At 44.9% G+C, this 144,179-nt stretch overlaps 3 protein-coding genes across 6 annotated transcripts; all 3 read right to left on the minus strand.

Annotated features, from left to right (window-relative positions):
* Positions 1–1,885: 1,885 nt before the first annotated feature.
* LOC125442667 (protein DGCR6-like) lies at positions 1,886–7,504 on the minus strand. Its single transcript, XM_048514238.1, has 5 exons — positions 7,153–7,504; positions 4,488–4,648; positions 3,775–3,875; positions 3,125–3,265; positions 1,886–2,338 (listed from the first exon to the last, which is right to left on the minus strand). Exons 1-5 carry the CDS (start codon positions 7,386–7,388, stop codon positions 2,255–2,257), a joined length of 723 nt encoding a protein of 240 aa, XP_048370195.1. The 5' UTR covers positions 7,389–7,504; the 3' UTR covers positions 1,886–2,254.
* A 6,665-nt stretch (positions 7,505–14,169) lies between these two features.
* On the minus strand, positions 14,170–64,626 carry SCARF2 (scavenger receptor class F member 2). Of its 4 annotated transcripts, none has more exons than XM_048514817.1 (11): positions 64,314–64,626; positions 57,776–57,834; positions 48,815–48,916; positions 47,911–48,430; positions 45,748–45,966; positions 43,746–43,874; positions 36,223–36,326; positions 35,929–36,046; positions 34,494–34,612; positions 18,739–18,891; positions 14,170–16,125 (listed from the first exon to the last, which is right to left on the minus strand). In XM_048514817.1, exons 1-11 carry the CDS (start codon positions 64,469–64,471, stop codon positions 14,939–14,941), a joined length of 2,868 nt encoding a protein of 955 aa, XP_048370774.1. In that variant the 5' UTR covers positions 64,472–64,626; the 3' UTR covers positions 14,170–14,938. The 4 variants fall into 4 exon arrangements, with proteins under 4 accessions (XP_048370774.1, XP_048370775.1, XP_048370777.1 ...); XM_048514818.1 differs by lacking the exon at positions 64,314–64,626 and adding an exon at positions 64,000–64,175; XM_048514820.1 differs by lacking the exon at positions 64,314–64,626 and adding an exon at positions 52,442–52,667.
* A 4,001-nt stretch (positions 64,627–68,627) lies between these two features.
* Positions 68,628–90,391, minus strand: PRODH (proline dehydrogenase 1). Its single transcript, XM_048515092.1, has 14 exons — positions 90,035–90,391; positions 87,817–88,025; positions 85,398–85,432; positions 82,889–83,032; positions 82,116–82,180; positions 80,418–80,534; positions 76,539–76,618; positions 75,918–75,999; positions 75,119–75,211; positions 73,757–73,903; positions 71,613–71,788; positions 71,411–71,509; positions 71,159–71,247; positions 68,628–69,429 (listed from the first exon to the last, which is right to left on the minus strand). The coding sequence occupies exons 1-14, from the start codon at positions 90,365–90,367 to the stop codon at positions 69,236–69,238; spliced, it is 1,863 nt and encodes a 620-aa protein (XP_048371049.1). The 5' UTR covers positions 90,368–90,391; the 3' UTR covers positions 68,628–69,235.
* Positions 90,392–144,179: the final 53,788 nt, after the last annotated feature.

Raw genomic sequence — 144,179 nt, forward strand, 5'->3', positions numbered from 1 at the left:
TTTGACTACTCTCACATTGATAGGGCAAATGTGTTCTAGTCCAGCCATAAAAACAGGCTTTCCAGACCTCATAAATGACTTTCCATTGGAGCAGTTGGTTACAAAGCCAACTAGAGGTGTAGCAACTCTGAACCTGGTTCTGAGTACAGCTTGAGAACCGGCGTGAGATGTAAATGTTGTCACATGACTGGGAACAGAAACCACAATGCTCTTAAAATTCCACATTCCTGAAAGAGGGAATTATGTCAAACTGGGGGGACTAGTAGAATTAAGTTAGAAGTGAGAACTGAGAGAGTCAAATCCATCCAAGATGTCTGGAAATAGTTTGAAACTACACTAATTAAGTACCAGATAGAATTCATACCTCAAACCAGGAAAGTTTCCACCAAATCTAAACAGATGCCAGTGGGTTAATAACTCAAGTTGAGGAAGTCATAAAAGGCAAAAAGGCTTCTTTTAAAAAGGGGGAGGTTTTCCATATTTAAACAAACAGAAAAAAGCACAGGTTCTGGCATAACAAATTTTAAAGTTGAGCAAAAAGAAAATTAATACTATCAATAAGCTTTTCTTCAAACATATCAGGAGCAGAAAACCAGCCTGGGAGACAGTTGGATTTTTGGATAGCAAAGCAATAACAGGATTACTTAAGGGAGACGTGGAGACAGCAGAGAAAATGGATCCTTTGCATCCGTTTTCACTCTAGAAAATGTGGCGCATGTACCCATGCCAGAGCTGCTGACTTTGGGAAGGCATGAAGAACGAGTTAAACCGAAGTGACAAAGAGATCAAGTTCTAAGACTACTGAGCAAAATGAAAACTAGTATGTCTGCAGGTGCAGATGGCTTACTACCAAAAATACTTAAAATGTAAATTTTTTCATTACTAAAAAGTATATGTTACTTGCTGCTAAAATTGGCATTCATGCTGGATGACTGGAAAATAGCAAATGTCATTCCAATGTTTAAAAAGGGGTCCATAAGGGGTCTATGGAATTACAAGACAGTTAACCTAACATCTGCACCGGGTAATTTAAAAGAAGCTGTTATTAAAGAAATAATTATTAAACATTGAGGAACAAAGTCTGCAAAGGGAAGTAATTCCTCACCAACCTCCTGGAGTTTGAGCTGGTAGGCAAGCACATAGAGAAGGGCAATCTGATATCATATACTTGGACTTCCAAATCTGATCGATATTATATACTTAGACTGAACAAGATACCTCACTAAATACTCTTGAGTAATTACGCTTAGCAGTCATAGGTTGAGAGGCAGCTTTCTCTTATGGATTAAAAATTGCTTAAATAGCAGGAAGCAGAAAATGGAGACTTTCCACAATGGAGAAAAGTGAGCAGTGGTGTCCTGGGACTGGTACTATGACTATTGATATTTAATTTGTTCATAAACTGTTTGGATTGGTGCTGATCAGCGTAGTAACCAAGTTTGAAGATGACAGCAACTTATTTACAATGCTGAAAACAATGGTGGATTGTGAAGAGCTTTTACGAGGCTCTTTCTAAATTGAGTGTGTGGCCAACCAACCGTGTGGCAAATGAGGTTTGATGTAGGTTAAGTATAAGTTCAAGCATATTGGGATTTTTTAAAATTTCCTACGAGGAAAGGTGGATGGGATTTTTCAGTCTAGAAAAAAAAAGATGGCCAGGGGAGACATGATACACACCAGGTGGAGGAAACATGTAGAGGGAGCCTTTAACTATAGACACCAGGGTCTGAATTTTGGACCGTTATCAAGCAAAGCATGTGCTATGGCACTTCTCAATGTTAGTATCAATGTTACTATCAAATGCCTCAGGCAACTATTCCAAAACATGGGCTCATTCTTCTCCACCAACCACCCTCCTCGCCCAACAGAAGAACTAACACAAATATTAAAAAGGAAAACTAACACTGTTTACTGCCTGCTTCAAATACATTTTCCAAAGTCAATCTTGAAATGTGGAAAGTAAGCAGCAGATATAAATAAAGTTTAAAAAAATAAAAGGGAATAATAAATAAATATAGACTCAACTTGGCCTTAGTGGGTGTTAGAGGACTGTGCTCTTTCAAACTGCCCCCCTTTCCCAACAGCCGCAGACGAAGGGCGACTGCTAGTCCTTGCCTCTACTTTTTCTCGGATGTCTGGCAAGGGAATAGGATGCAGCCATCTTGTAACAAAAATATCCTCCTACCAATCAAGGCACTTAAGAAGGGTCTTGACTACAAATGGATAGTGAGCAAACGTGAGTGTGGGCCCCCTCTTAAGTAAAAGGCCTTCTTGGCAGAGATTTCTTTTGCTGCAGTTTTTGAATCAATTCCAGCAGGTTCATCTGGAGAGTCAGTTCCTGTCAAGAGAAAAATAACATTTATACTTTAGAAAAACAGCATGCCCAGCCTTCCTCCCATCTGATACAGCATTTTTTTTTTGGTGGCAAAAGGGAGGGATGAATCAATCAAAGGGTGAAGTATGAGGATGAGAGACCTGTAAATAGCCACTAGCCTGGCTCCTTGAAATACATAATTACATCATAGTGAATAAAAATAATTACCCTTTCTTCTTGGTGTTTGTTCTTTCAGGGCTCATAGTATGTTCCCTATGGTGGCACACGTCTTGTTGAACTTCTTCCCTACTGAAACCCACTCAACCCTTTCCCTACTCCTCTTTCACCATCAGGACAAGATTCTTGATGCCTTTGCAAGCTGGTAGACGTGGCTTTCTTAAAAATCTTTGATGGTGGTGTGATAGAGTCTGTCTGCTGAATTTTTATGGTGGCTTTACTGTTCTCCTGATAATATTATGAATATATGACTCTTATTATTTTATTGTTGTTTGCTTTGAACAGGGTTTTTTTTAGAAAAACGACTTAATAATGGAATAAGCTGGGAATGTCTAGAACTGATGGTTGTAGCATCCACCCGCCCCAGCACAGAGAACACACTATAGAATGCTACCCGTGTCTTTGTGGCAGGAATGGGAAGAAAGTGATCAGGAAACAATGTTTGAGTAAAGCTGGTCTGTTATATCTGACATTCTCATCCAGAAACTTTCTGGAATACAGAATTATACAGTTGATTACAATTCATAATACGGTACTGAGTAGTGGAGACTCTTGACTGCTTTTGGAACAGACCTGTGTGTTTGTAGTAACGTAAAACCCAGATACACCAGCTTTCTCCAAAGTGCTCTGCTGGTCAATGACTTTCTGATCCAATTCCAGGACAATTTTCTCATCCATCCTGCGCTGCTCCTCATGAAGCCTTTGCTCCATGGCCTGAGACAAGGGGGGAAGGACAGCAGAAAACTCCAGTGAGAAATCTGACAGAACAAATAATTTAAAAAGACCATAAAGGACACCAAGTTCAACACAGAACTGCCTACCCACTTCAGAATGTTATCTGTGCCCCTTGCAGAAATGAGTGAACTGCAAAAAGACATTTACAACAAACACCCCCGACAACTTTGGCAAGGAAACAGGTCCCATGCAAATGAACAGACCCATTTGGGTCACCTACATTGGGACTTGGGAAATCACCCCTTCCCTGCCCCCAGGACCTAATTCAAACACTAATTCAATTAATGTCAATGAAATATTTGTGCAATCGAATAAACCACCAACTCTCCTCTCTAATTACAGTGCCTCTTAGAAGAACAGATGAAGGACAAAATTCAAGGATGGTGAAGAAAACAGTTCCTAGTCCTGCTGGGCCACAATTGAGGAATGAAAATGAGTTATATCATCTGTAACATTATTCAACCAACCACATCAAAGGCAGGCCTTACCTCTAGTTCCCTCTGCTGAGCAGCTTTGAGAAGAGGCATGTTGTGAGGCTTACAGCACTGCTGGTCTTCCTTGTGTTTATGAAGCATTTCCTGCTTGAGCACTGGCAGTTGACAAAGCAAAAGGACATCATTTGTTTCTGCAATGCCATTACTTTTGCTCCTGCCTGGAATGAGCCTATCATATCTCTCCTTCAAGTGAGGTTTAATGGCTGTCTACCTGCAGGAAGGAAGATGGATGTGAAGGGAGTGGCAAAACAGTGCAACAGCCCTGGCCCAACCATGGAGTCGGGTAATAATGTACTTATTTTCTTTGTATTAGTAGCTAGCAGCAGATTTGGCTTGTGCCCTGGGTTACCTGAACCCAGAGTCAAGGCTGAATGATTTAAATCAAAACAACATAATTAAAACAATAGACGCTTGCTATCTCTCTCACTTGCAACCAGGTTGTATTTGCGTGCTGGGAAGAGGCACACAGCTATTTGTCATTCACAACATATACTTAAGTTTGAAATGATGACCAAATCCCTATCTTGAACTCATTTTCTGTATTAGATTCATCATTTCACCCATTCAGGAAGAGAGTATGTATTTGTGTGATCTACAACTCTTTAACCACCTTGATTGGCAAGTACAAGAGGATGGCTGCAAGTGACCCAGTTAAGTGATCTTAGATGTGGCCTAGGGAGAAGATTCTGCCCAGCATCTCTGCTTGCCTCGATGTTCATGATGCAACTTCAGCCGCTGGTTGTAAAGGTTTTTCTCTGTCAGATGCTGGATCTCAAGCAAGCCCTGGACAATTTCGAAGACTGTCCCATCGATGAGAGCCAACGCCAGGTCACTGAGGATGGTATAGGATAATCGCTGCTGGGAAGAACTGCAGGAAAATACAAGGGAGAGTCATGGGAAGTATATTTCTTTTGCACCCCTCAGGATACACAGACAAGAGCAGGGATAGCTCAGATTAGGCTGAGATTGTCAGAACTTGAAGCTAAACAGCGTTAGCTGCAGTTAAGAACTTGGATAGGAGGCTACCAAGAAGAAGAAGAAGAGTTTGGATTTATACCCCCCTTTCTCTCCAGCAGGAGACTCAAAGGGGCTTACAATCTCCTTGCCCTTCCCCCCTCACAACAAACACCCTGTGAGGTAGGTGGGGCTGAGAGAGCTCCGAGAAGCTGTGACTAGCCCAAGGTCACCCAGCTGGCGTGTGTGGGAGTGTACAGGATAATCTGAATTACCCAGATAAGCCTCCACAATTCAGGCGGCAGAGCTGGGAATCAAACCTGGTTCCTCCAGATTAGATACATGAGCTCTTAACCTCCTACGCCACTGCTGCTCCAAGGAGGGTGAAGAGTTGATATGTGGCAGAAGGTCATGACAAAGTGCTTCCTCTCATTTCTTCCCAAGAAAACCCCACCACTTCACCACTTGTCAGTTATGACTTGATGGCACTTTATTATTATTATTGGTGGGACAAAGACTACAGGGAGGCCGTAAGAAAACTCAAAACACATTTTTTAAAAAAAATTAGGACCAAAGAAAGTTCCAAAAAAAAATAGCAACCTGTCAAATCCCTTCAAATGCCTAATCTGCTGCAATGTTCAATATCCAAAAGAAAAGGGATGGAGTAAGAAGAAAAATGTGTTGGGCGATATGTTTATTTCAGTTATTTCTATCCCACTTTGTTTTAAATTGGCCCAAGGCAATTTACAAAAACTAGAACCAATAAAACAGAAAAAAATCCACATACGGCATAAGCGACAAATATAAGCTTCCTTTAAAAACCTACCCATTATGAAATTATGGACAGTGTATGAAACATGGATGGAAGAAGCCGGATTTAACAAAGAACTATGGAATAAGAGAATAAGAAGAATGAATCTCCTGCTGCTTGCATAACATAATCAATAGAAAAGGGGGGGAGGGGGGAAAATGGAAAAATGTATAGATGAAATGAAGATATTGATTGTAACAAATGTATGAATATTCTATACAATAAAAATTATTAAAAAAATAAAAACCTACCCATTTGTGTGAAACGCTCTCTTTAAAAATACAGCATTGTGAAACTGCACCGAAGTAGATGTTCTCCTTGCATGCTTTGGAATGCTGTTCCGCAAGGAAGGAGCAATCACAAAAAATGCCTATTAAGTGGTCAGAGGTTAGTCTCACCTACAGTTAAGATTCTCCTTTGTGATTTATAGCAATAGACTTCTGAGGAAGCAACTGAGAAACAAGGAAGAACTGTGAAACTTTGTCAGGTAGTATTGCTTGGATATTTGTTGTAAGTTGAGAAAAAAACTAATTTGTAAGAAGATTTCTGTCTATTCTTGAAAGTAATGGATAAATATCTATCTGAAATAATACTGTTTGTATATTTGAAAGGTATATTGCAAGGTTAGAAAAAGATCCAATTGTATGAAGACTTAACATGTTAACTCATGAAGTTACTGATTAAGCATTTTTATTTGTGATATTTAAAAACAGTTTAGGTGTTGCTTAGTGGTATCTTGCTTATTCTTGTTATAGACTTTGGTACCTCTCCCCTCTTGTATTACTGTTAAAAAACACAGCATCATGACACTGTACCAAAGTGGATGTTCTCCTGGGCCGCTGTTCCATAAGGAAGGAGCAACTACAAAATTGTCTATTAAGTGGTCAGGGGCCAGCCTCACCTGCCCATACCAACAAGCCCTGAGAATGGCAGCCACCAATATCACACATCAACTACCCAACTGGAAGAGCCAGTCAATGGTGGAATCCAATATTCGGAGCAGTGCCACACTGGTTTCCTCTCCTTTTCTTGATGATGTGGATACCCCAGATTAGATTTCACGCACTGATGCAGGGACACTTCCAGGAGCTATGAAGCGCCTTAAAATGGAAAGACGATACTTTTAGTCCCTTCCGCACATGCAGAATAATGCACTTTCAATTCACTGTCACAACTGTTTGCAAGTGGATTCCGCTATTCCGCACAACTGCAAAGTGCACTGAAAGTGGATTGAAAGTGCATTATTCTGCAGGTGCGGAAGGGGCCAAGTTTGTCTACTTAATCGCATGAAGTGGTCCTGTTAACAAACCAGGTCTCGAGAGGCACGAAATGCTGCTAGGCCAGAGGGAGGGAGGGAGGGAGAGAAGCCACTTTCCCTTGATAATGTAACCGCATATGGCATAGCGGCATTTCTCAAAAAGCCTGTAAAACAGATTGCTGAAGCGGGAGTGAAAAACCAGGCCAAAGTTCGCGTCACGGCAACGACGTACCTGTTGTTGTTGTTATTATTATACACAGTCGGTAATTAGACATAATTATTCTGTCATTAGGCCGCCTGGCTGCCCCGCCACCCTCCCCCGGTGCCATGACGAGCGCCCTCCCCTCACCTGGGCAGGTCCTTCACGAGGGCCTGTAGGTCGGAGAGCAGCTGGTAATGGCGCGCCTGCTGCCGGGCCTGTTGGTCGCCGGCCTCCTCCCCGCCGTAGCCCGCCCTGAAGCGCTCCATGTTCCGCGCCGCCAAGGCCTGGGCCTCCGCCTCTTCCTCTCCAAGGGCGGGAACTGGGCCTGCCCCCCAGCCGCGAGGCCCGTCCCGCGAAGAGGCGTTCCCCGTGTCTCTGAGCATGTGCAGACCCCCATCCCTCTACCACAAACGAGTTATGAAAGGGGAAGCAATGACGTAGGTTGCATGGAAGAACGGTAGAAACCGTCTGTGCGGTTATTTCTCCCGTTAACCCGCAGCCTGTCTGTTAACGCCACGGCAGCACATAGCAGCTCGAAGGGGGTCCTTGCAAAGTTAAGTCCCTTTCCTGCCAGGCTGATCCAACTGTGCTTGCTTAAAACAGGTGCTTGGGACTCCGACCCTGGAAAGTGCATTCAAGGAACTCCCCGCGTTTTGTCTGGTTTGCCTGTAAAGTAATAGAGAAATAATGAAAGTCCGCATGTTCTTTCACCCTTCGCGCTAGAAGGATTTTGCCCTTGGATTGCATGATCTCCCAAGCAATTCTGGGATCCCAGGAGGGAACAGCTTCGAATTAAAGCCAGGAATTCAGTTCATTGGATTTTTACTCACAAGGAAACATCTGCAGGCCGGGCGTTTAGCTCTTAATCATTCCAGTGGGATTTATTTACCGATCAGTTGCGAGCATTCACGACCCCCCCCCCCCCGCCCAAGAATTTAAAAAATTTATCTGGTAGTTTTAGGGCCCCCAAATCCTCGGTGGTTATTGGGAATTGTAGCACAATGATAAACTTTTAAGCAGACTAATGCTGCGGAAGCCCTCAAGAAGCCTCTGTTTATAAGGAAATGATCAATAAGGAAAAATTAAATCATGTTAAGAGATAAAGATGGAGGGCAAGAGAATGCAATGGTTGATATATTTTCAGCTGGCATCTAGACTCAGAAAAGAATTAAAAACTACAGGGAGAAATATTACCTACAATGTCAGACTTTGAAAAAAAAGATTACTTCACAGAAACAACATTTGATGAGAAAAATATATAAGACCGTGCTTAAATATGAAACAGAAATGGAACAGGTAAAGTTCTACATGGTGAAATGGATGCAAACCTTCAAAGAAGAGATAACTTTTCAACAATGGGAAACATGGTCCAAAATGTTAAAAGAGAATTGGTATATAGATGTTTTATAGATGGAATGTAACTCCTGAAGTTATTAAGAGGATAAGTAAACATAGTGATGGTCTTTGTTGGAGATGTCAAGAAGAAGTTAGATCTTTCACATATGGTGACCTTGTAGAAAAATCAAGAAGTATTGGGTAGAAGTACATATAAAAATGCAAAAAAATACTTTAGAAAAGAATCCTGTGTTGAGACACTTTGTGCAGGAGAAAAAAAATAACCCCCCAAGCTCTTTGCTGTTCATTTTGTGAAGCACAACTTTAGAGCTCATTAATGCCATGGAACTTATTCTGCTACAAGTGTGCTGAGGTTCACAACATTTTAAGATACAGCAGTCTGTCATTCCCAAAATGCTTGGCCTGACTGTTAGGAACCATGTTAATTTGCATTTCTGCAGAGGCATCCATTTAAAAGGGATACCAATCCATTTGGTTATTTATTTTTTAATTCAGCATCATAAGGCAGGACGCGGATATGTTTAGAAATGTGTTTTGTGAAAATTAGCACGGAGGGAAGAAGTTTGGATGCTTTTTAGGTGGAAATGTGGGATAAAAAGAGAGACGTTCATTCCATCGCCTGATGCCTGTGCCATCAGCTGGCCTGCTCGGCTCAGGCAAGTCTCCCTGTCTTCCAGTATCTGTCTCTCCATCCCTGGAGTATGTTCAGACTGTGTCTGGAGAGAGGGAAGCATTGCTACAGGCAAACTTCATGCTGCTTATGACGTTTCCTCTAATGTTGTATTACTGTATCGTGCAGAGAGACTCTAGGTTTTTACTTAGCTTCCTTGTCTGATTCGTGGTCTTGATGGCTGGTGATGACAAGCTACTCATTTTGAGCACAGCCAGCAAAGGAAGAAGATATATTTGTGAATAAATAGATAATGCCTCCAGTACTGAATTGGAAATAGGCAGGCTAAAATGTTGCCTGTAGTGCCTCCTAAACTTTGAGGTAGCTGAGAGTATAAAATAGTTACTTATGCCTGAACCAACGAAAGGTTACCCTGTAATTTGTAAGCTTTCAAGTTACACAGAATTCCTCAAGCTGAATATTTTTAAAAGAGGGGAAAATATGTCCTTTGTAAAAGAGCATGCAGTTGTCTTTCTCTTCAGTTCATTTTGGTCTCTTCAGGAAAAAAATGGAGAAAATCCTGAAAGACTGAATAAGTTAGAACTGGCCTTGTGCAAAAGGTTGCTGGTTACAAAGAGGCCTGCCGGGAAAGAAACAAATAGGGGCTCCCCCTTTGGAAATAAAAATATTCCCAGTAGTCAAGTCAAACTCTAGTGCTATACCCTTTCCCAACAAAAGTTCTAAGTGTGGCAGAATGTTTGGCAGAAACAGCAGTAGCAAATACGGTATTCCCTTGTAAGGAGGGCTAGAGGGGGCTTTGGAGGGCTGGGAACCTATAAAGTTTGAAATGGAGGCCAGCATTGAAAGGTTGCTGGTTACAAAGAGGCCTGCCGGGAAAGAAACAAATAGGGGCTCCCCCTTTGGAAATAAAAATATTCCCAGTAGTCAAGTCAAACTCTAGTGCTATACCCTTTCCCAACAAAAGTTCTAAGTGTGGCAGAATGTTTGGCAGAAACAGCAGTAGCAAATACGGTATTCCCTTGTAAGGAGGGCTAGAGGGGGCTTTGGAGGGCTGGGAACCTATAAAGTTTGAAATGGAGGCCAGCATTGAAAAGCACCAACTGTTCCGCTCACCTTGCCATTAGGTTTCTTCAGCTGGTAGCTGCTTTGGGAAGGAGCTGTCTCTGTCAGCCCTGCATGAGTAGTACACATGCTGCTGGGGAGGCAGGCCCGGCTGGGTGGGCTGGAGCGGTGCTAGCTGCTTGGGCATAGACAGCCAGGCTGCCTTTTGGAGAGGATGGTGCCAAGCTCACCATGCCCTTTCGGGACCCGTCCAAGCCACAGTCTGTTGAGTTCTATGCAAAGATCTTGCTGGGTGCATCACCCTGGAGACTCCGGCTCAGCATCAGAGGCACACTATGAAGGAGTAGGTTGTCCTGGCTGGAGAGAAACTGGACAGCCAAGCTCCCCAACTGGTCAAAATTCTACCTGTTTTGGTAGAATTGGGGGGTGGGGGGATAGGGGATGGAAACACATTGCTATCTTGGTCTCTTTGCTTGCCTCTGAGCCTATTCAGAGTGCTGTTTCCTCACCCCCCCAAACTCTTTGTTTAGTGAGGAAAGCCTTTCACCAGACTTATGATTCCTTAGCCTTGGGAGGGCGGGTGTCAGACACCCAAATGGAGCAATGTAGAACAAAGAAGGTCCAGGAAGTGGGGGTGGATGAATTAAAAAATCTCCTACAATCTTTCTTTGGGTGAGACGGAGTATAGTAAGAACTCATTTGTTCCTAATGAATTAGATAAGTGAAAAATGGGGCAGTAAAGGCCAGCAGAAACACACAAAATGCATTAGGTAACAGAAATATTTTTAAACCATCCACATTGAAGTTGAGTAAAACACTAGAATAATAAATGTATCTCTGAACAATGGCCCTGGAGTATCAAAACAATCTGCACTACGGGGCCATGTTCTGAGAAGGGGAATTTTTTCCTACAGTCCTAGATTCAGGTTTGCAGAAGAATGCTATTTTTAAAAAAAGAGTAAGTTTTTATACCCCACTTTTCTCTACAGTAAGTTCAAAGCAGCTTACAATCACCTCCCACCCCCACCCCAAAACAACAGGTATCATGTGAGATAGGTGGGGTTGAGAGTTCTGAAACTGTGAATAGCCAAAGGTCTCCCAGAAGGCTTCATGTGGAAGAGTGGGGAATTAAACCTGGCTTGGTAGTTTGCTGCACTTAACCACTACACCACTCTGCCTCACAAAAACAGTGAGGAGACTGAAAAATGTGTAAAAGCAAAACTTGAGGGGAAATGTTTGTACAGAACAATTTCCTACTGGATTGCATCCCACGTGTTACTTTAAAACTCTTACCCTCTAAACGTCGCTACAGAGCACTGCACACCAAGACAACTAGACATAAGAACAGTTTTTCCCCGAATGCCATCACTCTGTTAAACAAATAATTCCCTCGATAACGTTAAACTATTTATTATATACTTATTATATAATTACTGCACTACTTTTTTCATCATTCCTATTACCCATCTCCTCCCACTTATGACTGTATGACTATAGCCTGTGCTGACATTTTATTTTATTTTATGATTTTACATTTTATGTTTTCATTACTACTGATTGTTTCCTGATTGCTTACTAGACCTATATGACAATCATTAAGTGCTGTACCTTATGATTAAGTGCTGTACCTTATGATTCTTGACAAATGTATTTTTCTTTTATGTACACTGAGAGCATATGCACCGGAGACAAATTCCTTGTGTGTCCAATCACACTTGGCCAATAAAGATTCTATTCTATTCTATTCTAAAAATACTTTTGAGTAAAAATGCTACAGCCATTCTCTTCCCCCTTCCCCGTTCTGATGTTAACAGTGAATACAGTTTTATAAGAGTGAAAAAGTGCAGTGGAGACAGAGGGTCTCTGTTCCTTTAAGCAGGCAGCACTCATGTGGTCACACAGTATGGCCTCATGCTACCAGTTTCCCAGTCTGCCCTGCCTTTCTGCTTACAACACTGCATATGGCTGGTACTACTTACTGTATAAGGAACCACCTGTCTCTGTGTGTGTGGGGTCAGAAGTGCTGCTGCTTGATCAGGGCCACTATCTGCTGACTGTTCAGTGGGGAGGAGGATTGTGGGGTAAGCAAAGGGGAAGGGAACCACACCGCTGCTGCTTCCTGTGCGGAATCTCTTCTGGACAAGAGAGGCCAGGCCATCAAGTTGAGGCAGATCACATGGCTCATAATGAAATCCAGATGTTACTGAAGTGATGACAGTGGGCTGTGATTTGTGCTCCCCAGTGCAGACTAAACAGGCAAAAAAAGAGGAACTTTGGACTAAGTCCTGCCACAGCCAGCTGTGCACAGACCCGAATGTAAATCAGGCAGTGGTCTATAGCCATCTACTCACTGACAGAATGTGCACATCTTTTCCGCATTTGCCTTAAAAAAAAAACCATGGTCCCAGCTGGTAGGTTGAAGGCAAGGAATAATCCAGAAGGTTGTGTTGCCTTCCCCACGGGGACTGATCTGTTATGCTTGTATATATGATTAAAAAAGAATAATTCCTTCTACATTTCATGAAAGTTTTAGTGCTGCAGTCCAAAACAGGCTGATACCCTTTGAAGGCTATCTCAGCTAACAAGGGAGGATTGCCTTCTGTGAAATCTTATATCAAAGTACCAAAAACAGCCCTTCAATAGGCAAGGTCAGGTAGCAGATGCTTGGTGCCATCGAAGAATCTGCCACAAGCCACAAGGACCTTCTTGTGGCCAAGCTCCGCTGAAATGAATGGGAGCTGCACAAAAGCAAAGTGCCCAAAGCCGGTACATGCACTTACGTGGAGCATGCACATAACAGCTCTGTGGATTGCATTCCATGTCAATGGACAGAGGTAGAATGACTCTAGGGCAGCAGCCTCTCTTCTTTCAAATTCACCTTTTCTGGAGAGCCATCATCTCAATCTATTTGTCCTGCCTCCAAAGAAAAAAATCCAGCTATAGTTTCATCATAGTTTCCAACTTATTTTCTTTTCCAAATGTCGATGGGTTAATTTTTTGATGCAGGGCAGGGGAGAAATGTGTTTCTTTAATCCTTTCCTCTCCTGCCATTTTCTAGCTGAAAAAAGCCAACCGTGAAGCTGTTTTTACCCCCACTGGGGAAAAGTTACAGATACCATTTTTTTTCTCCAGTGGGGAAAAAACCCAGCTTTGAAGTGTTCTTCCCAGCAGAAAAATGGAAGAGGAAGAAAGGTTTAAAGAGCCCTTCACCTTGTTCTACCCTTTGAAAAAGCCAGTTAATCTGCCTTTGAAAAAGACATAGTCATGGAAGAATGATTGCAGAGGAAAATATACTGTGTAGTTTTCTTTTTCTTGTTTTAGTACTGTATGTTAAATATAATTTATGTGCTTATTAAGTAAAATGGATTGAATAAATACATTACTGAAAAAAAATCTACTGTGTAGTTTGAGCCTATGTATCTGCAAGCATACCGGTTCATATTCTTCTGTCCTTTGCCTTGGGGTTTTTATCCTACCCCCCTCTCTTGCCTTCTTTCAAAAATAAGAGGAAGGAACTTTTTTTTAGCATTCTGGAAAGCAGTTGTATATATTGAAAGTACTTCATAAATAATGCAGAAAAAAGTACCGGGGTGGCATCTGGAGTCTCTGCCTAAGGCAGCAGAATGCATTGGGCCAGTCCCAATGTCTCTATAGAGATAAGTGGGTGGGTGTAAGAACTGTGAGTATTGACAAGGGCTGCTCCTTGCTAGGATGATTCTCATTTGAAAGAATCTTTGGGGAAGTTCTGAACTGAAGAGAGAAAAGCAGATGATCATCTCCTGTAACAAAGAGCAACACCTCTCTGTGGTCGATTCCCCACCCACCATTAGATGCACGCTCCTCACGGCAAATACCCCGGGGTCCTGCAGCATTCCCCACTACACCAGCAGTGACAACGCAGCGACAACGCAGTCACCCCGATTCTGCTGCTCCTCCCATCCCTCAGCACGCGTCATTTCGGATTCTGGTCGGAAGTACACCTTTTTGAAACCGCGCGCCGAACACGGAGCAGGGGTTCCCTCCACTTTCACTTTTGAAGTGGGGAAAGGGCCTTTGAGGGCCTCTGGGGTGAGAAGAATCAGCAAGGAATTAGCAGAATCACAGAGAACAGTCACTAAGAGTCAAAAATACATTTTTTAATTGAGGAAGCTTTTGACGGAGATGCTAGACTTGCGTACCAAACTGCCAAGACATGTGGCCTTCAAGGCGGCCTTGCTGTTGCTGCCAAATGGGGCATCCGTCGAAGCCAGCTCGAGGCAGCACGGCTGCACGGGAGAACGGTGCCCGAATCATCACTGGGGGAGGCTACGGGACACACATGTCCAACCAGGTCTGAACTGCCATACACGGCCAAAACCCAAGGCCCAGCGCGAGGCCTGCACACGTCGCCAGCAACGGAGGAAAGGTGACTCCCCCTCAAACCCCGTGGAGCTTTTTTCCTCAGCCTTTTGCTGTGGTAGTTCCCAGACCGGACTAGGATTAAAGAAAGCCAACTAATCCATATTGCAGATTATAACAACTCAGGCAATCTTAGGGAGAGAAGCATGTGTATGCAGTTATAATACTGTTACAAATATGACCCATCCTGCCCTGCTAAGCCCTCCCTCTTCCCTCCCCACTCCCCGCCCCACCCCAGGCGCCAGCGCTTGCCCACAAAATCCCTCCCCACACAACAAAGAGGGAATGAAACCAGAAGTGCTTTGGGCCCGCTGCTGGGGGAGAAGGCCTCCCAATGGCATTGGGTCCACATCTATCTGTAGGAGATATCCCCCTCAGGAGTGTCCTTGTCTTCCTCCAAGACAGATTCTGTCCCTGCCTCCCCATTTCCACTGAGCACTTCCTCTTCTGTGGGCTCTTTAGTAGACCACAGAAGACAGCCTCCCTTTACTGGACAGTCTGAGGTGGTGTCGTGGTTGTTTTGGCCTGGTTTGAGACAGCTTCTCTGCTCTTCTTCCTAGGTGGCTTTTTGATGGGAGTTTTCTTGACCACGGGGTCACCGGTGGGCATTGGCTCTTGGTTGCCGCTGCAGCTATGCTTCTCCACCTTTTTGGGGTCACCAGCTGGGGCCTCTGAAACGGGATTGATTAATTTCTGCAGGTTGGGCGAAGTCGGCAGCACAGGCTTGCTGGACTTCTGGCTGCTGGTGGCCACAGAGCGCTTCGCCTTTTGCGGAGGAGTGGGTTTCTCCCTCTGAGCTGGCAGGGGGCTCACCCCATTCTGCCTTGCCCCACTGTCGCCCCTGTTAAGGCTCTGAGTCTTTTCCTTTAACTGTGCAGCCAGCAGCGTTGCTGCTTCTGAAGACAAGTGGGGGTGGATGACTTCAGAGCGAGGTTTGCTGTGATTAGGGCTCTTGGGGGCATCCCCTCCTTTCCGGTCTAGGGGATGGCTCCCTATCTTTTTGATCACATTCTGAATGGCCCCGTTGATATTCTCCATTTGCTCTGCGCTAGTCTTGTGCCGCTGCTTGGATTTGGATGGCGAGTGTGAATCCCCAGAGGCAGGAATGGCTTTGCCTTCAGGGGAGCACAATTCTTTTGGATACTTTGGGGCCTTCTCTTTGCTTCTCGCGGGTGCCTTTTCATCTGGCTTGCTGTGAACCCCTGCAGATGTTTCACTGGGGCTCCGTTTCCTCTTTGCCATCCCCTGCTTCTGTTCCGAGGGATCAGGCATTCCAATGGCAGGCAAGGAGTTGGACTGGTTTGAGTTGTACTTGCTGTGGATCCAGGAGACTTTGGGCTTTGTCGAGGGGTCTGGAGGAGGAGGCTTGGCTCTCTCTGGGGACGGTGGCTTCGGACTCTTGTTTTCCATGGCGTTTTCATCTTCATCTTTGGACTGCTTGGAGAGACGGGCAATCCTGGCATAGAGAGCTCCGCTGGCTGAGCCAGAGCCACAAGACGAGCGCTCGCTGTCAGAGGATTTGAGCAAGGGCATTTCGCTGCTGTCTGCTTGGAGGGAGCTGCTTTCTTTTAAGACGGTGTACTCCCCAGCTTCCTCCTCACTGATTGTTGGCGCCATCTTCTCCACTAGGTTGCAAGGGGCTGAAACTCTGTCTTTGATGTCGCTCATGCTCTCTGGGGAAGAAAGGAAGGCAGGCTTGTTATGTGGTAAGAGCAGGATGGCATTTCAGCATCCTTAATACCATAAGCAAAGCTGAGCACTGGAGACAGACTACAAACATCTCTCTCCCCTGTCTGGAGAATGATGAGCTTTTGGGCACACCTGGCTTTAGTGACAGATGGATCAAGGGTCCCAGGCTGCATTAGAAGCCCACCAGGACCTTTGAACAGATTATGGGCTCTTGCATTCTCTTTGGTTGGATGCTATTTTGAGGGCTTAACAACCAACAGGAAACTTCTTGATATTCTTTGCATCATGAATAATGATATTTTGTCATGATAATAGCTCTTCAGAGAGTTCAAAGCACTTCACTGACATTCTGCTGTATAAAGCAATGCTGGGCAAAATGAGTCTGAGAGACACAGAAGGACCAGCCTGTTTGTTCATGGCTGATGTGAAACTTGACCTAATGATTTCTGGGTTCTTAGCTCTATTGTCTGCTACATGTAGGCTGTGATTCTGTGGAAGTGTGATTCTGTGGAAATGTAGAATGTAATACTGGGTAAACAGAAAGATAAGATTGGCTATAAAGATATGATTGACAATCTTACTTCCAGTCATTTTACCACACTGGTTCAGATACAGTGAGTCATGAATCCAATGTTGATTTTGTATATGATGCAATCCAGTGCAGCAAAGTCAGTGAATGTAGCTAAGCCTTGCAAACTGTGGTGACAAGAACTGCCCTTAAGGAAGGTGCAGAAGAGCCGTACATTCAAGAGAATTATCACTTAATGTCTTCATCACTAATTTAAGCACATGCAACTACACTTGCTCACATTCATCGCACGTTTGCTTATTTTTTATGTCATGCTCACAACAACAGTGCCAAGGCTTATTCCCTTCCTTTCTTCTGCTCCTGTTGTTGGTTCATTCATCCACTTTGAGCTATAAGGTCCTTGGGATGGGCATTTGTCTTTGTGTGTGTTTATGCTACTTGGCAAAGGGCCGTGTGCAGGGATGGCACAGAACTATCGTTAACAACAAGAAAATGAAAGCTTTCACATGGGAGGAACAATTAGTCCCAAAGCATGCAAATATTGCTTCCATGTGTGACCAGATGGCTTTTGTTTAAAAAAAACTAAGATCTCAGGGCCACACACACCAGATCCTATATGTAGTCATGAAAGACATGCACTATACAACTACATATCCCTGGTTGGCAGCTAGTCTCCCTAGATGCCAGTGAGCTAAGACTGAAAAGTTCCAGACTAACACCTAATGTCCAGGGTACCTTTGTGGCACCTTCCCAGTAGTTTTTGCTTTAGATTTGCAAGCACTTCTGAAGGTGGCCAAATTTGGTCCAAGGACCTCATGCCGCTGATCCCAACTGTATAGAATGAGAGGTGGCAAAACTGAACACCAGTTTGCATAACATTAGGTTGCTTTCCCTTTCATTTGTTTCCACTTGTACAAACAGCACACTGGAATTACAGGAGTTAACTTTCATTGGTGGGAAACTCAGTGCATTGTAATTATGGGGTGACTCCCACCCCCAACCACACTTTAGAAGTCGTGCATGTGTGGCCTTAGAATTCTTTAGTCATTACAGGGCTATTTTGTGAAGGCCTGTTATTTGCTACAGAAGGTTTGTGGTGCAGCTGGACTTGCGCCAAACATTCCTTTGCCCTATAACGATTGCCAAAATGAGAGAAGAGGAGAAGTAAGCACTTCTGAGCTCAACTGCAGGGGACAGCAATTTACCACATGGCTGCAATCAAGACTGCAAAATGGAAACTCCGACTTCCAAGACAGCAATAACCAGTGCATTTAACTGGTTCCTGACAACTCTAGCTTTGAGATTATAAAAAGGGGTGGGAGAGAGCAGGGTTCTAGCCTTCAGTGCAGCAAAGGAAATTTTTAAACAGCAGCAGCATTGTTTTTCCTAGAGGAAGAACTGGAAGGATCCCCTCTTGCCTACAAGGAGAGAAATGGCATCTCTCCAAATGATGCACAGGGAGGTTAATGTAAACATCTATTTTAAATGTAATCAATTCTACTAGACGGGTGACCAGTCAACTAAAATATTTACTTGCTCAAGAGCCCTAATGTTAAGAATGAGAGTGAAAGTCCGACTCCTACAAAATCAATTGCCAATCAAGAATTATTGCACACTTAGCTACAGGTCATTATGCAGACACATTTAAAAAACACATTAGCTTTGTATTTACCATAGAGAGGCATCCCCCTCTTGGATGCGCAGCTTAACATGATGAGGGGGTCTCTGTGTGTCAGCAAAGTTGAGACCAAAGGGGCTTAGACTCTATCATAGATGACAGGAACACAACCGTAGGAAACAAAGCAGCACTACATATTGTTGGAAGATTTGGGTTAGGAGCATGAAATGAAGCAGGAGAGCAACTCATAGAATACTGTGAAGACAATCATAGTTCCACAAGACTGAATATGGATCTTAACACCCTCACCAACACATGTCTTTCAATGTGTTGACTAATTGGATGTTACGGCGATAACAGTGTGCAGCACAGATGTGCCCTTGAGGAAAGAAAAGTCCAGATGAGAGCTCTTTTTTAGGGTCACCTAGTCTGTGGTTGCTGATCACTCACCTTCGTGTGGGACACAGTATACGGGTCCTTCATCAGTGGTGTCGAAGGAAGAGAAAGAGCCCTGAGAAGACCATGAAGGTGATGGCTGCTCCACTACCGATGGGGGTTCAATGAAGCTGCAGTTCATGGTGTTCTCCAAGTCATGATGAGCCACTGCAAAACACAAAGAGGGCTACATTTATTGTTGTGACTCCAGCTGGATCATGACTGCCATATGCAGAGTCACCATTCTCCACTTCTGTTGCCTAGTGGATTAGATGAAATGTCATGTTTCCACTGGTAGAAAGCCAGATACCTCCAGGAAGCTCACGACACAGGACAGGAAGGCATATGGCCTGCCCTTCTTGTCTGACGAAGCATCTGGTACTCAGAATTACACTGCTCCTGAACATGAAGATCCCTTTTTGTTAATTAATAGCTGTTGATCTACTAATCCCCATAAATGTGTCGAATCCTTTCTTAAAGTTCTTTTTTACCCTAGTAGCCAACACTATGTCTTGTGGCAGTGAATTGTGTAAATAAGTACTTCATTCCCCCCATTTGTTCTGACCCTACTGCTAGTCATTTTCACTGCATAACACTGAGGCCTGTTATAACAGAGGGACAATTATCTCTGTCGACTTTCTTAACACAGATTTACTTACTTATTTGTGAGACTTATTATATCCCCCCCCCCCCCGAAGGGCTCTCGGTGGTGTACAACAGATAAAATACCATTAGAACATACAATTACAATATAATAACAAAAACCATAATAACACAACGAAAACAGATAACAGGAAACCCAACAGCAGATGGCTCAAGAAGACCTCCTACTCCTCATGGGAGGGGACTGGGCACAAGAATAGTGGCAACCAGATGTAATGGTATACAGGGGATGATGGGGGGAGGGGCGGCGGCACATCAGTGACCAACCTCCCCAAAAGCCAGGTGGAACAACTTCGTTTTACAGGCCCTAAGGAACTGTCCAAGGTCCCGCAGGGCTATGATCGTCGAAGGAAGAATGTTCCACCAGGTAGGGGCCAAGGCAGTAGCCCTGGCCCAGGTGGAGGCCAATCGTATCATTGAGGGGCTGGGGACCACCAGTAAGTTTGCCTCCGCAGATCGCAGAGGCCAAGCAGGGACATAGGGGGAGAGACAGTCCCTTTAAGGTATCACAAGACACTCCTCTCTTCCCCCCACCAGCAACATACAAGCATAGCTACCCCTCTGGGATTTGGATTCTGTCAATGGTCCTCATTAAACTCAAGAAGATTCCCCCTCAGCGAACTCCAGTAGATCATTTCTTCCAACAGCAGAGGGAGCCCTGACCTAACTGGCTGTGAGATCACCTCAAAAGCTCCTGGTTTTGACTTTCTTGGCAAGAATCCAGGCAGTCTGGATGGGGAGGAGAGCCAGTGTGATTGCAAGAGCAGAAGGCAAAGTCTGAAAATGTAGATGGGGTGGGGGAGATAGGAAATGGGGCTTGGAAAAACATGGAGGCAAGATGCAGGGGCTGAGTAAAGCATGAACAGCCAGGGAACAAGGCAGGCAGGAGAGAACCAGGGACCCCGTCAGCATGTTATAGTGGATAGGCGATGGGGTCCAGGCTGGGAAGGACCGAGTTCAAATTCCTGTTCAGTCAAATTCAGCCCAGGGTTGTGGTAAGTATAAAATGGGAAAATCCCAAATAAACCCAGAGATCCTTGGAAGGAAGATAGGAGACAAATGCAAGCTTGTGTAGTTGTGTAGGTGCTTGCCAAATAATAAATATAACACTGTCATGAATTTTTTAAAAATAGCTGGTTGCTGCTCAGAGCCCTTAAAACCCACATGCCCTTTTTTCTCCCCCACTATTTTAGGAATACCTAGACTATAAACCTAGGTGCGCTATCAATTTATAATCCTTTCACCTTGTCATGGTTTTCCTCAGAGAATTATGGGAGATGTAGTTTTGGAGAGCATGCCGAGACTTATAGCTATCTCCAGCCCCTCCATTAGGGCAGAATTACACATCAGCTTGTTAATTTGAATACAGGGGTGGAAATATGGTGGGGTAGCCTTTGCAGGAAAGAATAATTAGGCATTGTGGCAGGAGACTTTATAGTCTCCAGAGACTGCCACTTCCCTGCAGATGGCTCCCTTCCCCAGCTGTTTTTTCCCGAGCCAGACAGCTTCTTCCTGAAGCCCAAATAGGGGGGTGGGGTGTTAAAAGCAGCTAACCTGATCCCAGAAGCTAAACAGGGTCAACTCTGGTTAGTGTTTGGGTGGGTGACCTCCAAGTAAGTCTGGGGTCATGAAGCAGAGGCACACCACCTCTGAACGTCTCTTGCCATAAGCCTGCTGTAACTTGATGGCACATATCGGAGAGATTCTTCAATGCAAATGCCTGCTCTCACATTAGCACTGCAAGGCAAATACAGGGTTGGAACCCCACAACTGCATCTCAATATGTGGTTCTTCTCTCAGAGGGCTCAAGTTTCCATGGGAAGAGAGAATGGATGTCTCAAGTAGTTTATAGGACAGACATCGGTAAAGTAACTTTGCAGTGTTCTCAGAGGTTAACTGCTTCATACAGGCAAACACATGAAGCTGTCTTATATTGAACCAGACTGTTGGTCTATCAAGGTCTCCCCAATCTGGCAACAGCCCTCCAGGGTCTCAGGCAGAATTCTTCCACATCACCTACTACTATATTTTTTTAATGGGAGATTGTGGGGATTGAACCTGGGACCATTCTAGATGCTCCACTACTGAGCCACAGCCCTACCCTGAGCAAACCTCTCTGAGATAACTTGGTCATCTGTCTTGTCTGGCTAGCAAGGACAGCCTTGGCATCCTTAAGAAGGAAAAATGATTGCCTGAATATAGGAGGAAGGAATAATTAGAAGTTCACACACACCAACTGAACAGCCTTCCTCACTGTTTGGCACCAGTCTAGCAACGGATGACCTTAAAGCAATTTAACTCATGATTTGGAAATGCACTGGTTACAAACTTAGGACAGAAGAATTTTGTTTTCAAAGCCCTAGCATCTCAGGTCATGCCACTGCCTATGTGAAGAGGGCCTTTCAACTTAAAAAAAAACACAGTGTAAGGACAAAATAACCTTGAAAACATGCAGAGTGCTAAAGCGTAGGCAGATACATTTTTTAAAAAAACTTGCCTCACATCTAGGCTCATCAACTTCTTGTAGAAAAATTGTCCTGTCCCTTTAACAGAGGCATAATGGGATGTTATTTACTAGGTGTTGTTATTTACCTCCATACCATGAAAACCTTTGGCTGCTCTATTTCCACACATTAAGTCTTTATGGGACAGGACATTTTTCTTCCATGCCTGCTGGCAATCCTACATCTTACACAAAGTGGGGAAATAAAGTTCAATCACCAATGAAACATTATCTTAAATGTCTGTCTTTATCTTCTCATTTTTGCAGCTGTATAGGCCAATACAATTCTGGCTATTTGGCAGTTCTGAAGAGCTGAAAAGGTTGTTTTTTCACTTTGGGAACCAAAATAAAATAAACTTAAATACCAATTTCAGCTTCCTAATTCCTATTTCCAAATGAGGCCAAACCCAACAAGCAGGACATGAGTGAAACATCTTCCCCATTGCTTATATCCAACTGCATACTCCTCTGAACATGGCAGTTCCATTTAGCTACAATGGCTAATAGCCATCGATAGAACTCTTCTCTGGGGATCTGTCTCATCCCCTTTTAAAGCTACCTTGGACCAATGACTACAACCATATCTTGTGACAGGGAGTTCTGTCAGTTAATTGTGCTGCCTGAACAAGTACTTCCTTTTCTCTGTCGGAATCTTTAGTCATTACGTCTATTGCAGGGGCCAGAGTCCTTGTATTTAAAGTGGGAAAAAAAATCTTCCATACCACTCATAATTTTACAAACTTGTCTTGTCATTGAGTCTTCCCTTTCCAGAACCCCAAATCCCAAAATACTTTAGCTCTTCTTCAGAGGGAAGGTGCTCAGGAGCAGGAGGCGTAGTGGTTAACAGCAGGTACACATGTTTGAGTCCCTGCTCTGCCACTTGAGCTGTGGAGACGTACCTGGGGAACTAGATTAGCCTGTGCACTCCAGCATACACCAGCTGGGTGATGTTGGGCAAGTCACAGCTCTTCAGAGCTCTCTCAGCCCCCGCCCCCCCCATACCTCACAGGGTGTCTGTTGGGGGGGGGGGGGAGGAAAAGGAGATTGTAAGCCCCTTTGAATCTCCTTACAGGAGAGTAAGGGGGGGTAAGTCCAAACTCCTCTCCTCCTCCTCCTCCTACTTAAAAAAGTCAAAAAAAGGCCAACAGTCCTTTTAGCTTGAAATGTGCAAGGAGGCTTCCAACATGGCTTCCCAGTCCAAAGCAAAATCTGTTATAAAGGCCAACTGTGGCTGAATCTCACAATGTAGATATTGACTGCAAATGAAACAACACTTTAGGGGCCATTTCACCAAGTGAGTGGGTATTTAAACCTCTTCTTGGTACTGTTTTACTGATCAAAACTCCATGCCTTGGCAGCTGTGTGCCCTGGTGGTGGTGCAGAAATCAATATTTTTTTTTATTATGAGGCAAACAGCAATCGGAGAAGGAGGTGTGAACTGAGAAAAAAAAGTTTAAACACCCCTTCTCCCTGCTGCTCAAAAGAAGTTAGCATTCCCTTGCCCTCTGCAATATTGGGAGATCCAATGCAGGGGATCAGACAGCTTGGCCCTTGGCTGCCACAAAATGCCTTGCAGAGGCACCTGGACTATGAGCTTTGGCAGCACAGGGCCGAGAAGACCCTGAACAGGCGGGCTTCTGTGCAGAGGGATTCCTCAGGGATCCAGTCCTTCCTGTAGCTGCTCCACACTCAGACATCTGGTTCTGGCTGATTCGCTGCCAAATAAATCAAGCCAAGCAGGCGGCTGTGAGAAAGCTGTGCCACTTCCTGTGGGCCTCTCGCTTTCCCCTCCTCGCAGGAGCACTGTGGTCCCTGTTCCACATTCTAAATGGCTGGCCTTGTGGGATCGCTCCAGCCGGACAGGCCTTGGCCCTCATGTCAGAAAAGAAGTTGAAGCCAAAAGATTGGGCAGAAATAAGAAACAGCAGTACCCATCCCCCAGTATCTTGCTCTGAAATTAGTCTGTCTTGTAAGAATAAAAGCCATTTTGGATTGCAAAAACAAGCTCTGCAGCAGATGGAGGATGATTTTCATATTCCAGTGTTTCATGGGAGGAAACAGGGATACTGGTGGGTACCCTCCCCTACAGACATTTCACACAGAGTATATTACAGAGCCCACTCTTGCTACCATGGTAGTAAAACATTACAACAAACGTCTATGTATATTAACCCAGCAGCTCTCTAACTTTTTCATGAGGGATCCACTTCTGATCTTACTATAACTGCAATTTTCAGGGCCCATCATTGCAATGACTTAATCCAGGGGTGTCCAACTCTGGCGCTTCAGATGTTCATGGACTACAATTCCCATCAGCCCCTGTAATAGTCCATGAACATCTGAAGTGCCAGAGTTGGACACTCCTGTCTTAATCTGTTGAAAGTGCTAGTGTAGAAGGCAATATACATAGGCTTTCTCCTTCATGTCCAGCATGACCCCATCATGTCTAGATGCTAGCGCTGTCATCCACCAAGTGAGGTATGGAGAACTCCTGGCATTACAACTGATTGCTAGACTGCAGAGTACCAATGAACAAGCTACCACCCCCTGACTACTTTCAATATACAAACAAGGTCAGAACCTTAGTGCAAGTGATTTAATGAAGCAAAAAAAGTGCAAATAGGTGCAATAAAGTGCAAAATGTGCAAAAAATATACACATACAAACATCATACAGCGTATAATAAAGGGAAAGCCCAATAAACAGAACCAAATAGCTCAATGTTAATGTAGAAATCCAGAGTCCACAAAGTAAAATGTGCCTTAAAGGTTCAGTTACGTGATATTTAGAGGACCCCAGTTTCCAAGCCTCACTGGGCAGACAGGCTGGTACCCTCTCTCGGGAATACAGGATTTTAAAATCCAAACTGGACTCTCCTGGTAAGTTGGCAACATATGAATCCAAATGGACTCTCCCAGTAAGTTAGCAACAGGACTGTGCTCTGCAGTAAGTTCACATTTTCCATATATCTTCCTCAATCAGAACGTACATGCCTCTGCTCGAAGGGCAAGTGGCATTCTCCCCCACCCCTAAACCCCCCTCAAAGGTGAAAAATTACCCATGTCCAATAGAAAACCAGAACAGCATGTTGTCAGGACAGTTCCAGGGCATTTTGTATGGGGACTGAGAATTGCTACATTGCAGAAAAGGGGTGGGGCTGGAACCACCATGCAATGGCAGCTGGCAAAGTTGGGAAGACAACAAAAGGGGAGAAAAATAAACATGGGTCCTGGAATGCAAATTCCTAAATGCTATTAGCATTTGCTTTAATGTATGAATGATGATATTCCAAGTGGGCAGCATCTAAATGAAAGACTCTTCATCTGAAGTTAAACGATTCAATGTTCTCTGGCAAGCTGTGTTGCCAAAAGCAGGCCTATGTATATTTTGCACTAAACAAATCCTGCACGCAGTAAAGCTGAAGTCTGAGGCCTCTATAGGGAAGAGAAGTCTTGATTTGTATTAATCATTCTGCTTCTTTACTGTTTTGTGTAACTTATTCCTCTTTTGATACACATGGGGAACATTTGGAGAAGTTTGCTGGATCAGACTAGGGGCTGAAACAGATGTGATGAACACAGTGGTGTAGTGCCAATGGGGCCAGGTGGGGCGCAACACCCTGGGCGGAGCAGCGGAGGGGGCGTGGCCGGGCCATGGCAGGGGCATGGCATTCCGAAGCGGGGCGGACGCAGACGGTACTGCAGCAGGGGCTCAGGAAGCATGCACAATTTCCCCTTGCTCCACCTCTGGATGAACATCAGGGGTTCCTAGTTGTCTGTAAAAGGCAAATGACAAATGTGTGCTCGCCCTGGTTCTAATGGCTGTTATTAGCACTAGAAGTGAAAAAAGCAGGGTTTTAGAAAGACCAACCATCTTCCTTGTAAACAATATCCTAGTGATGGCTGTGGAGAGATTTCCACTTTCCACACTAGCCAGCCAGGTGGGCTTCATGAAATTCTCAAGAAAACCAAATGTGAAGAGAGCCAAGGAATGGTCGGGAGAAAGAAGTGAAGCCCTTGTTTCGAATCGTGAAAATTTGGTTCAACTACCTAAGCCATCAGGTGGCTTCAGAGATTTCAGCAGATCATTAACCATACCCTTCCAAGAATCCATTTTTAACCATAATACTATTTTATTTTTGGAAATATGAGATTTTTCGTCCTCTTTTTTTTTTTCCTGGTGATGGAGCTTGTGTTGTGAAGTAGTTTCAGAAAAACACAAGGCCCTCATAAAGACATAATGGGCCTAAGCTATGAGCTCAGGTACACAGTACCGTTTAAGCCATAGCTATTGCTAATGACACAAAAATGAACTAATGACACAAAAATGTGTGCAGAAAGCAGGGGATATACACTGAAGCAGTAGGGGACCAGAACCAGGGGGGAAAAATGCAGAAAAGCCCAATATAGACCAATAGTTTGGCTTGGAATAATAGTTAATAGTTAATAATAGTATTCCAGTGGCTTAGAATAGTAGTTAACAGACCAATAGTTTGGCTTGGAATATGGTACCTTCATGTGTTCACACAAATGTGGAGGGAGTTGGGAAACAAGTGGATGCCTAGAATAAATTGCCAGAAGGTTACCAAAAGCAGGTGCCGGCCTTTTATAGAGATACCAGAGTTGGTGCTGTGAATGGAAAAGGGACATTGGCCCTTTCCGCACATGCAAAATAATGCACTTTCAATCCACTTCCACAATTATTTGCAAGTGGATTTTGCTATTCCGCACAGTAAAATCCAGCTGCAATGTGCATTGAAAGTGGATTGAAAGTGCATTATTCTGCATGTGTGGAAAGGGCCATTGAAACATTTGGAAACAGAATCAGATACTGTCTGCCCTTCATTTAGTAGCAGGTGTCAATGTTCACTTCCCAGACAGCTGGAGATGAAGCCAGGACCAGAAAGGGAACTTGCTCAGACAGCTCTCTTGAGTTTAGCACAAGGCAAGATGAGAATGGACCACGGCGACCAACCGAGATGAGCTTTGGGTCATTGGCAAGGAGGCTGCAGAGGTCATGCAGCTGCTCTGGCTGCAAACTGTGCCACGGTTTGCCCGCAGCTGCTATTTCGACCAGCACCTCCATCTTGGCTCTGACAGCTGGATGAGCCCTTTTTGGCTCTGCCAAAGCCAAGGGTAATACAGCTTCTGTTTGCTCCTTCCTGCCCAGAAAAAGAGCCGGCAGATATCCATCTTCTCACTTCCCCTTCTCCTCCGGGAGTAGTGGTGGTGAGCAAGATGTTACAAAAGTCAAGTCACAGAGATCCCTGCTGGATGAAAGGGAGTTTTCAATGCCGGCCCCCACCCCCTCACACACAAAATGAATGACTTCCTCAGCCGCTGTATACACAGATTTCCTTAGCAGGAAAACATAAAGGGTTCTGCCTGTCTAGGAACTTGTCCCCTTGCCCCAGAGACAGGCCAGGCCAGGCAACCAGAAGAGCTGCGAAGGCCTCTGGCAAAGGCACATCACACTCTGCTCCAGGGCCAAGTGGAAACAGGCCTGGAAAGGGAGGAAGGTGGTGGTGGGGGGGTTATTTTTAGCTTCTAGGTACTTGCATATCAGTCAGTTCTGCCTGCTGCAAGTGGGGGAAGAAAACATCTCTCAGTTGGCTCTGTTTAAATGCTAAGATTAGACTAATTCATGGGAGAAGAGTCTATAGGCAGCTGTAAGCTATATTTATATATTGTGCAAATATCCCTAACAAAATGTGCATAGGAAATTAACATTGCTAACTGATTTATATTTAGTGCCAGCAAGATGCAACAATATGCCAAGTACATACACTGCCTTGGAGACATGCCACTTCCAAGCATCTACGCACTACTAACCACCAATGCAACAAGTTTCCAGGCAAAACCCATTCTGAACAATTCCTTGAGCACCTATGGTTGCCATCCTCATCCTGAAATATTCATGCTTCCAGATGAACTCTGAGACACAAAATTAGCAAACATTTTGAAAAAACGTTAATGGTTGAAACAGTTCTACAAATTATTGCAAATTATTACACAAGGGATGCCACAATGCTACACAGCTGAGATGAAAGTACAGGAACATGTGTGTAAAATGAACCAATCGACACATACTTCATTAGCAAGTATAAATCTTTTATATATACACATGCTAAACTACTCTAACAGCTCTGCCTAACTACAGACAAAATAACAATTGGTTAAAAAATTCTTTTCCCTGCAGTCTTTATTTGCCAGCTACAACAAAATTTTATCTTTGACTAATTACCACCACCACCACCCCAAGCAGAGTTACACCTTTCTAAATCCACTGCGGTCAATGGATGTTATTGACAGGCCGCTGCTTTAAATATTTATATTGGGATACTTTTATTGAAAGAGATAAGTTTTCCTCAATTGCTTAAAAACTGTGTTTATGCATTGCTTAAAATATGTTATCTTTTTATTTGTTTGCTGCCTCAAGCAGCTATCCTAGAAAGGCTACAAGTAATCTAAATAAACTATGTTTTTCTTGCTCTGCTGTCTATTAAGGTAACACAAATAAGATACCAACTTTCTATCTTTACTCTGGTTGCTGTTGATGTTAACATTCCATCTTTCTGCTGTGAAACTTTGGATTCCCAAAAGGTCTCCCTGAATGTACTGAGCCAATTCTCTCTAGCTTCAGCAGTGGAGCTGCATCATGTGATATCCAACCATGCCCTATATCAGTGGTGGCGAACCTATGGCACGGGTGCCAGAGGTGGCACTCAGAGCCCTCTCTGTGGGCACGCGTCACAGAGTTCGTCATGTGATAATAGTGTAATTATTTCAGGGAGATTATTAGCATTAAACCTAAGACCTAGTTTTGGGGAAGCAGTGTAGGTAACCCTGTTAAGCGCTGTTAAACCCTACTGATTTTCATGGGAAGAACGAAAGCGTGATCCTTTACCTGGGAGTAAGCTCGGTTGCTGGCAGTGTGGTTTGCTTCTGAGTAAACCCTCCTAGGGTCATGATTCACCCTTTCGAAGCATTGCACAGTTGCTTCAAAGCAAAGCCACCGACAGCCACCAAGCTTACTCTTGAGTGACATGTGCCTTGGAGCCAACCATTTTTTCTATACTAAAACCTCAGTATTCAGGTTAAATTGCCATGTTGGCACTTTGTGATAAATAAGTGGGTTTTGGGTTGCAGTTTGGGCACTCGGTCTCGAAAAGGTTCGCCATCACTGCCCTATATGGAGGCAATATATCCTTGAAGACCAGATGGCTGGTACAAATTGTCAAGGGCTTCTTTGAGACATCATGTTGTCTTCTCTTGAAAAAAAAAGTATGTTGGACTAGATGGACCCAAGTCTGACACACCAAGGAGGCTCCTTTTTCCTTTGCTACCAAGCCACTGGCTGGAAATGAACCCCTTGGACTGGAACCCCATAAAGGTATGGATGTCCAAACATATTTTATAGGTGCACTTGTCCCAATTTTGGTCACCACAGTGAACAGATGGCTGCCAATAGTGCTGTCAAAGAGGCCAGGACCCACATATCAGTCATGCTGGCTGTACTGAGCATAATCCATTGCCCCCAGGATGAAAAAGATCATAGCCATCAAGAATGCAAAACCCAAAATTATTTTTTTAAGTCAAACTTTGCAAAACAAAAAATGGAGACACATGCTTTGAAATATACTCAACAAGCACACGTATCTGCATAATAGTGCTGTCCCATGCAGATTTACACTTTTCTAAGCCACCTGGCTTCTATGGGCTTAGTACAGTGAACTTGTGCTGAGCATGACCTTGCACGCCCACCGATGACAGTATTGATGGGAGAAATGCACCTCTGAGTATCACTGCAGGTCCTGTTTAGCCCCTCCCTTGGCATTCTATTAGGAGCTGCTGATTTCAGCAGCTACAAAAGCTGGAAACCTTTTTGTAAAAGTCATCATACAGAATGAATCTTCTTGCCTATCCCTGCTGCGGTCATAAATATACTGAGCAGTCTTCAACCCCTGGACTAGCTTGTTACTTCACCTACGTTTCTTAAAAATAAAGATGTGGGGAGAGGGTCTCCCAGTGTCTCCAGTCTGAATTCTCTCCCACTTTTCGCTGTAGTTGCACAAGGCCTTGAGCCCTCCGCTGGATAATAAGAAGAACATATGGCGAGGTCTGTGCGCCAAGCAAAACAAAGGAGCCCGTGACCAAAGCATTTCATTCCAATGAAATAACAGCCCCTCTGGCAGTGGAGCGAGGCTTTGCGGCGAGGCCTGCCTTGGAGTGTGTGCACACAGACATGGGAGCACACACTGGCAATGGGGTTAATTAGCTTTTTAATGTCTCAGGCTGGGGTTGCCAGTGATGTCGTGGAGTAGAGAACTCTTTGATAATTGTATGAAAGGCCTTTTGGGAAGGGAGGTGGGTAGAAGAGGGAGAGCAGCATGGAAAGCTTCCTTAGACGGTCACATCCTGAGTCCCTCTAGCCCAGAACTGTCTACTGTGCCTCCCACCCTCCATCGTCTAAGGTAGAGACCTCTTTCCCAGCCAGCCCTGCTACCTTGGAGATGCCAAGGACTAAATATGGAAACGTCGGCATGCTGAGCAGATCCTCTCTCTGCCTCCCTCTATCTAGCACATTTTGATCTTACCCTGCTTCCCAGGAACTCAGGGTGACATTGTTCTCCATTTTATCTGAACAATAACCATGTGAGTTAGGTTAGGCCAGAGGTATAGCTCCAAGGGGACCGGGGGGGGGGGGGGGGCGACGCACCGGGCGCACCCCCTGTGGGGTGTGGCGAAGCCTTTCCAGGGCCGTTCTGGGGCAGGACAGGGGCAGAGGACGCACCGGGCGCTTTCCCCTCTTGCTACGCCTCTAGGCTAGACTGAGACCGCGTGGCTTGCATCTAGATGACGATTGCCACGGCTGGCAGGATTTTTGTCCACACAGCTTGGTTTTCTTGTCTCCCTCCTCCTGCTGAAGCTTCAGGACACTTTGGAGGGGAGCCCAGTTTGGAGAAGGGCCCTCAGTAGGTTATAATGTCATGGTGCTCATCTTTTAAAGCAGCCATTTTATCAGGGGAATTGACCTCTGTAACCTGGAGCAGCTGTAATTCTGGGAGATCTCCACCCACCCTCTGGAGTCTGGCAACCCTATCCCATCATACCCTGAGAACTAAGAAAAAATTAAGCATCCAGTGAAACCATAGCTAAGACTATCTGTGCTCAATAAACCAACTACTAACCATAGTTTCAGGCCCTGGTTTGATGAGCCCTAAGTAACCACAGAGTGGCCTGCATTTAGACAGTCACAGGAAGCATAGTTTTAATTAAACGACCATTTCATGTGACATCTGAGCTGGGATAGTCAGTCATTATCAATGATTACTGATGGTGGGGGAGGATATGAAAATGTGGGTGACCCAAAAAGTGGCAGCCGCTTGCTCTAAGGATTTTTAAAATAAGATTACACAAACACACGTAGGTGAGGTTTGTTGATGCCAGGATAGTTAAACTAAGGTGACCAGATGGTCACCTTTGTAAACTGGGACGGGCGGGCGGTTGCGCATGCGTGCATGTGCACGCAGCCGCAGGAGGGCACTGCCTTCTGGGGCGGTCCCGTTTCCCACCCTGTCACAGGGCGGGAAATGGGAGTGCCCCAGAAGACAGTGCGCTCCTGCGGCCGCACGCGGGAGGCTGCTGCACTGCCTTGCGCCCCAGAAGGCAGTGCGGCAGCCTTCCAAAAATCGGGAGACTTGAAAAAAACCCGTGGGATGTGGGACAAGTTGTTTTAAGGCGGGACTGTCCCGCCAAAAGCGGGACGTCTGGTCAGCCTAGGTTAAACGAAACCTGCACTTACAAATGCAGTCTATTCCTGAGTTTAAGATATTTAGAGACAGAGCAACAATGGGCAGCCATAATCTTCCTGACCTGCTCCTTAGCTTCCCAGAGCCCTGCATCTGGCTGCTAGGGTTGGCATACTCCAGGTGGGGGCAGGAGATCTCCCAGAATTACAACTGACCTCCAGAGTACATATTTACTTATTATTTTTTTAAAACAGACTACTTCTCCTGGAGAAAATGATGGCTTTAGAAGATGGACTGCATGGCATTATATACTACCACTGGATCACTTCTCCCAAGACCTCACTCTCCCAACTGGCTCCACCCTCAAAACTCCAGGTATTTCCAGATCCAGAGCTGGCAACGCTACTGAGTGATTGCTGTTGTCCTGCTGCATTAGAGGGTCTGATCCACCTGGAGAAATTCTTCCATCCTTATGCAGTATTTTGTGTGGGATATGTGTGGGAACTTGTAGAGCTGAGGAAACTGCATGTGTCTGCAAGGCCCCGAGTGAAGCTGTCCAGGGCTGTACTGCAGCCTCCCCTACCCGCAGCTCCAGAGGAGAGCTGCCTTTCTCGCAAACAGAGGCCAAGGGGGTGGGGGGAGCTCTCACCACCCTTGTTTATACAAAACCTCCACTGGCAGCAAGCGCCAGGAAATGCACATACACAGACCCATTCAGTCAGTGCCCATAGCCAGCTCCACTTTCACAGAAGGAGTCTCTATTCTCAGGAAAGAAGTCCCTGACCAGCGGGCCTCTGTAAACACTGCCCTTGTTATCGTTTCAGTGGGAAAACGGTTTCTGCTTCTCAAGCCGCAGACTTGCAAGGGCAGCGTGGTGTCCCTGTGCTCCCCACTCAATAGAGTTGGATACAATTCTCAGCACAGGCGGATATGCAATACTGGGGCCCTAATGTTGAAAGGCAGGACAGTCTGGAATCAAGTTTCCAGGAGTGCTGGCCTAAATTTTTGAATATTTTCCTGCAAAAGTTTTGCTTTGTTTTGTTTTATTGCAAAGCCCCCTCCCCCCCATAATTGTTGTTTCCACCGATCTGAGGCTGCTACTGCCTTGGAGATATTTTTTTTCTTTTTAACTTGCAAAAGGCTTCTTCCTTTTATGATCCCAACCAATCTGCAACCATGTGATAATGTTGCTGCACCATTTAGGAAATGAGATATAGGACAGCATCATGGAGGGGAAATGAAGTCCTCACTCGGCTTTGGCAATGTTACCAGTCAATGAAATCCTTTGGAGCTTGAAAAGGAGGTTGATTGACCAAGAGTACCAGAATCTAACCAGAGAAGCCAGTAAGTGCTGTTACCTGCTCTCCTTTGGAATCCACCCCAAAGTAGATTGTATGGCAAAGAATTGAACCCAACTAACAGAGCCCAATCAGCGCCGAACCCTTACTCGTGCAAGAATTAATGCACTCCCACCAGCTTTGTTGCAAGGCAGACAGTTGAAAATTCCCTCTCATGAGAGAGTTTGCATATGCACCATGGACTGTGTAGAATTGCTCGAACATGTGCTCTTGTATTGCCCTCTCTATGAGACAACCAGATTAAATCTTTTGCAACAGATTCTGGCAAAGAAAAAAAGTTTGTCAGACCAACAAAAAATCTTATACCTGCTGAATAATGATGTTGCTAATATAACCGAGACAACAGCCAGATTTCTATGTCTCACTACTGTGTCTACAGACACAGAGTAGGAGTTCTATAGCACTGCAGCCAACTCTCAAGCTGTTATATTATGTATGATTTTTCCCCTTTTCTGCCTTTATGCTGATATGCCAATAAAGGTTGACTTGACTTGACTAATGCCCTCACTTCGAAAAAGGGGCAGGAGAATGCATCCTTACTTTCCAAAAACCGGGATTCCACTTGTTAGCTGTGCTGGTATGTCCACCGTCTATCACCACTGTGTGAGGCATACATGGATATCTGTACCACATTACTATCAAATTCTTCCCCATATAATCATATACACACTGTATTGGTGATAGCTGAGGGAGGATATTACTTAAGAAAAGACACATTTTACAACATGAGCAAATCCTTGGTATTAATTTGCAGAATTTCTCTCATCTTCATAATTTATTCCACAAGAGTTATTTTTTCCATAATATATTTTGGTTTTGCTGGGAGAGAAACACAATTTGCCCCTGCTCTGAAATCAACCAACCACTGGAAAAGATTATTCAGCAACTTCACCATTTTACCAGGCACTGCCTACATACTTTCATCCAAAAGAGCAAGATACTTCCCCTCCCTTTAAAACAAAGATGACAAAGCAGAGATTCTCAGGACGCTGACTTGCGCACCCCATCTGGTGCTTTTTCTGTGCTCCTGCAGGCTCACAACATAACACAAGGCCTGGCCAGTAGCTAGATGGGCTGTCATTTAAAAAAAAATTTTTTTTGGCTGTTGGCCTTATTCCTGTATCTTTATACAGCTCACAGATGTCAAACAAATGAAACATTCTTGGCCTGGACAGAACATGATAACAGTGGCCTCATACCTTTCCGCTATTTCTGCTAACTAGGATCTAGACACCCCTAAATTAGGCCAAGAGTGTGTTGTCATGATTAGAATCCTGAAGTTCTAACCCTTCTGTCTCTTTTAGCAATCTGACTGATAAATGAGCATACTTTGCAATTACCCCCTGGCAGTGACACAAAATTCAGTTTTACTGGTGTGGCAGCGATTCTCTTCTTGTTTTTATTATGTGGGCTGGGGTTGTTAACAAGATGGAACCAAGTTAGAGCTCCAATTTAGCCATCATGTGCTGTTCAACTGATATTAGGGGCACCTTACCAACAACTTTGGGTAATTTCTGACGGCGAAGAGGAATCCGGGGAAGTTTCATACTGATCTGGCTGAACCTGCCACAAAGACGTCTTGGGGACTTCTTGTTGGCTGGATCCTGATTTGTGCTGCAGAGGAAGCCAGGTGTTTGGTTAGACTTCTGGCAAAAGATACAGCTTGGGTTCAGATTCTGTGGCAGGGACTTATGATGAAACACAATGACTTCATGTCACACTTTGTTGCCTAAACAGGTTTCCCTTTCTGCTCCCATTCCACAAATACTGCTTTTAGAGACCTCCAATATCTCCATTCTTTTGCTCTGGTTTCTGTCTACAGTTGTCTCTCTCTTTGCCCCTTCTCGTTCTCCTGTTCCCATGGGTCCCCAGATCTCCCACAACTGCCAAATTAAATCCTCCCCAAGGGCACTTTCCCCCCTCTTGCTACTTCCTACCCACTGAAACTCTGGTGTCTCTGTGGCTTTTTTTGTTATAACTTTCCTGTTCACTCTGGCACAAACCCCCAGCCCCCTCTCCTTGATCTCTACTTTGCTTTGTATGTCTTGCCTAGTCTAGCAGATGTAGCCTCTAGTGTAAGACTGAAGGCAGATGGTTGTCTCTGACTGTAGGGTAAGCCATTCCCACCTTGGAAGCTGAGAGCAACATACCAGACTAACTTGTTTGGCACTAAGGGCCAGATCTCCTTGCAAGCATCCCAGGTGCCAGCAGCAGCATTGAGACCAGCAGTATGGGAGAAGGCAAAAGCCATGGTTTATGTCTATCACCATTTCCCAGATATGCTGGCTCCAATTCCCCATGATGCCTTGGCCAAGTATAACTCTCGTTGCTCCTGCCTCCAGTTCACTGGCACACCAACAACTTCACAGGTAGCTGCTGCAATTTTTTCCAGCACTGGCATCAAAGGAATTGCCAACCTAGACCCAGCACCCAGGAATAGCAATTAGCACCCATCTGCCGAGAAGGGAGCTGGATTACCATTCTCTATTGTGTTCACTTCAATGCCATTTTTTAATCTGCTATGTGCTATGACCATCCTGATAGAAAGGCAGGATAGAAATCTGACAGTAAGTTAATAAATCAGATGACCCCCTCCCCCTTGAAAGCAACTTTATGGTACATGAACTACAAGGTAAAGAACATATTGCCTCCAAAATGCCACCTCCATTCTTAACCTCAATAGTCCCCACCCACCCAAGAGGATTTCTGACAATCTACTGGACCATTGTTTGCTCTAATGAAGAGCTGGAACCAAAGCCAGCTGGCCAATGTCCAACAGCACTCCCACCCCTACCCAGTGGCTTGGGGCTTTCCCTGGCTTGCTTGGCTCTGTTGTCCTTGCATGAAGCCTGTTCAGTGACTCCCTCCCACACCCCCCAAAAATCCCTAAATGTTTCTCACAAGATGTGCTGAATTCCATTGACACTTACTCCCGAGCTTGGTCCTTCTTGCGGCAAACGCAGCAGCAACACAGAAGTGAGAGGAGCAGAATTAGCAGCAAGGTCAGGAGGGCTCCGGCTCCGATCACCCCCATCCGCTGGTTGGCTTCTGGAACAGAATCAAAGGTGTATGGAGTGAGGCTCATCGTGGCAAGCCCCTGACTGCAGCAACCAAAGACAGGCTTGGCAACTGGCAGTCGAGGGGGGAGAGGGGAGGTGATATCAGGCTCTAGAAGCCACAAGGAGAGATTGACAGTCTTATGCCTGGATTCACTTGATACTTACCCATGTAGCAATCTCCTGTCAGGGGGTCGCAGGAGTCTTTGTGGCAATTGCAGGATTCTGCACAGTTCACTCCATACTGACCAGTTGGGCACGACATATTGCAGCTGAGGGAAGAATGGTTGAATGAACAATAATGACAGGGATACAGAGGAGTTGCCACACCTTGTCCTGAGGCTAGCTATTTATGTACAGAGCAAGAGTCCCTCCTTTCTCCAAAGGAGGAGTTCTGTATCACTGTGTTCTTCATTGATACAGAACTAAAATTACATAATAAATCAAAGAAACAAGACAACAGCATCTGTTCGTAAGCAAGCCCCAGTTTGCACAGGTGGGGTAGGAGGACATTTTTTCAGTGGGGGAGGTCAATTTGAAAGTACTGTGTCAACATTTTCTTGCCAAAGACTAGGAAGGATTAACAGAGAAAGAAGCCAGAGATCTGTAAAGGCACTGAGGTTGCTTCTAGAGGAAATGGTTGACACCTAGTTCATTCTCCCCCTGACATAACTGAATGGAAGACAGCTTCTAAGCTTGTAGCAGTTTTATAGCTTCATCCCTTACAAAAATGAGTCCTAATGAAAAAAAGAAAAAAACGATAGAGTCTGTAACAAACATCATTTTCCACGATTTCTCATGGCATGTGACCAACTGCATACATGGAAGCGTAATTTCGCATATATGTACATGTAAACAATGCTGGAGTTATCTCTAGTCAATTGAACAATGATAATGATGGGGACATACAGTAGCCAACTCACAAAAAGGCTTTTTCTATGATTCACCATCTTGCTTTTTAATCAGCTCATTTCCCACTGAACAGCCAATATGGTATAATGGGTCTGCAACCTGTGGCTCTCCAGATGTTCATGGACTACAATTGGCCATGCTGGCAGGGGCTGATGGGATTTGTAGTCCATGAACATCTGGAGAGCCACAGGTTGCAGACCCCTGGGCTAGACTGTTGAACTAGGATGCAGAAGACCCAGGTCTGAATCCCATTTTTGCCACAGAAACTCACTGGGTTACCAAGCAGTTGCTCTTTCTCAGCTTAATGTACTCTACACAGTTGTGGTTGTGAAGACAAAATGAAAGAGGGGAAAATTTGTTGTGCTTTTTTAATTTATTGCACAGGTGTCAAACTCGCGGCCCTCCAGATGTTATGGACTACAGTTCCCATCATCCCAGAGCCCTTTGGGGGTGGGCGATTCATTAAATTAATTAATAATAATAGTATGCTGGCAGGGGATGATGGCAGGGGATGATGGGAACTGTAGTCCATAACATCTGGAGGGCCGTGAGTTTGACACCTATGATTTATTGATTTGATTTAGTACCCCGGTCTTCCCAGCCCCAGTAGGGCCCCAGGCGGCTAACACACATGTTTAAAACATAATCATAAACAACATTAATAAATAAACCATTTAAACATTCCCAGAAAATATCAATGATGGTGATTATAAACATCTTAACCACATCCTATTTCCAACCTCCCACCCTAGTTTTGCAAGATCTTATGGGTGAGGAAGGGTTTCTTATTAGGATTCTGTTAGGAAGAAAAGTGGAAGAAGTCAATTTCAGGGAAGGCTGAATGATTGCATAAAGGTTTCCAGTTCAACCCCTGGTCTCTCTAGTTAAAAAAGTCTTTGGCAGAAAGTCCAGGAAGGATTGCTTTATGTCTAAGACACCAGCAGAATGATGCCAATACCACATCAGATGGATTTAACTCAGTGTAGTGCAGTTTCAAATGTCCAACTGGTGATTTTGAAGAGATCTAAAACAGGCTGGACATTTGTGGCTTGATATTTGTGGATTCTCCCCATTAGCTGGTTGTTCTTCAATCACAAGTCACAACAGCTTGTTTAATCTGGGTGGAACCAGAAGAGGGACATCATTTGGGTATCTCACACTTGCATGAAACAAACTACTATGAGGCACAAACACACTCAAAATGGGAAACTTCTAAAACTAGCAGAATGCACAACTGTTGCACAGGGCCAGAGACTTTCATGACACAGTGGGGTGCTTTCCTGATCTCAAATCCAGATCTGAGGTGATTGGATATCAGAGACAGGGCTCTTCAGCAGTGGTACCTTGTTGTGGAATGCCCTTCCTTTTGAGGCCCACCTGATACCTACATTACTTTCTTTCAGGCACCAAGCCAAAATGTTTCTGTTTCTCAGGCTTTTAACCTACGAGCTAATCTTTTAGACATCATTTTTATAGTCTGCTTTTAGCCTGTGAATTTTACAGACCCATTTTAAGCTGTGGTTTGAGTGGTGGGGTTTAAAAATTGTATTAAATTTTAAATTTTATTTCATAAGCCACCTTGGCCAGATTCTCTGGAGAGGGGGCACTGAAATTTTCCAAACAAATAAATAACCAATTAAAGCTTTCATCAGTGAACTATACCAAACAAACACTGGGAGCTTGGAGGCCCGTGTTTCATCAAGAACCCTACAGTGTCCTAGTCACCATTTCCGTAACACCCAAAGAGGCAAAGTCACTGGATGGGACAGCCTCAAGCAGCTGCTGCGGCTCCTTAGCCATTGGAGTCTCCCAGGAATCCAGGAATTTGCATGCCTCATGAACATCCAAAGCATCCCTTTGGCTCTGGTTCTTGCCTCCTCTGTGCCACGTGCCAGTTGGCATAGAGAACGCGGACTCCACAGGCCCTCACAGCAGCTGCACGCAGGCACGCTCCACTGGCAGCACTTAACAGAGTCTATTTTTTGGGTTGATTCTGGATCCTGCTGGTTTCTGTTGAATACTTTATACTATTCTCTTTTGTCTTCTGATTACTCAGTTGCTGTGTTGTACATTTTTGGAATTGAGATTTTGTTTTTGCTGTAAGCCACTATGGGGGTATTTTTATATCAAGGTGGGTCTTAAATGGATGAAATCGTCAGGATATTTTTTTAAAGGCTGTAGGGCTACACTTGGAGCTATGTTGAAATAGTGCTAGATTTGGTTCCAACTGCAGATTTTCACTTCCGAAGAATCCCAGATTCTTTTTCAAACCTTCCTGTCTACCAGTTTCTAGCCCTTAAGCCAGCAAAGGAGAATTTAAAAGCCCTAATCAAAATCATGTAGATTCAGCATGACTTCTGGCAACCAAGGGGTGAGGTTTCAGGGTCTTCCTGAGACTCACAAGAACAGAAAATTCCAAGGAGATTCATCTAGGGATATCTTGGATTTCCTTCCACTGATCCACCCATCTTTTCTTGCATGTTTTCCAGGATGCTGATGGATCTTTAAATCATTGCAATTGCACTGCTTCCAATTTGCTTCTTTTTTGCTGCTTAGTGTGCAACTTGATTGGCATGATGCTTTTCATAGTGTCAATGTGCATATTATGTGCATGCCTTGGGTTGACTTGCACACAGGTTTCCAGCAAAGAAATGACTAGGTAACACCACCAAGGTGCTTGAATACTGAGGATGAACCTATCTCCTTCATTCCCTGGCTCCACGTCAGTTTGCGCTTCTTGTATTTTCTTCCCATAAGAGATGAAACAATCTTTTTTGGCCAGGGCTTTCAGATGTAAGAGGACTTTGTTAAGTGTTAACAGTAATGGATGGCCCTTTGTGTCTCCTAGAAGATCAGCCAGGGGCCATTGGAGACTTCTAGCTGCAGCTCATGCTCTGGAACCATCCTTCCCTTCCATAACTGGCAAGACATCACTTCTTATTATGAATAAGTCACAACTCTGCTAATCAGTCCTTGGCAAGGAGTTGTTCTCTGTCTGAGATTCTTGAGTCTGAGGATCTCTTTCCCAGGAGGAAACTGGAATAACTTTTGTCTCTTTTTGTGAAAATTCCTGGGCTGGATTGATATGCAAGGAAGTAGTAGGGGAGTGTTGCTACTAGAGCAATTAGCAGAGCCTGGCACCACCACTTGGGAATGCACCAGTTATTTTGTTTTATGATAAACTTGGTTATCACAGAGACGGTGGCAAGCCAAAATGTTTCATTCCTCATTTGTCTCCTAAAACTGGACAAGTTCCTAAACCTGTGGTCAACAACCAGTGTTATCAGAACTAGGCTGAGAAGGTGAGGAAGAGAGGGAGAATGAATTGTCAGATGGTACAGCATAATAGCTACCAGGCTCCCCATTTATTTGTCACATCTAGTTCAGCTGTGTCTCACTCAGTTTCCTACTCACGTAGCACAAATATCAATAGTCAACACTTTCTAGGGCAACTGCACTGCAGACGCAGACTGCTGACATTCAACATGTGAGCAGGAAGTGACTCAGCAGCCTCGTGCTATCATGCCAACAGAATAAAGGTTCCCTTTCGTTCTTCTTTTCGATGATTCCTCAGAACTTCCAACTTCTTGCATCTAATAGTAACGTGGGTTTCTATTTGACTACTGCCATGGTAGCTGAAGAGGGACATTCAGGTGATGAGAATTGGATCAGGGGACACATACCTGGTGGTATGGCTCCCTGGCTCTGGAGTTCCAAGGCCAGGTCTACCCAACAGGACCTTTCAGTTCAAAAGATCTATGTGCTACAACAAGCTGGAGAGCGCTCTACATAAAAGTAAACCTGGCCTCCCTATTGAAAACAGTGGTACTTTAAAGTTTAAAAGGCTGATGGACCAACAACCAGCTGGGGAACTGTCCCTTCTGCCCAGCCACAGCTACTGCCCTGACAGGATTCAATTCCAATATTATTCAGGAGGCAGGAGGGGTATTACATATTGCTGGCCTGTATCTGATACCCACAATATTAGGCATCTTACTGAGTCGCCAAAACGTGATTGCTCACCCCAATCCTGAATTGTTTCGTGATTATGGGGGAAGGAGGGGTTTCCCTGTCATCTGTCCCTCCCCTCGATTCTTAGTGGGTGATCTACTTGATACCAAATGATAACAGCCTAATCTTCAATCTTTTGTTTTTAAGTTTTACTGCATGTCCTATCCCGCTTCCCCCTCCTTCTTTTTTTCCCCTGCTATTTTTTAAAAAGAAAACATCTGGAACATTAGTGATGTTAGCCTCCTCTCTTAGTTTGAGGCACAGTCCACTATCAGCTCAGGACCTACCACTTGAAGACCACCTCTCTGATTGCACCCTGATTCAATAACCACCCTAAAAAAATTCTAGCAAAAGAAAGCCCTGAGTCGCTTGTATGGCAGGACTAGGCCCTGACTGGGAACAAAGCTACCATTTTTTTAAACTGAAGAGAGAAGAACAGAAGAATTTGGATTTATACCCCACTGTTCTCTCGTGAAAGGAGGCTCAAGGTGGCTTACAAACTTCTTTCCCTTCCTCTCCCCACAACAGACATCTTGTGAGGTAAGTGGGGTTGATACATTGCGGCCTTTTAAAAGCCCCTAACATCTACTGCCCAAGGCAGCTGTTCCAATTTTCCTCATCTCTAGAACGAGAACCAAATCTCCTCTTTGCGGAATCCCTTTGGGAGTTTGTCTGAACCATGATCAGTGTCCCATTCCTAAGTACAACTTCTGATCACTTGCATTGTGGGAAAATAAGCTATCTCTAAAGGGTCAAATCTGTTCTTTAGCTCTCATGATGAAAAGTAAAAACCCCAAACCACCCTCCAAATAAATAATGTACAAAAAAATCCCCAAATACTGGTTCAGAGGAGAAATAACCACTTTTTTTTTGCCTTGAATGCAACTGAGGCATGTAGTTGTTTTGAAGAAATTTTGTCTTGAGAGCCAGTAACCAAAATGAATAACTCCTGACCAAGCATTTTATTTTTGGTTTGCCTTCAGGGGTTTCCATCTGTAGACAAAGCCCTCTTACCATGGTTGACTTTTTGATCTGCTGGGCAACCGTAACTAACATGTACAAGGTGGGATTGACATTGTGGTGCCCAATCAGGAAGTCCAAATGGCACTCGGTAGACTGACGGGGGTGGGGTGGGGGTGTTATCCTGCATGAGCTGAGAAGGACCACAAAAGAATGGAGGGGATAAGAATTTCACCCTTTCCAATTTTCACGTGCAAAACAGCTGAGGATTACAGAAAGGATCACACAGTTTACAGACATATCAGGCAGAATGCAAAAGGTACGCCTCCACAGTTAGATTTTCTCTGATATGTTGGAAACTACAGCTCTTTCGCATTGCAAAATGTTGTCTTGTCGAGGAAGTAGCAAAACCCCTTCTGCCACATTTACAATGATACATTTGTCTTTACTTCCCCTTTCCCTGCCCTAATTTCCTTCCAATGCATTCTAAAAAATACCACCAATCACAACAGCTTAACCACAAGAAGAATCCAACCCAAATCCATTCAACTCACTTGATCCCTGTGTCAACTGTATCATGTGATCTGGCCTCTAGTGCCATGAGTTGTCGTTAAAAAGTGCCTCATACAAAAACCTGATTCTGTTTGCAAGACATTTTTTAATAAAGGGAAAAATAATACTCTTCCTTTGAAAAGAGCTTCCCTTTCACCCCATTCATGGTGTCTGAACTCAAGCACCAATTAACCCAAATATCCTTCCTCACTCTTCTTCCCTGTAACTCCAATTGCAGCTTTGAACACAGACTTGGGCAAAGGAGTCTGAGATAATTCAGAGCAGTATAGGGGCTTAATAGCTCCATTATGTGGCAGCTATTTTAAATGTTTGCTGTCCAGCACAATGATCTGCCTTGTAGCAGGTAATGGCAGAAGATGCTCCTGTCTGGAAACAAAGAAAGGCAGCTCTAAATGAGTCTGTTCGAGGGGAGGACGTTACATTCAGGCAGCAAAAGGAAAAGTAGCTGGATTCCTTTTTGCACAGAAAGCAAAGCATGTCTATATCTCAGACACACTTCCAGAGAGCAAATAATCTGCTTGCTCTGCGGAAAAGTTTACCATTTGCAGGAAAATAATGTGCAATCTTGTGCAGTTGAACTTGAAAATGATAATTAATGACTCAATACACATGACTTGGTTCTATTGCTAAAAGGACTCCACTCCACACCGCTCCATTTGAAGTCTTCCTCCAGCCTAAGGAGCCTTTGACCTATTATGCATGGAGCCCTTTCCTTGAGGCTCTTCGCTGCACAATGGAGCCATAGTGGGGGGTCTCCTCACAGTTCTCTGTTTACACAAGAGAAGACACCCACTGCCTGCTGCGCGGCTTGCCTGATCCTACTTCCGGGTCACTTCCAGTAGTCTCAAGATTGCCAACTTTGTTAAAGTCCTTTAAATTGCTGTTAAATTGATATTGCTGTTATATTGATATTGCTGTTTTTTTGAAACACAAGGAGCAGATCCAGTCTACTGGCTGCAAGGCAGAATGAAAGTGTTTAACTAGCCTTAATGTTTCCCTGAGGGGCAATTAAAGCTGAATGGGGCAAGCGGGGGGTGGGGGAGTGGGGAGGAGACTTAATTCCCCACAAGCTACATACTGTGATCCAAATCCAAATCAAACTACTGCATGCCTGGGACTTGAGTTCCCAGCACGAAACTCCAGGTCAGTGTCTTTGCAACATGTGAACCAGCCCTCTAAGTCTGAAGCAAGTTGGTGTAAAGAAGACACATTGATCCCACGTGCCAATCACTTACGAAGTCCCGTAAAATCCCGCTCTGCAGAGGCATCTTCCTGTCTCAAAGTGACATTCACCGTTGACGCAGTCACTACAAACAAAGGCGCAGTTCTCACCATATGTCCCGTTCCGGCACTTGGTCTCACACCTACAGAAAGTCCAAAACAAGGCCATTAAGATGGGAGAATGGCGATCTGAGGAAGCTGAAAGAACAGCATGGCAAAGAAACCAGTTGTGTTTGTAATCACTATTCAACTACCCTTAGTCTATTATGTGAAGTGCTAAGACTGATTTGTGCAAACCTTTCTGCTAAATGAGCTCCTTTTCCATTACTGACTGACTTTGCCCTACATGCAAAAGAAACGTCGATTTTCTGCTTTATTGGGCCACAAGTAAGAATCAAAAGGAAGCTGGCACAGCCAATGGACTCCTGCCTGTGGAACCACAGTGGGCACACCTTCCCACAATATCCACGCTGCAAATACTCGGCAGGTTCCTGAACACCTGCCTCAAAAAGCAATGAGTGTTAGGTAGAACTGGCATCATGTGAAGGCCTTCTATTAGGAAGTGTTCTGCGTTCCAACAGTCTCCACAATCACGTTAATGTAGGGTCACACCAGTGAACAAGGTGTAAGAGTAACATAAGTCAACATGTCATTTCGCAAACCACTTTCTATGCATTCTGCAGGACAATGCATGCAGAATTGTGGAATAAGGTTGATCCTGGTCTTTCTTGCTTCAACTGGGCTGTACTGAAAGTTTCAATGCTCCCTCATTAAAAAAACCCCCTCCTTGCACATGCTATATTGGGGAGAAGATGGCTAGAGAAAATTCCTTCCTCCCAAAATGGCAGAAAGGTGGTAGTAGTGGGGTAATGACTCATCTTCAACATGAAGGGAACGAAAAGCTTCAACACATATACTGCTGAATGAACAAAGCAGCCCTTTGTGGCTTGCCTCAAACCACTGGTGAGTTGAGATTAAACCAGGGGTTTTGTAGCTCACAACCATGGTTGCCAAACATAGCAAGCTAAGCATCACTTTCAATATGGAATGTGGAGTTTGCACATCCTGCGCATCACAGACTTTAGTACAGTGGTGGTGAACCTTTGGCACTCCAGATGTTATGGACTACAATTCCCATCAGCCCCTGCCTTGGGACTACAATTCCCATCAGCCCCTGCCAATTGGCCATGCTGGCAGGGGCTGGTGGGAATTGTAGTCCATAACATCTGGAGTACCAAAGGTTCGCCACCACTGCTTTAGTACATGCAACTCATTGGTGCACAAGCCTAACGTGTACAGAGAGAGCAGGAGCATGCTGGCCCCAATGTAGGTGCCTAACCTGAGGAGAAGCTGGCAGGCTCAATCATTAGTGGTGGGAGGACCAGCACATTTGGTCCTTGACCCCCACTATGTAAATTGGTCCTGGGCAGCAATGTAATGTTGGGTCCACAGTAAATATGTGAATGGCTTGAGAAATGGGAAGGCCCTGCAGATTGAAAAATCTCACGAGGACATGAATATTTCCAAGCCCCGAATACCTCTCACTTGCATGGCTTTTGGATGAGAGTGGTTGAGAGAGAAAGGAAAGATGCTGGACTTGCAGTCACCAGTTTGGAGTTAACCATCCCAAAACTGAGGACTCCACAATGTTAGGAATTCAGAGGCTTTACTCAGAAATTTCATGGGCCAGGCAAAGATCAAACTGCATCTGTGATTGTGTGTTCATCCAGTCCCAGAAAGGAACCAGGAATGTGCAGCATCAACCTGTGTGGTTGTCAGGCAGTATGAAGCCTTTGGACTGAAAAGGTTTGATCTTGACACCAGGAACCTAGCCAACAGCAGGTCTGTCAGCCTGGTAGGCCTCAGCTTTTAGCAACAGCTCTAACTTCACAGACCCTGAGCTCAAGCAGGCACCATCCAGGTCTACATTGAAGCAGAGCTATCAATAGCTCCAACCTGGCCCTGACACTCAGTGCCATCATAAGTGGCCCAAGCCTTTCCCACTCTTGGACTTACCTGTCTCCAATCCAGCCAGGATTGCAGAGAGAACACTTCCCATTGATATGATTGCAAGTGTGGCCATCTTTGCAGGAAGGGCAGATCTGCTCACAACCTTCTCCATAGAAGCCCGAGGCACAGACCTGGTCGCACTTGGTGCCGTTCCAGCCCGCTTCACACGCCAGGCAGAGGCCATCCACAATCGTGCACGGCTGCAGTCCCTTGCACTGGCCGCATCTGTAAAAGCCATCAAAATGTGCATAGCTCTTTAAGAAGTCCAGCCAAGCAGACAAAGCAACAACCCCCCTCCTGTCCTCTGGAGTAGCTACCTGCAAGCCAGTCACATGAACCAACTCAGGGGCTGGCCTTACCCCCAGAAAACCCTCGTATATTTTAGGACTGTGCTTAATAGGGGCTCCTACTTCCTGTACAGCAATAAAGACAAGGGAGTTTCCCTTAGTAATGCTTCCATGCATATTCTTCGGCATAGCAAAAAACAACAGTGACCCCAAGGCTGTGCATGTGACACATGCAAGAGGAAGAGCATAATCCTATTCTCAGGATCAGACACCCACAAAGTAGGAAAGGTGTGTATGCAAGACAGATCCCGGGAAATTAATCTCTGAGATCCATTATATTTTGAATCTGATTTTACTTGCATGTAATTAGCACATGCTGATAGATGACATTTTTTTAAAATATCATGTCATAGCTTCTGAATTAATCATCATTTTATGTTGGGACTAACTGATGGATCCCTCCAAAATACAGAAGCATAAAAAGGAAGAAAGTCCTCCAATGAACTGTTAACTTCTGTTTATATGCCTGATGGTTCATGAACGCCATAATACTTAAAACTTTTTTCCTATGGCCAGGAGGACTATACATTTATCGTTTTAAAAATCAAGAGGAGAGTTTTTAGCATTCCATGAAGTGGCCACCGGCAGAGACCTTCAAACAATACATTTCCAGAGACCTGAAGGTGTGATGGTAGATCCATATTTCCTTATAATCTGACAAGTTTATTTGGGCTCAACTTTTAAGCACTACACTACACAAGAATTACATGCTTCTAAGGCAAGGTCGCCCAACATGGTGCATCAAATTTCACAATGTGAGAAGCAAATAAAACTCATTTTGGGGTGCTGTGTGGTTTCCGGGCTGTACGGCCATACAGCCCGGAAACCACACAGCACCCCAGTGATTCCGGCCATGAAAGCCTTCGACAATACATAAAACTTATTTTTTTTTATAGTAGAGTAACAGCAGTTTGCAGTTTAAGACAAATCCAAATGATAAAATATTTCAGAAAGTTGACTTGAAAAGGGTAAATCAGAACTAAAGGATACAGAAAAGAATGCATAAAATCATGTTTTATATGAAACAGGAAAATTATGAAATAAAGGACAAAATGGGGAAATTGCTGGCTAACAGACAAAAATAAAACACAAAAAGTATTACAGTACATCTAAAATTAAGATGGCACCTTTGATGCAAAAAAAGAGGGCATTATGAAAGATGTTTTACAGTTCTATGAAGAGATAATTTACTTTTTGCATATCTGAAGAATGGGCTGTGGAAGATTTTTTAGGGGAAATAAATATTTCAAAATTATCCACAAAGTGTTCAGAAAACACAGAGAGAAACACATCTCACCATGACATAACTTGGAAGATGGTAGTCATAAATGAGCATGAAATGTTAGGAGAAAAAACTACCAGACCACGGCCACATAGCCCAGAAAACCCACAACAGCCAGTTGATTCTAGCATGTGGTGGATAAATGTACAATTATTATCTTTCTATGGAACAGGGTATAGAGTATAGGATTAGGATCTGGAAGACCCAGGTTCAAACCCCTACTTTGCCATGGAAGCTCATGTAGTGAATTTGGACCAATCACTCTGTCTCAGCCTAATCTATCTCACAAGGCTGGAATGGAGGAGATGAGAATGGTGTAAGTTGCTTTGGGCTCCCTCTGGGAATACAGGGTAAAAAATAAAGAATTAAACAAAATAAAATAAAAATAATAAAGAAATAACATTTTTTAGAAATATCATGTCATAGCTTATAAAATAAAAAATAAATAAATAAAGAAATAAATAAAATAAAAAAGAAAGAAAGAAAAATAAAGGCACCTGAGATTTTAAGTCTGCATAATTTCCCAAGCGCCTTTCTTACCGCCTCCTGCAGCCTTGTCCGTAGAAGCCGGCTGGGCATGGCTCTCGACAGAACTTGCCACGATAGCCCGGGTCACAAGTGCACGTCCCGTCAAGCTGGTTGCACCTGCCCATATGGCACTGGCAGTAGCGGTCACAGCGGGGTCCAAAGGTCCTGCCACGACACTGGCAGCGCCCAGTAAACTGCTCACAAGGAGAGTTGCTGCAAGCACACTGGTTGTTGCAGCTGCGGCCCCACCAGCCGGGCTGACAGATGCAAGTCCCCGTTTGTTGGTCACACTGAGAGTTGAGGCTGCAGTAGCATGTGCTGGAACACTGTGGGCCCCACCAGTTGGGCTCGCAGGTGCATTTTCCCATCTTCTGGTCGCACTTCCCATGTTTGCACAAGCAAGGGTTCTCACACTTTGGACCCCAGCGGTTGGCATTGCACGTGCACTGGCCTGTCACATCTTCACACTGCCCATTAGGGTGGCACCGGCACATCTCTTTGCAGTCAGGGCCCCAGAACTGGCGGGGACATTCTGCAGACAAAACCAGATTGCACCGACAATTAGCTCTCAGTCTTCCTCCCCCCAGTTTTTTCCTTAGTTGCCCCTGCAAATGTTCCTGGTTTTTCCCTCTACCTTGCAGCTACGCTGATTTCCCCCTAGGACAGAACTCCTGCTCTCCCTCTTCTCCCCCAGGGTCAGTGTGGTCTCCAAGGTGTGCCAGACCAGCTCTCCCCCTTCTTCCACAGGGTCAGGGTGCTACAGGATGTGACACATGTATAGAACTATTGAACTGGACCTGGAAATGGTCCTCTGTTTGGTAAAAAACAAGGTCTGGGGACAACAGGCCTCAACCCAGGTACACCAACAGTAGGTGAAGTCCCTAGCAAGAAAACAGATGCTGTCCGTTTTACTTACTTGTCTCGCAATTGGCTCCAAAGTAGCCATGGCGACAGCGGCATTCGTTGGGTCTCACACAAACCTCATTATCCTTGCAGGTGAAATTTCCCTCACAAATGGCTGTGGGGGAGAGGAGAACAAAACTATTAGAACATGGCAGAGCAGTGGGCTGAAAGTAGAAGGATCCTGGACCCTTCCTGCAGTGACCCAGGTCTCTCATTAGAGCCCAGCATGATTTCAGACAAGCTCTGGTCAGCACCTAACTTGGCTAGTGATTCCAGCTAGGGCAGAATACAAATAGCCTACCAAAAATGCTCATTAGCTTGGAAGTTATTCCCACAAGAACTAAATAAATAGAACATGCTGTCAGTTAATAACTAAAAATATTTGGACATTTTGGGAAAATTCAAAGTCTGCAGTGTTGTAATGGGGTTAAAATGGAAAACAGCAGAGGGGTGTGATGCAGATGTGAGACTGTGCCAGATACAAAAAATGATCACAAGGTGCACCAAAGGCTATAGGTACCAACATGCATTGACTGCTCTTCCTCTGAAAATACAAAAACCAGAAGTAATTCAGATGTGCCTCTGGTAGTCACTGGAATACCTGGGCTCCTTGTAAAGCTAGGAGAAGAAGAAAAATGGTGCAATGCTAATATTCACAAAGATGGAGATTAATTTTAATTGGCACTTTTGAGGAAGAATCAACAGACACGAAATTGGGCAGTGTGACCAAGTGGCTGGAGAGCACATTTCTCCACAAACAAAATCTTCCTCTAATTCTAGGATACCTCTCCTGGACAGTCAGACTTGGTCTTCCCCTGAGTCGACAGATATTCATATTGCAACAGAGAGAGAAAGAGAGAGAGGGAGACTGAAAGAGAGAGAAATAAACCACCACTAACAGAAGTGGATACCATCATTAGGATCAACATATGCCATGACAGGAACATCTTTGCTGGATCCAGTATCCAACAGTGGCCACCTTGACGTTTCTGCGTGCTCACAAGCAGCTACCCCCTGTCCGCACCATTCAGATCTTAAGTTATATTATCTCTGTTTTTGGATGTTCCATTGATAGATCTATCCTCCAAAAGGATCCCATGCAAAATTATAATAAAATCCAAAGAGATCAGAAAACTAGTTCTGCGGTTTCTTTCCCATCATTCCCTTCATCTGCTGGCGAAGGATCATTATGTCCACATCCAGTTCACCTCTGAATTTTATGTTCAATTTAGCCCGTAATCATGAGCCATACTGCTTGGGTTGTGTCTTGTTTTGCAATTCTTTAAGCATAACCAGATTTAATGGTATTAAAATGTGGCTTGTGCAAAATATAAATTAAGGAGTCTTGGCAAGACTTGGGAGATTTTGCATGAAAACTCAGCATTGTTATTCATATACATTCTTCAATGCATACATAGGGAGGGGCCATGACTCTGAGCATCTGCTTTGCATGAAGAAGGCCCAGAGTTCAGTCTTTGTCATCTCCAGTTAAAAAGATTAGATTGTAAATTATATGAAAGGCTACCACCTGAGACCTTGAAAAGCTGCTACCAATCACAGTAGAAAATATTGACCTTGTTGACCAATGACTTGCCTTTGTGAGCTTAAAGGCACCTGCTACTTCACTAAAGTCCTGTGTTTATTAACTGACTATTTTTGTTAGTTTTGGGACTAACTTAACTGAGCTTATATATGATGCCGTCAACAGCCTAAGAGCCATATAAGGCTGAATGCCAGGAGAAAAATGTTTGACATAAATAAAAAATAAATGAAAACGTTATTAAGCCTGTTTCTAAACACTGGGAATTTTAAATAAAACCATTCCATTATGGAAAAAGAAACCGTAAGAGTTCATGTAATGTAAAGGGTTCAGTCCACTGCAAATTTATATAGTACAATTAATGTTTTCATTAAAGTTTTTCTATGAGAAATGAAAAAGGCTACATGATTTCTTTGTGCTGTCTTAACATTTTGAAAATAACATTCAACAAACTGTCCTGTGGCAAGAGCAATTGTTTCTTGAGGTACTGAGTTCAAGGTTAATCCCAGGATTTTAAAAACTAATTCTACTTCTCCACCCAAGCTCTATAATTTATCCAGGTAACTTATCCATCAAATTATGTTTTGACTCTACCAGTTCATAAACATTCTCTTTGAAACACATAGTATGACCAGTGATAGCCTGTCTTTGTTTCTAGAATGTTCTAGACACCGGAAGTGCAAGAGAATGGTCTACTCAGTGATATTGTTTATATACATATCAGTTTACATCCAATGACTCGTTCTCCACATGGAATGACCTTCATCCATGCAGCATAATCTTCTAGCCTCTCCCAGCCCAAAATGATGCATGTAGGAGCAGCATTTCAGCGGGCTGCAGCAGAAGGGGTGTAGGTGAGAAAGTTACAGAAATTATTCCGTCTGTGGAAATACTGTTGGATCCAAGTCACTGTTTAGATCAAATTACAAATTACAGTGAGTACTTTAAAAAAAATACCTGGAGTACAAATGGAAAATTAGAGTTAAATCAATTTAAGACAGCCTTTTCTTCATGGATGTAGCCTATCACATGGGACATATTGATTTAAATGCTTTTTCATGTTAATTAAAACAAAAACCATTTGGTGATTTTTCAGACCTTCCTAATTTTTCAGACCCCCCCTCCCCCGAATGACACTGGCTCACTCACCTGCCAGGGATCACTGCAGAGGACACTAGGGCATGTCCTCAGGCTCACTTCTGGGGTCCAACTACACATTTACAACTACATATTGTGTTGGGGCACAACATGAAGATGTTGCATCAGACTGGGCACTTGGAGTTTTCTGTCTCCCCTCCCCACCCCCTTTTCTGCCTCCAACGAAAGCGGAGAGGGAGAAATCAGCTGTAGCCTCTTTCCCCTGCTGTTTTTGCTCTGTTATGAAATGTAGGTGAGGCCATGAAAATAACATGATTTTAACAAAGATGCCAACAGACACTCCATCAGGCAGTTTGCAAATGTGAAACCAGCAGCGGGGGGAGGATGAAGCTGCTTCCCATCACCCGCTTTGGTTGCAAGCAGAAAAATCTGTGTGGGGGCAGAAAAAGCCCACTGCACTTTTGGTGCAAAGTCCTTGTGCTGTTTTCCAGTGAACATGAGGAATTTGTAATATGTAGATGAGACTTCAGTTACTGGGGACTGAATGACCTCTCTGAACTGAGCATATCCTAGAACACACCCATCCCTCTCTTGGAACTGTGCCTTGCAGGGCAAGCTGAGCAAGCGGTAGGTAGGCAGGCAAGCTGTCATTCAAGGAATAGTACCCACCATTGCTGACTTCTTCCTTAAGGAACTGCTAATGAGTTTCTGAGGCTGGGCTTCCTACGGCATGGAATCTGACAACCTCTGAGCAACTTGAGATCAATGAGTGAGGCTCATCTTGTTGCCCCTTGCTAGCCACACACTCCAGAGGTATGATTGAAATCTCCACATTCAGACATGGGTACTGGGTACCCTACCAAGCCAGAACTCATGCCCCACATTAACCTTCTATCATGAGAACACAGCAGATGGTATGTGGGCAATTACTGAACTGAGATGCTTATGGATAGGGTAGGGTGGGAGCATGAAGCAAACAGAGTCCTCAATCAAGCAACCTACCATGTGCACCATCCTTCTTACAGTCAGGTTTCTGCTCCTGAGTAAAAGAAAGAGCCAGTTGGGAATGTGGGCGCCATCTTGGCCCTTCCTCTCTGATAAAAAATTCCCCTGGTATTCTCCATTGGACAGACTTCCATGTGCACAATCCCTGCACAGAACCTCCTCAAGTGGCAAGGAAGCAAGGAGAGGATTCCAGTCAGCCCCAAGATGGATAACAGAAAGAACTCTAGAAAAGTACACAGAGATTAGATAACTGTCAGTTAGCCAGAGATGGAAACACAGAGTTTAGTGCATGCGGCAGGAAAGTTTAGAAGGCACCACATTCCCATCACGCATGAGATGCCGGGCAAAGCACTTACCCCGTTGACAGGTGGAGAAATTACTCTTCCCCCTTGGGAAATGTTTGGGTAGCATCCGACCAAGGCACTAAACACATGCAAAGGAGGAGTGGGGAGGGAGGGGTGGAATTCATTAGTTTTCATAATGGAGAACTCCATGGTATTAGTTTATTATTCAAATTTTAAATACTCAGGCAACACAAAAGGAGTGACACTCAATTTCCCCCACAAAACCTTCTTAGTGACACAAGCTGCTGACTGGTGCTTAGAGAACTGAACAAGTGTATGTGTGCAGGGGGAAGGAGAGGTATCATACCTGCCTGCCCCAAATCTGTGCACATTCAGTAAAACCTGTCTGAAGTGTATGTGTGTAGGCTTTGCCCCCAGGTTTAGGAACTTGGACATATGCAAGGTCCTGCCAGCATAGAACTCAACTGACATTCTTCTAATTTATCCTTGGTTTGGTTCCATCTTCTCCTCCTTAAAATTATTCCCTGTTGCAATTTTTTGTTTTAAATTGCAAATATATAAGAAAAACGATAAAAATAAATAACATGCCCAGAGAATTTTTCTACATTCATTTCACATCTTGTTTTCATAAATGAAATGAAAGGCTGCAGTCCAACCATCTGAAATGTCTCAAGCCTCCTTTCCGGCCCTTATCTCTGAGATGAAAATATTTAATGACTTAAGCCATTTTAATGACCTTCCAAGCATTTGCTTATCTTGTCTCTTCAAACAGGTGGGTGAAGTTGGTCGGCTAGAGGAGTCTGACTGCTGACTTTACAAGCCATTTCATTGTGCACTGTTTGTTTTGCTCTTTCAAGATATCCAAGGAGAACATTCAGTGCATCGAATGGATGGAAATAAACCAACATATGAAACTGATTACATGCATAACTTTCTCTCGGATTTTAGACTGTAAACTCTGCAGGGCAGGGACTTATTTTGAAACAATTCAGGCTTGTAGTCAAGTCACCAAGAACACGCTCTACATGTGTATGACATTCTAGTTCCAGTCATATATTACAGACAAAGAACATTTTGTCTGTAATGGGCATGAACATGGTTAATCATGAGGCTTTTGCACTATTCTCCCCTTCTCGTCTCTGGTGCAACATGCTGAGACAGCAAACCTCTGAATACCAGTCCTTGGAAGCAGTATCAGGAGAAGGCCTTTGTCTGCTGGCTTTCCAAGGCATCTGGTTGGCCAGTGTGTGAAACAGGATGCTGGACTAGATGGACCACTGGCCTGATCCAGGCCGGCGTCAGTCTTCTTATGTTCTTATGATGGCAGTCTTCACCTAACTCTCTTTTCTCGTGACAGCTGCACATGGGTGCCATAATTAACTGAGGTTAGTGTGTCTCCCAGTAACCAGGTTTCTTAGGAAGGGTCAAACCATAATTAAAAATCCTGGATTGTTGCTTCCATTTGGACATGACACCAAATTGGACTTAATTGAAATTTTCAATCTTGGCATGCTGAGCTAAGGGTTCAAAATGGAGAAGGGAGTGAAGGATTCTGCCCATTATAAATAAACCGGTTTATATGAGATACCTGGATTGAACCTCCATTTTGGTTATCCTGATGACACTTTTGAAAAAGGCTGGTTCACAAACAGTGTACTTTAGGTTTTAAGTGCACACTTTACATTGTAATCTAGAAATGAGTGGGAGAGAAACTTATGGTGACACACATATTCATTTGGTTTGGTCGTGGCTCCTTCCTTAGAGGTATGTTCAGCGGCACAATTCGTGAGAAAGCTCAAAATGAGCATTTTCAGCCATTCCAAGCATTTCAAGACAGGGGGCAGCATTTGCACTTTCCTTAATTTCTGCGAGGCTTGAGTTTCCCAGTGGATTATGGGCCATTCCATGTGTCAAAATTGCCAGTGTTCTGCTCTGTTTCTCCATAATGGTGTCCAGAATCTACTGCCAGACGCTGTTGTCTCACAGCAGTGCCACATCTGCGTAGGGTTGCTAACTCTGGGTTGCAAAATTCCTGGAGATTTAGGGATGAAGCCCGGGGAAGGTGGGGCTTGGGGAGGAGAGGGTGCTCAGCGGGATGTAATGCCACAGAGTCCACCCTCCAAAGCAGACACTTTCTCCAGGGGAACTGATCTCGGTAGCCTGGAGATAAGTTATAATTCCAGGAGATCTCTGGCCCCACCTGAAGGTTGGCAACGCACGCACGCACACACACACACTGCTCTAGAGGCCAAAGTAGCTGCTCTCGATCAGCACCAAGAAACATTACTCCACAGGAAGGGAACAGCATTTTAGCCAACTGGAACTGCAGCAAATTTAACAGGCCTCCAAAAATAGCCTCTCCAAGTTTCCCATCAGCGCCTTGGGACTCCAAGTCCCGAGAACTCACAAAACTCCACTTTTTTTGTTCATTCTGTAAAAAGCTACAAAGCATTCTAGCCGGAACCACTGGATGCCAAGTTCCAGAGCCAAAGGGGAGTTTTGGCCACAGACAATAGAGAACAGAAAGATACAGAGAGTCCGCTGCCTCTTGCTTTACACTTGCAATGGCTCTGCAAAGCCCCCAAAGCATAGGGTGTAAAAAATACCATTCACCTCAACTCGGGCATTTGCAAGCATGGTTGGCAGTGTCATTTGGTCCCTCAGACCACCAATTCCACAGGCTGGGTTTAACTCTGCACCAAATTGACATAAATTTTGTCACTGGAAAAACCAGTTCTACAATCAGTATAAATTATGCCCATGGTCCTAAATTGCATAACTGATAAAGTTCCACTAGACCTCTGGTGGGGCAAGAAACTCTTTGGAGCACTGAAGACTCATAGCACTTTGACCACTGATTCAGCCACTTTTCTGGTTTCGAAACTATTGCAAGAAATTCCTTGTGGGCATTCAAGTATACAGGGGCTTGCATGGCGTGGTAGTTAGCGTTGGACAAGTACTTGGCAGATCTGGTTTCAAAGCCACAAAGAACACTGAGTGACCATGAGACTGTCAAAAAAGTTAAGAGACTTATTTACTTTTCCCCAACCAAGTACAGCTGTATTCTGCACCCAATTTTGCATCTTTGTTGTGTTGCTCCATGAAATGCAGCACATACAATGTCCTTCCAGGGAGGGTTCCATAAATCCTCAAGTGGGGCCTGCAGTTTTCCTGGAATTATGACTGAACTCCAGACCTTAAGTGTTGCAGGGTGGACTTTGGGCATTATTTTCCTGTGGAACTCCCTTCCTCCCCCAATCTCTCCACCCACCAAATCCTCAGGGATTTCCCCACCTGCTACTCAGAAAGGGCCCTTGGATCTACATAGCAGTTCCCCAGTTGCCTTTTAGGGATGTGCTTCCATTCATTGCAGTTTTATAATGCAATATCCTTATTTGATTTATTCAGGAGATTTTTATGCTGCCTCTCTGGCAGCATAATATTGATAGTAAATTATCAATACAAATCCAACAAACCATTTAAAAAGTCCGGGGACTTAAAAATGGGATAAAACTGTCCATAAAGTAGATTTCAGACAAGAAAGTACTCTCACAACAGCAAAGTCACCAACAAAGGCACAAAGAGACCGTAAGAAAAGGGTTCCCCCAAATCTCAAACTTAATTAGTATTATCTTCAAGTCTGGACACAACATATTTCAGACTGTGATATGGCTCCTTTTGGAAGTGCTGGATTTAGAAGAGTCACTACCCCTCTTCCCAGACATTAGAGGCAGTTCTTCTAACATTACAAATGGAAAATCTGAGGTACACTGAATAAAGCAAACCTCCCATTAAATATTTCTGGTTTTGGACTGAGTGAAATAATTTTTAAGATTAAGTTTCACTCTAAATTTCTTTGTAGTATTAAGATTTCTACACGAGTAAATCTGCAGCAGTAAATGGTACACTATAGATATACTGTATTTTCTACATACTCCAAAGGCTATGTTTATTACTAAAATGGAATTCATTCAATCATTAACATGATTGTGTGTAAAGATAATATACCTCTGAAAGGATCAATGTTTTCCTTGTTAAGTCTGATTCAATATCCAAATCTGCTGATGCTCCTTAAGAACTGGGTGAAAACTTCTTCCATGGCCAAAGAATAAACTTCCTTTTGTTTACTAGCAAATGTATGTTTTTGATTTTCAATGTTAATTTTTTGCTGCTTTACAGATGGCAAAAAGTAAGGTCTATGTGCTCACTGAAGCAATTTGAAACTCTGTCTGGGTATGTACTGGATATATTTGGAATTTTGTTTGAACAAAACTAGAGAGGGAATTTCACAGTGAACATGTTCGCTGCCCAAACATATCATGTTTGACACTCACTATCAAGCCATGAGATTATCTTGGATACATTCAGTTTGCACTGAACAACTTAAACAGCTGCTGAACAGGTTTGCTATTGCCCTGTTGTTCAGAATCCAAATAGCTAAGTGAGGGCTTTTGATCTCCTGCATGGAAAACTTTGCTGTGCCCAATCTGGCTGGGACAAAACAATGTTTCCTGGGGGTGGGGGAACCAGGGGGGCAGGATTAGAACCCATTGCCTAGATGATTCTTCTGATCAGATGTCATCTTCTCTCCCACCTCAGTATGCTGAATAAGGCTGGGGTGCAGTGACACGGACAACAGGTCACCAGAAGTCTCCCCTAGTCAAGGAGATCAACTGGAAGTTGGCTTTTGAGCTCTAGGAAACTTCACTGCATACTAGGCAGGGGAAATATAGAAGGGAGATAGACTTTTGGCTGGGAAGGGCATCTCCACCTGTGCTATAAGGAAATCCTCTTTCCTGCTAGGGACCTCCCCTGGTTGTTCTTACCATGTGTGCAGATTATGTTGGTATTTAACTCCAGTTAAAATGGCTAAAACGCAGGAACATCATTGCAGGAACATCAACACCGGGAAACAAAGAGAAACACCTGGAAACCCTTTTCTCCATCTAAAAGTCAGGAAGCCTTTGGGAAACTTCTAATCTGCTTTGGAAAGAAAGAGGAAGAACAATACAAAGCTGGCCCTTACCAATCAAACATTCCTCGCCTTGTTGCCTCCATCCAGGACAGCAAATGGACCCACTAGAACTGCAGAAAGAAAAATAAGAGAGAACACATTAGGAAAGATTTATTCTTGCAAACCAGTTTCTGGCTCAAATTTTACACCTGTCAGGAACTCGCTAGAGCAGGGATGTCAAAAATGTGGCCCGGGGGCCAGATCTGGCTCCTTGAGAGGGCATATTAGATCCATAAGCCATCTGAGGCAATCCCTCGTCCCCAATCTGGCCTGGCAAGCCTGTGGCAGATTACCAGTCCAGGCACACACTCCATTCTGATGTGGGTTGGCTAATATAGGCACCCATCCCACACCACACCACACCTGGCCTGGCCTGGCCAGCAAGCTGCAGACTGACCAATCTGGGCACCCACCCAGATCTGGGCACCCACCCCATCTTGCTCCCAATTTGTTCAGGAGGACCATCCTCTCCCATGCCAAATGGAAGGAGTTCGTAAACTGCTTTGAGAATCATTATAACTGAGAAAACTGAGAAAAGCAGGATATAATCCAAACTCTTTTTGAGTTGGTTTTTATACCCTCAGCACAACAGTCACCTTGTGAGGTACGTGGGGCTGACAGAGTTCAGAGAGAACGGTGACGAGTCCAATGTCACCCAGCAGGCTTCATGTGGAAGAGCAGGGAATCAAACCTAGTTCTCCAGATTATAGCCCACTGCTCATAACAACTACATCACATGGGGGAGAGCCGGGGGGGGGGGGTGCACAGTTTGTTTAATCCTCCTCAAAGACCGTCCGGAGAAGACTTGGTTTAATTGATATTCTCTAGAATACAATTCGAGTTTGTGGGCGCCTGGAGTTCCAGAATCTGTGGGCAACCACAGAGGAGGCCTTCTCTTACTTCCCCTCCAATTTTGTCCCCTATGGGGTTGGCACACAGGGAAGGCCAGGGGATCTCATATCTTGAGCAGGTTCACACAGATGCAAGTGATCCCAAGGGCAGAGGTGGGATCCAACCAGTTCTCACCACTTCTCTAGAAGTGGTTACTATTTTTTTCTGAGTGCTGAGAAGGGGTTACTAAAGCAACCTCCCTGCCCAATAGGGACTGGAGGTGCGTGTGTGCGGCGGTGCCACTGTTTGAATCCCACCACCATCGGAACCTGTTATTAAAATTTTTGGATCCCACCACTGCCCAAGGGTATTTCGTTCCAATATTGTTTAGGGCCTGTTTGGTGGTGGAAAGGGCCATCAAGCTGCAGTCGACTTGTGGCCACCCTGTAGGGTTTTCAAGACAAGCAATGAACTGAAGTAGTTTGCCACTGTCTGCCTCTGAGTAGAAACTGTGGACTTTCTTTGTTGTCTCCCATCCACGTAACAATCAGGGCTGACTTTCCTTAGCTGTCAAGATCAGATGAGAACAGGCTATCTTGGCCTATCCAGGTCATGACAGGCATGATGAATTGGGTCTGAATAAAATGAGCAGTCAGTACTCTGAAATCCACTTTGCATTCCTTTTTGGGATCATTCTGTGAACTTGTAGAACTTTTACAGACACAGCTGAAGGCCCGTTGACATGTTGGTTTATCATGCAGAGGGTCCTCCTGCGCAAAATCTGCCAAACCATAACATGTAGTTCTGAGGGTGATTATTTCTGCATGCAGTTGAAACCAAACAGGGAGACTCTCCATGCCAGGCAAGTCTGTGCAATGGCCAGCATTACACACTGAAACACTGGTATGGGGAAGTCATCATGTGGGGGCTATTTCCAGATCCCTCCATTCCAAAAAAAGAATGTTTAAATTCCGTGTGTGTGTGTGTGTGTGTTGCATGCACACACAGAGAGCTATTAAAATGCTGATAAATATTTAGCATTACTCATTTCACATGATCCAAGACTGGCCTAGTTCCAACTGCCAGTTTATTCCATACAGTGATGTAATAGGTCTCAATTTAAGTGGACTGCATTTTTTTAGTACGGTATATATATTCATTTCTGATGGCAAGCCTCTTTGAAGATTAGACAAACTATCTGCTCCTAAGGAGTTTTAAACTTTGGGCACCAACCTCTTAAAGGGCATCAGTGCAACAGAATGGGATTCAAGAAGCCTGTCCTGGCATTCCCAGAAACAAGGCAAGTGCTAAGGTGGATCTTATTTGGGGAAGTGGTACCTTGTGCAACTGGTCTATCAACAATGGCTCGGCAAATAACCGATTCATGGTGAAGCCAGTTTGGTTCAGAAATCTGAGGAATACTGCCATGGGAATGCTATTGCATAGCATCAAGGGATATCTGGCACAAAGTTTTTGTATAACTAATAACCAAAGAAGGTATTTTCTGGCTTTTGATGCAGGACACTTTGGGATGGATCCTGTGCAAATCTTTGCTGATGAAAAATATTTTTGTTAGCAGAGCTGAATTTCTTTGCATCACCTCTCCCATCGTAGTCCCAAATATCCCCCATACTGCTGATCTGGAGGAAAGCAGTTTGCCAGGAACAATATGCCAAGGATCAGAAGTTGGAAATGGGCAAAAATCACCCACATTTTCCATCAGTGGCCATTCCCACTAGAACCAACTTTTTATAACCCCCTGAAATAAATCAGATGTATGGGAAACATGAAAACCATACAACTGTCAGTTCAACTTCTACAGTGATATATAGTAATACACACAAAAGTAATGAAGTGCTTCCTATACATTATCCCAACCATCCTCGCATCATCCCTGTGAGATAAGGTAGTTTACGGTCCATGTCCAGCAAGGAACTCAGTGCCATATAGATGTCTGACTAGCGGTTAGTTGTTCTGAAAAATATCTCTACACTAGACGTATAACTTCTCATTGAGGCCATGTTAGATATGGAAAACCCCAGAATAAACAGAAGGGATGAAATCCAGAACTAAGATGCAATTTCCCCTCCTACCCCCAACGAAATAGGGGCAGCATCCACAGGAATGCATCATGACTTGGAGGCTAGAGGTTGTTCTGCTCTGTAAGGGGTCTTATAGTGAGATATGATCTGTATTTTGAAGAAGGGGCACCAAGAAGAGTAGTTTCTCTGAGTGGAGTCATTATCCATCTCCTGTGTGAATTTTACCTTGAGGCATCACAGGAGACAAGCCTTAGCCACTGGGCACAATTCCTCAGGCCATGCTGAGACTTGGAAGAGCTTGGCAGTGTCTTCACACACACCTTTCGCCATATGCATGAGGTCTGCACAGAACTCCCAGCAGACACATCCAGAGCTATGTGCTAAAAGATTAAAACTGTACATCAAGAAAGGCTGAATTCTGTGACTTGCATAAATTGGAAAAGTATCTCTGATCTCTCCAATTGTGCAGAATTTATTCTGTTTTTTTTAGTTAACACCTCAAAGACTCAGCTCAATGGGGGCTATGAATTAGAACGCAGTCCTACTCTAGATTTGGTGGTCAAAGGTAAGGGCCTGGAACGCTACAGCCATTGAAGCCCCTGCATAAGGAGTCTGAAGTTGCTTCTCAGTTCCTTAATTGAACTTCCAAGTTCTTATTTGCAAATCCAAGCACAAAGAACTAGGAAGAGTGAAGAAGGAATGGAAACCAACTTCAACCTAGTCTATAACACACCACAGGAAAACTTGTTCAACCTCCTCTCCAGCTTTTGACAGCTCACCAGCTGTTGCCTTTATAAAACTACAAGTCTATCTTCACAATCACAAGGGCTGTAATATTGCTGTTATATTATTCTTAAACAAAAGCTCCTCAGAAGCTAAATTCTACAAATGGCAACGCATTAGGCATCTTTTCTGCACTCCTGCAGAATTGCATGACACATAGAACACTGCTGATTTTGCTTTCCAGCTTCTTCCCTTAATATATTTAAATACATACAGTAAGCAGGTGAATACTTTCAGTAAAGCTTGACAGAATGCAGGGGGGCAGGCTGGTCATTTATCTTTCCAGAAAAGGAACCCAAAGGGAGCTCTGCAGTATCAAGACCCCGGAAGCTTTATTAGTGCTGCAAAAGCCATTCGGCTCATCTCTTTCAGCAACGACTGTGATCACGTGCTTTCTCCTGTACTACCACAGAGTCAACAGGTGAGTCATTGCCCATCATCAGTACTGCTCGCAGGGTTTGAGCTGAGCGGCCCTGAAATGTTGGCACATCACTGCTGGGGCTGCTTGACTTCATTCCAGGGCCACTGAGTTTCCCAGTCTGTCCCTTGTGGACTAGCTATCTATAGCAGTGGTGTCGAACCTATGGCACGGGTGCCAGAGGTGGCATTCAGAGCCCTCTCTGTGGGCACGCGCAAACAGAGTGCCTGGGCTGCTGGGCTCAATTATTAGCATTAAACCTAAGACCAAGTTTTGGGGAAGCAGTGTAGGTAACCCTGTTAAGTGCTGTTAAACCCCACTGATTTTCATGCAAAGAACAAAAGCACAATCCTTTACCTGGGAGTAAGCTCGGTTGCTGGCAATGGGGCTTGCTTCTGAGTAAACCCTCCTAGGGTCGTGATTCACCCATTGGAAGAGATACACGGTTGCTTCAAAGCAAAGCCACCGATACCACCAAGCTTACTCCTGAGTAAAGCACCCCTCGGAGCCAACTGTTTTTTCTAAACTCAGTATTCAGGTTAAATTGCCGTGTTGGCGCTTTGCGATAAATAAGTGGGTTTTGGGTTGCAATTTGGGCACTCGGTCTCAAAAAGGTTCGCTAACACTGATCTATAGGGAAGAAGATGAAGGGGCCAAATTCTCAGGCCTGGACCCCTGATCTCTTGGGAACTGAAAGGTCTCTGAAGCACACATTCAGTCAATTCATGCTCATCAGAGGAGGCCCATTTCTGCGGTCATCTGAATGCTCAGTTGCATCTCTAACACCTCCAAATTTGCATGCTTTCCTCCATCACAAAACAGACGTTGTCTTGGTAGGAAAAACATGGCCCAGATGCTTCTATGGGGGGTGGGAGGAACTTGCACAGAAACAGCAAAGCCTTCTCTCCTCTAAGAAGGTTTGTTTGCAAGAGTTTCAATTGAAAACAGATGTATCGTCTCTTTCCATTGGGTTTTAAGTTACACTTGGAAGGAGGCTGGTGGGTGTTTGGGGTTGGGTTCTCTCTCTCTCTCTCTCTCTCTCTCTCTCTCTGATTCTTTGAACCTCATGGAAAAATGGGGGGAGGGACACCTATTGGGAAGGGTGGATCCCCAGAAATGTCAGTCACTTTCATAGCTCAGGTTTCCCTTTTGAGAGCGGCAATTTTGGGTACAGTGTGGTGGGCAATGTGTGTGTGTGCGTGTGTGTGTGTGCGCGAGCAGGGGGGAGGGCGGCTTGGCAAGCGCGGAAATTAAATGCAACATCTTGAGACCGTTAAGTGCAGGATGGGGTTAATTCTCCAAAAAGCAGCCCTAGCTGCAGGGAGAGGAAACCAGAGGCTTCCAAGAGCTCAGCGCTGGCAATCCTTTTGCTGCCTAAATACAGGGTTGCGAGAGAAGTTGCAATTAACATCCAGCACTACCAGTCCGTCTCCCCGACTGCCTTTCCACAGACCTCCTCATTCCAGCCTTCCCAAGGGGCAGGGACAGCCTTGCAAGCTATAGGAGACCAGCAGCAATCAGGGCACCACCACGCAAGAGGACAGCAAAGCAATCCCTCGCTCCCCAGGTCTAGATTCAGCCTTCAGGCTAGAAAAGCAACCACCACACCAAGCTCCCTTGGGACCCGTGAGGACCCCCTTCCCGGGCTAGCAGAAACATTTCCCACGGCGGGAGGTCTCTCTCAGGGGTGGGTGCAGGGGGCCCACTGGAGACTGTCAAGAAACCCTGCGGAGAAATCCCGACTCAGAGCCACATCGCCAAGCTGTGCCCTGCCAACAGAAAGGATGGAGGCAAGGGGGGAGGGGGCGCCACGCGGGTTAGGGACCCTCTCTTTGCTCTCGAGTCCCTCCCCCCGGGGGGGCTACGGCTACCCTTTGCAGGCGCGCACACTCTGGGTGACGTGAAGAGGGTCCACTCTCGACCCCAACTTTTCTAGAAGCAAGATGGGACACACACACACACACCCCACCAAAAGCGCACCAGACATAGACGTGGGTTTTCTTTTCAGCACAACAGGCCCGTTTTCTGGGTCCTTAGATTACAGAATAGACATTTTTACACCCTCCAAACTGAACCAGTATGAGGGAAGGAGGGAACTGGAGGATGGAGAAGGTTTCTGAGCCGCCCCCGCCCCGTCACTCCCCCGAAGAAAGTGCACCGACCAGACGAAGCCGCTACGGAACATCCCTCTGCTTGAGAAGACCTGGACAGTCGAACCAGGCTCTTTATTGCTGGTCCACCTCATCTCTCCAGTCCCCAGAGCCCCCCAGACGAAGATGCTTCCGGACGGCGGCCCCTGCGCAGTCAGGTCCTCCGCACAACTCCCAAGGACCCACCACCCGAGCCAAACGTAGCCTGGCTTGGCCCCGTGCGTGCCCCGCGCGCCCTCCCGCCCGCCATGCAAGAGGCCCCAAAGCGCCGCCGGCGCGCGCTTGGAGAGGTTGAGCCGCGCGCCCTCCTGCGCCGCCCGCCTTACCCGGGCGCCGGACAGACGTTCCTCCCGCGGGGACTCAGCTCCTGGGCAGCTCCCCAGCAGCTCAGCAGTAGCAGCAGCAGCAGCAGAGGGAGGAGCGCGCCGCCTCCGACTTCGGCTGCAGCCCCGGCGCGCCGGGCCCTCCTCGGCGGCGTCTCCATGCGTGGCGCGGCGGAGCGCTCTCCGGTCCGGCCCGGGCAGCCTGGCTGCTCCCCGGCGGCGGCTGCGGCTCTTCCTCGCCGCTGCCTGCTGGTGCTGCAGGAGCCCGGCCGGAAGCTGCAGTGCGAGCGCCGCCGCCGCCGCCTCCCCTTCGCCCCTCTCGGCGGCAGCAGGAGGGGCGCCCAGCCAGCCAGGAAATGCCGCATTGGTTCCCCCCTCGCCTGAGCCCCGGCCAGGCTCCGCCACTGACAGAGGCGCCGCCGGCCCCCCCCCCCCCCCCCGCTTGCTCCTGCTTTCCTCTCATGCCCGGCCTGGAACTCCAGCGCATCTACTCGGAAGGAAGCCCCTTCCCCACACTCAGTGGGCCTCGCTGCATGGCAAACACGCGGGGCTTGCGGCCTGCTGCCTCCCAATGCAGAGGAAAGGGGCGCCAATCCACCCGACTTGGCCTCTGATCCCTGGCTCAAATGTGGTTGGAAAGAACTGCTCGATTCTGTGCATGTGCGTTTGGAAGCAAGTGTTAGAGAGTTCCGTAGGATGCCCACGCAAAGCTGTCTCTCTGGCCCCACACAAGACATGGTGGTAGTGGTGGGGAAGCCTCATTGATGCTGGAGACTCAGTGCAGCAGATTCCTGGTTATTCAACACAGAACATACCTAAGCGCGGGTCTGGGGGTGCCAGGCACGACAGTCTCCTGGTAATAGGAGTGCATGATCTGGGGATTGTTGGGTTTGGACAAAGCAGTTTCTTATTCAAATTGTTGCAGTAGCTCTGCCTTGCATAAGGAACCACCTTCCCTCTGGTACTACAGGGTTGCAAGCGTACAGAACTGCAGCCATAGTTTCGCTGATTTCGCAGGGACTTGTGTTCGAGACTGGCTGGAGATCTGTTCTGAATGAAGGCTGCATTCCCAGAGGAGTGTCCTCATCATCTGCTGGGCACAGGTGCTCTTTGAGTCTTCATTTAAGCATCATGCTGGCAGGTCAGAAAATTCCCGTGCCCAGTGATCAGTTTGAATGATGTGCTCAGCTGTTTAGCAAGAGGATTCCTGCTGGATCATACTAATGGGCTCATTTATGTCCACAATGGCTGACAAGATGGCCCTGAAGCACCAGAGACCAAATCTGCAACCCCCATCATTGCTCTCTGCCAGCAACTGGCATACAGGAGTATAATGTCTCTATCCTTTATAAGGTTGTCCAGTGCCTGCCTTTACAGCAATCCAAGCAAAGTGGCCATCACTACAGGTCCTACAGGTTTAGTCCTGGCTTGAATCAACAGCTCATCCTCCCCCCCCCCCCCACTTTTTCATGAGAACTACATGTATATTCTAAACAGAAAAAGAAGTCCCAAGCTCTTTAGTCTATCTCTGCAGGAGACTATTCCAACAGTGGAATAATTTTGCACCCTCTTTTCTGCAGCTTTTCCAACTTTCCAGCTTATGAGATGGGACAAACGAAGAACTCCAAAGGAAGCTGTGATTTATATCTGCCAAATAAACTTGACAAATAAGCAGCACCACTTATCTATGACTACCAGATCACTGTAATCCACTTTCGTATTAACACTGTCAAGGCCCTCTAAAACGCTGGCGAGGCAGGACTTCTTTTGCTGAGAGTAGGACTTGCCTTGCTGGTGCAATAAATCTTCAAACTCCCCACAGCGAAGACCCCTTTGAGTTCCAGATGGCGACACAGGACCTGCTCCATTGTTAACATGTGACAGAGTCATGTGACAGGAAAAGAGAAAGCCAGATCTATGACTTCATTGGTATCGGAGCCAGGACTGTAGTCAGCAGACCAGGAGAGTCAAGGACAGGAAACGGGCCCGATGCATGTAAAAAGAGGCAGGAGAGATGGCACCTTTGTGCTCATGTATTATCAACAGGCCCTTCTGAAATATACCATGGATGGAAGGCCACTGCTTTATAACACACAAGAATGCTCCCATCTTTAGTGGGCATCAGACTATGTAGCCTGTAATTTCCCAGATCTCCTCTTGACCCCCTTTATTAAGACCATTCCATTTACTACTTTCCAGTCCACTAGTGCAGTGTGATTATTGTCAGAGATAATTGTTGTTGTATCTGAGCTCCTAAAAGCCCTTGGGTATACAGGCGCAGGACTCCGACACTTGTCCATTTTTAATTTGCCCATTCACCCTAAAACTTCATTTTTCATCCCCTCAGCTGGCTCAGTTCTTCATGCATACTTTGTGAAATTAGCAGTTCAAATAGGTACAGGCTGCCTGCTGTATGCCATCCTCACTGAAGGTACCCTAAGAATTTGTTTGACTTCTCAGAAGATTCCCCATCGTCCCTCAGCAGTCTTTTCACTGCTTTGCCTTCCAGCCACCTGCCTGCCTGGTTTTCTGCTTCTATATGTAAAGAAACCCTTGAAGTTTTTAGTAGCATGCCACTCAAATTCTCCTTTGGCTTGCCTTATGAGCAATTCAGCTTTGCCAGAACCCAGGTACCTTCTTGTGCTCCTTGACTTTCAGTTACTTGATTTTCTTGGTCAACTGTGCTGGCATCCACTTTGGGGTGATGGCATCTTTGCTAAACTGTGTCATGTATTCTAGTTGAGCTTCTGCTATTTAACATATGAGGATACGGTGATGCGCTAATGGGCACAGAACTGCAAACACAGGCTGCAGAGTTTCAAGGAAAAGCTGTGCGTATACCAGACTATACATTCTTAACCACCAGCATTGTTATTAAATCGGGTCTTCTCTCAGCTGACTTTTGTGGGTTGTTACGGCCTGTCTAGGCAACATTCATCCCTGACCTGGCCAGCCTAATCTCATCAGATCTCAGAAAAGCTAAACATCCAAGGAATACCAAGATTGTGATGTGGATCACGGCAAACCACCTCTCAGCATCTCTTCCTCTGAAAACCCCTATGGGGTCACCCTAAGTCAGCTGTAACTTGACAGCTCAAATACATAGTCAACATCCAGAGAACAGCATTCCAGAGCACTAAATATTGCAATCAAGTGGTGAGCAGCTATAAGCATAGCCCACACCTGAGCACCTGCAGAGAAGGGGTGCCCACATCCAAACAGCCTCTCATTTTAGAAACTTAGCAGCAGCCTTTAGTCCCAAATGAGAAGATACGTCTCACCCCCCTTTTAAGTAACTATTTAGCTTTGAATACTTTCCTCTCTTTGCTTCTGGCCTTTTGGGGCACTGTACACTGTGAGAATAGAGGCACTGGCAGGCTCTTTTTATTGATCTTAGGGGCCTGGCTACTTCCTGACCTCAACTCCTGCAGGAGGCAGTCCTACCAGAATAGCTCACATACCAGCTGCGTTGCCTCCATGCTCCACTGTAGCTGCTTTTTTAAGGCAGAAGATTTAACTGGGGATGACTTGCTCAACATCTGCCAGCTGCAGGAATTACAGCTCTTGGTCACCACCTCCTGGACATACTTTAAAAATGCAGGCTGAAACAAATGCAAGACCACTGTCTGCTTTCTCTCTGCTGCCCCGCCCCCCGCAAGATTTTTATTTGCTTGTCAGTGAGTCTAGACCCATGGTGGCGAACCTTTGGCACTCCAGATGTTATGGACTACAATTCCCATCAGCCCCTGTCAGCACGGCCCATTGGTCATGCTGGCAGGGGCTGATGGGAATTGTAGTCCATAACATCTGGAGTGCCAAAGGTTCGCCACCACGGGTCTAGACCGATGCAAATGAAGGTGCATAAGGAAATGATTACTTTCAGCGTAGCCCCTTCTTGGCTTGTGTCCCTGATGAGATCATCTACGTAGGTTCGGTCATATAGTTCCCTTGTGAATACTAGTATTTGTAGGCCATCAATGAAACTCAAGGTAATTCAGCCCACAACCCAGGACACACTCCACCACAAGTACCACTTCCTGCAGAACAGATACTTCACATAACTCCCATTCCCAACAGTAGAACACTATGAAGGTTGCATGCTTGGGTAGAAATAAGGAAGCCGTGTACAGTCTATCCTGGTTAAGAAAAGTATCCTTCTCACACCCCTCTAATAGTCTTACAAACAAGTTGGCCAGAGAAACAACAGGACTACACTTGGAGGAAAGATGGAAAGGTGTGTTTGATTCGCAAGATACAGGTTGGAAGACTGAGGCTCAACAACATACACTGTTCTGTTATACTACTCTTTAGCCTTGCTGACCGTTTAAAAACTTTATTTGTTTCATAAGCAAGTTACAAAGTGCTTGAACATTGCATTCCAAATGAAGTACACAGCTAATAGGGGTTCAAACCACTGTAGGCAGTGGCTTGGGTCTTCCCTATCACTTAGGAAGAAGGTCCATGATCTTCCTTCTCTCACACATCCATGGCCCTTTTGAGGTTTGCTTCCACTACATGCTCCCAGCCAGGGCCCTCCAGTACCCCTGCTGTAAGCAGAATTCTTCTCCTGTTGCATTCACTGGCAGCCCCCAAAGCTTCTGTTAAATCATTTTTATGTAGGATGGAGATGGCCGAGTCCTAGACAGTGACAAGTCTAAACCAAACTTCAGTGTGTTCCTACAGGCAAAACTTCAGTACACTATTACAACAAACTCCACTTGACACAAAAACATACATGGTCTCAAGTGGCAGGAAGCAGGTCAGAAGATAAAAAGATCCTCCGAGGGCACTGTATGCACAAGTGCCAGTGTAGAAAGCGCTATGACTTGGATACCACCAGTAGCCCCAGCCATGGTTGTCAGCTCTCCTCAATAGGCGGTCAAGAAGTTCTACTTTACCCTAGAAGCTGGTGCTCAAAGGCAAGTCTAGGGTGGACTTGGACTATAGAAAAGGTTGCCTGAGAACAGCCGCCTCTTGAGCTCAGCCCACAGGAGATGCTGCTCCTGCTTGGCTCGCTTCATGAAGCCTCGGTTTTCCTGGGCTCTCCTGGACAGGTAAGGGAGCACTTCGTTCACAGCCCCATAGGGAACGTATTTGTAGACTGGGAAGCCAGCTTGGCCTACAAGCAAAGTAAGAATGAAGGGACAATGAATTCACACTCTCACAGCAACACCCTGAACAGCACGGGTGGGCTCACTTGCTGGGCGTGCTGTGTTTTTATAAGGAAGAAGAATTGGTTTTTTAAATACCCTGCTTTTTCCTCTACCTTTTTAGGACTCTCAAAGGAGTCTCTATAATGCCCGTCCCGTCCCAACAATAGACACTTTGTGAGACAGGTGGGGATGAGAGTTCTGAGAAAACTGTGACTAGCCCAAGGTCATCCAGCTGGCTTCTTGTGGAAGAGTGCAGAATCAAACCTGGCTCTCCAGATTAGAGTCTGCTGCTCTTTACCCCTACACCACATTGGCTCCAACCCAGAAGACGACACTGGACCTAAAGGAATGCTAACCACTAGCCCATAGTAACTACGGCCGTTTCCGCACGGGCAGAAAATGACAGCCTGGAGACGGTAAAAACGCCGTCTCCAGGCCGCCATTACGCGCATCGGGGCAGCAGCTGCAAGCGCCCGCTTCTTTGCCCGCCCTTTCTGCGCCCAGCTTCCAGCCTGGCCCGCCCAGCCGACCAGAGATTCTCCCAGAACGCTGGGAAGCGCTCTTTTTGGGAATACGCTGGCCACTCGTGAAGCCGCTGCCGAAATTTAACGGCAGCGGCTTCACGCCGCCTTCCGCCTCGGCACTGTACATTTTGTCCCTGGGCCTCCGCGCGTCGCCGAGGCCTGGGGGACGAAGCCCCTGGCCTGCGCCGCCGAAAGCGAAGGAGCATCGCAGGGTTGCAGGGGCGTGGTCCCCGAGGCTCCTCGGCGACGTGCCGGAGGCCCAGGGACACGCCGGGTCGGCCGGGCGCCAGCGCTCCGTGGCGCCAGCGTCCCGCCTCTTCCCGGGACCGTCCGTGCGGATGGTCCTAGCGTCTTTGGGTTGGCGCAAAATGCGCCGACCCAGTCGTTTCCACCGCTGTGCGGAAACGGCCTAACAAAGGACCTTCCTATCTAGTGACCAGAAATATTTATTAAAGCATTTTTATATTCCACCTTTCCTCTAGATTTAAGGCAACTAACTTACAATGACAGTTAAAATATCTCCAGCTAAAAGCAAAGATAAAATAACAAGCCACAAACACCTCCCCCAACCCAAAAGATACCTGCTTTTCAAACCTCCTCAAAACCTTGGTGAAAGGGCAGGGCTTGCAGTGCCTCCTTAAGATCTCCAAGGGGGGGGGGGGCTCTCAGCACTTAAGGGAGCCCATTCCACAGAGCTGGAGCACAATGGAAAAGACCTGTGCTCTGGTCAATGCCAGACAAGCCTCCTTAAATAGTGGGATAGCCAATAGAGCATTGCCTGGTGACTAGCTGGTGCACAGGGACATAGGGAAGGAGATGGTCCTTCAAATATGCGGATGTGAGGAGTCTGAAAGGTCACAAGCAGTGCCTTGAACTCAGAGACAGACTGGCAGTGAATGAAGCCACTTCAAAATGGGCAACATACGTTCCCTTGTGGCTAACCCCTGAAAGAAGTTGGGCTGCTGCATTCTGGACTAGATGCAGTTTCCAGGTTGTCTTCAAACCCACATAGAACACATTGCAATAGGCTCTTTTTGATTCAGGGGTCCACCTAGGTAACCAAAAGATTTCCACATGTTAAGAAACACGAACCCCGGAAGTAGTGGTGTTTTTAAACCAGGAGGACTTGGGCCCCACGCAAAACAACCCAGCAACTCACACGGATGCTTACCCAGAGGGAAGGTAATTTGGTCACACATGCCTAGGAGCTGCCCAAAGCAGATCTTGTTCTCAGAAGGATGGATGCCGACTTCCGCCATCCTGAAGCATAAGGAAAAACCATTTACAAACCCTTGAATCAAACTAGGTGCCTTTGCATCTTGCCCACCAAAGCATGCCTGACTGGTGAATCAAACACACTCCTGAGTCACCTTCCAGACTTTACCAAGAAATGGGTGGAAAAAGTTCACCTGCTCCCTTGTACCTGCGAATTGCGAACTTCACTGTATCTTCGTTGTGGGAGGCCACCATCACGCTGGCCTTCTTGTGGTGCTTGATCTCCTCAAGGATGTAGTCCAGGCATCTAAAGGACATAGAAAACAGGAACAGGGGGGTAAGGGAACTGCCTGGGGATGTCTTGCCCTTCCTACTGCCCTCCCAAGACTCCAAGCCCCCTGCCCTGTTACCTGTGGTACATTTCACTGGTCTTCTGGTAAGTTGGGTTGATGGGGTCCTCATAGCCCATTTCGGCTGCCCTGCTGCGCTCCTGATCCATGTAGGCACCCCTCACCAGTTTGGCTCCTAAGTGCCAGCCTTCCCGACGTGAGAGCTCCACATCCACGGTCACATTATCATATGCTTCCTGCTCAGTGAGAGAAAAATGGAGAGCACGTCAGCTGCCATGTTGAGGGAAAAGCCAAAAGTCTATTACGGAACACCCAAACCTATAAATCATCCTTCTGACCTATTTAAGGTTGCTAAAAGGGCATATTTGTTAGCTCTGCTGGGATTCTAATCTCAGTCTTTCCCTTTGTTCTCTGCCTTCCGAAGGACCACAAATTCTGACAACGGACAACACTGTACTCAAAGGAGGAGGGCAAAGCTGCATTTTATGTATGTGTGTGTATTAAAAAAAACTCAACTAGAAAACCTAGTTTCTACTGCCACCTGCTGAAACATTCCTTACTCTGCAACACAAGATGCATTTTCAATTTTATGTTACTACATGGAGAGTTTATTTTCTAGCAAGCTCTAGAACATAAGAATGAGCCTGCTGGATCAGACCAGAGTCCATCTAGTCCAGCACTCTGCTACTCGCAGTGGCCCACCAGGTGCCTTTGGGAGCTCACATGCAGGAGGTGAAAGCAATGGTCTTCTGCCGCTGCTGCTGCTCCCAAGCACCTGGTCTGCTCAGGCATTTGCAATCTCAGGTCAAAGAAAATCAAGATTGGTAGTCATAGAAAGAATGGTTCATTCCCTCTATTGTACTGGGGTCTGTTAACTCATCCATGCTGGCTCTACCCCAAGGTTTACTCATTCTGCAAAAGTCAACATTGACTTTTCCCCCAGGGACATGTCAATGTAAGTTTTGCAGGTGCCAACATATGTTGTAATAAAGATAAGATAAAACTCGGTTCCAAACTGTCAGGCCACTCAGACACCCCTATTATCATGTTAGGACTGAAACTACATATGAGAATTAATACTGTGCCCTTTAATTTCTCTCCAGTTCTTTCTTTTTGTTCACAGTTGTTCAAGCCTTCTGCCCGAGGAAGAGTTCCATCAAACTCTAAATCATAGCTTGTTTTCTTTTAGTGGACCAAGCTGGCCTCAGCTCCTGTTGGCTGCCACTCCCACCCCTTGGCAGCTGAAGGCCTTTTCAGGCTTTAACAAAAATGATAATTGACAAATTTCCATATTATTATTATGTTATAGTAATGTCAATTGCAATATTAAAAAGCCCTCTAGTGGAAGAGAATGAGATGTCTGCAATGGACCAGGGCGAGAAAAATGGCCCCAAAGTGGGACCTGAAACAAACAAAAATCTACACTTTCCCATTCACACTGGTACAAACACTCTGGCTACAGCCTTTCAAAAAAGATCACCACAAAGCAGGGTTAGGGAAGCTGCAGTCAAAGCTGGAAGATGGTGTATGGGGGTGGGGGTGGGGGGGATGAGCCCAAGTAAAGCTGCTTGTCCAAGTGAACATCCCGTGGCCCACCACCTTTCTCTGCCAGAGATTTCCACCTGTCCAACCCTACCTTTTGCCCACAATTCCTGACAAAACTATTTTGCTGCCTTCCTTGTTTCCAGGGTCATCCAATTTACATTTGGAGCACCTATTTCTTTAGAAGGGCTGCTGCAGAAGCCACAAGAAGACTACAATTGCCTCTTGGGCAATTGGAGAGCTTCCCTCCAGCACATTTTGCACAACGTTGCCTGGATCCTGGCTGACTGAGCACCATGTTTGCATGGGGTGGCAGGAGGCCTCAGGCTCTCCCTGCTCCAACCTCACCAGCCAATTACCCTGGGGAGGGACAGCTGCAGCACACTGACAGTTGGAGCATGTCTGGCTTCCTTCCTGTCGCACACTGGGAGAAGCACGTTGGGACAAAAAAAAATCCTGTCCTGACGCACTTCCTCCCTGTGGCATACAGAGAGAAGAAGCACGTTGGAGCAAGATTTTTTGTCCTGATGCGCTTCCTCTAGCCCCGCCCGTGCTTCTCACTTTTCCTGCAGAAAGTGAGCGCACTTTCTGGTGCAACTTTTGCGTCACAGCAAGGCAAGGTTGGGGCAGAGCCAGCAGTGGGTAATCGGCCAAGTTCTCACCTTCAGGTAGCATTGGTATGTGTTGAAGATGGCCACTCTCTGCTGGTTGAACTTGCGCTGCACCTCCAGGGCGAGGCGCCTGATGGCTGGCTGGAAGTAGCTCTGTTCTGCATCCACCATCAACCTCACACCCATCTCTGTAGCTTTCTGAAAGGGAGAAGAATTGTAATGGCACGGAAGTTAGCAGAACCCCCCCTCCCCCCACACGAATTATCCACCTGGGGAAATTCAATTGATGCTAGAGGCAGGATGTGAATAACTGCATGCTTACATATTTAAATATGGAGAACAGTCGGTATGCCTCTTTCTCAGTAGCCTTTGATGTAAACTGAGATTTCTGCAGCTTACAAAGTCAAACCTACCCATCTACTTGGTACATCTTTAAAGCGAGCTTAAAACTATTATAACTGCAGACTTTGAGGTATTCTACAACACCCAGAAACTCTTAGAATCATAGAGTAAGCAGAGACTGCAAAGGCCATCCAGTCCAACACCCAGCCACGCAGGAACACATCAAAGTACTCCTGACAATTGGCCATCCAGCCTGTTTAAAAACCTCCAAAGAGACTCTGAGGCAACCTATACCACTGTCGACCAGTCCTTACTGTCAGGAAGTTCTTCCTATTGTTTAGGTGGAATCTCTTTTCCAATAGTTTGAAACCATTACTCCATGGCCTAGTCTCTGGAGCAGAAAATAAGCTTGCTCCCTCTTCATTCAACATGGCATCCCATATTTAAACATGGCTATCATGTCACCCCTTAAGCTTCTCTTCTCCAGACTAAATGTACTCAGCTCCCAAAGTCTCTCCTCCGGGGGCATGGATTCTTCTTCCCTGAATTTCTGAATTCAACAGCCTAATGAAAAGTTCTGGTGAACTCAAAAGCTTACTTGATAACTGTAAATTCATGGTCCTAATAAAGGTATTTCTTTCTGTTCTTTTAGTGCTGAGTGTGATTTGAAGCTTTTCTTGGATAGGCCTACAAGACAGACCCGCAAGGTCATCGTGCTTATTTTATAGATGGGCAGAAAAAGAAAAACTGTCCTGAAACCTGCATAGAGAATTTGTAGGTGAAGCTATCCTATGAACTCTTCAGTCTGCATTTAGCCACTACGCTACAGCCTGGAACCCAAGAGTGAGGAGACTTTCAGCATTAAAGAGTAGAAAGTACTCGCTCCATCCCGAGGCTTATCTATCTGACGCCTGGGGGGAAAGCAAAACCTTTATCAAGTTTGGGTATGGCAAAACCAACCCAGGCAAGGACCTCCAAGTGTAGCTTTATTGGACATCCACCTCCCAACCTAGAGCGCTGTCCCTCCACAGTTCCTGTGAAGCAGGTAAAATGTCACTCCTAAATTCTTACCTTAGCCAGGACATCAATCCTCTGCAGCAGCCGTTTCATTTGCATCTCCTCCTCCTCTGTGAAGGAAGACCGCAGTGGCTCAAGTTGCCCTGTCTGCAAGGAGACAAGATGTGGAGGTCTCTAGCCGAAGGAACCAACCCCACCTTCCCTTCCCCCAAGTCCTTGGAGTAAGAGAATGAAACTGGGCCTTCCCTCCTCAGTTGGTGGGATAGGATGCTGAGCAAGAGACAAGTCTCCTGCATAAGGAGGACTGTGCCTGAGTGAGCAAAATAGCTTTTGAAGCAACCTACCCCACTTTTAGTCCACCAGAGGGAGGCCCTGGCTGCTTGCCCCCACTTCCTTTCCCCTCCCCTCGGCCACATTGGAGGTAAAGATGCTGAGCATCTCTTCAGCTCACAGATCAAGGAGAAAATGAATTAATCTCCATTTGCAGATTGACCACACAAAAGCCTTGCAAAGGAAGGGAACAAATTTGGCACAGCCCACCAAAGCATCAGTTGTGCTGTTTTGACGAAAAAATGCCCGGGGTGGTAGCATGATAATAGCTTCTCCACCTCATCCATCCCTCACCTGCAGAGGAGAGATTACAGTGTGGCTGGCGCAACTGCAAGGACCAAAGGTCTGGCTGCTATTCTCTTGCTGAGTATTAACCCAGCATCCACAGAGCTTCACAAAAGAGTTACACACACCGAGGTCCCAGCACAGGAAAGAACGAGCAACTCCAATGGAAGTGGAAGGATCCCCAGCCATCATGACAGTCTCCCCTGCCCAGGTCCTTCTGGCAGGCCTGGCTATTTACCTTCATGTTTGGAACGAGCAGCTGTTTGGAAAGGTTAGCTTGAGCATCGATCAAGTTGTTCCAGTCTAGCAAGTCCACTGTTCTGGGGGTGGGGGCGGTGGGGAGAGAAAAAGGTAGCATTTTTAGCGCCAGGTCTGGGGCATGTGTGTGTGTGGAAATCATTCCCAAATTTCACAGAGGGTTTCCCACTCTAAATTGCAGTGCCCAACTCAGGGGGCTGGAAGCTCCCACACTCTAGTGGCGTAGTGGCAGGCTTAAGCTGCCATGGAGGAAGACAGAAAACTCTAAGACGACTGGGACCCCATTCCTCAACTGATCAGGCTGCCTTCTGTCTCTACCAGGGATTGCTTTTGAGTTTCTCCTGCAGCCACAGGAAGCTAGAAACCTGAACTGTAATAAATAAAAACCAAGATTTTCAGGAGGCTGATTCTGAGTTCTTTCTCTTCATGTCTGTCTCCCAAGGAGGCTTATAAGTACCCAGATCCACATGTCACAATTCCAAAGGAAGGGGTCACCAAAAAGTCCCTGGTTCCAAATATGTGATTTCTCCACCCCCAGCAGCTGCTTCAAGAAGTCTGTTAACTGAGACACAACCCCCATCCGCCCATCCACCAAACTCACCCAGACTCGCGCAGCTTCTCATCAGTGAACCAGTGCTGGCTCTCTGTCTTGGTGGCGACTCCCAGCTTGGCCAGAGCCTCCTACCAGAGATTGAAGGAACCAGAATTGACCTTACATGTTGTAGCAGGTCGCCCCCAACCCTAACCCTTTCATCCAAAGGAAGCAGGCATTCACCTCAAAAACCCTGCAGCCTCTCAAGAGGGGCAAGCTAAGCCCAGCAGTCTCCGCCCCACTAGGAACCCAGGTTCTGTAACATGCTTGCTGACTGAATGCCCCAGGTGCTTCAATCAACCTGGGGTTTATCAGCATTCTGCTCACTAGCTTTTGATATAATTGCAGGATTTGCCAGTCAACATGACTGAAAGCCAAAACTGAAACTTCCCTCCAAACCCCCATCCAGAGCTTCAAATATACGAGAGAGAAAGCAGCGATGAGAGGATTTTATAAATCTAGCTTCATTCAAGATGGAGGAAGAACCAGCAAGAGGAAGGCCAACCAATACTAGCAATTATTTTAAAAAAACAGACTGTATTATTATTTTTAAATAAGCAATACTTGGCATTAATCCAGCAGTTGGAAAAATGAAGTTATAAAGTTTAGATATACGGCAAAAGCTTGCAGTTGCCTAAAATGTATAAAACCTAGTTGCTCTGAAAATGCAAACAGTATGGCTAACTAAATGAGAACACACAAAGGTACAATACTGATCACATTATTGAAGACATTTCTCAGGACTTTTCTCATTACAACGAACTGCTTCACAGGTCTGTAAACCTGGACAAAACAAGGCTGAGAGCAGAGTTCTCACTCCCCAAGTAAGCCAGGATGACCGAGAAGAGAAGCTTTAAATGTACGTAATTAGAAATACAGCAGCAAGCCGGGTTAGTTTCTATTTGGGATATTCTGAACATTTTGGCACTTTGGGTTATAAAAAGCAATTAATACATGTTTCTTGTTTTAAAAACTGCTCAGAGAGGCAATAACTGCCCCAATTCAGAGGCGAGGGGGCGCGCGATGCAGCGGGCGCACGCCCCTGTGGGGGTGTGGCAAGGGTGTTCCAGGGCGGAGGACACATCAGTGCACCGGCCGTTGTCCCCCCTTGCTAGCCTCTGCCCTGATTACTGAAGCAGGGAATATTACTGAGACGGAAGACAAGACCAATACTACACATCTGTTTTAGCAGAATGTTTAAAAAGGATCATGCTGAAGTATTCACAATAAGCTTGTTCAAAAGCAGTTTGACAAAAACAAATGCTTTCTAATAAGGCTAAGAAATTATCCAATTTACTGAAAGACCTCAGTAGTAATGGGAAAGGTGCATTTAACACCTGATATTCAGAAGACCTTCAGCATGACGGTCACAACCAATTGAGGAAAGTTAGCTCAGTTTGGCTTTGGAAATATTTTTTCCCTGCTGAACATTCAACTTCAAAAAATATTAATCACAATTTGGAAGAATGAATATATTTGCAATGGGGAGCTCAGAAATATTCTTCATCTTCAGCAGGCAAATAATCGTTGCTCACCCTTGCACTTGGGCATACCGTTAAAACCGCATACCATGGCCAGATATTTCCATTTGGTTTTAGAACCCAAACTGCGATGAGCTCTAACTCCTGCCAGGTGCAATATTCTCCCTTCAGCTACCACTCAGGGTAGAATACAGAAAGTGCCCTTTAACGAAAGACTTTGTCCCTGCACCTCAGCCTATGAAGAATCGATCCAATACATGATATTATATTGCCTGTTACATAGCTTAGCTAGAAATAAATATCTAGCTAGACCCATGGCTAAGAACCCCCACTGATTATACGGATTTATCAATTGTGGTAACCATGTTGGATTGTGGATCTGCAAGAGTATTGGAAGCGTTGGCTAAATTTTTGTGCTCTGTTATTAGCAAACGGTCATAACTGTATTGGAGATTGTATTTATCATACTGGTGTTGCCATTGTTGCTGTTATCTTGCTATTGTTGTTTTAATTATGCCATTAAAGGTTTATATATGTATATAAAATTTGGAAGAATAATAGATTTGCAATGGGGAACTCAGAAATATTCTTCATCTTCAGCCGTGTTCTTTGAATTGAGGTTTCAGCAATCATGATAAAAAAAATCCGAAGAGGAACATCAAAGTGGTTGGAATAATCTAAGGCTCATTCCGCACATGCTGCTTTCACAACTGTTTTTGCCATTCCGCACAGCTTCAAAGAGCCCTGAAAGCAGCTTGAAAGTGCATTATTCTGCGTGTGCGGAATGAGCCTAAGAACTTGGAACGATCTAAACTGAAATACATGCAGATTATATTGCTTCGTTGCTGGCAGACCTAGTAAATTCAGTTGAAGTAGTATTACAGGTAATAAAAATTACATCCTATAAATTGAGGCTATAAACTAAATGAAGTAAAATATGAATTTTTAGTATTAAACATTAAGCTACAAACCCAAGGGGTTTTTGCATGGGGGTGGGGCAGGGTATTAAGTATTTTAGCATAAATTATCTGCAAACAGAGGCTCTATTAAATCTTATATTCCAGTCATTAAAAAGATTAATGATAAGATAGCGGAGAAGGAAATTATCAAGTTGGCAACAACTGAAATGATTTTTTTCCAGCCCAGTTTTTTAACCCTACATTCCAGAGCATGTTTGAATATACTGTTTATTAACGGGGGAAGAAATCTAGGGCAACTAGCAAAATTTTACATTAAAATTAAGGACAGGTGATGCATTAGTATCCAAAAGTAGTCCAATCGTACTGGTAGTTGTAAAAAACTGAGATACCCAGACCAAAATTGGGTGAAGAACAAAGGCTTCTGCTTGAGGGTTGGAAAATGCACCCTTGTAAGGGAACAGCAACAAGCAACCTGGATGTGGGAGAGAACAGCATGTCTGCCCCTGAACTAACACTTGATTGATGACTAAAGAGAAGTATAGCACCTGGTCAAATGCAGCACCTGATCTATTTATGACTGCATCAGACCTCTTAGCTATAAATTATGGAGCGACAGCTCAGGGTAAAACTAGCAGATATGCTTTTGCAAATAGGCAGAGGCGTAGCAAGGGGGAAAAGCACCCAGTGCATCCTCCGCCCCAATTCTGCCCCCCCCCAATCCCCACCCACTTGGAGCTATGTCTCTGCAAATAGGTGAAAACAACTACAGGAAATGGCTAGAGCTAGAAGCAAGTGGTTAAAGCAGGATCATGTAGTAGGTTTGCTCAGAAAAAAAATGTGGGGAACTGAAGAATTTGACTTCTAATGCTGATAAAAAGAATCTGTAGAATGACTAGAAGCATCAGTGGAAGAGCTGGGTATACAAAGATAGTTGGGAAGAATCTGCAATAATTCACATACAGTTAAACTCATCCATTTGATAAGATTTAGATACAGTAATTAGAGGATTCAGGAATTTTATAAGAGCTGGAACAAGTAGACATTTTTATCAGAATATACCTAGGGAGAACTTAAAAGAATTGTGCTGCTGCTGCCATAATAACTGACAGTAAATTTTAACATCTGCAACAACTAGCTTTTTAGCAGACACGAATTATTAGAGGTGTTTTGCAATTAATGGACTGGATGGCTAATAGGAGGTAATTAGCTTAAGTGGCAGATATATTAAAACTCTTTTTCGGAAACCAGAAAAGATTCTAATCTCATGTACTTTAATAGAAAATGGTAACTATATACAAAAATATGGAGTCAAACATTAATCATTATCAATATTTAAATTACATTTTAAATGTCTAAATTACAAAAACTAAAACTCTACCCATAATCCAGTCTATTTTGATTAGACAAAAGGGCCAAAACAGAGCAATCTTGCCTCTGGTACTCCAGGGGAATGTCACTTACTGGAGAAAAGGCAGAGTTTAACTCACCTGAAGTTTCTTCACCTCCAGCTTTGTCTCCAGGGCTGTGAGACCCCCCATGCCTTGCTCTGCAGCCATCTGGTAGAAGAACCTCTGCCACTTCACCAACATGTCCGAGAACTGCAGCTGGAGAAAGGTAGAGCACAAGCCCCATTTAGGTAGGCTCTGCATGCAGAAGGAACCCGCTTGGGGCAGATGGCCCAGGCACAAGAACATGAGAAAGGCCCTGTAGGTCAGATTAACAGCATGCCAACTGAGTCCAGCATACTGCTCGCTCGCCAGATGTCTCTGGAAAGGCCATCAACTAGGGCATGAAGCCAAGAGTTCTCTTCTATTCCATAACATGTGTTATCTCTGAATATGGGTTTTCCATGACAAAACACTCCCAGTATGAATGTGATTCTTCTCTTTAAAGGCATCTATCCTTCTTTTACAGTTGGGAATTCTATAGTTTGTTACATGAAACAGGTTTTTGAACTCACTGCCAACTGCCAGTTGCAATAAGTGATCTTAGGAGCAGCAGTGGCGTAGGAGGTTAAGAGCTCGTGTATCTAATCTGGAGGAACCGGGTTTGATTCCCAGCTCTGCTGCCTGATTAGCCTGTACACTCCCACACACGCCAGCTGGGTGATCTTGGGCTAGTCACAGTTCTTTGGAGCTCTCTCAGCCCCACCCACCTCACAGGGTGTTTGTTGTGAGGGGGGAAGGGCAAGGAGATTGTGAGCCCCTTTGAGTCTTCTGCAGGAGAGAAAGGGGGGATATAAATCCAAACTCTTCTTCTTCTTCTTCTTAAATTCTAGTATTACAGGTATGACAGAATTCCCCTGCACCATTCAGTTTTATAAACATTTATCCAGCATGTTGTATTCCATAAGTCCTCTAAGGAGCTCCAAGCAGCTTTCATGGGTCTGTTCTCCTTTTAAACACCTTGTGAGATAGGTTTGATGGAATGTTTATGACTGCCCTAAGGTCTGACTCAAAGATCTCTTGGTGGAGAGCAGTGGCGTAGTGCCCATGGGATGGGGGGCAGCGCCCCAGGCAGAGCCAAAGGGGAGGTGTGGCTGGACCATGGCAGGAACATGCAGTGGTGGGATTCAGCAGGTTCGCGCCACTTTGGTAGAACCGGTTGTTAAAATGGCGCTTGTAAACAACTGGTTGTTAAATTATTTTAATCCCACCACCGGAACCAGTTGTTAAATTATTTCAATCCCACCACTGAAATCATGGTGCTCCGAGGGTGGTCGCCACCACGGCAGGAGCACAGGGTGCATGCGCGCCCTCAGCACAATTTCCCCTCACTCTGCCCCTGGTGGATTTGTATTTGGCCTTCTAAATCACAAGCAGATACGGCAACCACTATACTACACTAGCACTCTCGCATGTCCCATCACTGCTGAAATCAGTTTTTAAATCCCAACCACTATGTTGTTTTCCATCTGACACCAGATTCATATATCAAAACATGACCCAATACCAACAAGAATATGAAGACAGCAGACTTTCAATGCCAGACCATAGGCAAGGCCTTTAAAAATGGGGAAGCTCAGCTTGCAGAAAGCAACAAAGGAGTGGGCTGAACAAGCTTTCCCGGGAAGGCAGTTTTACAGATGTGATCTCACTGCATGAACAGCCCTTGTAGCCTGGTTTACCAAACCGAATCACATTCGACAGACAGGGGAGTAGGGCAACTGCATGCATTTTACTCACCAAGAACTGAGGCCTCCCCAATGCAGTCAGTTTGATGGCTGAGAAGTCATCTTCTGAACTGCCAGCTGCAAGGAACAGATTGAGTGTAATTCATTCCTTTCTGCAAAAGGGCTCTGAAACCCTATAGGACATTTGACAATTCTCTATTGGGTTATCCCATAAGAAATCTTACCAATCTGCACATTACCATTCATGACATTACAAAGTTCATGTGGCCTTTGGGTCATGCCTATAGCAGGAATTTCCTGCTTCCTTGATGGGTGTGTATGAGCCAAACTGGATAAGGACTCTGGTGAATGTGGGAAAAGAGTCTCAGTTTCCCCCAACCCATGCTCTTTTCTCTGACCTAAGGAAAACTGTGTGTGGTCCTCTTCATGCTTGGAAAGTATAGAACTCCCATCCCCATGGGGACTTTGTAAACAAGTTACTTGATCCTGTGTGGTAAAGGGGATCCCAGCACAACACAGTCTACTACTGTGGCTCTTAGAAAGGGGTGGTTTGAATATACAGAGCTTCTTCATGTACAGCCAGACAGCTGGTCGATCGATCCAACATTAACTCTTACTGGCAGTAAGAGTCTCAGTCAGATTCATTTTCTAACCAGTGATCCTTTTCAGTGAAGGTGGCAAAGGTTGAATCAGGCACTTTCTGCTACTGAACTATGACCGTTCCTCTACAGCAGAGCGCCCTTCCACTCCCTAGCCAAACACTGGTTGCATAAAGATTTGAGAGGGGCTGATGCAGAAGACTCCACTGTATGATGCAATGCCTACCTGAGGTTTCTATGCACTGCAGAAAGGTGTCCATGTGCTGGTCACACTTAGCTTCATCCGCATAGAAATAAGTATGGTTACTGCTGACACCGGCCCGTCGACTGTCAAACCTGTGATCCGAACTGTATTGCGTTTCTCTCTGCTCTGTGAGAAAATTAGAGCAAGCAGGTCTTGAACGGTTGCCACAGCCTAAATACATTTGCTGTATAATAGCTTAAGCAGACTAGCGACCTGCCCCCCCACACCAACTCCAGCCCTAACTTGGGGTTTGGGGGCTTAAGAAAGCTCCTGATGGGATTTGGCAGTGCTGAGAGTTCTTTTTAGCATAAGCTGAGTTTCTGTACTTTTCCTGAAAATATTGAAAGGCTCTGTCTACTCTAGAATGAGATCCATGCAATGATTATGATGCCTCACTGCCTTATGGTCTTCCCATTACCTGGTTGTGGTCCAACCACCGGGGGGGGGGGGGAGGGGAGAAAGGGGGAGAGGGAAAGGGAAGGGGGGACCATCATCTGGTCATAGCCCACCCACCCTGGGGGGGAGGGGAGGGAGGAAGAGAGGGGAAAGGGAAGGCTTTTAAAGTGGCTTTTGGAGACCATTTGGATGTAGGACTATCCTAGGCAATCCTTTGTTGACAAATGTATTGATTTGTCAAGATGTAAAAAATTTAATGTAATACTGTATTATAAGCAGCAGGAGGTAAAAATTGAAAGTGTATTATATCCACATTACTTTTTTTAAAATGGTGAAAACTGAAGGCTATTGCTGAAATGATTAATGATTATCATTAACTTTTATGATATGTATTAGATTTAAAAAGTTTAAAGGTAAATAGACAAATGAAAACAATGTCAATACAATTTTATTTTGTGAGAAAAACTCTAGAAAATTATGACAGCAATCATTTATTACTTTTTATATATTTTAGATTATTAGAACTTATATTAAGAATAGCCATTATTGGCAATTGTTTTTGATTATTATATAATATTATATGTATAATTTCATTTTAGTCTCTAGAATTAATCATATCTACAATTTGATTCTAGGACATTTTTAAAGGACAGGTCGAGATGGGGTGGGGAGTCAAGGTTTGGCATGAATTATACTATGGTCAGTTCTGCTGGTCAGTTCTATTTTTCACAGAAGGTAAAGCAAAAAAACTGTTCTGGAAAATCCAGCTGCACCGAATGGTTGATTTCTCAGAAGAGGGAAAGGAAAGTAGAAGTAACTCTTCCAAGAAATCACCCATTCTCTGGAAGAAGTTATTTTTGCTTCCCCTTCCTTCAAAAACATGACAGCATGCAGCCTGAACTGTCTATGAACTTTCAATTTAGACAGGCTTTGGGCCTGGCCCAGTGACTAATGGTACTATCCTAAGCAGAGCTGAATCCTTCCCAGTCCATTTAAGACAATGGGTTTATAATGATACAACTTTGCTTAGGATGGCACTGTAAGCGTACTTCAAGCCAAATATCACCCAGCATTCACATTCGGCAGAACTCCCTACAAAGTTTTATCAATTTCACAATACCTTCTGGAATTTGGAAAGGTTCCATGCTTACATATTACATATTCCATGCCAACAACATATTATGAAATCTGCCTTATTGGCATAGAACTGAGAGGATCAGTTCTGGACAATTTAAGGTATTATGCCTCATTTGTTACATGTTCATCAATTGGAAGATGCATCTTGAGATGCTTTACTAATTAAATATGTCTCTCAACTTTACTTGAATTAAAAAGCCATTATTGTGAAAGCATGGCCCAAATGGCAACACCTGCAAAATGAGCACCCCTGATTTCTGTCACAGTGGAGAAGAGGAGTGGCTGGCTGCTGGCGCCTTTGCCCTCTTAGCTGGAGGGGGGGGGGCAAAGCCACTGCCGTTGCCCCTCACCAGTTCCACAACTAAATCCCACCCCCCCGATCATGCTGTAACTTCAGTAAATACAAAGTACCAATATCATGATGCAGCCAGCATGGTATGAAGACCAAGGATTTTAGAGGAAGAATAAGTATACTACATGTACTCCACATGCCTTGGACATATAAAAACATTCTGCAAGATTTGTTATAGTTTATAAGCGATATATGGTAAAACAGGCAATACAGTAAGACATGGATGAATTTAGCATATATACAAAGAAGAGTTCATCTTTATATTTTCACCACACTTTTTTTGTAAGCATTCTTTTAATCATGTGCATCTCTCATACAACTCAGGGCCTTATGATATTTGCTTTGGCCCTGGTTGTGGGGTATCATTTGCTGGCAAGATTAACACTCCTTGAGAGAGCAGATTATTCACGAAACCAGTCATCATGCTTGGAAAGCAAGCTCACAGCAACCTCATGTGGACTGTGGGCCAGCCTTCAGCTTGTCTGCTAGAAAAAGCTGCTCCCACTTTACAAACTGCTATGGCAGTTCCTGAAGACAAATCTGGAGTGGAAGGAGAATTGAAGGACAAGAGCTAGGAAGCAACTGTCCAAAAAGATCTTTACTTACTGCTCGTCTCCTTTTCAAATGAAGAGGTACATGAGCTGAAAGGAATAGAAAAACCCTAGTGAGTCACTGGGTTATTTCACTGGCACATACCACCTTACCCTTCAGGACTTGAGCAAGCTTTGCAGGTAAACCAACAGCAACCGTTCCACAGAAGCTTTGTGGGTGCCAGAGAAGCGATCTGTGAACTGTGCAGATGACTGCATACATGGAATAAGACTGGCAACCTTGTATGTCCTTGTGATATTGTACAAAAGTGACATTCTCCCTGCATGCAGAAAGCTAGCTACTTCAGTCAAGAATCTTTGTACACAGTGAGGATTTCAGCTCCACACGGACTATCAAGTGGTACAGTCTATTCTAGTGCCTCACCAGATTGTGTATGATTTTGGCCTGGTCAACACATGCAGCAGGATGAAGTTCTGGCCTGCTGGGGTGTTATAAAGGACTGTGTCACTTCACATTACCATGTGAATGCTGGTCAATGGGAAAAAAGAAGGCTGAAGTAGAAGGATGCACTTGTTTTCTACTTGCAGGCAGTTTTGCTTAGAAAGGTATGATCCCTCTTCTGCTGTCTGAAGTCAGTAGAAGTGGTAGATGCCAACTGGCCAGAATTCCCTATACCTAACTTTTCCTGCGCAAACCCCTCCAAATGAATGGGGCTGCTAGAGCATGTGAATATACATACTTCACTCAGAAAAGATCAAAGGTTGTCAAGAACTGCCACCTGATTATGTAACGGAAGAAAGCCCCCACTTTTCTAAACACAATTTCTATTCAGTGACCAAATAGATTGCACAAAAGGGTAACTAAGCAAAAGCAGAAAGAGGGCCCAGGGCAGCTCCTGAGATAAGGCTTCTTCCTGGGGTGCCTAGCTTCAGCTAGTAAACAGTTGCACATTTCTGCTGCTTGCATAAGGGCTCTGCCTCTCTAAATGACCAATCAGGACAAAGGATAAGGGATTTCCCTCAGCCAATCGCACTGCCCATCGGCTCATTTTTCTTCCTTTGGGAAGCTGCAAGTGGCACATTGTGTACTGAGCAAAGAGAAAAATCCAGCCTGTGTCGCAAGATAAGTTCCTGGCTTCCACCCCACAGCTGCACGCAGGCAATTTGACACTCCCCACTCAGTAACTTTCAGGTTAATAACTATATATTTTTCTTGCATCCATGCAGCAAGAAGACAGATTTTGTGGCAGGTTCCCACTGCATGAAGACAGTAATATACAAAAGGCACCACAGCTCAGGGGAAGAACCATTTCCTTGCCAAGGCCCAGATTCAATACAGCACCCCAATTAAAGGGGTTTGAGGCAGCAGAACCAAACAAACACCACCTGAGACCCTGGGGTACTGCTACTAGTCAGCAGAGAACTTAACAGAAAAGTTTGATGGCTTATAAACTATTCACTTTTATACAGTACAGATGTCATAGCCTATCCATTCAGGAGCAAGATCCCTTCGCTATGGACTTTAGCTGCATTCACACTTTGTAAGATAGTACAGCATAGCAACCGTTCACTTCTAGAGTGTCCTGTGTGAGAAGCCAAAACAGATGCAAACAACGGCAAGAGTCACACAATCTGAGAATGCAGCCATGGACTAGAACCCTGGGCACCCACTAGCCTTCAAAGCTTTACGACTCTGCTAGAGACCTCAGGCCTCATTATGAGTTCACACTCCAGCACCCCTTTTTTGGGTGGTGGGGGTAGCAGTAGTAGAAACAAGCTTAAAATTAAACATATTTTGGTCACACAACTCCAAAAATTAGGAAAATAAATACTACAGAGAACTTGCACGGCTCCCTCTGCATTACAGGCTGAAACTGAAAAAAATCAGTTTGAAAGGGATGAAAGATAAGACAACGCCCTGGAGAGACGTCAGAAAAGTGCAAATAGGAACCCAGCTGTTGTACAGTGTTGAAATACTAATGCCCCTTGGATGGCTCGCCATGGACAGTCCCGGCATCCTTGGCATACAGCCCCATTCTTTCAACATTCAGGTTAGTGTGGGCTAAAATATCCTGAAATATGGACCTTCCCCATGCTAAAGGCCAGTTTTGTCCTGTTTCTGCTGCCGTGAATGAGCAATATTGCAATGTTAAACATCAGCCAGCAGTCTCAACAGCTCTGGCGCTTACTCCAGCAAGCGACAGCTGATAAGAACAGTGGGGAGGAAATGGCATGCATCCCTGCTTGCATCACCTCTGGTATGGTGTGGCCTTTTGGCCTCACCATTTACAACTGCCTCTCTACAGACACCCATGTGGGGCTGTTGACATAACCCAGCTGACGATTCGGAAGTGTCATAAGAGCTTAGTTGGATGCAACTGCCTAGCTCAGAACCTCGCCATCCTCTCTCATGCAAAGCAGCAAGCAGAACACACTGGTGACCAGACAAATACAGCCACTGGAAAAAGGCTTACCTCGGTTCCTTCTTCTTTGCCTCCTCTGTGGTTAGGTCCTCCTCCACGCTGTAATCCAGCACTGTGCCCACGCCATATGAATGGTTGTGCTGGATAAGAGCCTTAATGGTTTCTTGATCCTCCCCGGCCACAAACTGCCCATAGAAGGTCATTTTCATCAGATTCTCAAAGAGCCGTTGCCCCAGCACTTTCTGGCTGAGGGTCATCAGCTGCAAAATGTAAACAGAGCTATGAAGAGTAGCCCACCTACTCACCTAGCATGTGGCTGGGAAGCTGACTTTCTAAGGATCCTTGGGATTGCAGCCTGTTGGGGGGACGGGGACAGCCCTCTATTTCATGATCATTAATTTAAAAAAAAACTCATGAAAAGGACCAAATACTAAAAAGGGAGAAGCTTTACCTTTCCCTGTTAGGAAAATTTTTTTCTTCCTTACCCCGCACTGTTGCTACTGCCTCGAGGAGCACAGACTATTTTTCTGCTTAACTGCACAGGAAGAAATAGGTTGATATAGTAAGAAAGCACTGAGTACTTGTCATTGATATTGTTAGGACCTTACTGCCAATGCATTATGCCACATATATTTAGATTCTTTCTTTATTAACTATTAGCAGCACTTTATTGGTGTATTTTTTGATGAGGGGGCAGTGAGTCGCTCAGGTAAGCCATTGTTCTACATCCTAATCTATCTTGAGGGCAGGATAAAGAGTTCAAAGTCTTTGTTATAGTAGCTCCAATTTAAAGAAAATGGGAGCAAGATCACCTTTCCCACAGAATCAGCAGACCCCACAACAATACAGACTATTCAAGTTCCTGTAAGAGGCATCAGGGATCTAGCCAGGTTCTAAAGTAAGGGGGAGCAAACACATAAAAAAGGCACCATGACACATACCAAGTAGCGGTCAGAGGAGGAAGAGCCCCACCCTGGGGGCTTGGGCTGGAAGTGTGTGTGTGTGTGTGTGGGTGGGGGGGGGTTGAAAAGGCACCACGTTAAAAATGTGCTCAAGGGGAAAGGTTGGTCCCCTTGTGCCCCCATTAGCTACACCACTGAGAGGCACCCACCACTAAGAAGCTCACAAGTAAGGCACACAGGCCACAGCCACTGGGAGTATGCTTCAGGTACTCACAGATATACTGCCCCTGAAGATGGGAGTTCAGTTCAGCAACTGTGATGGAAACAAGTCTACCATCCAAAGATGTATCAAATGCTTTTGAAAAAACTATCTAAACCAGCAGTCATCCCTTCAGCTCACATTCTAACCTTTGCACACCATCCTGCTCCTGTAGCTGAACAGGAGACAGCCCAGTGCAGTAGCTAGACTGTGGGAAAGTTAGATTCCAAGGAGAAATAACTGCTGGGCTAAGGAAAAATAAAGTAGGGAACAGGATCCTTTGCAGGAGGAGAAGAAACAGAACACAAAAAAGAAATATGTTTCTGGTATTTGGCAAGGAGAGAAGAATAAGTTTGGGTGCTGTGTGGTTTCCGGGCTGTATGGCCGTGTTCTAGCAGCATTCTCTCCTGACGTTTCGCCTGCATCTGTGGCTGGCATCTTCAGAGGATCCTCTGAAGATGCCAGCCACAGATGCAGGCGAAACGTCAGGAGAGAATGCTGCTAGAACACGGCCATACAGCCCGGAAACCACACAGCACCCAAGTGATTCCGGCTGTGAAAGCCTTCGACAATACACAGAGGAATAAATGTTAGTGGAGAAAGCAAGAAGCCTGTTCTGACACAGCCGAGGCCAATATGGGGTAGGACACCACTGCCACTGGAGTCTCTGACAGCTTTGTCCACCGTTGCTGAGGCAGCCGACAGGACGGAGCAGCTGGCAGACAAAGGTTGATTCCCCATCCCCAGGCTACACATATAAAGGGTTGACGAAGGGAAATATCCTGGGTTGGGAAATATATCCAGGGTTGGGGAAGGGCTTCGCATAGGTCCCATCCCCAAAGGCAAGAAAGAGTGCCCTGGTTCTTCCTCACGCTTGCAAAACCAGAGTCCAGCCTCCCTCTACAGAACCCACTACCGTGAGCGTCAGGCACTTTCAATCCACTTTCACAATTATTTGCAAGTGGATTTTGTTATTCTGCACAAAATCCAGCTACAAAGTGCATTGAAAGTGCATTATTCTGCATGCGGGGAAGGGGCAGCAGACTCCGCTGGGGCCACCCCCGCTTTAGTACCAGGGAGCGGATGCGCGCTCCAACCCGGCGCTCACCTGCTGGGCGCGCTCCACCAGCAGATCCACGGAGCAGAGCCCCAGCACCAGGAGCCCGCGGGCCAGCTCGCCGCTGGTCTTGCTGCGGAAAGCCACCCGCGTGTCGGCAAAGTCCACGGCTGGCGGCGGGGGCAACTGCTTGGGGCGGTGGGCATCTCGCGAGGCGGCGAGGGCCGGGGCTGCAGATCGGGAGGACGATGGTCCAGTTTCGGCGGAGGCTGCACCAAGAACCGGAGCAGCGGTAGTGGAGCGCGGACAGCGCCTGATGAGCAGGGTTGAGGTTGCGTGCAGCGCGCGGGATCCACCGCGGATACTCCGGCAAGACGAAGCCATAGCTGGGAACTGGCGTGAAGAATTAAATCACACTTCCTAAGCGCTTAAATAAGCGCCAAGGAATTATGCCACGCCCTTTGACATTAGTGGCCCACCGCGCGCCCGCGGATTGGTCGCTGCTCTCCCCGCCACGCCCACCAAGGCAGAGGCCGCACCCCCCAGTGTCGCCGGGAGCGCGTTCTGCTACTTTCCTCCGAGCCAAGCTCGTGGCGCGGCTCTGATTTCCCCCACACGCTTTCCCGAGTTTCGCCCACGTGACAAAAAGTATCTGCTCTAATTTCCAGAAAAGACGCTTTCAGAAACCGTGGCGCAAGTGCGTGTGTGAAGGTCAACTTAAAACATTCATGCAAAAATAAGCAAGCTTTTCAGTTGATCAGAACTTTTCCTCAGGCTGGATAGTAGGGAAAAGTTTGTTTCTAAACATGTTGCCGGAGGGTTGGAGCCTGTATTTGCAGTTAGTGGGTGTGACTGTGAGGCAGCAGGAGCACGGTGCAATTTCCATAACATCCTCATTTAGACTAGTAGCCAACCTGCAAGTAGGGTCATTTTCTCCAGATGAGTTCCTTTGGAGAAAATGTCTGCTTTGGAGCGTAGACGGTGACCTAGATTCTTTCCCTTCCCAAGCTTCACCCTCAAGTCTCAGGAATTTCCTAACCGAGTTGGCCACTCTAACTCAGATCCCATTGTTTTAGGGGAGCCCCAGTACTGGAGATCTGCAAGGTGCAGGCATGCTATTCAGCAAGTCAAAAGCTACAAGCCCTGTAGCTGTGGAGCATCCCAGTGCAAAAGAGACTTCAACAAGCTCGCAGCAGGGTAAAGGCACAGAGTAGACAATGAGCCTGCTCCATACTGAGCAAAATCACAGGTCGATGCCACTGACTACTGTCTACTTTGACTGACAGCTGCTCTCCAGGATCTCAGGTACAGAAAAGAATTCACCTTCACTGCCTACCTGACATCCTTTAGTGGAGAACATGGGATCTTCTGCATGCCAGGTAGGCACTGTGCCAATGAAGTGCGACCCCCTCCTCCCCTTGGGCATTTGAGCCTTGCCCAGGAAGCGATTTCAGACAGTTATAATGATTGAGAAGTCAAAGTGAGAGTATCAGTTTTGTAATCTCAAGATTCAACCTATTAAAGCTAATATTTGTATGGCGTTTGGGTAGCTGTATTATATTTTCCTGTCTTTATTTATTTCTTCTGTTTATATTTTCTTTTCTGTTTGTTAACTACATTGAGAAAATTAATAAAATATAAACAAATTAAAAAGAGAAGTCAAAGTGGGAGGTGGGAGTAACAATATCAGTTCTGGCATAAATTCACTATTTTAGCTAGTGGAAGAGGACATAGCTCTGATCCTACCTTTTCATCCAGCAGACATAATAGTTCTGCTTGTTGCTAAAATTATTAAAATTAATCATTAGCTTCTGCCAGACACTGGGATATCAGTGTATGATTTATGGAGTTTATGCTATGTGTGAGTAGGGTTGTAAAAGCTTCGTCTCCTGCTTAAATGATAAGAATGCGGAAATGTGAAGCAATTAAAACCCTGGCATTGTAATAGTTGTTTTATTTGGTTATGGCTGTGGTCGTGTGTTTTTTGAAAATGTATGACGTTAAAGAGGCTAATAGAATCAACTATCTCTTTCATTTGAATCATTGCCTAAGTGAAATGAAAGGGACGTGCTTAGGATAAATGTCAGCATCCAGTAGTATTTTAAGTATGCTAGAGCCTGATGTCATCAATTCTCAGAAGCTAAGCAGGGTCAGCCCTGGTTAGTACTCGGATGGGAGACCACCAAAGAAGTCCAGGGTTGTTATTCGGAGCCACCCAATGGCAAACCATTTTTGTTCATTTCTTGCCTTAAGAACTCTGTAGGGTTGCCATGCATCAAATGCATCCCCACAGCACTTTACAATGCATGGTCATGACAACTCTCTTATTGGGTTTCTGCCCATGGTCCCATACTACAGGCCAGAAAAGTGATGTGTCAAAGACAGGGCTTGCCCAGAACTGCCCAACAGATTCAGGAGGCAGCAGGGATTATTCCAGCAGCATTGCCTGTGTGGATGCTGAAAACATAAGGGCCAAGAACAGAGTACTATAGTGAAGAGCAGCAGACGGAGGTGTGGACTGGCAGGTCCCCTTCTGGAATCTTGGCTCTGTCACAAATGCAGTAGATGTCCTTAGAGAAGCCCTCCTGTTTCTCTCCCTCATCTGCCTCAGGCCCTTGTGACGATTGCCAAGATACTGCATTTGAAGAATTCGACTGTTCCATAATTAACCACAGTTACAGCATTTTGAAAATTAATTCTAATGGCTAAATTACTGTTTTTATGTCATGAGCCCTGTGGTGCAGAGTGGTAAGCTGCAATACTGCATTCAAAGTTCTGCTCACAACCTGATTTCAATCCCGATGAAAGTCGGTTTCAGGTAGCTGGCTCAAGGTTGACTCAGCCTTCCATCCTTCCGAGGTCAGTGAATGAAGATCCAACTTGGGTTTTTTTTGGGGGGTGGGGGGAAGTGTAGATGACTGGAGAAGGCAATGGCAAACCATCTGTGATGTAATCCAATGCATCAGTAATGACCCAGTGCTTGCACAGGAGCCTACCTTTACCTAAATGTTGGGCAACTGTCCCTTTGATGACCTTGGGTTGGATTTCCTGTAAGCTGCCTCTGGACTTCTGCTTTCATTTTCCCTGTAACTTTTAAACCCTTAACCGCACTCTGGAAACCTTATAGCCTTCTGCATGGTAAATACCACAATCCTCAAATCTTTTATGTCTGTTGCTGTAAGAGATATACTTATAGACATGAAAGAATTGTGCAAGCCGCCTTATTCTGTAAGGGAAGTCCCCAAGGGATTTATGTTTTTTGGGGGAGGTGGGTGGGGAGTTAAGGGGAGGTTAATTTTAACCCTATAGAAATCCTCAGCCCCACCTACCTCACAGGGTGTTTGTTGTGAGGGGGGAAGGGCAAGGAGATTGTAAGCCCCTTTGAGTCTCCTACAGGAGAGAAAGGGGGGATATAAATCCAAACTCTTCTTATCTCTCTCGTTTAATATCAGATGGTTGGATAGTTTAGTTAGAAAAATAATTGTTACTGTCATCGTTACCAACAGTATACTACAATTGAAGTACACATACGTGTTAGATAAAATAAGCTCAGTTAAGTAGAAAAAAGATTTGATCATATTGATTGTTTTCTAAGCTATTGATACTATATTGTAATGAGATAACAGTATTACTTTCTATCTGCATTTTATAGCCATTTATTTGTATGTATTCATTTAATAAAACTTAATAATAATAATGAAAAGATTGTGCTGCAATTACCATTGCTGCCAGAACACAAATCTCACAAATGCCTAACACTTCTGGTTCTCTTCCATGCAGCATTGCTTTTCATGGTATTTCTTGGGTCAAATCGCAAGTGTCCTATCAGTGACTTGAAAGGACCTATTTTCACCTATTGATGAATAACTGTGTTGCTGTCACCAACTCCAACTCCCAATGGTTTACCTGCAAGAAATGTAAGCACTGTTATATAAAACACTGTAAAAACATCTTGCAGGCAGCATAGGGCTTAACATCAGTGTTAACTCTAATCGCCTCAGCTAGATTTAAAATATTTCATATGGAAGTAGAAATTTACACTGCAGGAGAACATTTTAAAATTATATATATATCTTTGTCACTATGCTTATTTGAGCTTTGCAGAGAATGGTAATAGATTCTACCTTTTAAACTCCACCCATTGGTCTAGTCTGCCCCAATTGGTCCAATTTGCTACTCTACCTGTAGTTCCAGCCTATCCTCCACCTGTCGGCCTAGCATGCCCCCTTACCTAGATCAGTGTATAGCTTGTCCCTGCATATACCAATTGGTGTATAGCCTGCCCCCCATATATAGCTTGTCTCTCTCATACCAATCAGTAATCCCCCATATTCCGATTGATACATTGCCTACTTTATCCCCAGTGTAACTGTTCTGTTAGAGGATCAAACCATTCACATTGTCCATATGAACTCCACTCCCACACATCAATCACAAGGTTGCTCACCATTGGTGAGACAAAAATACTGTCCCCACATTAGCCAGTGTAAGGGTCTGTTACCCCAGTCATCAACAAGACTCAGGAAGATTTCAAGAGCTTTATTGGAACTGTGTCAGCCCAGGCTGAGATAGCTGAAACTGGGGTTTGGCTCTCTCTGGTATATAACAGTTTGGTTCAACCCTCGCATTCCCATAATATCAGCATGTGAAAGGACGGTGAGAACAGCAGCATTGTTTGGGACAGGCAGTTCACTCCTTCAGGAAGGCAGATAAGGATGCACGGCTAAGCCCTATTGAACTAGTTAAGTGCAAGCAGGGGGAGGCCTCCGCAGCCTTGAGCAATGATAATGGCCGGGCCATCTGAGGCTGGGGTGTGAACGTGCAAGCTGCCAGGCCCAGAATGGCGTGGGCCTGACAGCCAGGCATGCTAGTCAAGTTATGGTGGTGGAAAGTGCCATCAAGCCACAGGGTTTTCAGGTTGATAGACATTCAGAAGTGGTTCGCCATTGCCAGCCTTCACATAGTGATCTGGACTTCTTTGGTGTTCACCCATCCAAGGACTAATCAGCGCCAATCCTGCTTAGCTTCCGAGATGTGATGAGAACAGGCTAGCTTGGGCCATCCAGGTCATGCTATTATTAAGGTTAATTTCTATTTTATATGGTAATAATGTATGTATGTACAAGATGTTTAAATAATGCTAATACAAATTACTTCTCATCCTTCCTCCCAGGGTCGCCTGCCATGCCTTGGGAAATTCCACAGTACCTGCCTCCATGGAGATCCCAAAGGCATCACAATATATGTTTACAGACCTTGCAGTAGGACCGAAACCTTTCTTCTTGGTGCAGCATATCTGGATAGCTATTTCTGGGAAAGGAACAATGTTTTGGCAAGGGCAGAGGAAGGGAGTGAACTGCATGTAAACAGAATCGAAAGTACATTGGCAAAAATTAGTTCTGCAAGGTGCTTGGTAGGGAGGAAAACAACTCCAATGGGAAACAGGATGTGTGTGTGTGTGGGGGGGTGTGTGTGTTCTGGATCCTATCCCTGGTAAGATGGAGAAGCAACTTCCCCAAGACAAGCCTGTTTTTGGAAGGCCTGCTGGCAACAACAACCTTAGAGGGAAAAAAAATGGAGCTCACAAGAATAGGATTCACATATCCTATTCCCTCCACAGGACAACTCTGTAACCAAACACACAGGAGCAGGCAGAAAGGGTTTGCATTCCCAAAGGGCCTAATACAAAATGCACCCGTTTCTCTCCCCTTCAGTCTCAGACACTGTCCCTTCTTAGGGCTGTAAGACCCCTGGCTTCTCTCTCTTTTCCAAGCTGGGTTCCAGTAGCTGAAGGTTGCATCTGCCCAACTCAGGCATGTGTGGAATCAGCCACACCTTGCCACACTGGAGTAAGCAAATTTTAAATCAGTAAAGGAGAGAGACAGTGTGATACTTCCCTGGTCAAGACTGTGTTGCCTTTGCACCATTGTGACCTTCCCTGCAATGGAGGACCTGTAAGGCCTCAGACTGGAGAGGGGAAGGGGTGGCCGCACCTCATGTCTTCACCTTTCCATACCCCCTGATGTTCCACACTGTTTGAGGAGGGATATTTCATCCTCTTTGGGCTGCTGCAGATTCTCCTTAGCTTACCATTTAGGAAAGGAGAAGTTGTGCCTTTCTTTGCTGGGAAGCTCCCTCAGATTAAGGGTTGCCTGGAATGTTCCCCAATGAACAGCTGCCACCACTCGGGACTTCCTAAGAACCTCTAGACTGACCTTCTGAGAAGGCAGTCTTTCAGTGCAACACTAAAGCAATAATGAAGGGCCAGGGTAGAAACTCTAAAAAATATTTTACACCCAACCGAGCAGCACCTCTATAGTGTAAGTACGTGGGAAGGTGGAGATTAAAAGAAAATAGAGAATAGACTAATTAAGAATATTTGGCTGAGGCTGCAGGATGGAGCTTATGGGCCCTTTGTGGTTACCAACCTCCAGGTGAATCCTGGAATTACAGTGGATCTACCATTACACCCAAAGGTGGAACCGGCCTGCTTTGACCTGCAGGCCCGATTCTACCCAGCCCTGTCCCAGGGCTTCCTAACTTCCCCTGGAAGGGGCTCTCTCTCTCTCTCTCTCTCTCTCTCTCTCTCTCTTTCTCTGGTAATTGCTGCCACCACCTGACCTTCGTAGGGATTTCTCACTGGGGAGGATCAGGGCCTGCCAGTTCCCTTGCCAGCTCTGAGATCTTGCCTCTAGGTCTCCCACTTCACATCTCCTGGGTACCACAGGGATGGTTTACGGCCTGGTGCGGCCCTGGAGGAACAGTCACTTGCCAAGTGCCATCCTTCCCCCTGGCGCCCTCCTTTTAAAATAGCATATCCAAGATGGGCGAGGTCTATGGACAGAGAACTGCTACTAGCATCCAACTTAGAAGTATTTATTTTAAAAAAGAACATACTGAGCAAGAGATTCAAAAGAAACAATGGCTGTTACCTTTAGCAACAGCTCTGTCTCCTTCAATGGTCTCAGCCAGAGGAGAGCTTCCTCTCTCCCCCAACAGTCTTATCAGTTCCCAGCCTGGTCAGTCTAGGTCAAGGAAGCTTCTCCTGCTGGAACCAGGTATCTTCTTTCTGAGACCCTTCTGTCTTTTTGAGACCTCCAAATCTGTGATACCTGCTTGGAGAAGTGGAGAGGGGAGTTAACTCATCCCATTGTCTCTCTCTACCTGCATAGTATTTCTAAAGTTGTTAGGTGAGGCCTCTTGCTCAAATAATCACAGTCAATTCTCACATCATGATGTTGAAGCTTTGAAGAGATTTCATTTAAAACAACATGTGTGCGTGATCGCCAGGACAAACTAACTTTATGAATGCACTTTACACATTGAAAAGATGTCTGGATGAGCTGCAAGCAGAGGAAACTCTGGGGGAACATTCAGCAAATGGTGGCAGCTGGAAGAAGGAAGAAAATGGCGTGCATGAGCTGCAAAGAAACCAAAAGTGAGAGCAGGGACTTTCCCGGCCAAAGCTTTATTTGTCAGTGCTCTGTAATCCAAAACCACCCACTCCTGGATCTTTTAAAAACATTGGCAAGAGTTTTATTTGTGCTGTGCAGAAAGGGCCTGAATCACTAGAAAAGGGAATTCATTTAAAACATTTTGAGGCTAGAAATAAAACATTTTTGGGGAAAATCTGTGCGGAATCCCCCCCTAAAATGCTTTTCCCCCCATCTTGAAAATGTTTTATTTGTGCTGTGTGGAAATGGTCATGATTAAACAAAGCAGAAAACAATATTACATACATAGGTATAAAACAGAGCAGTGAGGATTATACATAACAGCAAACAGTTTCAGAAAGTCTGATGAAGGGAACTTTGACTTTCGAAAGCTTATTGCTCCCAAAATCTTGTTGATGTCTAATGTGTTACTGGATGCGTATCCAGTTATAGCAAAAAGTTATACTAGGCAGAGCAATATAGTTCACAATTCTGCTAATAGAATTGCCACCACCAGGTGGGACCTGGAAATCTCCCAAAATTACAAGTTCCCAAAATCACAAACTATAGGGATCAATTCCCCTAGAGAAAGGGGATGTTTTATGGCATACTTTATATACAGAGCCCTCTGGGGACGGGGCGGTATAGAAGCCTAAAGTATAAATAAATAAATGTACCCCACTGAAATCCCAGTTTCTCCCAACACCCACCCTGCCCAGACTTCACCCACAAATCTCCAAGAATTTCCCAACTTGGAGTTGGCAACCGTATCTGCTCCCTTTACAAAACTGCCTTTCAAAACGTTTTGTTCTAGCCTTATATAACCTTTACAAAATGGCCTCCTGAAGAGTCAATGCTCCTCTTTTGTTGCCCTGCTTTATTGGCCTCCAGCTTTCCTTACACTGCCAGGCACCCTCCGGGGGTCTGGGGGGGCGGGGGTTGATGAAAATGAGCAAGCGGCAGAGAAGGTGGTGTGCTGCTGGACTCCAGGGTGGGTTGAAGGAGTGAGATGGTGCCATTGTCAGCAGGACATTACTGTGGCAGCTTCTCTAGTGGTGGCAGCTTTGGTGAATCAGGGAGGGGGAGCTGCTAGGCACTGGAGTAATGAGGTGCCACGCAGGTTGAGCAGAAGCAATATTTTAAAAATCCAAAATAAATCAATTATTATACAGTGCACTGAAACTACAAATTTAAAAACACAGGACTTGAATTTAGCCTCTATACTGAAAGCTATTGGGCTAAATCAGGGGTCCCCAAATCAGGCCCCCGGAAGACATTTATCCGGCCCCCTGGGCAGAAGTGGCTCTCCCCCTTCTCTATCTCCTTTTCCCCAGGTTTACAAACAGCATTAAGCGCGGGCGACTCGCTGCTCATTCCAAGCGGCCGGAGGGGACCGTACCAATGCGGCAAAGGGGGGAGAGAGAAAGGCAGCGGAGCTTCAGGGCCGGATTGGAAGGGGACTGCGGGGGTGGGGGGCTCGGCCAGGGGCGGGTTGAGGGCGGATGGATGGCGCCCCCCCCCACGGGCGGCGCTTGGTCCGGCCCCCGGCTGGGCTCTGGCCATGCGTGAACTGGCCCCCTGTTTAAAAAGTTTGGGGACCCCTGGGCTAAATAGTCCTCAGTGTACAATACATACCGGTAATATATTTGAATATCACAAACTTGATGATGTACCAATGACAGAATGATCTTAATGAAAAATTATAATAAATGAAATGTCTTACCAACTAAAATTTGGCAGTTCATTTTCTTGTGATGTGTATGTATACATTAACCAGCAATCTGACAAAAATACCAGAAGTGATGAGCCCAGTCGTAAGGAAGATAATGCTAAACCGCTGTTGGAAACAGGACCAGTGGGGGAAGAAAACATCTCCCCTCTCAGAGGGGAAAGCAAGTGCAGAACCAGGGCCACAGAGAAAATTCACCTTGGGGTGCAAACTACAACAGCCAGATTCCACACAAGCCAAGAGCAAAAGATGTGGTACAGACTGCTTAAACTCTGATACCTTATTTAGAAATGAATCAGTGCAAATGCATGGAGAAGCGGGGGAAGGAAGGAGAGGATGAAATACATCCACATGCAGCAATCCCTGTGATATCAAGCACCCAGTCCCTTTTGCCTAAGGAATTCTTTTCTGGCAGCAACAGCAGTATTAGCAGGAAGAGGGCCAACCAGACCTGATACTTTCGTTTTCTTCACTGCCTCTCCGGTTCCAGGAATTGGAGCAGTTAATACCATCTATTCAGAGAGTCATGCGAGACTCCAGGAAAGAGCAGAATTTGAGAGCTGTCATGATTTAAGATGCTTATGTTCAGTCGAGTTTTACATGTAAACTTCTTTGTGTTGAAAGCAGGCACGGAACTGTAATGATGTGAATAACCAATAAATAATATGAAAGCCCTTGTAATGCAAATATAATTGACATGATTGTAATAGAATATGGGCTATTACATTGTGAATTTTGCAGAGATGTTAGAAACTGTTTAGCCTTGCCCCTGCTGACTAGAACATGTTGGATATTTTAGTCATTGTAGTCACCGTTAACCCTAACTTATTATTTTTATTTAATTTATTCAATCTTAACTTGTTCTCAAAATTGTAACAAAAACCCGAAACCTGAAACTGACCATAGCCTGATTCTCGGACAGCACCATAGAACTCAATGCAACACTAAGACAAGCCTGAGCCCCTGCCCTTGCCTTAACCCTAACTCTAATTTATTATTTTTATTTAATTAATTCAGTCAAAAATTGTTCCCAAAATTGTAACAGAAACCCAAAACCTGAAATTGACCATAGCCTGATTCTCGAACTGCGCCGTAGAACACAATGTAACACTAAGGCAAGCCTGAGCCTCTGCCCTTGCCTTAACACTAACCCTAACTATTATTTTTATTTCTTTTTTGTTACAATTTTGGGAACAATTTTTGACGGAATAAATTTAAAAAAAATAATAAATTAGGGTTAGGGTTAAGGCAAGGGCAGGGGCTCAGGGTTGCCTTAGTGTTAAGTTGAGTTCTAGGGCACAGTCTGAGAATAGGGCTATGGTCAGTTTTAGGTTTCGGGTTTTTGTTACAATTTTGAGAACAATTTATGACTGAATAAATTAAATTTAAAAAAAAGTTAGGGTTAGGGTTAACGCAAGGGCCGGGGCTGAGGCTTGCCTTAGTGTTATGCTGAGTTCTAGGGCAAAGTTCATTAACATTGTGATGATCAGTTTTAGGTGTTGGGTTTTTGTTACAATTTTGGGAACAAGTTAAGATTGAATAAATTAAATAAAAATAATAGGTTAGGGTTAGGGTTAGGGTTAAGGCAAGGGCAAGGGCTTAGGTTTTCCTTAGTGTTACATTCAGTTCTAGGGCGCAGTCCGAGAATAGGGCTATGGTCAGTTTCAGTTTGGGGTTTTTGTTACAATTTTGGGAACAATTTGTGACTGAATAAATGAAATAATAATAGTTAGGGTTAGGGTTAACGCAAGGGCCGGGGCTGAGGCTTGCCTTAGTGTTATGCTGAGTTCTAGGGCAAAGTTCATTAACATTGTGATGATCAGTTTTAGGTGTTGGGTTTTTGTTACAATTTTGGGAACAAGTTAAGATTGAATAAATTAAATAAAAATAATAGGTTAGGGTTAGGGTTAAGGCAAGAGCAGCGGCTCGGACTTGCCTTAGTGTTACACGAGTTCTAGGGCGCAGTCCGAGAATAGGGCTATGGTCAGTTTTAGGTTTGGGGGTTTTGCCTTAACCCTTGCCTGAACACTAACCCTTATTTTTTCTTTAATTTATTCAGTCATACATTGTTCCCAAAATTCTTATAAAAACCTGAAACTGACCATAGCGCTATTCTCAGACTATGCCCTAGAACTCAACGTAACACTAAGGCAAGCTGAGCCCCTACCCTTGCTTTAACTCTAACCCTAACTTATTATTTTTATTTAATTTATTTTTTGTTACAATTTTGGGAACAATTTATAACTGAATAAATTAAATAAAAATAATAAGTTAGGGTCAGGGTTAATGCAAGGGCCAGGGCTTAGGCTTGCCTTAGTGTTATGCTGAGTTCTAGGATGCAGTCCATTAATATCGTGATGGTCAGTTTTAGGTTTTGGGTTTTTGTTACAATTTTGAAAACAATTTAGGTTTGAATAAATTAAATAAAAATAATAAGTTAGGGTTAGGGTTAGGGTTAAGGAAAGGGCAGGGGCTCAGGCTTGCCTTAGTCTTATGTTGAGTTCTAGGGCACAGTCTGAGAATAGGGCTGTGGTCAGTTCTAGGTTTTGGGTTTTTGTTAGAATTTTGGGAACAATTTGTGACTGAATAAATTAAATTTAAAATAATAAGTTATGGTTAGAGTTAAGGCAAGAGCAGCGGCTCGAGCTTGCCTTAGTGTTATGTTCAGTTCTAGGGCACAGTCAGGGTTATGGTCAGTTTTAGGTTTGGGCGTTTTGCCTTAACCCTTGCCCTTAACATTTACTCTAAGGTCCCTTCCTCACATGCAGAACAATGCACTTTCAATCCACTTTTACAATTGTTTGCAAGTGGATTTTGCTATTCCGTACAGTAAAATCCATCTGCAAAGTGCATTGAAAGTGGATTGAAAATGCACTATTCTGCATGTGCGGAAGGGACCCATCTCTTGCTGCCACTGACTGGGCTAAAGTGGACTTCCAGCATTTCTGCCAGCACTTCAGGGGCTGATCCTCTTGGCAGAATCGTGGGTCCGGGAGGTGATGACAGGTTTATGCTGTGGCCTTTCATCTCCTCTTCCTATATAAAAGGTGGCTAGAAGGAAACCCAAACCCTGCAGTGCTTGCCAAATTCTGCTGCTACCATTTGAGTCGGCTAGGAAACTGGCCCCAGTGAGAATGGTTGCAGATGCAGTGCAGAGAAATGTTTGTGTGTGTGTGTGTAAAGTGACATCAAGTTGCAACTGACGTAGGGCGGCCCCATCAAGGGACTTTTGAGGCAAGTGAGAAGCCGAGGTGGTTTGCCATTGCCTTCCTCTGCAGTGTTTTCCTTGCTGATCTCCCTTCCAAGTACTGACTCTGCTTAGCTTCCAAGATCTGAGGAAATTAGGCTATACCAAGCCGCCTTCCCTCCCTGCAGAGAAGACCAGCCTGGTACGATGGGACACACATTGGCCAAATTCCCACTGAAAATTTAATCTAGATACAACCAAGTTTCAAAAGAATCAGCACCTTTTCATCCAGGTTCCAACATCCTCACTGCAGCATGTTTCTAGTGAACACATGTAGGCCTGCCCCATGGGGGGTGGTGGTGGTGGTGCCTGCTATCAGGGGTGCAATTGTTAAGCTAGCAGCACCAAAATTTCAGAGTATCTTTAGGAGACGCTCCTGATGATACCACCCAGGTTGGGTGAAGTTTGGTTCATGGAGGCCAAAGTTATGGACCCTCAAATGTGTAGCCCCCATCTCCTATTAGCTCCCATTGGAGTGTTTTTTCAAAAAGGTGCATATACAAGCAGGTCCAGGAAAATCCCGTGATAAGGGCAGGGAGGAGCGCCAGAAACGGGATTGATCTGTGTTCCATGCTACGGCTGTGAGGAGATCTTGAGGAAACCTGGATATTTCGGGTGACTATCCCAGGATTAATCGCCAGTGGGAATTCTCCCATTATGTTCAGGAAGGTAGACAGTGCTCTAAGATGAAAAACAAAAGGAGAGAGAAATGTTGCTGTCCTTTCAGATACAATTCAAGTAATGGGCAGAAAGGATCGGGGGAACCACTGGACTAGGGCACAGCAAAGTCCAGAGACCAGGCACGATGGAATCAGGACTTCTCTTTGCAGTTCCAGTCCAATCCTGTTGGGCTTGGTTGTAAACGCTCAGCTGATGAGGCAAAAGTCTGCACCAGAGAGATTTTGCACCAAGGGACCTTTTTCATCCTGGGCAGCAACCCCTGAGAAATAGCTACGGGTTGTTTTGTCTCATGGCGAAAGTAGATTTTACTTTGCTGGAATGGGAAAATGAAACAGAAGTCTGGCGGCACTTTAAGGACTAATGACATTTATTCCAGCTTAAGTTTTTGTGAGGAAGGACAACTTGACTCGGGTGACCTCTAGTGGTCAGCAACAGGCAACTTAATTTTTCTGCTTCCACAGAAGTGAAAAAGTTTTAACAAATCCAAAGACTGGTTGACTTTAATGAATGATGCCCTTGGAGCAGATTTTCTTTTCATATTTTCTGAAATGCAGAGAATGACTCCCTGTCTAGTGTTCCTGTTTTTGACCATTGCCTTTGAATAGAGTGTAGTATATTTAGGGAGACCCACAGCATTATTTGCTAGAAGTGGGGTTTTCCTCTGCATCAAGGTTTTTAAAATGTCTGGCCTAGTTTAGCTTGTTCTCTCTATTTGCCTTTCCACTGTGTCACGTAAGGGCAAGTGCTGTTCTTTCTATTATGTTTGAACAAACGAAGCGTATTGAAAGGACAAATGTTAACAAAGCCTTTGAGAGGCAATTCTGGAGTGTCCAGCGGAGGCATGCTGGGTCATTTAGACATGAGGGACTCTGGTCACAAAGGGTAGCCTTTCCTTGTAGAAGTGTTCAAGACTTAAGAAATCATTGGCAGATGGCTGAAAAGAGTTGAAGTTCATGATGTCTTCAGTTGTAACTTTTCTAAGCTCCCTTGCATGCCACCCCTCCCTCCCCTTTCCTTGCATGCCACCCCCTCCCCCTCCCTCCACTAGGGTGGGTGGGCTATGTCCAGATGCTAGGCCCCTCCCCCTCCCTTGCATGGCACCCCTCCCTCCCTCCCTCCCTTTCCTTTGCATGACACCCTTCCCCCTCCCTCCGCTAGGGTGGGTGGGCCATGTCCAGATGCCGGACCCCCTCCCTTTCCCTCCCCTCCCTTGCATGCCATCCCTAAAATGAAATGCTACATCAAAACAAAACAATGGTTTTGTTCCATGCGCATAGGAATCATGTACAGCAACCCTCATGGCACCCCTTGATTAAGTCAGAATCTTGTGGCACTTTAAAGGCTTGCAAGATTTTATTTCCATATAAACTTATGTGGAGTACAGCCCACTTTATTGAATGCTATGAAAAGGGACCACATTAGGGAGGCATTTGTATTTTGAGGTTGTAAAATAAACAGCCCAGAGACCTGTAACACCTGCAGTACTGTACTCAAAGCTCTGCTCATGACCTGAGTTCGATTCTGATCAGTTTCAGATAGGTTGGCAAAATGAGCACTCCAGGTTGGCAAAATGAGCACTTGTCTTGCTGGGGGTAAAGAGCAGGAGACTGGAGAAGGCAGTGGCAAACTACCCTGTAAACAAAGTCTGCCTAGTAAATGTCATGATGGGACATTACCTCATGGGTCAAGAAATGACCTGGTGCTTGCACAGGGACCCCCTTTACCTTTCCTAAAATAAACAGGGTCAAAGGTAATGAAATGCAGTAAGCACAAACTGAGATGTATGTATGCAAAATTAAAATGTAGTATGGAAATATATATCCACAATAGCGGTAACTAGCCCTCTGCCTACTTTTGCTAAACCATTTAATGCTTGTAATGACTGAGGAGCTCCATCCTTAAGACAATTTACAACTTTAATGACTAAGGAATCTCAAGTCCTTGTTCAAGTCCTTGTTCCCTAGGGTAGGGAATTTTGTCAAAACTATACGAAACTGAGTCTGAATAAAGAATTAAGGCAAAAAATTACAATGGCTGTTTCAGCTAGTTTCAAGACAAAGGCTCATTCCGCACATGCAGAATAATGCACTTTCAAACTGCTTTCAGTGCTCTTTGAAGCTGTGCGGTATAGCAAAATCCACTTGCAAACAGTTGTGAAAGTGGTTTGAAAACGCATTATTTTGCGTGTGCGGAAGGGGCCTAAGAAAGGAAACAAATGCAGCAAATTTATATATATAATCAAGTCACAAGGTACATATTTGAAATGGGTGTCATTTGGTGAAGAAATGTTGCCTGATGTTGAAAATTAGGGTTGCCAGCTGGGAAATTATTGGAGATCTGGAGATGGAGCCAGGAACGGACAAGGACCTCAGTGGGGTACAAGGCCACGGAGTCCACCCTCCAAAGCATCCGTTTTATCCAGGGGAACTGACCTCTGTAGTCTTGAGATGAAGTTTAATTCCAAAAGATCTCCAGGTCCCACCTAGAAGTTGGCATCCCTCTTTAAAATACAGAGCAAATGTGGTTTGATAGGGACTCACTCAGATCAGATGTCACCAAAGGTCCCCCCCCCCCAATATGCTCTGTTTATGTCATCAAATGCTTGGTTGAAACTGAGGTCATTTGTATGTTGAAATGCATCCTGACACATACGATATTACAAAATATATTTGAGAGAATTTTCCCCATTCAGACATTTTCTCTCCCTCCCCCCTCCCCATTTTAGCTGAAAGAAAACCCAGAACTGAAATGGCACTCCCCCCCCAAATCCGGGCCTTTCATTTTGTGTTCCTGTACAGTAATATCTAAACTGGGGTTCCACTCAGCTGACCAGTTTTTCCTCACTGGTCCCAGAGAAGCAGGCTGTGCTCCCAGGGTACGTTGTGGAATCACTGCAATTTCTGCTCACCACAGTGTCATAAGCCCACAAGACATCATTTTCTTTTTGCTAGTGTGTACAATGATAAATGGGTATGGGGGCAGATGGCATGAGTGGGTCTGAAAAAGCTATCCTATTTTGCAACTTCTGATCTAGAGAAAGAGGAAGATCTCAAGGTATACTTTTTTGGACCTGCAGGAATTCCTGCCTATCCATAACAGTCTTGAGACAACAGGATGCACCACTTTAACTTTTCTAATGTGGAGTACGAGATGAACTATGGGTAGGTGATGCTTGCAGCCATGTGAGGTATGTTATTCTTAAGAGCGTCAGAACTGACTTGGCACCCAAAACTCAAAACAAAACAGCGCCTTAAAGACTAACATTATTTCTAGCATAAGCTTTCTTGATCCAGAGCTCAGCGTGATACATAGGAAGTGTTAATCTATTAGGCAGAAGTATTTATACTTCAAGTTGCATACAACAGAAGGAGGGGTGTGTGTGTGTGTGTGTGTGTGTGGACAGTTTGAAACAATCAGAAGAGTAATCAATCCACTTGGAGCGGACAAGGACCACAATGCTATTGTTGCTACTTAAAAATGTTACAGGTGCCAATGGAGACATCTGTAATGTCACAGTCTCATACAGTGCGTGTGTGTGAGTGTGGGGCTATCAGTCTTTTCCCCTTCTGTGTCTGATCTGCAGGATCTCCTCAAGAATGTTGCAGTCGTGCTTGGGACAACTATATTATTGATGTCCTCTGAATCAATAACTTTTTTTTAAAGGAAAGAATTTCAATTCCAGACGGATCTGCTGCAAAGAGGATTTAGTGCTCAAAAAGGGGGAGGAGGGTTTAGAAAGGAAGGAAGGCTATTCATGTCATGCATATTTCATGGGCTGTGATGCTCAACCTGACACTGCAGAAACCAGCCCCTCCGATAAACAAGCAAGCAAGCAAGCAAACCTCGGCAGATGGCAACAAGTTCCCGGAATCTCACCTGGGAGGGAGATGGATGAGCCTGAAATGGCTCCCTCTGCACTTCGGTGGAAATGTCAAACAGGTCTGACAGGTGCTCCCTCACATCCCTGCTAATGTCACTCCCATCCCCATTGCGTGTACTTAATGGGCTCCCTCTCGAGTTGCCTAAGCAAGGGTTTTCCAGCATTGCACTCTGTTTGCAAGCAGAATGAGCTTGTCCTGGCTGGTTCCCTGGCCCAAAAAAAGCCCAACCTCAGACTGTGCAATAATTAGGGCTTGGCTGTGGCTCTGAGGGCCGCCAGGTACCAGTCGTAGGGGAGAGGTAAGAAGCACATTGCCAGCAGCAAAGGAAAAGCACCCAGAAGAACATTTGGGGAGGCACTAGAACTGGGTTATGGAATCTCTCCTGTGATGGTAGGACAGCCTGAACCTATGTCTGTTTACTCAAATGATCTCAATGAAACTCTGTGTCTTATGCCCAAGCAAGCATAATTTGCAGCCCGAATCAGTCAAGATAGAGTTAAGTACTGGAGCCAGTCAGTGGCCCCTTCTGCACCGGCAGAATAATGCACTTCCAATCCACTTTCAGTGCACTTTGCAGCTGGATTTTACTGTGCGGAATAGCAAAGTCCACTTGCAAACAATTCTGAAAGTGGATTGAAAGTGCATTATTCTGCATGTGTGGAAGGGGCCAGTCTCTCTCTAACCCACTTCCATCATCATTCCTCCCCAACAAGTCCCACAGCTTCACTGACTTATATTAAGCTTGCAAAGCAAGCATCTAAGGGTCTTTATTTTATTAATTAATCAATTTAAAAATTCTTATTTATTTATACCCCATTTGCCCCCTCCCAAACTATCCCACTACATCAGCCTGCCTCTACTTGGTTTCATACTAACTACATCCCTGTGACATATATAAAGCTGAGAGAGTGACCAGCCAAGGTCACCCAGTAAACATTCTTAGTAGATCAGGAATTCAAACCTGGGTTCCAGCACCCTAACCACAACACTAGGCTGATCACTTAAAGCAGGGGTGTACAACGCTGGCATTCCAGATGTTCACAGACTACGATTTGCACCAGCACATTGCTGGCAGGGGCTGATGGGAATCATAGTCCATGAACATCTGGAGGGCCAGAGTTGGATATCCCTGACTTAAAGTATAACTGATCTCTATTAAGTGTTCCCAAGTACAAATGCTTGCCTAAGAACAGAGCAAGTATATTGCTGAACCAAAACAGAGTCTACTAAGAATACCTGTTTTGGTAAGCTATAGGTATCAGGAAATTTACTGGGCATGGGTTGAACTGCTTTTGCCCATTTACCTTCTTCCCATCCACTTGCTTATTTGTATGTATGTATGTATGTATGTATGTATGTATGTATGTATGTATGTATGTATGTATGTATGTATGTATGTATGTATGTATGTATGTATGTATGTATGTATGTATGTATGTATGTATGTATGTATGTATGTATGTATGTATGTATGTATGTATTTTTAGCCTGCCCTATACCCAAAGGTTCAAGGCAGGTAACACCACAAGATTAAAATCATAAAATATTGATACACCTAAAAATGAATACAATATATCACACTATAACAATAAAACTTATTTAAAATCCATACAACCTATTAAAAACTACCAAAATTTACAAAACATATTAAAATGAATAACAACAAATTTAAAAACTCATAAAGGCTATTTAATAATTCATATTACCAGCAGGGAAAAACCATCTCTTCAGCCAAAGGCCAGGGAAAATAGGTGCGCCTTTACTAGTTTTCTAAATGCATATAAAGAAGATCTTTGATGCACTTCAGGGGGAGTTTGTTTCACAGTCTTGGGGCCTCATTTACCTCTCCTGCACACTTGTTAAGAATGCCTGGAAAGTGGTTGCTCTATACAGAACTCATTCCTCAATGTATTACAGCAGCAACGTAGGATGACAGCAAAGAGAAAAGTTGTCAGCAGTTGGCTGGCAAGCCTTGACAGATTTGGAGGAGTGGTGACAGGTTACTGGCATAAAACAATACCACGACATCACTTCCAGCTGTGTACCTAGAAGTGACATCAAGGTGTTGCATGATGCTCTAGGAATTTCCCCAACCTCTACGGTTTTTTTACTATAGCTATTTGGAGAATCCCTTCACTGTTGTGTGATGTTGTGACTTCACTGTTGGGTATGCAACTAGACATGATGTCATAGTGTTGTGTATGCTAGTCCCCCCCATTTTGCTTCCACTGCTCCACCAAGCAGAAGCAGGAACGTGAAGCCAAGGATAACCTTTCCCACACTTCTAGCACATAAATAAGGAGACAGACTTTGCTTCATCATTCTCTCCAGCCATACAGCCATCATTCACTTACGCCATTTGAGAAGACTGTGATTCATATCTCATCTCAGTCATGAATCTATGAGGTGGCATTAGGCAAACCATCTCCCCCTGGCAATGTCAGGGATAGGTCTAGGCAATTTTGCTCTGTCTTCCTGTAAAAACTGTTTGTCTTCTGTGGGAAACAGGATGCTGGACTAGATGCGCTACTGGTCTGATCCAGCTGGACACCACATAAAAATCCCTAAGTTTGGCTCTTAAGTCCTGCCTCTGTTCCAACCCCCACTCCAGTGGAAAAATATGAGTATAATAATACAGGTTAACCTCATAGGGTTGTTGTGGGAATGAATGAACACTTGAGGAGTGCTATATAAGTCTATAATATTATTAGAGTGGTTAAGAGCAGCTGACTCTAATCTGGACAACCAGCTTCAATTTCCCACTCCTCTGCATGAAGCTTGCTGGGTGATGTTGAGCCAGTCATAGTTCTCTCAGAACTCTTTCAGCCTACATGGTAGCAGCCAATGGAAAACCACCTCCATATGCTTGTTGCCTTGAAAACCCTATGGTGTTGCCATAAGTTGGCTGTGACTTCACAGAACTTTACACCAACAATGATAATTACTTAAGGCGTCTCCAGTTTCAGGCATCAGGACCAGAAAGAGCCTTTTCCAGAGGGCCTGGATGCCTGCTGTCTCCTTTTCCAGAGGGCAAGGTGGACTGTATATGAGGGATCTTCCTGGGCATCGAGGTTGATCAGAGAGGACATCCTGAGATAGCATTCTAGGATCTCTCCAGTAGGTGGCAGCATCAGCACTATCAGAGGCCAACTGATGCGTCAAAAAAAAAAAAAAAAAAAGGATGCAGGTTTTCCTGTAGCAGGATATGGAGAGTTTCTTTGGACTTTCCTCGCCCTGTTTTTGCACCCTTGCTCCTGAGTCTGACATCATGCCAATCTTGATTTATTCTTGTACAGCACTGTGTCTTTTGGCTCCAGTGCTCTGGCACAGGGGAAAGGCCATGACTCAGTGGTAGAATGCCAGTTTGACATGCAGAAGGTCCCAGTTTCAATCTTTACCATTTCCAGATAAAATTATCAGAAAGTAGCTGATGTGAAAAACTTCTACCTGAGACCCTGGAAATCTGCCTCTAGTCTGAATAGTCAGTATTGACTTTGATAGACCAGTAGTGTGGTTCAGTATAAGACAACTTCATGTGTTCAGTTCCCCAGTTTTAAGGGAGAAGGACTCATTTTAGACCCTCTGGTCTCTGGTAAACCTGAGGCACTATATGGCACCCAAGTTTCTGTGGGGCATCAACACTTTGTTCTTCTGTCAATACACACTTGGCCTGATCCTTGCAAAGCACCACCAAACATTTTGCTTCTGTGTACAGCCCACACAATCCCAGGGGCATAAATGGGATTAAAATATTGTTGAAGAATACACCAATACTATTCTATTCTATTCTATTCTATTCTATTCTATTCTATTCTATTCTATTCTATTCTATTCTATTCTAAGAATACACCAATACTACAGAATGCCCATCATCAGTGGTGCATCTTGGCTGGTTTGACAAGATTATGTTAACAGAACAGACGTAGTGCTGCCAGGAGTGAGATATAGCCAACCTGATTCAGACTCCTGAGGGGATAAAAAGTTCTCACATCACTTCTGAGGTGAATGGTACCTATACCTAGGGTAGACAGAAGCAACAGTCTTAGGGGACCATACCGCTGTGGGCAGTTGTGAACGGGAACTCCTGAGGGACATGCCCATGGGGTAGAAGAGGTCAGTGGCTAGAGAGGCACCATCCTAGATTATTGTCTGAGAGGTTCTCTGTATGAGGGAACAAAGGTAAACCCCAGAAGGTAGGAGTTATGTGGAAGAAACAGCTAGCACCAGAGATTTAGGGAGTCTGGTGGTCACCCACAAAGCCTCTGATGAAGAAAAGTCAATTTTTGGAACTGAGGCACTTCATGTTAAATCCTAACAACCTAAACAGGCAAAAGTTATTTGTGGATTTCTGGGCCATCATTAACATCTTGAACTCAGTCTGGGTTGTTTGTTTGTTTATCTAGACATTTCTACCCTGTTTTTCTCCTCAGGGGGAGAACCCAAACTATTGTTGCCAGGTTCCTCCTGGGGAGGACAGAGAAACCAGTGGGATACAATACTATAGATCAACCTTCCAAAACATCAATTTTCTTCTGGGGAATCAATCTCTGAAGTCTGGAGATGAGCTGTAATTCCATGGGATCACCAAGTCCCACCTGAAGGCTGACACCTCTAACCCAAACCAGCTTACCGAATCATTCTCCCCTCCTTCATTTTATCATTACAACATCGGTCCTATGACTTGAGTTAGGCTGAGAGTGAGTTGCTGTCTCAAGGTTATTCAGAAAGCTTCTGTGGCAGAGTGGGGACATGTACCTGGGTCTTCCAAATCCGAGTCTGACAGTCTGATCATGATACCACACTCGCATCACAGTAGTTCAAGATCAACTACTTTAACCTTCATCAACTTCCTGTGATGCGGCGGCCAAGAAAGCCAATGTGATTTTGGGCTGTATCAATAGGAGTATAGTGTCAAGATCGAGGGATGTAATTGTTCTTCTCTATGGTCCTTTCCATACATGCAAGAATAATGCACTTTCAATCCACTTCCAATCCGCTTTGCGGCTGTGAGGAATAGCAAAATCCACTTGCAAACAATTGTGAAAGTGGATTGAAAGTGAATTATTCTGCATGTGCAGAAGGGGCCTATTATGGATTGGTTAGACCTCACCTGGAATATTGTGTACAGTTCTGGGCACTGCAATTCAAGAAGGATATTGACAAGCTGGATTGGGTTCAGAGAAGGGCAACCAAAATGGTAAAAGGTCTGGAATCCATGCCCTGTGAGGAGAGACTTAGGGAGCTGGGTATGTTTCGTTTGGTGTAGAGAAGGTTAAGAGGTGACATGATAGCCATGTTTAGATATTTGAAGGGATGCCATGTTGGTGAGGGAGCAAGCTTGTGTTCTGCTGCTCCACAGACTAGGACCAGGAGTCATGGGTTCAAGGGGAAGGAAAAGAGATTCCACCTAAACATCAGGAAAAACTTCCTGACAGTAAGGGCTGTTTGTCAGTGGAATGAACTACCTTGGAGTGTGGTGGAGTCTCCTTCTTTAGAGGTTTTAAAACAGAGGCTGGGTGGCCATTTGTCAGGAGTGCTTTGATTGTGTGTTCCTGCATGGAAGGGGGTTGGACTTGATGGCCCTTGGGGTCTCTTCCAACTCTGTTCTATGATTCTATGAAAGCTTCGCTGGCGGTTGCTCGCCTGCATCTGCAAGAAAAGGCCACAGCCTTTTTTACCCAGTTAGTGGATTCATAATTCCACTGGGCTCCCAGGTCTGTTGCAACTTTTGAACTTTCTGTGTCTTTTGGTGAAGCTGATTTATCACCAAGTGGTGGGTTTTGCAGCTAAAATAAATTAAGCAATAGTCTGGAGCAGTTCTGCCAAGCTGCATGCTGTCCAACAGAGGGTCTGTGAGTACTCCCACGCACACAATTAGGGCTCGCTGTGTCAGGGCTGCTATTTAATTTGAGCCTTTCAGTGAGTTCTAGAAATTCATCCGTGGAAGGAAAAGAAACTTTTCTGAAAGCAGAAAAGCATGAAGACATTAACACATACCTTCCCTTTGATGAAAAGAAAATGGTCCAACTTTACAAGGCATTTGGAAGACTATTTCTTCACTTCCTAAAAGCTTGCCGCTTGCAACTCTACTTCCTAAAGATAGACCCTATTCTCTGGAACCTCTCTAGGGTAAATTGCTCTCTCTGTTTTGCCCCTATTTTGTCTTTGAAGACATTAGTGCATAGGTGTCAAACTTGCAGCCCTCCAGATGTTATGGACTACAGTTCCCATCATCCCCTGCCAGCATCGTGCTGGCAGGGAATGATGGGAATGGTAGTCCATAACATCTGGAGGGGCCGTGAGTTTGACACCTGTGCGTTAGTGGATTCCGCAAAGCATATTTAGAACGCATTGCAATTGTTATAAATGAACTTTTCCCTTTGGGGAAAACGAGTGCTAGTCTACTAGTAGCAGCAGTGGAATGTCAACTCAATGCATGGCAGCTGTAAAAAAGGCAAACTCTATGCTGGGGATCATTAGAAAAGGAATTGATAATAAAACTGCAAAGATTGTCATGCCCTTATATAAAGCAGTGGTGTGACCGCACTTGGAGTACTGTGTCCAGTTCTGGTCGCCACATCTCAAAAAGGATATCGAAGAGATAGAAAAAGTGCAGAGAAGGGCAACGAGGATGATTGAGGGACTGGAGCACCTTCCCTATGAGGAGAGGCTGCAGCGTTTGGGACTCTTTAGTTTGGAGAGGAGACGTCTGAGGGGGGATATGATTGAAGTCTACAAAATTATGCATGGGGTAGAAAATGTTGACAGAGAGAAATTTTTCTCTCTTTCTCACAATACTAGAACCAGGGGGCATACATTGAAAATGCTGGGGGGAAGAATTAGGACTAATAAAAGGAAACACTTCTTCACGCAACGTGTGATTGGTGTTTGGAATATGCTGCCACAGGAGGTGGTGATGGCCACTAACCTGGATAGCTTTAAAAGGGGCTTGGACAGATTTATGGAGGAGAAGTCGATTTATGGCTACCAATCTTGATCCTCTTTGCAAATGAGATTGCAAATGCCTTAACAGACCAGGTGATCGGGAGCAACAGCCGCAGAAGGCCATTGCGTTCACATCCTACATGTGAGCTCCCCAAGGCACCTGGTGGGCCACTGCGAGTAGCAGAGAGCTGGACTAGATGGACTTTGGTCTGATCAAGCAGGCTAGTTCTTATGTTCTTATGTACTACTTGCAGAGAAAATTTCTTTTAATGTGTGTGGGTGGGGCTGTTGAAAGCGGTACTTCTTGAGCTGCAGTCTGAGGCAGCTCTGTCCATTCTAGCATCTTATTTCCTTAGAATAGCCCAACTGTTCTGTGCCGAAATGGCCCGGCCCACGATTCTACCACTTAATTCTGAATAATGTGCCGAGCTGGCCATATGCTGCTCTCGACACGGCAGAAGCAGGGTCAGCAAACAAACTGCCAGCAGCCCTCTATTAATGAGTGTCAGGACTGGCCTGTAGTGGTAGTGGGGGCTGTATCTTCTTGCTTGGTACACGCCTCCCAAATGGCACATCCTCCTACGCTTTCATCAGTTACAGGACTACTTTGCAGATGAAAACAGGGACACTCCTGGGTTCCCTTAACACCTCCATTTGCACATAAGGATTCTAGCTGAAGCACTGTAAATTAAGGTGCTAACAGGCCAGGAGAAAATGCCCTGTGCCTTTAATAGAGGCTTAATGTATGGAAATGAACAAGTACAGTTTTTCAGGGCAGGAGGTAAATAATGTATCCTGGGGCAGAACATCTCTTTAAACCTCTATTAAAGGGTTGAGACATTTCTCTCTCTCCAGTCTATAAATGCAGGCATATTTCCAGAAAATAACTTGTGGACCATGCTTCACCCCCCTACCAACAGCACCCCCCCCTTACACTTGGATTCTCATTAGAGTCTCTTTTGCTCTTTCCATCGCACTCGAAAACTGCCCGACAGCTGCCAAACTGCACACAATAACTTGTAACATGTAGGTTTTTCCTGTTGTTTTCTGTCTTCCACAGGTATAGAGGTTGCAAAGTCAGGAGGGAGGAGAGGTTTTTTAAAACTCTTCCCATTCTGGTAGCTCTTCTTCTAAAAGTTGTCCCCCCCTCCACCACTACTTTTCATGCCATAGGGAAATGATACATGTCTGTGGGGGACATTTGGTAAAGAACACGAAACCACAAAAGAGAGGGTACACAAGAGAGCCTGATAGGAAGTCTGGCGCTCACATACACATGTCTCTCCCTCTCCCCAAACCCAGCCCTGCAGGTGAAATGCCCATTCAGGGAATACCAAATGTCATTACGGAACAGGAGAAGAGGCAATGCTGATTGGGGTTTGGAAGAGCTTACCACAAAAGCAGACTTAACAGCTTTCAATTAATGTTTTAAGACTTGCCCCTAATCAGCAGCTGCTTTATAGCTGTTACAAAAGGTTTTTTTTCCCTCAGGGAGGGGATTCGTCTCTATAGATCTATATAAAGAAACTGCTGAAGCTGAGGTGAAGTATTGAGGGGCTGCAATCTATCACATCATCCCTGACATTTACAGGTGTGGACGGCGATGAAGCCAACCGAGTGAATGGGTTTCAGTGCTGAAGCGGACTGCAGGCAAGAAATAGCTGCAAGAGTCCTGAATGTGAATTGATGGCCCACACTTGCTCATTTATTTTCCCTCGCTCGCTGTTGAGTCTTTGGTCCTGGAGGTTTTGCTAGCGTAAAAACTTCAAAAAGGAAACAACTGAGCACACCATGACCAATGATTTATTTATTTTTATTTATTTTATTATTGCATTTTTAGACTAGAACGAATATTGTGGTGGTGGTGGTGGCAGTGGCGGTGGCGGGGTGGGAGTATAAGAAATCTGAGAAATCTGTTTCTTCCTGAGGCAAACTGTTCAGGAGGCAGATCAGAGAATCAGCAACTTTCTAGGGCCAAGGAGAGTCCACTTAGCATCTTCCACCCCCTAATTGCTCTGGAGTTGATTACTGCCCTCTGGCCACCTACAGTAGTGATGCTGCAGGCTGAGAACAGCAGAAACCAGGTTAGGAACAGGCCAACGTTGATATTACAAGCTAGAGTAGTCATGCAGGGAACCAATTTTGTTCAGGAGGAGAGGGGGTTTACCTGCCTTGGGCATATTTGTTACAGAAATTGGTTACACAAACAAAAATTTTAAAAATACTCCCTGTGCAGCTTCAGTGGTTGAATCTCCCCCCCTCCCTATGATGATAATAATTACTGTCTGTTTCTCTTCCCTTCCAGGGTGATAACAGTGTGTGGGAAAGGGGTCAGTTTTGTTTGGTGAAGCCATGCTGAGGGCCTGGGACAAGCAGTCCCCTTCTCCCTTCCAGCAGAACTCCAGTCTAAATCCAGGCCTCTGTGTCCTGCATCAACCCAAATAGATCTAGTCCTCCTCTATGAGGGGTCTAATGGCTCTTCTCATGCTTCCCCAGGAGAAAACATGCAACTGTATAATGCAGTAAAAAAACCCTCTAGGGTCAGTTGAGAATGAAAACTGATCTCCAGATTATAGCGATCAGTTCTCCTGTACAAAATGGCTGCTTGGAAGGGTGGACTCTAGTGCATGACATGGAAGTCTCTCCCCCCCACCCCAAACCTTGTATTTTCCAGGCTCTAGTCTACTCCCAAATCTCCAGGAACATTCCAATTCAGAGTTGGCAAACCTGACTATCACGGTGTGTGTGGGACCTTTTGCTGATGATTTGCAGAATCTCTAGGAGATGAAGGAAGTATCTGTGAATCTGTAAATAATTAGCATTTCTTTTACCAAGACCAGCATGCTGTAAGAATGCAGGCACTTCCCCCAGCCCAGATACCTCTGTCAGTACTGGCATCTGCATCTGCATAGCACTTCGCATCCATTGAGCAAAAAACCCCCAAGGTTTTACTTTCATCATTGCAACGGGAACTTAAATTGCATTAATCTTCCAGTGTCTGTAGATTCTTTTTTTAAATTCATATCCTTGTCCGTCCCTCCCCTTAAACTGAATCTCAGTGCTAGTCACAGCTGCACAAGTACAGTAATGATCTTGTATCTTCAGAGACTTGGCTGGCTTTGCTTGCTAATTAGACAGTCTGGAAATACCTACTCTGTCTGACCGAGGAGAAAGAATGGCTCTTATTCTTGGAAGATTTCAGACCTTTTGCTTCTGGGGTCTCTTTTCTCCGCTCACTAAAATCTGGTTGGGGCCATTACCATTAGCCCTTGACCCTTTCCAAAAGTGAGATGAAGCTTGCTTATTCCCACATATTAAATCTCAGGGATGCCACAGATCCAGACTAGGTAACAGACAACATAACACTCCATTTGACCTCCAGGGTTTGACCCCCTGTGATATTCCTCATCCTCTTTCCTCTTCAGGATCATGTGGTGCACTTTCCCTACTGACACTTTGCTTCCAAAGTCCTTCTGTACTTTTCTTTCTTTAACCCCTGTTTCTTTTTTCAGCACAGGTTTTTGCATTCTTCACCTACCTTTTCCAGGGTTCTTGTTCTTCATCCATTGCCCATTCTTCTACTTCCTCTTTTAACTCCCTTCCCTGCAATGATGTGCTTTAACTTCCATGCCTTCTGCTACAGTATTGATCACCTGTCCTTAAAACTTCCTGCCCTCTGAACACCTCTGTGCTTTTTTGCTAGCCCTGCTGCTTCCAATACAACACAGCTCCTCCTTTCTTAAGGTCTTCAAACTGGCCATTCAGTTTTTCCTACAGGTGTTACCATTTGTCGACACTCTGTTCCTGAAACATTCACACTGAGCATCTAGAATGTTTGTGAATATTCCATGATACAGCAGCTCAGCCAGGGGAGGGCATGTGCATTTGGGCCATAAATTACAGGCATTTCTGAGCTTTAAGCCCAGAATTGACAGACACACATTATAATCCTAAACACAATGACACCCTTCTAAGCCACTGACTCCAAGAGGCTTAGAAGGATATAACTCTACTTAGGATTGCACTAATAGTGTGTATGCCTCCAGTAATGACTGTTCTATGAATGGGCAAGGATTTCATTTGTAAAAGGCGTAATTATTATAGTATGCATTCAGAGGCAGCAATTATGCTGATAAATCGCTGCAGGCTGCACTGATGAGTAAAACAGGCTAGCATATTTACGTATTCCTTTCCTCTCTCCTTTTTTCGAAACAAGTGGAATTCGTTAAGTCCTGGGAAGAAAATGATTTGTTCCCTCCCTTAATAGCTATAAATTTTCTCTCTCTCTAATATAATCGCTGTTGTGTTGTTACTCCCTGTAAGAAACCACTTATCAGCTGCAGATTTCTTTCTGAAAAGGCAAGTTACGCCCTTCATGAAGGTTGAAACTAATTAGAGAAGCAATTCAGGTCAAATATAGGAAATAAATACTATAGATTACTCTGTAGTTGTTACTACTATGGCTTTATGCTATGCTCTGTTAGGTTACACGTGAAGCATTTGTCTAACAGTGGGGCTGGAGAAAGCATAGAGCCTTGACTTTGGGGGAATTGCAGGAGAAAAAAAAATCAGCAACAACTCCAATGTGAATTCTGGGTTAGAGCTGAGACAGTGCTTCCTGGTTAGGAATTCGTCTTTACCAATCCACCCACTGTCAGGTAGCTTAAAGGTAGTGCATCCTTGAGCTGCTGGTTCAGTTTCATAAAAGATTGCCTAGAAGAGATCATTGGCACCCTCCATGAGCTGGCAGAAATGTTGCCGGATGTGGTGCTGCAGTTTCCTAGACTAATACTTCTGGGAGACTTCAACATTCATGCTGGGAATAACCTTGTTCGGACTGACTCAGGGTTTTATACCTCCTTTGACAGTTTTGGGTCTGTATCAAATTATGACTAGGTGAGCACCCTGGACTTTAATTTTTTTGCACTGAGCCTTTGAGGGAAGGTTTGGTTTCAGGGCTGGAGATTTACTGTGAACCATCGTCCGACCACTACCTACTTAAAGCCAAGAGGAATGGGGCTCCCACACCCTGCATGACAGGTGGCTCAGCTGAAGTGGTCTGCTCAAGGAGGCTCATGAATCCTATTGGATTCCGGATTGCCTTAGGGATTTTTAGGATCCCAAACATATGTTCTGTTGAAGCCTCAGTGGAAACACTGAACATGAAGCTCCTTGAAGCTATTGTCAAGGTTGCCACCTATTGACCTATGGGAAGAAACCCAGCCTCCTGGTGATCTGAAAATGTTGAAGAACTTGTGCTATATCTGACAGATTGTGCTGTCATGAAGTGGCAGCAATGTGACAGATTACTTTTTTTTACTGCTATAGCATCAGCTAGTTCACATTCATATCAATTGTTCAAGGTAGCCCAACATTTGCTGCTGCCTAAATCTGAGCCTCTAACCCAGTGGTGGCGAACCTATGGCACGGGTGCCAGAGGTGGCACTCAGAGCTCTCTCTGTGGGCACGTGCAAACAGAGTCCCCCCCCCCACACACATCTAGGCTGGCCTGAGCCGCTGGGCTTGATTATTAGCATTAAACCTAAGACCTAGTTTTGGGGAAGCAGTGTAGGTAACCCTGTTAAGAGCTGTTAAACCCCGCTGATTTTCATGTGCTGAACTAAAACACGATCCTTTACCTGGGAGTAAGCTTGGTTGCTGACAATGGGGCTTGCTTCTGAATAAACCCTCCTAGGGTCGTGATTCACCCGTTGGAAGAGTTGCACGGTTGCTTCAAAGCAAAGCCACCGATTACCACCAAGCTTACTTCTTAGTAACACATGCCTTGGAGCCAACCATTTTTTTTCTAAACTAAAACTTCAGTATTCAGATTAAATTGCCATGTTGGCACTTTGCGATAAATAAGTGGGTTTTGGGTTGCAATTTAGGCACTCGGTCTCGAAAAGGTTCGCCATCACTGCTCTAACTGTTCCATTCAAGCCTGGAGGTGGCAGGATACCACACCAATGCAGTGTGCTCTTCCGCTTCCAAGAGGGCTTTCTGGCAGTACAGGGAGCAAAAAACAGCTCCAGCTCTGACGTTTGGCACTCTTATCCATCTGGGAGAAGAAACAGCCCTAGTTGTGACAAAGAGGCAGAGTCCTTTCCATCACCGAAGAAACCAGCCTGTCTGTTTGCTCAGAGGGACCGGAGCACGACATGATAGAAAGTGATTTAATAATGGCAATATTTTTCCTCAAATATTTGCATTGTGTTTTATTTTTCCCTGAACTGACTGCAAACAAGTTGCCTTTCAGTTCATGGTGGACTCCTCAGTGGCATTTCAACACTGCTAGCTCAATGTGGCTCACATATTCCAGCCAGTTTTTGCACACATTTGGATGGGAAGCTGAGAAAAGCTTAGATTGACACTTAGATTGACACTTGGCACTCACTTCTAGTTCTTGTCTGAAAGGAGTCATTATGGGTAGCAGGCATTTAAGGGGATGCTTTCAAGGGGAGATCTGGATTGTTCACCTCTGCCTCCTAGATTAGAGTCTGCTGCTCATGTGGAGGAGTGAGGAGTTAAACCTGGTTCTCCAGATTAGAGTCTGCTGCTCTTAACCACTGCACCATGCTGGTATTTCAACATATTTTCACAAGTGGAAGGCATGCAAGTATGTGATGAGCCTGCCAGGAAAAATAGTTGTGAAATTGCTGTTCTCCAATGCTGATTTTCCAATGCAGATGTGGTTTGGATCCTGCTGCATTTGAGACATTCTATGCAACCCCCACCAGAAAGGCTAGACTGCTGAAAGCCCCCAAATCCTGGGGGCTCTGATCACTGTGGGGCCCTAGGCTGCTTGTGGTGTTAACACAGAGGGAGAAATAAGTCAGTCCTATACATGAAGTATTATCCTCTGTACAGTTTTACCATAACAACAGGATTGCAGAAATCATATGCTAACAGAGTAACAGAGTAACAGAGAGATCTTTGGGAACTTAACACCCTCCTTCCACCCCCAAAAAAAGAATTAGAAAAAAATAGAAGCATTTAATAGGTTCTGAGTGGTAGAAAATAATTTATAGCTCATTTTAGGGTTCGAATGGAATAAATACCATTGTGTCAGTATATACATTAATTCCGATTATGCCAATAAAGGCTTCTGTATGTCTGTATGTATATACATTAATTAAGCTACTCACATACCGTGCCACTGTTCCAACAGGTGGGTTGCTGTCAGTTGAGGGTAAGGGAGAGGGAAGTATTACCTTAGACTTCAGACTACCTCAGACAGAGATCAGTTGCCCTAGAAGAAATAGCAACGTCAGAGGGCAGAGGGTATGCTATAGTGTGCAGGAGAAATGGGAATTCAAGAGTGATGTCACTTCCGCACTAAGCATCCTTGTATTCTCAAATTGTACCTGAACACTGTCCCCAAGTCTCCAGGAATTTTCGAAGCTGCAGTTGGCAACCTTATGTGAACTGGGTTGTATCTGAAAGGAATCTTTATCTGAGGACTAAGGTTGGCTCTTGGCAGCTTTGGATGATTGTTATCGGGGTTAGATGGCTGAGGAGGTTTGCAAGGTAGAACTGATGTAGAAGGAGGAAGTGCTTCAGAAAGTCTGGGTAGTTCTGTTTTATAGTCAAGGGCTCGTTTTGTTTCTGATTCACACACACACACCCTTTGCCATTTGGGGAGTTGTTCAGAGCAGACACTGTTAAAGTTACCAGCTGGTCAGGAAAAAAAGAGGTATTAGTTCAGAACAGGATTAACATGTAGAAATCTGTAATTGAATAACAATACCTGCTGGTCGCTGTATTTCAAACTGATATTAAAACAGTCGCTGGAGGGAGAAGTTAAAAAGTGGCTACCCTAGTCTCAGGGGAAATTATTTCTGTAGCCTGGAGTTTAATTTTAATTTCAGGGGAATCCTAGGCCTCTCACACCCCCCCCCCCCCATAGGTAGGCAATCCCACTGGGGTAGAGTTTGAATGATGCAGCCATGCAGGCAGGGCCAATTGTATAGAGATGGACTAGGGATGCCAGCCTCCAGGTGGGATGGGGGGACCCCCACAGGATTACAGCTCATCTCCAGATTGCAGATATCAGTTCTTTTTGCAGAAAATGGGTGCTTTGGAGGGTGAGTGCTATGACATTGTACCCCACGGAAGTCCCTGTCTTCCCCAAGGTCCATCTCCAGATCACCAGTTTTCCAAACTGGATCTGGCAGCCCCCATCCCTTTCTGGTGACCAGGGGAGACCTGGCAACCCTAGGATGGATGGGAAAGACATGATTAGGCCATCCAGGTGACTGTGTCATTCATATGCTGCCTCCATCATGTGTGAGCGCATGACAGGCAAGCAGCTCCAGAGGTAACTGGGGACTGTATTGGAGGGACACCTTTCTAACGCAGAAAAGAAAATCACGTCCTGATGAGATGCTTGCAGGCCTGCGTCTTCCCTGAAAGCGGGAGAAATCCCCCGGCAGTTAATAAAACAGGGCCTGGAATCCTTCTTTGTCTGCCGACATGAAGTCAACTGTGCGTTCCTCTCTCTTTCCTTCCGCCGCCATGTAATTGTCGTTGACACTTTTAAAATCCATCAGGGAGTTCTTCGGAAACCATGTGCGATGGAAATCAAATTTCAAATCCAAAGGAGGAAATTGAAAAGAAAAAAAAAGAAATGTTTATGGAACAATCCTCTCAACTCTCCTTGGATGGGATAAAATTGTCGCTGTCACTCATAAATTATTAATTTTAATTTGTTTGTAGCTTTGCGGGGATTATTTTCCCTGCCTGTAAACGCCAGGGGAAATGGCAGGCTGGCAGCTGGTAGGTATGTCTGAAGCAGAGAATGGTCATTTTATTTCCGTGGTAGATTGAAGTCTGGTGAGTTGCAGAAAGAGGTGACTGTGTTTGGCTATCAAGGAAACCTGATAATGGTTGGAAACGAACAATTGACGGCAGTTTGAAAGAAGGGTTTCTGTCCAGAGAGTCAGTGTGGTGTAGTGGTTAAGAGCAGGTGTACTCTAATCCGAAGAACTGGGTTTGATTCCCCAATCCTTCACATAAGCAGTGGACTCTTATCCAGTGAACCAGATTTGTTTCCGCCTTTCTACATTCTTGTTGGATGACCTTGGGCCCGTCACAACATTGATGCCCACTGAGAAAACATTCGCCAGCCATTTTGGTCCATTAACTTACAAAAAGAAGGATATTCAATATCCACAGCAATACTATTTAGATCAGAATGGGACATTTGTACGAGCTCCTGAGGGAACACACCCAGCAAAGGACCATAATGAGTAAATCTTAAACTCTTTTCTTTCAGGAGTTATAAGGGGCACTGTGGAGGCTGCACAGTTCCTCTTGTAACTATGCAATGTCAATTTTTGTTAATTACCAAATTTTAAAAGCCTGACAAATGGGAATGGAAGCCATAAGCGGGTGAAGCAAGGAAAGTGCAGTGGCAATGAGTAGAAATGAGAGCTACACAAAGAATTGTCTCTGTATGGAAGTAGCCTCTCTCTTGTCCTCCTCTTCCTATTACCGACCATTCAGAACTGCTGCAATGTAGAAATTCAGATGCTAGATGGCCCAGCTGCTATCTTCTCATAAAAGCTGATGAGGCCATAGCCATGAATGGAATGAATGCTTGTCATAGATGGTGAACCTGCCATCACAAGTTTGCTTGTTCAAGAAAAAAGAAAGGACACTGAAATATGAGTGTCAGATGTTCAGGACACGGAGAAACATTGGCTTTTGCCCTCCCCTCTTCCCAATCCATCCATCATCAAATAAATAAAAATGATAATAAAAAATCTGAGCAACTTGAAAACCTGGAAGGCAGGTGATAAAGTTACTTCCACAGAAAAACAATAAATCAATGAACTATTTTTTTTAAACTTGGAGGTAAAGTCTGCGAAAGCAGAACAGACAAGCTGCTTCTATTGAAAGGGATGCCGGCCGTTCCCTCTCCTGTCGATAATTGCAGATGGCGTTGCTGAATAGGCAGCCCCATTCAGTGGACATCCTCCAAGCTTTAGAGTGTTTATGGTGTCATCTCTGAGCTTAATAGGGAATTACATGAAAGGCTTTGGTGGAGTTTGAAAAGTAATAGCATTGTTGAAAATGGTTAGGATCAAAGGTGGCTTGTCAGTCCCATGCCTTCCACACGGGTTGCAAGCACAGAGGGGTTGAGTTATTCTATCGGATGATGTCTGTCAGTTCAAACACTATCCTTCCACGGTATACATTAAACATTAAAGAAAAAAGAGAGAAAAGCAAGTCATCCAGGAGGACCCAGAAGTAAAGGGGCACAGGTTGTTTTCTGCAGGGCTCATATCCCACAGACTTTCCCCCATTTCCAGAATGCAATTTGTTCTCTCTTCCCATAGGAGTGACTGAGAGTGTGGTGTAGTGGTTAGAGTGTAAGACTAGTAACTGGGAAACCCAGGTTTAAATCCCGGCTCCTCCATGGAAGCTTGCTGGGTGTCCTTGGGCCATCATTCACTCTTAGCCTTCCCTTTCACATAAAGTTATTGTTGTGAGAATAAATGAAGGAGAAAATGACATTGGAAGCCGCCTTGGGTCTTCACTGGGAAGAAAAGAGAGATATAAATATCAAAATAAATATAATTCAACAGAGATGTAATAAAAGCAGATGAGATCATAGAAAAATAATCACTGGAAAGCTGTTTCCAGATGGGTCTTTTAAAAAAATATCCCATAATTAAGCTCTATGTCCTGAGAGGAGCTCACAGATGTCTCCTACTCCTTCATCTCGGGGCCTAAGCCCTACAAGATATTGTGCTATCTGAATCTTTTACCTCAGGTATCAAAAATGCCTGTGTCCAGAGTTTCTTAGGCAGAAACCATTCCTTCTCCTGGTTGCACAGTTTCTGTCCTATTAATAGAATGATCCATTGACCTCAGAGCTGGCCATCTATCGGTTAATTGCTGCTCCGGCAGCAGGCTGCGGCCTTCAGGTTTTCACACAAAGGAGCTAAATGATAGAGAGAAGGCTGCAATTTCTCAAGATTTGGGAAGTGTTATTCTCCACCTATTACCCTGTGTGAGCAATGGTCAAGTGCCTTGCTTTCTCTCCCCACACATCCTCAATGCCCTCCCAAATGAAATGGATGATGAGTGTATCATTAATATTGCAGCTCCCTGACAGAACTCGACAGATTTAATTTTGGTGTTGAAACAAGTGGCACTGGGATTCTCCCTTGCCTCTTCGTCAGAAGCAAAGACGGATTTTTCTCCTCCACTAGTAAATATTGTGGTTTAAGCAAATAAAAATTCAAGAAGGGAAGAAGCAATTTTCCTCAGACTTCATTCTCAATATGTTTAATGTGAAAGGTTGTGTGTTGCCTGATGAATTTGTTTTCAATCATATCATGCCTTCAAATTTACGTGGCCCTGGCTCTTCTCAAAAACAAGAGCACCAGAGTGGAGAAGCTTATTTCAGGCTTGCCTAGTAAGGAGTGTCAGAAAAAAGAAAGCCACCATGTCCTTTTTTAAGTGAGCAAATGGAAGGCAGAGACTTGAAGGTAGAAGAAGATGGCAGTTTGGACACTGACACCCAAATCAAACTCTTCATAAAGGACTAATGTAAAAACAAGTTTTCAAACTCTAGTAGGAGTTCATGGGCATTTGAAGGACAAGGTCCAGCTATGGGGTTCTAGGTACATCCAGAAAAAAACAATATTTGAACTGGTCCTAGGTTTGCCCACTATGAGTTGGGAAACTGCTGGAGATTTTGGGGTTGGAACAAGATGATGGGATTTAGAATGGGGAAGGACCTAAGTGAGGCATAATCCCATGGAGTCAATCCATGGCAGCCATTTTCTCCAGAGGGAACCAACCTTTTCCTGCTTGCAAGAATGGTGGTGTGTGGAGGAAGAGCAGGAAGGAAGGAAGTTTCCCTGAGGTCCATTCCGCAAATGCAGAATAATGCACATTCAATCCATTTTCACAATTGTTTGAAAGTGGATTTTGCTATTCTGCACAGTGAAATCCAGCTGCAAAGTGGATTGAAAGTGCATTATTCTGCAGGTGCAGAAGGGGCATGAGTAGCAATCTACACTTTGTAGGGATAATGTCACAGTCGTTCAGAAAAGGTGCCCAGTGTCTTGACCTCTCTAGCTATCTGACTCACCGATCAGCTCCTCTCTGTCATTAAGGCAGGAGACAGAGCACAGTGCTTCACTTCCAACACAGGGGACGTAGAAGAAGATGAAGAAGAGTTTGGATTTATATCCCCACTTTCTCTCCTTAAGGAGACTCAAAGGGGCTGACAATCTCCTTGCCCTTCCCCCCTCACAACAAACACTCTGTGAGGTGGGTGGGGCTGAGAGAGCTCCGAGAAGCTGTGACTAGCCCAAGGTCACCCAGCTGGCGTGTGTGTGGGAGTGTACAGGCTAATCTGAATTCCCCAGGCGGCAGAGCTGGGAATCAAACCTGATTCCTCCAGATTAGATACACGAGCTCTTAACCTCCTACGCCACTGCTGCTCCAAGTTGTTGTTTCCCAAAAGAGATTGTATGTAGAACTCCCTGACTGGCACTTTTGCCATTTTTGAGCAGTTTTTCAAGTTTAAATAAGCTGACTTCTAAAAAAAGCCATAGGTAAACTTGGGAGGCACTTGGAAAAAATGATAAAAGGAAGCCCACTTGCTTGCATCATGAGAAAGAAGAGCAAAGAGGACATCAGCATTGGGTTCAAACTCCCATTTATGTCTCACTTGGGGTGAAATGATGACGGGGATACAGCTGAAAGCTAAGCTCATCCATACACCATAAATGCTGGATTTCAGTTGGAGAGGCAAGAGAAGTAGTTAGAGAAAGGGTAGCACATCCTTGGGCAGAAGGTCTGCAGAAGTAACCAGACCTGTTCTCTGGGCTTGCAAAGAGCACACAAGAAAATATCTTTTTTATAGCAAAAGGTCTGCAAGTTCCTTATGCTAATAAAAGAGTAGAATTGCCAACTCTTGGTTGGAGATTTTGGAGATGGAGCCTGAGAAGCACAAGATTTTGGGAGAAGAGGGATTTCAGTGCGGTATAATGTCAGACCTCTAAGCTAGGTGAACACAGTATGCATGGTGGCCCCTATTTGTAAGTTTGTTTGTGTGCATTCTGTGTTTTCAAGACAGCTCTGTGTGCAAAAAGCAGAACAGCAATACTGTGACAGCTGCTGACCTGTGAGAACTTGCCAGCAAGCTAGTCCTAATGAAGGTCATTTCTACAAGGTCCAAATATCCCAGGTTGAGCAGTAGAAATACCCTGGTTTGACCAAGAAGTCCGCACGGTTCCCAGTCCTAAAGCAGGTTTGTCTCACGCTATTTCCCTTGCCCCAGGATTTTTTAAAATTGCCAATTTGGTGATTCTTTTTTAAAAATCCCATGTTGTACACACTACTATGCAAATATCATGGGAGCAGAACCAGTTTATTTTTCCTGCCCACCTGCCTGATCTGTTTGCCCCACCACTCGTCCCCCTGATCTCCCCACCTGACTTTATGCCAGTTTTCAACTTTGATGAGCCGCTAACCATTGCAGTCTGCCCTTCCCAACATTTATTTCCTAGTTAGGATGATTTTTATATAATCAAATACCTCCATCTGTGTCCAGCTGTCTACACATCTTGCACACTTGTATGTTATGAGTCTGGCCCTTGATACTGGGCTTGAAGTTCTGGGTCCTTTTCACAAAGGTGGGCCAGTGCGCATTCTCTTCTTCTGCAACGAATGCCAGACACATTTTGGCAGAAATATTCTGTTTGGAGTACAATAATATAAAACTACAAGGAACTATCAAAGGTTTCTTTCCTCCTCTTCTCACCTGCAGCCATGAGTGCTTATACTTGCAGTCTTGTCAGTTACCTACTGTGTTGAATCTTCATTGTAAATTGCTTTGAGAGTTACCCTGACTGAAATGTGAGGAATAGCAAAGGAGCAAATAAATATGCATTTTGACCTCTACACTGCTAGTGTTGCTAACCTACAGGCAGGGCCAAGAGTTCTCTTGGAATTACTACAGAACCCCAGGATACAGAGATCAGTTCAATTGGAAAAAATTGCTGCTTTGGAGAATAGACTATATGGCATCATCCCCTCTCCAAACCCATTTCAGACTCTACCCCACAAATCTTCAGGAATTTGAGAAGCTAGACTTGGCAGGTCTACATATGCACACATGATGCTGCCTGATTCTTCTTACCATCAAGGCAAATATTGTCTGCCTCTGATTGGCAGCAACTTTCTAGGGTCTTAGACCAAGAATTTTCTTATCACCCTCTTCTAAATGCAGATTGCAGGAAATGACCCTGGGATCTTCTCTATGCAAAGTGGATGCTGTGCCACTGAGCCATAGTTGCTACTCATCCCATAACTGCCCCTTCTTGCAGTGTGCCTCTCTCCCCCTCCCATGCATTCCTCTGCTGCCTCCCTGACCCAATGCAGCACTTTGTTTTCTACCAAGGGTGATAAAACTGAAAAAGACACAGAAAGTAGGGGGTTTAGAGATTTGATTGCTCACCGTCAGTTCCAATTAACGATAAAACCTGTTTCAATTCCTTCAGAAAATGGTTGATGGAGTCATAAACAACTCAATTCCATTAGTTCAGTGAGGTTTACAGCTCTGTCCAGCCAGGATTCTAGAGACAGCCATGGATCAAACCCAATGACTGACCTCAATATGCGTAACCATGTCTCTGTTTTATGGTTTGGTTATTACAGCTGGTGAGCAGCTGAATGTGAAAGGCTGCAAAATGCTGTGTGCTCGGAAGTGAGGAGTCATCCCATTCCCCTTGTAAACTGGATCCATGACCTTGCTGGAATGAAGAACATGCAACCTGAGGGAGCCCTGGGAAACTTGATCTAGGCATGTGCACTGGGGAGTGACTCTCAGGAATGAAGCCCACAGCAAATCTATGACTCATTATGTGTGGAGTGTTCACTCCGAGGCTCTTCACTCTACAAGGGGTTGCAGTGGGGTCTCCTCCTGTTTTTCTGTTGACACACAAGAAAGTGTAATGCCTGCCTGCCACTGCCTTATTTCCATCACCTGTCACTTTTGGGGGGGGGGGGGTTGTCTGTTTTTTCTCCCATGCTATTTTGCTGGCAGGATGCATCACTCTTCTGCTAGACCTTCAGCTTTAAAAATTTTTTAAAGCCCTTCTTATTGATCTGAAATAGTGGAACTAGGGCAGGAGAAGGTGGGGAGGAGTAAGAAAACTAGAAGAGAGATTAACACATGGCTATCTCCTCAACTTTCCCTACGAAGGCAGGGGGAAAGTCACACTTTCTGAAACCATGGGGATTCACTGATCTGTGGCACAGTGAGTTTAGGAGAGGGAAAAATGTGTGCCTAACCAAGAATCTGACTTGAAGGAATGAACATGCAATACGAGGCAACCCACAAGTGGATAATCAACCTATGTTTCCCATGAGATTTTCTAAGTAGCCTCACCTGGTCAAGAAACAATAAATAGGGCGGAGTCACTCTTGTTTAGGCCAGAGAGATGGTACAAAAGCGTTCATAGCTGAAGTGAATCCCTTCTCCTGTATTTTCCTCAGACAATTTTGGTGGATGTTTTCTGGATAATAATATTCGTCATCACTATTTGATTTAAGAAGGCTCTGTAGTACCAGTCAACACTGGATACCATGCTTGGGATATTCCTAGATACTTCAGGGAGATGTCTGAGGATTGTTGATGTTGGACAAGGGAAGTAGCTCAGCAGGGTTGTGATATCACTGTAGATTTCCATTTCTCTTAGACTCTATGGTATACATATTGCCCACCCTCTGTAGTTGCAGTTTTCTTCAGGGAAAATTATTTCTTTTATCTGGAAATCACTTGTAATGTTGGAAGAGCTGCAGGTCCCATGTTGAGGTTGGTATCCCTGGATACCATCTGACAGTCTCTCTGCAACAGAATTTGCATTAAGGTACCAAATTTTATATTCACCAGTCACGACAGGCCTATTGAAATGTTGACATCAACTCAGAACACAACAAAGTTCCAAGGCAGCAAGATCAAAGTCAAGGTGGATGGTTTAATTGCAAGGGATTAAGCTAACAGCATGAAGAGAGAGCCTCGCTTACTCTTGCTGGCTCATAGCTGTATATCGCTCCTCTTCTTAGCCTTCTTGACAAGGTCTTCATCTTTGCTCAGCTAGCCTAAGCTGTGTGATAAATTGCAGGGCAGATGCCACAGACTGCATCCCATCAGTCTCAAGGACATTTCCTAGATAAAGCAAGGAACTGGCTGTTGCATGACAAGGTGGACCATAGTGCTGTTCGGGCTTCAGAACGATAGATGGCGGAGATTTACTGACACCCTTCAGCTGCTGCCTTTTCTAAGCCTGCTCTGTAATACAAGAGCCTCTGGGTCTCAGCAAAGTGGCCCATTACGTCTGGCTTCCATAAAATGAACCACTGACAGGCCATGTAAGGCTTCTAGAGAAAAGGGACCAATACAATAGGATGCAAGGTCTGCAGAGCTAAACGGACAGCAACCAAGAATGCAGCTGTTAGGATTTTTAGGTTGCTTCCACCTGGGGATAATTCCTTGTTGCTCCCTCACTGCTGCTATGAATGCAGAGACTTTTGCAGTCGCAATGGAGAACATAAGAACAAGCCAGCTGGATCAGACCAGAGTCCATCTAGTCCAGCTCTCTGCTACTCGCAGTGGCCCACCAGGGTCCACATCAGGGGGAGTCTCTGTGGTATCCCCTCATTTCCCCGTTCCCCTTGGCTGCCAGAGTGCCTTTTCTGGCTTCTTAAAATAATTGGTAGTTGGTATATGACTATATACTACTGATCCCCCCAAACCCTACATACCACTGATTTTTTTAAAAAAACCTGATAGTTGACGGACTTGGAGATTGCTGGCTTGAGGGGATGGGAGCGGGGATGATGTAACATGTGGTCAGTGGGGTCTAAAATGCATACGCTACCATTTGCACAGAGACTTAACCTTCTTTGAGTGTAACCTTTCAACAGAAATTTGGAGAAGCAGCCCAGGAAGATTTCAAATCACTAAATGAATAATAAAACCAATGTGGCATTGAGCAAGCCTGAGATCTTGCGCCTCAAAGAGAGGCCTGTTGATTATTGTATGTGCGTGAAAGAACTCCTTTGCATATCGTTGCAGTACTTTAAACGCTACCCCCCTCCCGTCAGTTCACTGATGAATAACTCCTTATTTGCTCTCGTGCTGCTGCCCGTTGCTTTCCTCCCCGCTGTCATGAGCCGGAGCTCTCTATCTGTGGAGTTTCTGGATGCTCGTCTATCACTTTTATGCCGGTTGACGAGGTGGCATATTGTATAAAGTTTATAGCATTATTCTTCCCACCAGCAGCAGCACACACATACATGAGCCTCTGCCACTAAACCTTTCAGCATAAATTTGCTTTCTAAGAAAATAAGAACATAAGAACTGGCCTGCTGGATCAGACCAGAGTCCATCTAGTCCAGCACTCTGCTACTCGCAGTAGCCCACCAGGTGCCTTTGGGAGCTCACATGCAGGAGGTGAAAGCAATGGCCTGCTGCTGCTGCTGCTCCTGAGCACCTGGTCTGCTAAAGCATTTGCAATCTCAGATCAAGGAGGATCAAGATTGGTAGCCATAGATTGACTTCTCCTCCATAAATCTGTCCAAGCCCCTTTTAAAGCTATCCAGGTCAGTGGCCATTACCACCTCCTGCGGCAGCATATTCCTAATACCAATCACACGTTGCGTGAAGAAGTGTTTCCTTTTATTAGTCCTAATTCTTCCCCCCAGCATTTTCAATGAATGCCCCCTGGTTCTAGTATTGTGAGAAAGAGAGAAAAATTTCTCTCTGTCAACATTTTCTACCCCATGCATAGTTTTATAGACTTCAATCATATCCCCCCTCAGACGTCTCCTCTTCAAATTAAAGAGCCCCAAACGCTACAGCCTCTCCTCATAAGGAAGGTGCTCCAGTCCCTCAATCATCCTCGTTGCCCTTCTCTGCACTTTTTCTATCTCTTCAATATCCTTTTTGAGATGTAGTGGTAGAGCAAGGAACTAGGAACACAGTACTCCAAGAGTGTGAGTCGCACCATTGCTTTATATAAGGGCATGACAATCCTTGCAGTTTTATTATCAACTCCTTTCCTAATTATCCCCAGCCTAGAGTTTGCCTTTTTCACAGCTGCCATGCATCGAGTTGACATTCCCAAGGAACTATCAACTAAGACGCCCAAATCCCTCTTCCCCTGTAGTCTGTGACTGATAGCACTGACCCGCTCAGGTGGCGTGTATGTGAAGTTTGGATTTTTTGCCCCCTATGTTCATGCAACTTTTGCATTTTGCTACATTGAACTGTGCATTTGCCATTTCTTAGCCCACTAACCCTAATTTCTATCAAGGTCCGCTTTGGAGCTCTTTGCAATCCCTTGTCGGTTCTCCACCTCCCTAACTAATTTGGTATCATCTGCGGTAAAATGCGACCACACTACGTTCACCCCTACTTCCAGGTCATTTATGAATAGGTTAAAGAGCACTGGTCCCAAAACGGATCCTTGGGGGACACCACTCCCTACATCTCTCCATTGGGAGAACTTCCCATTTATACCCACCCTTTGTTTCCTGTTCCTCAACCAGTTTTTAATCCATAGGAGGACTTCCTCTCTTATTCCTTCATTGCTGAGTTTTCTCAACAGTCTCTGGTGAGGAACTTTGTCAAAAGCCTTTTGGAAATCCAAGTAGACAATGTCCACTGGTACCCCCTTATCCACATGCCTGTTTACACCCTCAAATAACTCTAGTAAGTTTGTAAGACAGGACTTGCCTCTGCAAAAGCCATGCTGACTCTTCCTCAGCAGGTCTTGCTTTCTGCCACATGCAAGCTTTTGCCTTGTTCTCTTCTCCTTCTCTCCTGCTCCGGCTTTGGCTGTTTCCCATCCTGGGAGCAACAGAAGCTTCAAAGCAGTCTGAAGGAATCCAGGAGTCCACCCAATCCATTCTTTCAAACAGAAACATTTTCACAAGGCATCTGAAGCTGGGCAGTGAAACTGGGCTCGCTCTGGGGAGTGTGTTTCATAATTGTGTTGCCATTACCAAAGGGGCCCTGACCTGGATACGACGGCTAATTTCCTAATGGTTCAGGCTCCAGAGCAACTCTTCCCTCACAAGACCTCTGTATTCAGAAAGGGAAGAGATATTCTGGCAAATGTACTTGGGCTCAGTCTGCTGTAGGCTTTATCACCTTAAATTGGACCCAGGAATAACTTCATCATTATTGCAGCCAATCGAGGATCAGTATAGTATGCTCTGCCTCCTACCACATGGTGTGACGAATGTTTAATTCTCAGTAATAGCAAATGTGATGGGCAGCCTGGGATGTACCACTTCAGAATGCAGGTAGAGGTGGTGGTGGGGTGTTCCTCCATTAAAAAAAACCACCTAGAAAATGGTTATGTCCAGGAGCATCTTTTCAGCATAGCCTTTTCGATAACTTTCTGGTTTTGTGTTTGCAGGGATAATGAACAATACTTTCAGTCCAAAGCAGTATAGCACAGAAGGAGATCTACTTCCTCCTCTACTCGTTGCAAGGAGAGTTTGCTTAGCAATATGTCTAAGAGACTGAGGGCATCATGAGATGGTGTGAGAAACATGAAACTGCTGCGGAAAATGGAAGTCTCATCTTAGTTCTTCCCTCCCCCTTGACAATATGCTGAAGCTCATCATCACACTTCACGCTGCCTTATCCTGTTCCAAGGTGTCTTCTTCTGCTGGCAAAAGATGGGGAAACACACACACTGCTTGGATGATCAATTAAAGGAAAAAAAACAAACAGGTTCCCCTCTGTGTGTGTATGTGTGAGAGTGTGTGTTAAAATTTCCTCTTGTGGAAACAAGCACACACATTTGGAGAGGAGAAATAATTCCCTGGACTCTTTGCTCAACACAAATTTCTGCAAAAAGCCCCATTATTTCTCTGCAACACATTCCTTGCATTGAACCTTCCAAATAATTCCCTTCTATAATCAAACTCTCCAGAGTCTTAAATCATTGTTAGAACCACCTTGTTATACCCTGGAACTCTGAATGAAGAATCTCTGTTATAAATAATTGGGTTCGGGTATGAATACTAAGCATCTTGGCGTATTTCATATAAAAAGGATAATGGGGAAACTGTCTGTTGCTTGTCTTGCTAAAGCACAGAAAAATCCCAGCCCTCATAGATCAATTGGGCTCAACAATTCTCTCTCATATTCTCAGCTGCAGAGGGGTGGGGGAAGAGATCTACACCTAGAAACTTGCTCCTGTAAGTAAAAGAAAGGGGAGGGCCAGGACTAGGGTTGCCAACCTCCAGGTAGGGTCTGGAGACCTCACCCAGTATTTCAATGGCTCTCCAGACTACAGAGGTCAATGGCTGCCCTGGAGGGTGGACTAAGGCATTGTGCCCTGCTGAGGTCCCTCCCCTCTACAAACCCTGCCTTCTACAGACTCTATCCCCAAGTTCTCCAAGTATCTGCCAAACTAGAGAGGGCAACTCAAGGCAGGACTGAAGGTCTTTAGACTGAAGGTGGTGTAGTGGTTAACAGCAGGTGGAATCTAATCTGGTGGGCCATATTTGATCCCCCACTCCTCTACATGAGTTGTGGACTCTAATCTGGTGAACTAGGTTTGTTCCCACACTCCTCCACATGCAGCCAGTCACAGTTCTCTCAGAACTCTCCCAGGCGCACCTACCTCACAAGGTTGTTGTGGAGAGAAGGCAAGGTGTTTATAAGCCGCTTTTCCTTACAAGAGAAAGGTGGGGTATAAATCCAAATTCCTCCTCCTCCTCCTCCTTCTTCAGTGCTCTTGTCAATGGAGATGTGGAACCACTCCCCTTGAAGGAGCAGGTTTTGCTTGGGAGTGCTGCTGAATCCTGGCCTACGGTAGGTGGCTCAGGTTTCCTCTGTGAAAGATAGATCCTTTTATCAGTTCTGGTTGGTTTGCCAGCTACAGCCATTCTTGATCACATCTGAGACAGAATGTACTCTATGTGGGGCTGTTTTTGAAAACAGTTTGGAAACTTTAATTGGTCCCTAATGCAGAGGCTGGGCTACTGTCAGGGGCTGGTTAGAGGATTATATTACCCCTATGCTGAAAACTGTGAACTGGCCACTTATCTGTTTCTGGGCACAGTTCAAAGTCTTCCTCATTCTTTCCTTGAGGCCCTGAATAACTTGGGGCCAGGGTACCTGAAGGTCTGTCTCCTTCTATAGCATCCATCTATCCAGTTAAGATTTATCATCCAGTCCCTGCCTTCAGAGGTGAGACAACTGGATACTTGAGACAGGGCATTTTCTGTGATGGCACCTCACCTTTGGAATGCCCCTCCCCTGAGATTCACTTAGCACCTCCTTTACTTTCTTTTAGACATCAGGCTAAAACAAATCTTTTTTGCCTAGGTTTTTGTTTAGATGTTTCATCTTATCAGCTTTTAAATGGTCTTCTTCAGTTTTATGGATAGTTTTTTACATTGCTTACAAAATGGCTTGTTTGTTAATGGCTTTTAAAGAATTGTAAGATGCCTCAGGCAGGTCTCTGAAGAGACGGCATAGAAATATGATAAATAAATACATAATCCAGCCAGCAATTCAATTTTCACTCAACTTTCTGAACAACTTTAATGCCTTTTGAAAAAAGATGGAAACTCAGGAAACTGAATTCTGAACTGTGTTCCATGTTTTGTGATGGGATATAGAAATATGTATTTTTCTTTGCTTCTTTTAATTTTCATGCTGGGTCAGGAAGCACCACCTATTTTCAGTGGCAATTTTCCTATTTTCATTTGTCTCTTTTACGGTATTATTAAGCAATTGTTGCAAAAACAGAGGTCAGGCAGCAGTTCTATCGAATTGTATTCAAATGGCCAGGAAAAAGGAAATTGCCATTTCCTCCTGAGCATGGAGATATATGAAAAATGAAATTTGGACTTTCAAAATCCACTAGAGTTGTCATTAAATTCTGGAACGTTTGTCATCCTGCCGCCGCCCCCCCCCCCCCGCATTTACTAAAATGCAGGAGAGACAGGTGAGTGCCATATGGATGAAGAATTTAGGTAGAAAATGGGACTTGTGAAACAATAGCCACAATAACCCACACAGATGTTACTAGCACCAGTGACAAAATGCTGTTTGTGCATTTCTATTGTAACACCATCGACACTTTCTGTACTCCTGATATCCATAACAGGAATATATTACCACCTTGATGAGGTATTTTTGTGGCAGTGCAACTTTATGCAGAGATACTTCTTTCAGCAGGTGTTGTGTGTATGTGTTATGTGTTATTTATAAACTGGCTTGCATGGCATAAGTCTTTTCCGCTTTTGTTTTACTGTGGGCTACTTTGAAGTGCAATCCCTGTTAGGGTTGCCAATGTGCTAATGGAGCTTGATGATCTCTTGGAATTACAACTCATCTCCAGATGACAGTAGCCAGTTCATAGGGTTGTAAACCTCCAGGAAGTGACAATCAGTCCTCCCCTCCCCAAATTCTGCCTTTCTCAGGCTCCATTCCCAAAACCAGATATTTCCCAACCCTCAGCTGGCAACTCTATCAGTTTTGCTGGAGAAAACTGCTCTCGTAGGCTGTGGACGGTGTGGCATTATACCTTACTGAGGACCCCCACACACAAAATCCTGCCATTCCCTGACTACCTCCAGTCCAATTATACCCCACCTTTCTCTCCTGTAAGGAGACTCAAGGTGGCTTCCAAACTCCCTTTCCTTCCTCTCCCCACAACAGACACCTTGTGAAGTAGGTGGAGCTGAGAGAGTTCGGAAGAACTATGACTAGCCCAAGGTTACTCAATAGGAACGTAGGAGTGCGGAAACACATCTGGTTCACCAGTTAAGCCTTCGCAACTCAGGTTGTCAGCCACTTGCAGGTTGACAACTTGAGTGTGTGCTTGTGAATATCTATCATTTGGTTGTTGTGGGTTTTCCGAGCTGTAAAGCCGTGGTGTGGTAGATCTTGTTCCTAACGTTTCGCCGCCTGCATCTGTGGCTGGCATCTTCTGGAACAAGATCTACCAGACCACAGCCACACAGCCCAGAAAATCCACAAAAACCAGTTGAATCCAACCATGAGGTGGGATCCAAAAATTTTAATAACAGGTTCCGATGGTGGTGAGATTCAAACAGTGGTGCCGCCGCACACACGCACCTGCAGTCCCTATTGGGCAGGGAGGTTGCTATAGTAACCCCTTCTCGGCACTCAGAAAAAATTAGTAACCACTTCTAGAGAACTGGTGAGAACTGGTTGGATCCCACCTCTGCATGAAAGCCTTCAACAATCTATATCATTTATTTCTTCATTGCAAGATTGGTTCTAGCTCCCAACCTGTTTTTCTAATGGTGAAGTGGCTGGGCCCAGTGACTTTCACTAAGGCATCAAACACAGGCCCAGCCATAACTGCAAAGGAGATTTCTGTATCCCTGAGAGTAGGCAGAAAAATATGACCTCCACGTAGGGTTGCTAACTGAGAAATTCTAGGAGATTTGAGAGCTGGGCCAAAGAGGGGGGAATTTGGAAACAGATTTCACCTAGAATTACTTTTGCCTTCAAAGGAGTGATTCAGGAGGAGAAAGTGGAGAGATGGACACAATGATGCACAGAAGACTGGGGACATTATTCTACACAATTTGACGTGCTAAATGGAAGCTGCTTCCGGACATGCCTAAAGCCATTAGCAAGGTTAGCAGTTGCATTGCTTGATAACTTTTCTGTGGTTCCTCTTCATTTCTCCTCACTGTTGGCCTGCACCAAGAAACAGATATTTATTGACATGTCTTTTACTGATGCCCAGGATTTATTGAGCTGAAAAGCAAATATTGACAATGAATCTCTATGTCTGTTGAGAGACAGAGAGTCAATTTGCATATTATTTTCCCCATTTGTTTTCGTTGAAGATCAGTGAAAACTGATTTGGCTCCAGGCTTTAAAAAAGAGCACCATCACACAGCTTAGAGAGGAGGCCAATTTTATGACCTCCATAGATTCAGCAAAAGCAACCATGCTGGGAGAGTTCATTCCGAGGTATCTGTTGGGCACAGCAGGGCCTATTATCATTATTAGCCTCATCATTTTACTAATCCAGCCCTCTTTGCAATGCAAAGTGCTTCCTTAACTGTCTCTCCATGGGAGCCGCGATTGTGCCATGAGTGCCAGAAACCAGTCAAATGAGGGCTGTTTGCATGCCACACAAAATAACATAAAATGCTCCACCCAGGCTATCCAAGATCTGTGCAATGAAACTGTGAATTCTGTGTCATATAAAATCAGGCATATCCTGGAATTTTAACACAATTTAGCCCTACTTGTGGTAGTCATGGGAAGATCAAGGCTTCTGGGATTTCACTGGCCCCAGTACTGGCAGGTATATCTGCTCAGCCATAAGGCGAAAAGGTTGCTTTTTTTTTACAACATGGAAAGGTGACCTTCTCCAGAATATGTATTTGTCATTTGCTGTCATGCTTGTGTTAGCAGGGTACTGTCTTGGCCCTAAATCTGCTGGCTATTCTTTCTTTTCAGATAGATCATCTTGCTCAATGGTGCTGGGCAGGTTAGAATTCAGAAAAAGAAACAGATAAACAGTAAAACATCAGGATTAAATCTGACTGCCTTGTTATACACCACCCACTAAGAGCAAGTCCCATTAAGATGATTTCAAAAGGTTCTGCTAGGAGTTTCTGGAATCTTCAAGGATGGAAAGAATTCCACACCCAGGAGTGCCTGTCAGTAACTTGACCAGGGAACCACCTGGCTTAGGTCCGAGAGTGAGCAATCGTGAGTTGAGCGCAGGGTTGCTAAACTCCAGGTAGGGGCTGGAGATCTTCAAGAATTCCAACTGATTTCCAGACTACAGAGATCAGTTCCCTTGGAGAAAGTTGTGACTTCGGAGGGTGAACTCAGTGACATTATACCCCACGGAGGTCACTCCCGTCCTCAAAACCTGCCCTCTCTAGGCTCAACCCAATGGTTAAGAACATAAGAACATAAGAACATAAGAACAAGCCAGCTGGATCAGACCAGAGTCCATCTAGTCCAGCTCTCTGCTACTCGCAGTGGCCCACCAGGTGCCTTTGGGAGTTCACATGTAGGATGTGAAAGCAATGGCCTTCTGTGGCTGTTGCTCGAGGCACCTAGTTGTTAAAAGGCATTGCAATCTCTCAGATCAAAGAGGATCAGATTGGTAGCTATAAATCGACTTCTCCTCCATAAATCTGTCAAGCCCACTTTTAAAGCTATCCAGGTTGAGTGGCCATCACCACCTCCTGTGGCAGCATATTCAAACACCAATCACCGCGTTGGCGTGAAGAAGTGTTTCCTTTTATTAGTTTAATTCTTCCCCAGCATTTTCAATGAATGCCCTGGTTCTAGTATTGTGAAGAGAAAAAATTTCTCTCCTGTCCAGCATTTTCTACCCCATGCATAATTTTATAGACTTCAATCCTTATCCCCCCCCTCAGGCGTCTCTCCTCTCCAGAGCTAAAAGGTCTGGCACGGCTGCAGCCTTTCCTCGCAAGGAAGGTGCTGCAGTCCCTCAATCATCCTCATTAAGCCCCTTCTCTGCTTTTCTATCTCCTCAATATCCTTTTTGAGATGTGGCAGGCCAGAACTGAACACAGTACTCAAGTGCGATTCGCTTCCACAGCTTTATATAAGGGGCATGACAATCTTTGCAGTTTTATTCTCAATTCCTTTCCTAATTATCCCCAGCATAGAGTTTGCCTTTTTCACAGCTGCCATACATTGAGTTGACATTCCATGGAACTATCAATTACGACGCCCAAATCCCTTTCCTGGTCTGTGACTGATAGCACTGACTACCAGCAGCATGTATGTGAAGTTTGGATTTTTTTTGCCCCTATGTGCATCACTTTGCATTTGCTCTACACATTGAACTGCATTGCCATTTTTTTGAGCCCACTCACCTAATTTATCAAGGTCGGCAGGGCTCCTGCGCAATCCTTTGTGGTTCTCACCACCCTACATAATTTGGCTATCAATCTGCAAACTTAGCCCTGCGCTACCCACCCTACTTCCAGGTCATTTTATAGATAGGTTAAGAGCGCACTGGTCCCCAATCTACCCGGATCCTTGGGGGGACACCACTCCCTACATCTCATTGTGAGAATTTCCCATTTACACCCATCTTTGCTTCCTGTTTCTCAACCAGTTTTTTTTTTAATCCATAGGGGACTTCCCCTCTTATTCCTTCATTTGCTGAGTTTTCTCAATAGTCTCCTGGTGAGGAACTTTGTCAAAAGCCTTTAAAATCAAGTAGACAATGTCCACTGGTTCCCCTTATCCACATGCCCATTTTACATCCTCGAGAACTCTATATGAAGTAAGTTTGTAGGAACTTCAGGATTTGCCTCTGCAAAGAAACCATGCTGACTCTTTCTCAGCAGGTCTTGCTTTTTTCTACATGTTTTATAATTTTTATCTTGCAATGACCAGATTCTACTAATTTACCAGGAACAGATGTCAAGGCTGACGTGGCCTGTAATTTCGAGGTCCCCTAGATCCTTTCTTAAAGATTGGTGTGACATTGGCCATCTTCCGGTCTTCAGGGATGGAGCCACAGTTCAAAGGATAAGTTGCATATTAAAGAGTGAGAAGTCAGCAATTTCATGCTTGAGCTCTTTAAGAACTCTTGGGTGAATGCAATTGGGCCAGGGGATTTGGTAACATTTAGTTTATCAATGGCTGCAGAACTTCTTCGCTTATCTACCACTATCTTTGTTAGTTCCCTCGGGGATTAGCCTCCTAAGAAGCTTGGTTCAGGTGCAGGAATTTTTCCTCACCTCCTCTTGGAATTGAAGACAGATGCAAAGAATTCATTCAGCTTTTCTGCAATCTCCTATCATCTTTTAGCACGCCCTTTGTTCCTTGTCTCATCCTAAGCGGACCTACCGCTTCCCTTGCTGGCTTCCTGCTTTGATGTACTGACATTTGCTGGTTTTGATGTTCCACAGCCATGTGTTCCTCATAATCCTTTTGCCTCCTTACAGCTAACTTGCTTCTCTTTTGCCACCATTTGGTATTTCTCTCTGGTATTCTTTATCAGTTAAGTTGGACTTCATTTCTAAAGACATCTTTTTTTTCCTAATAATTTCCTCAAAGCGTCCTTGGTAACCGTAGTTGTTGGCTTTTCTTTTTTGGACTGAAGCTGCCTTTCTAACCTCTTGAACACACGGCTCCAGCTGAGCTTTTGTGACTGTGTTTTAAATAACCTCCAAAGCGTCTTGGACATTTTGACTCTCTTGATTTTTCCCTTTCAGCCCCTCTTTTATCCCCTCATCTTTTGAGAGAAATTTCCCCTTTCCTGAAGGCAAATCTTAACTTCGGTAAGTAGTTGTCACTTGTTAAGCATGCAGTCGCAATCTGACAGCATTGTAGTGCGCTGTTCCCTATCGGCTCTTAGCACTGACTTCCCGCGCAGGTCCTGGGTCCCACGCGCAAAATTAGATCTGGGGATCCACATCTCCCTGGTTGGTTCTACAACCATCTGCTCTATAGCCAGTCATTTTAGCATCCGGAATGTTCTCTCCCTTACTATGACCCTGAACATACATTTTTTCCGAGTTTATGTAAGGGGATGGATTAAAATGCGGCCCATTGCCGCGACATTTTGCTTTGTTGGCCTCCTCGAATTTCTTTTTCCATCTCAGAATCCTCTTGTGCTTTTTTGGTCAGGGCGATAATATATTCCTAATGTTAAACTATGCTTCACCCTGGTATTGATATCCACGATGCTTCTGTAGAAATCAGCTCCCTGCATTGTCTATTTTATATGTGACACTATGCTCTCTTTGATGTAGAGGGCCCATCCACCTATCGCCCTGTCCTATCCTTCCCTGCTTAAGGCCTGTAACCTGGGATAACAGCATCCACTGAAGTTCTCCTCGTCCACCATGTCTCACCAGCAATTACCCACTATATCAATGTCCTCGCTAAAACTCTATTGCTCAGCTCCCCATTTTAGGTCGAGATAAGCTACTATTAGCATAGAGACGCTTGTCTCTCTGTCTAACTTACCAGGTTTATGGTTTTTTTGCTTATCTAGCCTTTTGTAGACACTTTATCATATCACATTGCCTTGTGCTCTTCGCTTGTATGTGGTTGATTTAAAAAAAGCCTCCTTCTCTGTCACCTCCCCATGGACTCTATTCGAACCGAAGTCACCTCAGCTCCTGTAGAAGCTTTGGGGATCCGGTTAAAAGCTGTTCTGCCACCTTTTTTAATGTTAGGCGCCAGCAGCCTGGTTCCTCTTTGGTTAAGATGAAGCCCGTCCACTTTTAGGCCTGCCTTATCCCAAGGTTCCACAGTTCCTGACAAATCCTGAAACCCTCCTTGCCTTGCACCCACCTTCTCATCCGCGTTGAGACCCTGTATCTCCGGCTTGCCCTAGCTCGCCCTGCGATGGAACAGGTAGCATTCAGAGAATGCCACCTTAGGGGGTCCTGGATTTAACCTTTACCTAGCGGCCTCGTTGCTTCCAGAACCTCCCGATACGTTTCCCAATGTCATTGGTGCCAATGTGGACCACAACTGCTGACTCCACCCAGCGCTGTCACAACGGCCTATCTAGGCGTGGCGTGACATCCGCCCCGGCTTATGCACCAGGCAGGCTAGTCACCCATCGCGGTCATCCAGCCTGTCACAAACCAACTCTCTATGTTCTGATGGTCGGATCACCCACTGCAAGGAACCCCCACCTCCCGGGGTATCCTCAGTCGAGGATATCGACCACCAACTAAAGGAAGGTCCATCACAAAGGGAACATCTTCCCCACGCCAGACTGGCACCCTCTGTCACCCAGACTCTCATTCTCCGCTGACATCTGAGAGATTATTCGCGGGAAGTGGGACCCGAAGCTGCTGGGTCAGAAGCCTTGTTTGTTGCCCTCTCTGCCTCTCAGCTTCTCCAGGTCTGCCCATGGCTGAAGAGAACGGACCGCGTTCAGGAGCTTCATTGCAGCGAGGGGCGCACCCGCGACTTCTGGCCTGGTGGCGGATGGTCATGCATGTGACACTCAGTGCAAAGGCACTGGGAAGCCCCCCATCCCTGCTGGCTTCCTGCCTTCATATCTGCTTTTGTTTATATATTTAGATGGTAAACTTTGTTGATGCCCTTTTGGGCTATCTGTGTACCTACTATCCCTCAAAATGTCGCTATTAATTAATTGAATTTATTTATTTTAAAGAAGAAATTGCGGCGGCGCTAGTATAGCGTATTCAGAGACTGAGACTAAAGAGACTGAATGACTCACCTCAGGGCCCGCAGCCTTTAGCAGCCAGGACAAAGTGGCCTCTGGTAGCCTGTTAAAGAGGCCCCACCTCCAGCAGTCTCATCTTAGCGGCCATACAAAGGGAGAAGCCCTGCAAACCTAATTTAAAATGCACTTCAATTTTTTTTTCAAAGATGTGGCTTTTGAGAAGCCCTCCAAGAATGAACACCAGCAGAGTCCACTCTATGCTTCACAAGCCCAGTTGCCTTGTCCACTGCTGCTCCCTTTCCTGCTCCCTTTCTCTGCTGCTGGTTCCAGAGACTAGACTAAAGACTCCAATGAATTTACCAACATACTCCAGGTGTGAAACCCAGCTGATCTCCAAGTGAAAGAGATTGATTCCCCTAGAGAAAATGGTTCGTTTAGAGGCTGAACTCTCTGGCATTGTACCCTTGGAGCAGCAGTGGCGTAGGAGGTTAAGAGCTTGTGTATCTAATCTGGAGGAACCGGGTTTGATTCCCAGCTCTGCCGCCTGAGCTGTGGAGGCTTATCTGGGGAATTCAGATTAGCCTGTACACTCCCACACACGCCAGCTGGGTGACCTTGGGCTAGTCACAGCTTCTCTGAGCCTCTCTCAGTCTCCCACCTAATTCCTCACAGGAATTGTTTGTTGTGAGGGGGGAAGGGCAAGGAGATTGTCAGCCCCTTTGAGTCTCCTGCAGGAGAGAAAGGGGGGATATAAATCCAAACTCCTCCTCCTCCTCCTCCTCCTCCTCTTCTGCTTCTGCTTCTTCTTCTTCTCCTTCTGCTTCTTCTGCTTCTGCTTCTTCTTCTTCTCCTTCTGCTTTTCCTTCCTGCTTCCTGCTTCTCTGGCTTCCTTCTTTCCGTTTCTTCTTCTCTCTTCTTCTCCTTCTTGCTTCCTTCTTCTCTCCTTCTGCTTTCCTTCTGCTTCTTCTTCTTCTTCTCCTTGCTCTTCTGTTTCTTCCTGTTCCCTCTCTCTTCTTCAGTTTCCCTTTTCCTGGGCTTCTCTTTCTCTCATTTGCTTCTCTCTACTTCCTTTCCTCAGT

This window comes from Sphaerodactylus townsendi, linkage group LG13 (genome assembly GCF_021028975.2).
Source record: "Sphaerodactylus townsendi isolate TG3544 linkage group LG13, MPM_Stown_v2.3, whole genome shotgun sequence".
Taxonomy (NCBI): Eukaryota; Metazoa; Chordata; class Lepidosauria; order Squamata; family Sphaerodactylidae; genus Sphaerodactylus; species Sphaerodactylus townsendi.

Coding starts and splice junctions, on each gene's coding strand:
- SCARF2 (XM_048514817.1), bottom strand. CDS start 64,471: ATGGAGACGCCGCCGAGGAGGGCCCGGCGCGCCGGGGCTGCAGCCGAA. Junction 45,967..47,910: donor GGACAAGGCTGCAGGAGGCG/GTAAGAAAGGCG, acceptor TGGCTTTTACAG/ATGCGGCCAGTGCAAGGGAC. Junction 34,613..35,928: donor AAGAAGGACCAAGCTCGGGA/GTAAGTGTCAAT, acceptor CTTCCTCTGCAG/CACAAATCAGGATCCAGCCA.
- LOC125442667 (XM_048514238.1), bottom strand. CDS start 7,388: ATGCTCAGAGACACGGGGAACGCCTCTTCGCGGGACGGGCCTCGCGGC. Junction 3,266..3,774: donor CTCAGCAGAGGGAACTAGAG/GTAAGGCCTGCC, acceptor CCCTTGTCTCAG/GCCATGGAGCAAAGGCTTCA. Junction 2,339..3,124: donor ACGTTACTACAAACACACAG/GTCTGTTCCAAA, acceptor TTCTCTTGACAG/GAACTGACTCTCCAGATGAA.
- PRODH (XM_048515092.1), bottom strand. CDS start 90,367: ATGGCTTCGTCTTGCCGGAGTATCCGCGGTGGATCCCGCGCGCTGCAC. Junction 85,433..87,816: donor GCAAAGAAGAAGGAACCGAG/GTAAGCCTTTTT, acceptor TATTCCTTTCAG/CTCATGTACCTCTTCATTTG. Junction 82,181..82,888: donor GCAGTGCATAGAAACCTCAG/GTAGGCATTGCA, acceptor TGTTCCTTGCAG/CTGGCAGTTCAGAAGATGAC.